The sequence below is a fragment of the Musa acuminata genome, chromosome BXJ2-8, assembly GCF_036884655.1.
Source record: "Musa acuminata AAA Group cultivar baxijiao chromosome BXJ2-8, Cavendish_Baxijiao_AAA, whole genome shotgun sequence".
Taxonomy (NCBI): domain Eukaryota; kingdom Viridiplantae; phylum Streptophyta; class Magnoliopsida; order Zingiberales; family Musaceae; genus Musa; species Musa acuminata.
Genome location: NC_088345.1, coordinates 44,001,869 through 44,123,764, shown reverse-complemented (window position 1 = coordinate 44,123,764; position 121,896 = coordinate 44,001,869). Strand labels below are relative to the sequence as shown.

The following is a 121,896-nucleotide window of genomic DNA, read 5'->3' as shown; positions in this document are numbered from 1 at the left end:
CTCCCCTAGTGGGTACTGGATCTGCATCCAATTACTCAAGCCTTTTATATTAGTGGATCTCTATCCAATAATCTCTCATCGACTCTTATTGGAACTCATCCATGGGATCCAATAATTCAGGGGCTTATTGGATATCCAATAAGATAGGGGCTCCGGCGAATATCTCATATCCAAATTTCTACTTATCGCAATGCCTACCATATGTGTATGACCCTCTAGGCCTAATATCGAGCCGGCCGTGAGTTATACCTGTTAGAACTCCTTCTAACTTAATGAATTATTATCTCTATAATAATCCATTTGACTTATCGACTACAGACGTACTAGGCCACTACGTCGTAGTCCCCATACGATATAGGGGAATCTAATCCATTAGACTTGTCTATCCTCAGTTACCATATACCTATAGTCCCTCATCCATCTAATATCCCAGAGACCGTATATCGGGCATGGTGCTGTCAGACCCATATGGTTTCTTCTCGAGTCTCGCTCTAATCGGATTCTCTCAAAGAACTCTTTCTCTTTCAATCTGAATGACCATGGCTAGGGATTTATCTGAGCAAGAATACATGGGATATTCCTTTCATTATGTCGAGAGTGGATGATCCTCTATCGATACTCAATAGCCCTCGTAAGGTCGACTACCACTCCCAATGACCAACTGTACTAGATCTGGGACATCCAAACCTATAAGTCTGGTATCAAAGAGTGGAGTACTCATACAGGACATCCTTTGTGTCTTAAGTCTAAGGACCAGATATACCACCAGGACTACGAAATCGTTGTCTAACAATAAGGCATCATCAACCATCCAGCATTCTGTAAGCGGATTAATCAGTGAACTCATTCTCCAATAAGCACCTGTACTGTATCCCTAGTGTCTCCACATAAGTAGCTATGAGACCAGCTGCATCCATCATATAGATGGGTATATAGCACAGCAGTCTGTCCGGTTATCACGATATCCCTCATGAGTAACCTATGACCGGGATTATTCAGGATTTGTGTTTAAAGGTGAATCGATCTCATTATCGTGATCTCATCACGATCTGATTCCCATTACACAAATCCAAGGACATCATAATATATACATAAATATATGCAATAGTTAATATAAAGTAATAAATACCAAAATATAATAAGCAAAAAGATTCTATGTTAAGTCACACGTGTCATCACTCATGTGATTGGCTTGTTGGGCACCTGTGACTAGCAGTTATTAGATTTTCCACGACGAAGACCTCGAGCCAAATGTGCCCGAGGCATGTGAGTTGGGAAAGCTTGATCCATATCACTAGGCTCACAATAACGGAGACCCTATGCCAAATATGCCCAAGACATCAGGATTGAGAAGGCTCAACTCACATAGAGGAAAAGAAAATGAGTTTAGTGCCACACTTCGAACCTCTCAGATCGAAACCCCAGGGCATGCTTTCAGGGGGGACAATTGATAGGAAATATTTTAATAATAAATCTCCATTTGCCAACTAATGTCGATGTGGAAGAAAGGGGTCGATCGTCCCTCCCCTATCGTTAACGTGGTGGTGGTTATAGCTTGTCGACCTCCACGGACAAGAGTCCACAGGAGGTTGTTTAGGCTTGTCTCTCTTTTATCGCCCCCATAGACAAAACGCCAATGGGAGATGTTGAGGTCATTATAGAAGGGTCCCTCAGCCAATTAGGTATCAAAATCGATTCTCGGTGTTTGCCCTAAGGGTCAGACCATTTTCAAAGGACCTTTCACATCTTATGTAAACCTCAGGACTTACTTAAGTGTCGGAGATATCGGGTTGAAAAACTCCTCTCGACATTGGTTTTTGTGCAGGGACCCCCCGAGAAATCAAACCCTACCTCAAACACCTCAAAACTATACGAAGATGACCTTAGAGCCACCTTAGCCATTTTGGGGCTGTCTAGAGAGATCCATAGATGTCCCTATGCCTTCGGGTCAAGACCAAGCCGTATCGACTCATTTGTCAATTTATATATATTTTCTATTATTTGGTACTTATGTTATTTAAATTTGTGTATGCTTGTAATATTCTTTATATTATGTTGGTTACCACTTATATTCTTTTTAGTATTTTATAGTTTAATTTATATATTTTCTAAACAAATACTTGTTTATAATTTTTTTATTAAACTAGAGTGAATTTTTTTAAAAAAATCTCTTATTCTTGAAAATTTTCTATAAAGCACCCATTCTTATATGAAAAGACAATCTTATCCTTATCTTCATCGAACAAACCATTGGCTTCGCCTTGCATCATCGCTTCTTCCTCTTGGATCCATCATGCCGTAGCCCTTTTGCACTATGACCCTTACACAAGGAAAGGGGGAGTGTGAAAGTGACGATGAGTTTAATAATGTTTAGTGGGAAGTAGCAACCCTCGTATCACATCCTTCTTAGTATGAGAGCTACAGGCAAGATGCATAGGGGAGGGGTTGGTGGGGTTTGCGGAGATGATGGTGACCCTCGCACCTCCTCCTTCCTCATACAAGAGTTATGGGCAATGGGTCCGACGAGGACTACTAGAGTTTACAGAGGTGGTAACAACCCTTGCACCTACTCTTCCCTCATGCGAGGGCTGTAGACAAAGCGTGCAGGGGAGGCTAATGAGATTTGTGGGGACAATGACAACTCTCACACCCCCTCCTTCCTCATGTAAGAGTTGCATAAGATGGTAGCCCTCATGCCCCCTCCTTTCTCACAAAGCAAGGGCGATGCGGGGTGATGTAAGGTGGCACAAGGTTGTAGGTGAGCATGACAGGGGTAACACAAGGGCTATGCAAGGCTAGAGACAAAATGGTTATTTATAAAAAAAATATTTTGTGATAAATTTTTCACACACACATAATTATTTTAAAACTTTCCCTTATATTTTTTTGATACGTTATACTTAATATGGTTGAAATTTATATCATTTTTGTTTATTATACTGCTGTTTAGTGTGACTTCGACAAGAATTTATCATATTCTAGCAACATTCATACTCTTCTTGGAAGATGCCACTGGCCGCTGATGATCAAATCTTCAAACTTTGGCATTCCAAGGGACGTCAAACGTGAACACACGATCAGTTGGCAACCCGTAAAAAACACATGTAGCTGAAGTGGGAAGAGCAGCGGAAACTGTAGAAGCGGATTTGATCACCAAAACAACATGTAGAAACACATGTTGGAGCACGCAAAGTATGTGACTTCTTTATTCGAACTGTAGAAGCACTTGTCCGTGCCCCAATTTATCCTTTTCGCACGAATCCTCGTTCACCTAAATAGGATTCCCTACCCACAAGCTCAACAGCTCACTCACAACCCGGCATATTTGAAGATAAGCTGCCGCCACTTCTCTTCTTCTTCCCGCCGGCGCTCCGGACCGGGCATGAACACGCTCTCCGGCTGCGCATTGAGCACCTCTTCCACTTCCTCCGCCGGGACGCCGAAGGCCATCGCCTTCGCCGCCCTGTCGAGTCTGTTCAGCACGTTGTTCCTCCCCGCGAGGTAGTACCTCCGGTTGTTCTCCGACCGTATCCCGAAGCAGAGGACCTGAAGGTTTTCGTTAGCAGCGGCCACGACTGCCGCCGGGTGCCCTGCGGGGATCACGAACACCGACCCACGGGAGACTCGCGATCTCACGGTCCGATAGCGGACGCGCTGCTCTCCTTGGGATCCCGTCTCCTCCTGGGTTGTGCGTCCCTCGGCGGAGCGGTGGGGACAAGCCATCTCGATGTAGCCTCTTCCTTCCACCACCATGGCCAACTTGGTCGACCGGGTGTCGTAGTTTGGAGCCATCATTGATCGCTACACATAACAACCGCAGAGGATGAATGATGGGTACGACTCTTACAGTGTGCATATAACAGTGCAAAAAAAGAGAGGAGTGAGATCACCTCGTTGATGTTAGAAATGGATACGTCCACATTCAGATCCTGGAGCATCTCGCACTCGTTACCTGTGGCCTCGTGTAGTTGACCGTGCTCATTCGAATGAGAAGGGCTGTTCTCCAGCAGATTGTATGGCTCATTTGAGAGTCCAAAAGGCCAACTCTCGGTTTTGGATTCATTCAATGCTCTGATCTGATCCTCGGTTATCTTTATGAATTCCCCCTTCCTCTGGCTCCTAAACACCCTCTCTAGTTTTATCCCACGGAGTCTACAGATCAAACACAGTACGGTTAAAGTCCTAAAGGGGGAAGAGTCGCTGAGAAAATGGAGATGGAAGCAGATCGGAACCGACATTGAAGGCAGCTTCCAGTACTTCGTTGCTAAAACTGGTGTAGAAGGTCTGTGGATTCCTCCCGGCTGCACCATGGTACTCCTACGTCAAAGAAACCATGAGTCCTTCGCATTGCCATTGCGCCGAGGACCTAATCCAAAGGAGTACACTGAATCCAATCTACCTCAATCTGCCCGGGAGTCGAGATGGGGTGGAGGAGCATGGCGACTCGGAGCCTCTCATTACTGGCTTTGTTGATGGCATACACGATCACCCCCGCCGGAACCCTCATGATGTCTCCTCTCTTGATATCGTGTGACTCTCGCCTCTCCTCGTGCAGCAGTGTTATCGTCCCACGCCCTGCACGTGACGGCCATGACATTACGTACGTAGAGACCATTAGGCTTAGATCAAAACTTGCATGCATCGACTGGTATACCTTGCATTACGTAAACCACCTGTTCGGCGTCCCAATGGCAGGGCATGATAAAAGTCTGCGGCTCCGCCTCCAACACCGCCAGGCGGTAGTTGTCGACGCCCAGCAAGTGGTCGGATCTCCGAGCAAACCTCTCCAGCACCTCCAAACGGCCGTGCTCCGTTCTGCTCCACTGCTGGTAGCTCCGCCGGCCGAAGTAGTAAGGGTTGTGCTCTCTTCCAGATTCTTGCTCGCTGGAATCATCTAAGCACCGGTGCACGCATAGCTTCCTCTGCTGCTGCTCCGGAATGCCTCTGCACTCCATGGCGCAACGCTTTTTCTCTGGATCAGATCTGGAGGATGAAGCCAAGAGGCAGCTGGAGGAGAGGAGCAGGAGGAGAAGTGGGAAGAGGAAGGCTTCGACTCTTCTGGTGGCCATTTCGCTTTGGCTTCTGGTCTTTGAGGGGAGATGTGTGATGCAATGTGAATGGCTAAGCGGATATTTATAGAGTTGAGAGAGAGAGAGAGAGAACGAAGCGGGTTCGCCTCAGGACGCTCGGCCGCGTGCAATGTGCATGGCTCGGCGTGGAAGAAAGGGAGCTCACGTGGAGCGTATGATTTGGTCGTCGGCCACCGAGTCGTAGGCCACCTAGTTCTATCGCTGCCAAGGACCCTCGAAACTAAATCGACGCTTCTCGTGGGCTACTCGTTAATGATCAACTTTTACTGCCATAGACCCTTGTAGGGTCCATGCAGTTGGGTTTCTAAACACGAGCAGGAAAGCAAATGGGTGGTTTACGAAAGCTATTTCCGTCTTGTGATCGTCATGTTGAAAGATTGCTCTCAATAGACAGACGATTGCAGCGATGACCAGCAGATGACTACAGAAGTATCGTTACTCCTTAATTTGGGACCGTTAATTTAGAATTAAATATTTTGGATCATAGGAGTTTAATGATATTATCGTTCATTTGAGATTAAATATTTCATGTCAATAGTTCAAACACAACGAAAATACTATCGACGCTAATCCAAAGCTTGTACGAAAAAAGTATAGAGAATTACTTTATGAATTTCAAGTAGCTGCAATAAGTTTCAAAAACGGATTGTCACTCAAAAATGAGGTATAGATAATAAAAAGCCAACTTTGAGTGACTTTGGCTGAAATTGACATTTTGGCCTTGACATGTTAAATGCTGTTTAGACTGCATACAACAGGAATAATTTAATTTTTCTTGCAATCAACAACTGTGGCTCTCATGTGATTTCACTTGGTTTAAGATGAAATTTAAAGGTTCAAACAAAGAAAACGGGATGATTTTTCTATAAAAAAAAACCTTTTTAAAGATTTTTTAATACACTAAATGTTTTTTTTTTTTTTTTTTTTTTTATTTTCGTATTTGACGTCCCATTTTTCTCTAATACACTAAAATGCTTCTCGTCATTGCCATCACCTTCTTAGCGTGGCCATTGTCAACTATCATCTCCACCCCATCGTGACCATTTTTCATCTCACCGTAATTATCTTCACCTTTTGCTTTGGCCCCACCGACTCCTTCTCATACGCGAGGCTCCTCTAGATTTTTCATATATCATTGTTTTGAAGTAAGTGGGTCCGGATGAAAAAAATATATCAAAGGAAAAAATTAAAGCCCAAAAGATCCTTTGGTAGTCATTTAGGAACTCGTACAATCATCCACAAATTAAGAATTCTAATTCAAGCAACTGAAAATAATTCTTGAATTTGATTATAGAAAAAAATCCCCTTTTCCAATTTCCAAACTACACCATTCCCTCCACTTTTACCTTTATATATGAAACTCCAACACAATCCACCTTGCTGAGAATGACATCACTTGTTACCGCCAGATTGACGGGAACGACAGACAAACCTTCTACAAAGAAAATCCTGTCTTCCTCCGGATTCATCTGTTTCAGCTCCCACAAATATTTATGCAATTCATTCAGATTCACCGCAGAAAAATACCTAAAAATCATAACTGTAACAATATAAAACAGCCACAAACCAGTGTTCAACAAAATTCTTCAAAATGCAGATAGAAATCCACGATCAGAAAACTTTTAACATCAATAAAGGATTATAGGCAGAGCTCAGCATTAGACCACTCACTATTGGATAGATAGATCTTACATGCGTTGCCATAGAGTTCTACAAAAGTCTTATGGTTTTGACTCACTAGAAACGAATTACTTCTGAAGAACCTTTGAAATGCCTCTTATAGTATTTGGAGTAGTCCTGCAACAGCCGCCAATGAGGCAGGCTCCAGCTTCACACCATACCCTTACATAAGAGACAAAGTCCTCATCCGTGACACCGGTGGATGTCTGCAATAGATTAAGGATCACAATTAGCAGACTCAATCTTCACCAGCACATGTTCTTTCTTTAACAAAACTGAAAAGAATAAGGACATGGTATTGCCATATGCTACCACTTGAGGTACCTACCAATACTTGGATGCTATTACAGTGACAAACTATAATCACTTGGATAGGCTATTAGTAACATGATATTCATTGAAAGATGAGATTTTGAGAAACTGATCGTTAGGCCATGGAAATTTCCCCGACTGCCACTCCAGTAGTTCAGTGTACAAAACCTTAAGTTTCTGCTAGTCTTCGCTATGCTCTATTAACATTGGAATACATTTCAAATAAAGCATGATTCAGTCCTGACATCTTTCAACTTAAAAACAGAGTATATAAAGAGAAGTAAAAACATTCAAGATATGTCTATGATAGCAAATGAATTTCCGTTGAAAGTATAGATTTCTCTTTACATAGGTAAGAAATGCATAGTCATGATTCACCAAATGATCATAAACTAAAAAAATTATTCCTAGTCCAAGTGATACATAGACACCACAAAAAAAAATTAAAAAGCAACAAAGAAGTTAGCAAAACACTAAATTATATTTCCATCTATAAAATTGCTTCTTATGAGACATCAGAATGCTGGCATCAAGTTTTTAATTGTCATCTTACCACCCATTCCTTCTTTTCAGCATCATATCTCTCTCCACTGTTTGGATATATCAGAATTGGTTTCTTCGTCACCTGCAAATTCGATGATAATTCAACACTATTACAAAGTTAAATGCACATCACACATTGTGCAGAAATTCCATCCAAAAGATATCATGGCCGCAATCAAACACCAAAGAATTGGATGAATGCAACTTTGCTGGGGAAATTGAGGTGATTACAAAATATAGTTGAGAATTTTCTGTCATTGTTTGTGTTTATGGTACAAGAAACAAAGATTTGTCGCCCAACATAATTAGAGCATATTAGCTGGAAAGGGCCAATACTATTTTATGATGCATCCTTTTAAATCTAGAGGCTTCAGGATTGAGGTTGAAAATATAGTTTACACAAGCAGGAACCTCCAAGAATTGAGTTAGCAGATGTGAGGTTATCAGTGACAAGTGGAACATATGTACTCGTTTTGTGCACAATAAATAGAACAGGATAATATGACATGACAGCAACAAGATTAGAATGGTCACCTGCCACTTAGCAAGCTAGGACTATAATAAAGATTAAGAGAGCGATTTCCCCAAAATTATCAATACAGTTCAAAGCAAAGAAAGCAGAATGGAGATTGGTAATTAATAATTGACAGCATCAGCTTCATGGCAATGATAACTTAGTCTACCTAATAATCCTACCAAGAAAGGACAAGTTGCACCTGAGACTTCAATTGAGTCGCTACTGGGACAAATCATCTTGTATACAAAAGTTGTTAAGCCACTAAGATTTGAGGTTCAGGGTGTTCCTAGTTGTTAAGCCACTAGCAGTTTTCATAATTTGGTGCTTGCAATAAGAATATGAAACAAATATAATTTATGAATGACTATTCATAATAAAAAAGTGGAATCCAGATATATACATTTGCTTTCTCTAAGTGGCAAGTATACAGTAGTACCTTCCTAATTGAGAGAATTAATCCCTGGATGAATCTTGGGGGGGTGCAGTTTATTCCAATGGCAACAACCTTCTTGCATGAATCAGCAATAGAGGCACATTCAATCAATGAATCTCCGCTGACCACATTAATGCCGTCTTTTGAATTAAAAGAAAACCAAGCTGGAGTCCTTGTATTATTTTCCTCAAGAAGTTCAGCATATGCCTGTTAAATTACAGATAGGAAGATATGATGGAATTTAAATACATCAACCAAATGCAGCGGTTGATGAAGTTGCCACTAATTGCTCTGCCGTGAAATCATTTCTCTATGAATGACAGGCATATTATTTAAAAACAGCTTGGGGCCACCAGAATTGGACATACTTTCATGGGTTCTATAATGTGGGCATTCAGTCGACAGACACATAAAAGCTTACTGAACTGCACACTGAACTGGCATTTATCCTCCGTTAAAAATTGAGGATTATCAAATTCATATCAGGGCATAATATTACATATTGGACAAGTCTAAAAGCTTCAGATGATATTCCAGGATGAGCTAAAAGCCACACTTATACTTATTCACTTACAACAAAAATAAGGTATTTTCTTTAAGCAAAAGCACCAATCTAGGCAGGAGTGGTCTCTAGATGTCCAAATACTTGCAGACCTCATAGCTTCGGTGGTAAAAGATAGTGCTTCAAATGATAATGTTGTCGAGATTTTACATCAACTTATCAGTTTGAACTAATGGAAATTTCGGCAATTCAAAAAAGATAAAAGTGATTCAAGAAATTTCTAACACCATACTCAACACCGCAGAACATCCTATCCAAATTATTCATGGTGATACTAGCCAAATCGCAGACACTTCTGCACAACACAAACCTTCTTTTCCATCCATCAGAAACAAATGGATCAAATGAAGATGGATGAAGCACTTGAATGGATTGGGAAAAATATAATTCTCCAAAAGGAGTAGAGGGATCATAAGTGGATCAACACCTGATCTGGGAATAGCTCAACTGTGACTCTAAAGTTGCTGGAGTTAGGGTTAGACCTCTAGAGAGGCCTCAGGGCAGAACAGGTCGAAGGGAATAATCATCAAAGGTACAATCTTATTTCAGTGAGAGATTTTGGTGAAGGATTATTGATCGAAGGATTATTGATAGAAGGTTCTCTTGCAGTAAATAAATTCAAATACACCAACCAGCTACCCTGGTGGTTTGTGTACTCGGACTCACCACAGTGCCTTGTGTGCCACTAGTACTTTCGTCATCTGTATGAGCTACTTCCCCCAGGTGGGGTCTATGTGAAAAGTACTTATGTTGGGGTTTTAAGGTACAACAACAATTATACAAACACGTTAAATAAACAAATCAAAGTGCATAGCTAATGCAAAAATAACTCTTCAATGAACTTGCTGAAAGAGATTGCAAGTTTAACAATTGCAATCATATCAAATAGAACCACCTGAGCTTCCAATTTATTAGGAATTGTTTCAAAAGCAATTAAATCAGCACCAGATTCTGCAAGGACTTCAACTCTTCTCCTGTGAAAATTCTTCAACTTTTCCAGGGTCATTTCTTTGCTATATTCCCCACTAGCAATATCAATCACTCATCAGTAAGAAGCAATAAGTGGAAAAAATTTAGTACTGAAGTCCTCAGATGACCAACCTATACTCAGAACCATCTGCTAGATATGCTCCGTAGCTTCCTATAGAAGCTGCCACCAATACAGTGTGCTTCTTAGTTTCATTATGATTTTCAAATCCTTTTGAGCATCCTTTATAAAATATATCACGTGCTTCACATGCAATTTCAGCACTTTTCTGCAATAAGGCTTCACTTTCTTCTGCAGAGAAGCCTCTTGATTCAAAACCCTGAATGGTAGCCTGCTCTAACAGAAGTCAGCATAGATAAGAGTTCACCAAAAGATGAATCATCAGAAAACAAAAGGCAAGTTACCTGATAGGATGAAGTGATTATAATATTTGCACCAGCTTCAAGATAGTCCAGATGGACCTGTCCAATAAGGTAAAAGAAAAAGGTGCTTCAGGGTGCAGATGCAGTGAACTCTAGCTTCTTCAGAAAAAGGAAAAATGATGAAGCAACATGTGGAGGGAGTAATTTCCAAAGGAATTGATTAGTTCCCATATAATGATAGAATGACGACCTACAAGAAATTTTATAATTTTCTCATACACTAAACCAAAAAGATAAGCCTTTATTTCTGGATGTGAGAGGTGGACACAAGCACATCGACTCCCATAATAAACTCATATAATACACATTCTATTTGCTACCACCAAACTGTAGTTGGATTGATCAGGGACGATCTCAGTACTATTCTACCTTGTTCGGTCGAGCAAAGCCTAAGCCCAAGAAACAGTAGCCCTCTCACCTTAATCCAAGTCCTGATAGAACTCCTGATTAGGGCGGCCCTCATCCAAATAAGGACAGCCACCAAGCAAGTGGGATGCGACAGCCATACAAGGAAAGTTGTAGCTGTGCACGCCCTACAAGGAAAGCTCTACAAGGGAAATCCTAGTTGTTGTGCCCCACAAGGATTTTCCTTAGACCTTAAGGATTTAGTGCACCCCTCTCTCTATAAAAACAAGGCGTGTGCCTCCATCTAAAGGAAATCAAGAAAAGCCTTTAACAAAGAACTAGTTAGCCCTAGTTTTGCAGCCTTAGAGCAGTGAGGAGAAGAGAGGGAAGAATTCTGCACTACTGCAGCCAACTTCTTCCAACCACAACCTTTTTCCTCACGTTCCAGTAGCCCAAAGCTTCATTTAGCTACTATGAAAAATCCTCAACGCCTACTGCATGCTGTCCAAACTTCAAGAGGAGGTTCCAGCAACAAAGAGAGGAGGAGATTAAAGATCGGCAACAATTGCAACCTATTGAGAGCACCGACGTGTTGTCCAAAAACAACTTGTGTTTTCACGCGCCCATAAGCTTTCTTTCACGTTTCTATTTCTATTGTTTTAAGTCCTGTAGTTAGGACATTGACTTTATAAACAATAAAGGCTGTTTGCTTTCGATTTCACACTTGGTTTTTTTTTTTTGGTGATAATTCTCTTTTCCACCAAAAGTTTCATATAAAAGGTCATATCGAATCAACAGAATGTCAAACCCGAACCCCCTATAGATCAAGTGGTATCAAAGCAACGTTCTTGTGGATGGTGACCACGAGACACGAATATGAAGTGTTGCGCGAAGAACTACAGGAGTTGAAGTTCACGCCACGATCACCCGGAGGAAGAAACATCGATGAGATGGCGACTGATAACCTAACAACCTTGGCTGACCTTACTGCCCATATGACAGTATTAGCTTAGTAGATGTAGATTGTCATGGACTGGATGCAAGCCCAAAGCAACCTTACAGTGTAGGATGACCGAGCAAAGAGCGTCACAGCAAAGGAGAGAGCATCGTCTCCATCTGAGACATGCAACCGCAAAGAAGATGCTTTTGAGTGAAACTTCGCAGCAAGGACTTGACCCTTTCGGGTCAAGGCTCGCATCGACAGACCCTCCTACAACAGCTCGATCAATGCTGAGGTATTAGACTTATGGATAGATCAACTTGATACTTATTTTGATCTATATGACAACAACAGTGAGGATAGGGTGATACTTGCATGACTCAACTTGACCGGACATATGCTCGCATGGTGGAAAGCCTCTCTTCAAACTAACAACAATGAAGACATATCATCGACATGATTCAAAAGGCTCACACGAGAAGAATTCTACCCTATGAGGTATCTCAAGGAAAGATGAAGGAAGTGGCACTACCTATGCCAAGGAAGAGACCACTCTATGCAAGAATACACCATCGAGTTCTGACAAAAAGCGGTGGTACTCGGAATTTCCCTTGACAACCAATCGACGGTGATGAAATACATTGTTGGCTTCCATGCCCAGATAAATATAGAACTGAGCCTCTTCAAAACTCACGGCATTATAACCGCAAGCATGATGGTAGCAACAACATCATAATAACGAGCATGAAGGTATCGACGATCGAGAAAAAGAATCAAACCCGCACTGAGAAGAATAAAAAGAAGGCAAAAGGGAAACACTCGAAAGCCAAAAAAAACCCCAGGAGTGGTAAAACCACATCTTCCAAAACAAACAATTTGTTTTGCGATAACTGTAAAATTGCAGGTCATACACGGGAGAAGTTCTAAAAGGTTCACCACGAACTCTTCCCGAAGAAATGGAAGAACAATCAAAATCAGCGTATGACGACCACTAGCGTAGGAGATGATAAAACAGAATTAGCATCGATTTCACACCCGGATCTGAGTTTATCCTTGATGGCTAAATCGAAGGTTATAAACTCGAATCCAACCCCCAACCTATAAGTTCGAGAAGAATTATTCATTCTCAAGATCCAAATGAAACAAAAGGTCATCGATGCAATCATAGACACCATAAGCCAAAAGAATCTCATCTCGACAAGCTTAGTGCAAAGACTTGGACTCGAGACCACTCCTCATCCAAAGCTATATCCACTGGGATGGATCCACAAGGACGTTGAGATGATGATAATTCGTTGGTGCATATTCAAATTTGCAATCACCAATAAGTACATTGATGAGGTGACATGCGAGATGGTGCCCTTCGACATATTGACACGGACTTAGCTGGTTTTGCCTAAGTCGTGCGGCACCCTTGCGCGTCCGTCCGCAAAGGTCAGCCTCCCCGAAGCCTCCCATTGTCCCTTAGGACCAACAAAAGAGAGAACGGGTTAAAGAGAACGCCTCAAACGGGATCCACAAGCAAACATGTCCGAAAAACACTTCATAGACAAAGCAAATTACAAACAGACTTTACAAGCTCTGAACAGTGGCACAACAAAGGGTAAAATGGTCCATTACAGACCGAAAAGCTCTCGCACGTGTCTACATGACACAACCTTTATTTACAAGCCTAAAGAGGCCACCAACCCAACTAAAATGGGACTATTAAGCCTTCGGCCGCCCCTTTACATGTTGTACAAGGCATGAACATGCCAATAGACACGGACATATATAAGCATTACTTCAAACACCTTGTTTAGAAGTTTGTCCGTGACAATATGTCAAGTCATCTTCAGGAGTCCATACTTATGGAATCAAGAAGTTATCTTCTATTGTCGGCCTCAACAATACATGTTCTTGAAAGAGGAAAATAAGTTCATCATTAAGAGGGATTGAAGTGGACAGTCAATTAACCTTATGATGGTCGCCCAAGCAACGAGGATAGTGAACATGTGCTTAAAGTTTGTGCTATTAATCATTTGATCGATTATACTAGCAACACAAACATTAGCCCTGGCATCGGCTCACAAAACCATAGAAGACGAAGTTCTACAGCAACTCATCAGCAAGTACCCGAAGCTCCTTGAAGAACGCAACAAGCTTCCCCCACGGCATGTAGTGGAGCACAAAACCAGTTTATCTTCGATGCCCCTTTACCAAATCTTAGCATGTACAAGAGTTCAATCGTGGAAAGCTAAGAAATCCAAAGATAAGTTGCTGAGCTTATCAAGAGCAGCATCATTCAGCCAAGTAGTTCCCCTTGCAACTCACCAGTAGTGATGGTGCCAAAGAAAGATGGAGGTTGGTCCTTGTGCATCAACTATCACGCCTTGAACAAGATCACTGTGGAGAACCGATACCCGTTGCCATGGATCAATAACTTGCTAGACTAACTACAACCTGTCATGGTCTTCTCAGAGCTGGATCTTTAATTAGGATGTCATCAAGTTCGAATCCGAGAAGAAGATACCTAAAAACTCAATGCGGCGCCCGTGCCAACAGTGCCAAATCTGCAGCAACCATTCGAGTTGGAAGCAGACACATCGGGATACGAGATGAGGGCTATTTTGATGCAAGATGGCCGACCCGTGATGTACTACTATTAGATGTTCTAAGGATCTCAAAAGAATTATCACACTTATGGTAAAGAATTGCTTGTGCTACATCAAGCGATTAAATATTGGTGCATATATCTGCTAGGGAAGGAGACGATCATCTACACCGACCATCGACCACTTCAATACCTTCAAACTTAATCCAAATTTTAGCAAGCACGACGCATGAAGTGGATGTCATATATGCAAAAATTCAACATGTTGATCAAGAATAAAAAGAGAGTAGAAAACAAGCTAGCTGATATGTTATCATGACCCTCGATCACAAGTGTTTGCTTGTCTATGCATATGTAGGTCATACCAAGTTTTCATGAGGATTATGCAAACATGTACATGGAAGATCCATAATTCAAAGACATCATGGAGAAAGTCAAAGCAAGAACTAACATATAATTAACACTCCAAGAAGGACTGCTCTACAAAGGTGCTCAACCTTATGTACCGAAGAAAGCTGGTCGCAAGAATTAGATGCGAGAAGCAGACTTGTCGAAAGTCATAGGACACTTCGATGTGAACAAGACTTTGATAAACCTACAACGGCATGTTTACTGGCCCTAGATGCAATAAGACGTGGCTCGGTTCATGCAAGGATGTGTCCTTTATATCACTTTAAAACCAGCAAACCGAAAATTGGATTTGTACACTCTGTTGCCTATTTCATCATGACCTTTCTAGAGAGCATATCTATAGACTTCTTAGGAGGTCTACCTATAATGAGACGGGGACACAACTATCTATTTGTGGTGGTCAATAGGTTCTTAAAGATGTTGGTGATTATGCCTTGCAAGAAGACAATCACTAAAGTAGCCTGATTATTCTTCCAACACATGTGGACACACTTTAGCCTTCCGAGTTCCATTGTGTCTGACTATGACGGGAGTTTCTTGAGCAGCTTTTGGAGTTTACTTTGGAACATGATGGACACCAAATTGAATAAGAGCACAACCTTCCATCCACAAATCGATGGCCAAACCAAAGTAATGAATCGCATCATGGTTTATCTCCTTCGATGATACAACTTTCGACACCCGAATACATGGAACGAATGTCTTCCGTTCCTTCAATTTGCTTTCAATCGGGCAGTGCATAGTTCTAGTAGCAAATCATCATTTAAGGTATGCCTGGGTTATTTACTTTAAAGCCCTGATTTGCAATTCATAATCTATTCGGAATCAGTTACCCTCGACAAAAGTAATGGAACTCAACAAGCCCAGAAATTTTTGGAGAATATCGACAAGGTTCATGAAGAGGTTGAGAAGCAACTTCAACGAAGCCAATATAAATATAAAGAATAACGTGATTGACATCGTGTCAAAGGACGATGCCTTGAAGGAGACCTTGTATGGGTACACCCTAGGAAAGAACAACTCAAAGGAGAAGGAAAGAAACTAAAGCCCATTCGATATAAACTATTCAAAGTCTTGAAGTGGATTGGAGACAATGCATGCCGATTCGAGTTGCCGCCCTACATGGAGATATACTCAGTTGTGAACGTTGAGAACTTGAAGCCATTCAAGCCTTCAATGCTAGACGATGAGCCAAGCAAGACTTTGCCACATGTCGAAGACTTGGTGAGCGACCAAGAGAAGCCCCTTGAAGAGGGCACTGCTGTTAAGAAGTACATTACCACTCGACAAGGCATTAAAGTTGTCTTCCGAATTGGATACAAAGGGCAGAAACCAAGTGTAGCAAGATAGTTATTCGAAAAAATTGCTAAAGCCAAATTTCTTCAACTTCAAAGCAAGATTCAATGGGATGTGAATCGCCCAGTTGAGGAGCAGTGATCAGGGACGATCTCAACACTATTGAGCATTATTCGATCAAGCAAAGCCCAAGAAACAACAATTTTCTCACCTCAATCTAAGTCCTAATAAGACTCGGATTAGGGCAGCCCTCTTCTACGTAGGGGTAACCACCAAGCAATGGGGGTGCAACAGCCCTACAAGAAAAGTAATAGCTATGTGCACCCTACAAGGAAAGCCCTACAAGAGAAATCCTAGTTGCTACGATCCACAAGGAAATTCCTTAAACCTTAAGGACTTGAGGCACCCCTCTCCCTATAAAAACAAGGGGTGTGCCCCCATCTAAAGGGGATCAAGAAAAGCCTTCAGCAAAGAGCCAGTCATCCCTAGTTTTGCATCCTTAGAGCGGCGAGGAGAAGAAAGGGAAGAATTCTGCACCACTACAACCAACTTCTGCAGTAACCAACTTCTTCCAACCGCAGCTTTTGTCCTCACGTTCCAGTAGCTCAAAGCTTCGTTTAACTGCTGTGAGAAGTCCTCAACGCCTACTGCCTGTTGCCCAAACCTCAGGAGGAGGTTTTGACAAAAAAGAGGAGGAGACCGAAGAGCGACAATGACCGCAACCTGCCAAGAGCACCGACGTGCTATCCAAAAACAACCTGCATTTTCAACATCCATAAACTTTCTTTCATGCTTCTATTTCCATTGTTTCAAATCTCATATTATGACTTTAACTTTACAAAAAATAGAGGTTGTTTTCTTTTGATTTTATGCTTGGTTTTTATGCGATAATTCTCTCATTTGCCAAATCTTTCATCCAAAAGGTGATATCAAGTTGACGGATCGTCGAACTCAAACTCTATACAGATCATGGATAAAGAATCTAATGATCTGTTAACATTGTTGGGGCAAGGCAGGTGAAATTGAAATCCTTCATTATCACCATTTGTGGTATATTTCATGATGTACTCATAAAATCAGAAGCTAACATTTCAGGATCAAATTAGCTAGACTAAAAGTCTTATTAAATTTAAATTAAACTCAATGTTTCTCTTCAGATAACTAAATTTGATGTGCCTTTGACCACTAACTTGTTTTGTATCTTTGATCACTACATCACAATTACTTGATGTTTACAATATGGCCACAGTCAACAGATAAAGAGCTTCATTATGCTACGTTGTTTGGCAACCCCAAGGACCAACTAAGCTCGTGGCTGAGTGTTCATACCTAACATAAACCAATTATAAATTCCTATTATCTCAGGTTGAGGCTTCTCAAATCCACTTGTTTTACGGATGTATGTGAATTAAGAATCCTGTAAACTCATCACGTTACTCAAACATTAGTACCCATTTACTATTAATAATCGTATGCAAGTAATTTTACATATCATCATCTAAAGAACCATTTTTGTTTTACTTCACTCGACAAGGATTTTTATTCTCCAATTAAACTTCATTCAAACTTTTCCTTGGCTATCACAACACTGGAATAGATGAAGTTTTTGATGATCACAACCTAGTCACTAGTTTAACTGCATGACATAATTATTCATCAATGAAAACAATCAAAAACCTGTTTTTTGGCTTTTTTCTTTCCTTCTAATATCTTCACAACACACGGCTAGCATAGTATCTAATTTAACCTAGAGAGTTATCCACTTGATTGATTCAACTGCATAAGGAAGCTCTCATTTTAGCTGTGGAATGAAAACAAGAGAAACCGATACCCAGAAAGGTTAGTACACTACATTACTCGAAGCAATGGGAGGGAAGAAGGAAGGCCAATGGTAACCTTGCGGATGAGGTGGGGGGAGCTAATGAGGCATTTGGCGCTCCAGAGAGGGTCATTGAGATCCGCGCCGTTGGCCTCGAGCTCCGTCGCGAGCCCGCCGTCGATCACCGCGCAGCCTCCGTGCTCGCGGAGGAAGTCCCTCATCAGCGCCTCCGGGTCGCCGCCCCCAAACCCCATCGCATCTCTATAACACAGAAAGGGTGAGACGGAGGCAGAAGAGGGGAGTGGGGAAGGAGAGGAGAGGAGTGAGGGACGCCGCCATCGCCTTCCCCATTTGTTCCAATCTTAATAGGGAAACAGCAATATTTTTCGTACAACTTTTAACGTACCTATTCTGTTACCCCGTTCCCAGTTGGACTGCCATCAAACCCCACAGTGACTCTCCAATGAAATCCCAAACGAGTACCCTGACTCCTACCTGTCTTACTATTGGAGATTCTGTGGGGCCCAACTACACGACGCAGTTTAAAGTTGTCGTTAATCCAAATCAAATCATGAGGCAGGTAGCATATAGGTAAGTGACAAATGATCCACTTGGAGCGGTGATGTGGAGAAGCGCGCGGTGAACAGCGATCCGATATCTGTCATGTGAGTCACACGTGATAAGAGGAGATTTTTAGTTTAAAACATTAATTAGTGCAAATTACATTTTAAATATTATAAAATATCGGTGAACTTTCTGCATCTGTGATCACTTTGATGATGAATTAATCATGCTAGTTTAGTCCTTTGTTGGACCTATTATCAACGGGTTCCAGTTGTCGTTTGCAGGGTTGATCTAATTGACTGTTTTGTGTTCGTCACTAAGCATCCAATCCCTAAGTGCACAGACTTTACCTTTTCTTTTTCCTTGTAAAAGGAGGCTGCCAACCGCATGCTCCAAGATTCGTGTCCGTATATCACTGACAAGTACCGTAACCACCGCTTAGTCTATCAAATCACACCTTCCTTGAAGTCCCCGCTAAGACGCCTCTGCGTTAACAACGAACTCCATCGCCAGGGTCCCACAAGATACCTCCGTATCGGTCGCCGGGTCCGTTTTCAGGGAACAGTTTCACGTCACTATGGAAAACGGCGTCCGCGCCCGACGAAGAGCGTAACGGAAACCCCCGCCATTCTCTCTCCGGCCCCATTGTATGCTCACCGCGGAACACCGGATTCGGCTAAGCACATCCCATGCTCTGAATATTAACATGTAATGAGATTAAAGAAAGACCGAGGTGAAGTTACCGTCGGTTTCTCGAAGCGGGTGTCGGTAAACCCCGAAGCCCAAGGGAGAGCGCCAAAAACAAAGGTGGCGGTCTCGACCGACTCTGTCTCACTATTAACTCCGCGAGTCGCCGTCCTTTTCTTATCTCGCTCGCGACGTGGAGGCCATTGGCCATATCCTTTTCACCCCAAAAGTCTACGAGGAGGAGGTAGATGGCGACATAGGGCGGGTGGTGGTGGTGGTGATGGTGGGGACGGCCGATTTGGTAGAGAGAGAGAGAGAGAGAGAGAGAGGGAGAGTGGAAGAGGAGGATACATTTAGATTGGATCGAGGAGGAGGAGGAGACGGAGGAGGAGGGCCCAAAAGAAGAGAAAAATGGGGTTCCCGCCCATTGGCACTTCTTGAAATCTTAGAGCGCACTGATAGGAGAGAAAGCCGAGTAAGGCGGGGTAGACGAAGAAAGGGAGATGTTGGGGTGAGCTACCAGAGCTGAGGCGCGTCGCGACGAGATGGACACGCCCGAGCGGGCTAAGATCGCGGGGACGCCGCTCTCCAAGTTCGAGGTGATTCGTGTCTGACGCGACTTTGATCGATCCATGTTGTTCTGTTTCTTGGGATCTCTTTGCTTGGAACGCATAAGGGTTGTTTTGCTTGTGTTCTGAGGGAGGATTGGGTTGGAATGCCTTTGATGCAAGAATGGAGGTTTTCTCGGTTACGTTCGCGTTCTGATTTCGATTCTTGGTTCTCGACGGGAAAAAGTCGTCTGTTTGGTTTCTCTTTCTGCTCTTCCTTTAATTTTACGGCACGGGCCGCACGGTTGCTTGTTGATTTCTTCGTTGCCTTGTTCTTTCTTGTAAGAAAAGCGTTAAAAATGGTCAATTTGGCTACAATTTGCTTGGGATCTTTGATTTCGTGGTGATATTTTGACTGAAATGCGATTCTGGTGTTTTCCACTGTTTTCTCGTGATCCAGAAGGAGGATCGTGTCGAGTGTCTTTGATACGAGATGGGGTTTAGTGGTTCTTGACTGCATTTTTGCCAAATGCGCTTTCACTCAGTGGGTTTCCACTGTTTTCACATCCTTTCTTGAAAAATGCGCTTAATTTTTCCAAAATTTGCTTGGGATCTTGGCTTGTAACTGGCATAATACCGCCCTTATGTCAGTCTTAGTAGCTTCTTGTGATCCGAAGCGGGATTGAGTTGAGTGTCTCTGATGCAAGAATGGATCTTCGTTAATTTTGCGGTTTGGTCCGCCTGCGAATCTTGGTTTCTTGACGGAAAAGAGTGTGGGCTTTCGGTCATGGTTGTCCTTTTTCTCTAATGTTGACGCCGGACAGAGTTCGGGTTGCTCGATGATCTGCGTCTTCCGTTGGATATAATCCAAGTAAAAGAAGGTGTTTGACATGGTAGTTTCTTGCTACAGTTTGCTTGGGTTCTCGGGTTCATGTGGTGACATTTTGACTGAATTGCCACTTGGTGGTTATCTCTAATTTTTTTCTTGTATTTTTGAAGGAAGATTCATTTTGAGTGGCTTTGATGCAAGTGGAGGTTTGGCTTTAGTTATGTTTTCCTTGTGTTCTGCCTTGGATTCTTGAGTTCTTCACAGAAAATGCTGGTTTATATCAACTTTTGTGTTCTTCCTCTGATTTGAACGAAAATGACCGGTCAATGTTCTGAGTGTATTTTGGATGCTTTATAAGTTTAGTCTTTTGATTAAGGTGATTTGTTTGAAAAAATGCGTTTCAAGTGGTTTTTTGTTAAAGATGGTATCTCTGTATGCACAGTGACATTTTTTACTGACTGTTGCTTGGATGTCATCATAACGTTGAGTGTTTCTGATAATGCTGGTTTTAATTGATCCGCATGTAGTTTGGACACATTACGAGTGTAAGGTTTTCTTAATTGTTTTTGATAAAAAAAATTTCTTAAATTTGTTATATGTTTTTATTATCACAATTTGATTGGGATCTCTCTTCTTGGTGACATTTTTACTAAATCTGATTTTATTACAGTAATATCTGTGTTCATAGTTTTCAAAAAATTGATTTATTTTGGGTGCGTGCCATAGAAGGAATATATTGATTCTTTCTATTTCTCACCACTAAATTTATTTTGTTCGGTGTTCTGGTTTTTGCTGTCTTCGTATGGTCAATTTTCCATCTAAAGATTAATCTCTGATTGAAGTGACAAGATTTACATGTTTTTGTGATCATGCTGATTTGCTGTCTTCATTGTGCATTTATCACACTTTAAAAGAATTTTGAGGATTCCACCATGTAATCCAAGAATTACTTCCAATATCTTACTAGATTTCTGCAAAATCCTAAGTTTTGCGATGCCATTCACCTTTCAAAAGCAAATTTCTGACTTATTGTTCCACCTAAGATTTAATATTTTATCCTTGGTAGCCTCTGACTGGTAGAACAACCTGTGTAACTTGTTGCTAGCTCAGATGCTGTATGACATCAGTGTGCTTGTAGGTCAATGACACGGAATATACTACTGTCATGTATGTAACATGTCGATGCCGAAACATTTGCACATTTGATATATAGATAGGTGAATTTGTTTTCTCTATAGACGCGGCTGTGCCAGCTTGTTGCTTGCATGGTGCCCAATATGTTTCATTGCATGACCAGCAATTTGCTCAGATTAGTAGTAAGGTATGATGATTGAAGTTCATTTATACTGGTTGGTCTTGTTACCAATATTATTATTTCTTTTTCTTGGTAAGGTATACATCTTGTAATTTGATTGGTAAGTACCATCGACATTCTCATGCTGCATTTATGACATGTTGTTGGTTTTGCACATTATTTACTCAGTGTGTCTTGTAATTTGTTTAGCAAGTATCATCAATATTCTCATGCTGCATTTTCAATGATCTATGACATGTTGTGGGTTTGACACATTATTTTGCTTAGTGATTTCATTTTGTATTGCAGGATTCACCAATCTATAACTTCATCAATAATTTGTCTCCTATCCAGCCTGTCAAGTCGATAGATTCAGTACCTATTGCACATACACATCAACCATTGAACTTTGCTTCTCTTTCTTCCATATTTAGTTCACCACATGACAATCCTCCAAGGGAAACTAGGTTTTTGACAAGGTGATAAACATTTTTCTTATATTTTAAGGTTATTATTTCAATTTGATTCCCATTTCGTGATGATTTTTTTCCCTGTTCTCAGGCATCCTTTCACAGACTATTTCAAACAAGAAAATTTTTCAGACAATGTTGGTGAAAGTAGCCTATGCCCAGAGGTTTCTGATGCTGGTAGGCCATCCGGATTCACTTCCAGTTCACAGGAAAATTGCACTATGACATGTTCACTTAATGAGGCTACTGTTGATCCTCCTGATGAATGCCCAGCCCTCCCTAGTACCTTTCCTCAGTCTACACAATATTATTCAGGTAGTCCTGACCATAATGTGGAACCATGCCTTGGTATTAAAATGGATCTTAAGCTCGATGTAGGACATACACCAGTGGAGTTTCACTTTGTTCAAAATGGGGTAGAAAGGCGAAAAGTTTTGTTTGCTATGGAGGATGGGGTTCAAGAAAATCTTCCACTTGAGCTGAACAAAGACAAAGGAGTTGGGTGTGTCTGGGAAAGTTTAATCCCTGATGATGGTCAAAGTCTGTTGATATTTGATTCATCCACAGAATCAGAGGCCCACAAAGGAGTGAGTGAGAAAGCTGTGGACAATGATGGGCATTCCATTGTTTCTCTGTTGTCAAACTGCACAGAGAATGCTGATCATCTACAGAAAACAAAACCTGATATCTCTCATGGCCCTTGTGTCCATAATGTCAACCAAGATCCTTCTCAGAACTGTAGCAAAGTTTTTGAGAAGGAAGATGAAACAGATCATGCTACAAAAATGTTGTCAGATATGTGCCATGATCAGGTAATATTGAGTTATCCAATTCAGAAAATGAGTGATGTACTTGTTACTGCATCCCATTGGCAACATGGTAGTTCTTTATCATTGTTATTTGTTTGATTTCCTCTTGCTTCTTTGTATCTCAGTTTATCTTCACATCCCTTTTCTTGTTGTTGTTTATGCATTCTTCCTACATGGACCGTGGACTGAAGTTTACATGCTTTTGTGGATCTTATGTTGTCATGGGCTATAAACCTTTAAGACACTTTTTTTACCCTTTTATTGTTAGAGGAGTAACCTGTTGAATGGTTAAGCACCAAGTAGTTTCTTTTTCCTTCTCATGGGGGTTCTGACTGATTGCAAGAGCCTAAAGCACTTTAGGTATATTTGAACTCTACTAAAATTGTGTGATTTTCTTAAGTTAATATATGTATCATGTTGTCATCTAATATGTCTGCAGAAGACTTTTAAGATGCATTGCACCTGTTAGTTTGTTTGGAGTTTTGAATCATCATTTCATGTCAATGAAAAATAAAAGAACTTACAATTGAAATTTCTGTATTTAGTTGACCTGCTCACTATTGTCGTTGAGGGGATTTAGAGTGGATTTCTTCATGTTTTTTCAAAGGGTAATGGGTCATTCTATTAAATACTACACACACATGTCACTCTCCTACAGCAAAGGCAGGGGAGATGGTCTCTGGATGCTGGTAGGCGTTAGTTAAACTAAAGGAGTTTAGATTATAGCCAAGCTTGGGTATCATAGTCTGCTGAAGACCTGCCCATCCCCACACCACACTGTATGAAGCTGATCATTGTGCCTTCATTATGGAACTTGGTTATCTTGAGTGCATCGAGTATGTTTTCGTCAATATGCAGGTGCAGTAACTGTTGCCATTTCTCTTGTTAGGTCGACAGCCACCAACAACGTGGCATGCGCAGACGTTGTTTGGTTTTTGAAGTGGCTAGTGTTTCTAAAAGGAATATGTATAGTGACTCCAAGCTCAACCCATTGACTTCTTTGTCATTCAAAGGCAAGAGCGTTTGTGACACCAAGAATTTGAAACCTGAGATTAGAGAATCACTGTATGCTTTGCCTGGTATTGGATTACATTTGAATGCCCTTGCAACAACATCAAAGGATAGAATGGTTAATATGGAGACTCTGGCTTCTGAGAAACAAATAATCAGCATTCCTTGCTCTGTTGGTTCCTTGACATCAACAACAGCTGGGAGGAACAGTCTGAGGAAGTCCTCAGCTGTCGAGAAGGATCTCTGTCCCAGTGGGAGTGAAGTTGACCTTCAGATTGTTTCCGATGATGCTCCAAAGGATGCCACACCTAATATCTGTGAGGAATTAAGTCAAGGCAGTCCAAAGAAGAAAAGGTATGCTGCTGTATGTGATCCTGGCTATCGCTCTTTTATTTTTTCACTTTATCAATAACAATGGAACCTCATTTCTAGACGCAAGTCAGGAAATGGAGGCGAAAGTGACGGATGCAAGCGTTGCAACTGTAAGAAGTCGAAATGCTTGAAACTGTGAGGCTCTTTTATTTCATCTGAATTTGTTATAGATATGAAATTATTAAGAGCTTCAGTTAAGATTTGTTCTTTTATATTTTTCATCTTGCTTTCATATACTGTACAAGTATTTCCAAATTATTTGTTACTTTTATAAGAAAGATAAAATATCTGATATGCCTTCTATTCCAAGCACAAAATTAAGACTATCTATTGTAGTTTTATGTTTTCCATTTTCCAATTGAATCTGTTATTTTTTCTTGTCACTTACAAAGCATATGCAGTCTGAGTAATACTAAGTTCTAGCATTGAATTGAATGTTGGCATCTTATGTAGCTATTGCGAGTGTTTTGCTGCTGGAGTTTACTGTTCTGAGCCCTGTTCTTGTCAAGGATGTTTTAACAAACCCATCCACGAGGAAACAGTCCTAGCTACTCGCAGGCAGATAGAATCTCGTAATCCACTTGCGTTTGCCCCAAAAGTAATTCGAACATCTGAATCTGGTCTGGAAATGGGGGTAACAATCCAATCTGATACTTTTCTTTTGTTTTTCTTTTTCATGTCTCCCACTATTGGTTTACATAAGATCATCCCTTTAACACCTCTAGGATGATGACAAAAAGACTCCTGCTTCGGCACGTCATAAAAGAGGGTGCAATTGCAAAAAATCAAATTGCCTGAAGAAATACTGTGAATGCTATCAGGTTTTGTGGCTCGAGCAACCAGTTGCTTCTACAATAGTATGTTGTCTGATTTGGACATACTTGTGGTTTTTTTTCTCTTTTAGGGTGGTGTTGGATGCTCCATCGGCTGCAGATGTGAAGGATGCAAAAATTTATTTGGAAGAAAAGATGGTGAGTATTGGTATTTGCCTTTTTTCTAAATGAACAACATAGCAGTTACATAGAGGAAAGACCACTCGTTTGCTTCTTTGATAAATAGGTGAAATTTCTAATTATTTTGAATATCATGGCCTACAAACATAGAAAGGAAACAGGGTATCCTATCCTGCTCACGTTTGGTTCCACATCAGAGAGCCAAGGTTGTTTAGGAGAAAACTTTTATGATTTTGTTGTATATTTTGTTATAGTTATCTTCCTTCGCCAGTTCCTATATATATATATATATATATGATGATATAACAGTGCATTTGATATTCTGTGAATAGATTTAAATCGAAATTTGAAGTATTCTCAAGCGCAATTCATTGTTTTGTTTGGTTTGTTCTGGCCTGAAAGTTCTTTGACAGGTTTTCTGCCACGATTTGAAGAACTTGAACAAGCGGAGAAAGAAGCCAATGCTTGTGAGAAGGAAAATGAAAGTCTGGGTGATGATCAACAGAACACCAGCATCCAGATCGACGAACATCATTCTTCAGGACACATTTTACCCATTACACCTTACCAGAGCTGCAGGTGAAACATTCTGTCCTTGTTCTGATAGCTTACACTTCAATCTTGTTCTCCACACAAATAGCTAGCGAAAATTTATTTTCCTTTTTCAGGTTATCAGTCGAACTGCCATTTTCTTCAATTGCAAGCAGCACAACAAGTACTAAGCTCTCCATCGGACGTTCTCCTGCATTATATGGCTCTCACATGCTTCGGAAGTGCGAAATGGTTCTCCCTTCACCTAAGTTGGAAAATAATGTGAGCACAGTGGTGGAGGATGACACTCCAGCTATTCTAAGACCCACTGTATCACCCACCACGACGGGCATTAGGATTGCTTCCCCTAACCAGAAGAGGGTTTCACCGCCACACGGTGGAGTTGGGTTGTCGCCGCCAAGCCGTAAAGGTTGCAGGAAACTGATACTGAGATCCATCCCCTCCTTCCCACCACTCGGTAGCGATGTATCAACTGAACATCCAGTGAACTATTCCAACAGCTCTTTCGGTTCATCTACCGTCATTTGATGTGTGGAGGTATTATATCGAACGCATTATTTACTCACTGTTTTCTACTTCGTATCTAAAGCATCCGTGAATCTACAGTCATTGTGACTCTGAAGGGCTGACTGCCTGCCATGATATCTGCCTATGCATGAGATCGATGCGGTCAATAAACACCTTGGCAAACTCCAGCAGTCTGTCTCGGAAAAGATACGGTGTAAAGTTAAAATGTTTTATTGCTTGTACTGTTAATGCCGGATAGTTTCGTCCCTCATGTATAATTCTGTAACAGGATGATGCTCTTCGACATTTTCTGTATCTCAATCACATATCTTTCTACTTCTGTATCACTGTGGCTATGTGATCATCACACTTGGAAGCATGTGTTACTAAGTCGTACAAGACTATTCTTGCCAGAAATCACAAGAAATTACAGTCAACCCACAGCTTCGTACATCCGCAAGCAGCAGAAATAAGAAGAAGAAGAAGATGATGACTTACGTGAAGCCGCAACAGTACCGACACCCTTATTTCGATCTATCCACCAACGCCAACGACAATGCCAATACAACTCGATCGTAAACACAATCTCATGCACCATTCCACTCTAATAATGCACCGGCGGTGGAGGTGGCGCCATGCAGCCGTTGGCGTCACAGTGTACCGGCTTGGACGAGAACGCGATGCACTCCTCCTCCGACCTCTGGTGCGGCCGCTCTGGTATGCAGTTCTCCCGGTCGTCCCTACTCCGGACCACCTTCAAGCACCGCTCCGGCTCCCCGCAGAAATAGTTGTAGGAGTACGTGAAGTTTTTCAGCCTCGGCAGCTCGCATATGCTCTCCGGTATGTCGCCGGAGAGGTTGTTGTGCGCCACGTTCAGCTGCTCCAGCTTCCTCATCTCCCCGATGCTGTCCGGCAGCGGCCCCACGAGGTTGTTGAAGCTCACGTCGAACACCGTCAGATTCTTCAGCTTCCCGACGTCCTCCGGGATGCACGACGTGATGCTCGCGTTCAGCAGTATCAACTCGTTTAGGGTGTCGGCCAAGTCGGTGATGCTCCTCGGGAAGCAGCCACTGATCCGGTTGTTGGCCACCACGAGCACCGAGAGGGAGGAGTTGCCGATGCTGTCCGGCAGCGAGAACGCGAACTGGTTGTCGTTGAGGAACAGCGCGTCGAGCCTGAGGTCGAAGACCCGGCGGGGGACCTCGCCGCGGAACCTGTTGAAGCGGATGTCGAGGTACTTGAGCGACGGCAGGTGGAGCACCACGGCGGGGAACGGCCCCTGGAACCGGTTGTTGCTCACGTCGAGCTCGTAGAGGAGCTGGAGGCGCTCGAACGCCTCCGGGAGGCCGCCGTGGAAGCGATTGGAGTTGAGGTGGAGGAGCGCGAGGTCGGAGAGGAGGCCGAGGTCCTCGGGGAGCGTGCCGGCGATCCTGCCGTGGTTAAGGTCGACGCCGGCGACGGTGAGCTCGTGCCGGTCTTCGGGGGCCGGCGCGCAGAACACGCCGGTGTAGTTGCACACATGCGGGCCGCACCAGTCGAGAGTCAGGTTCTTGGGGTCGGCGGTGATGGCCTGCTTCCATGCTTGCAGGGCGACGTAGGCCTTCTCCAGCCTCGGGTTGATGGGCAAATAGTATTCTGATAGAGAGAGGAAGGGGAGGAAGAGGAGTAGAAGGATGCACACCAAGTCCTTGTGGAGGCTTGTAATGGTGGCCATGTTCTCTGCGAGTTGTGATGCTTGCGTTGAGACTATGTCTTGCAGCGTGTGTTGGGGTGTGGATATATATACACTGATACAGTACTTGCAGATTGACCATCCTTTTCTTTTGGGTTTGGTCCCATTGATGGGAGTACAATGTTGGAGGAGTGGTCCCTTCTGGTGAGAGAAAGTTTGCCTTTGTTCATTCTTGTGAGGACACAGCACACTGCCTAGAGGCATGGAATGAAAGATTTCCATGTCCAGCTTCTATGGGAAAACAAAGTGGAAGAGGAAAGGGAAGATTGAATTGTGGGTGTTACTCAAATTGCTACAATTCAATGTTGTGTTTGCTGACTAATTCTACTCTGCTAGATGTTCTCGACTTGTGGCTCTCACCAAATACACACGCCTTGGTTCCTATCTAAGCTTGAAGACAGCTTAAGAGTAATAATATATTGGATGCATACAAGTGTGGTGAAACTTTCAAGACTTTGGGCAATGTGATGTATAATGGACGATATCAGTATAGGCTCTGCTGGAATCTGCTAACATTTCAAAGAGCAACGAGTCCTATTCCAATGATCAGAGAGGAGTCGAAGAATCCATTCCGTTGATTTGTATCCGTTGCCAATGAGTGCAAGCATTGAGATGAAGCCTTCGACATGTGAGCTGAATCCATCTACGCCTTAAAGAGCCAAATGCAAGCACTCTGTTTGTGGATCTAACCAAGGTTTTCTCACAAGCTGTCTTGTTATTGAATCCCACAATCCTAGTTTCTCTTATGTGCTTCGTGCAACCCTGGTTCTTCTAACAAGAACTATTTTGGAAAATCCATCTGCAGGACTGAGCGAAGATCTACAGCAATGTTTGCAGCTCGATATTATCTTCTCGCCTATTCTTCAGCAGTCTACCGAGCTCGGATTACTGATGATCTATCTGAGGCATCTCAATGAACAAAACTACAGTTGTCTTGACTGTTGTCATGACAGCGATCAATTTGATGCTCTGGTTTTCTCTTAAAATCTTCACGAGGGAGCGATCCATTTGAAGCATCCACATCGATGTTGGTTTGAGCTTGAAATAGTGAAGAAAGTTGGCCAAATGCTTAAAGAGAATGTGATATGTCCTACAACAACAAACAAGGATAAACATGTTACATTCATCAACAACTACCGCAAATTCCTTTGATCTCTTCAAAGGTATTGTAGAGCATTCCATTATCCTACGTTATCTTGCTCTTTAATGGCATTAAGCAACCAGACCTCTCAACTTTTCGGCGAGCTAACCAAAGATCAGCATTCTACTTGCTGCAACCCGTTCTGTTGTTGGTACTGTCATCTTGTTGTTCTTGCAGAACTTTTCATGCTCTCGATTCAGAATTGCCTTCTAACTTGAGGAACTTTTGCTTGTTCATGATCTTCTTAGTCACTTCCTACGACAAACTGAACGAGAAGAACTGCTAATACTTATTCCTGAATCATACATTTCACATCTTCTGAACTGATATTTGCCTTTCGGTGCTGCTCCTCAGAAAGGCCACCGGCATTATCGAGTTTAGGCATAGTTTGGCTCATGATTTTGACAAGCATCATATGCAACTTCAGCTTCATCAAGCATGTGGTTCATCTTCAAGGAAAATTACTTGTGCCAGATAATAGTTCTTTAGACACCTTCTTGACAGCTGAAGAGAACCCATTCTCTGTCTCAAGTTGAATCATCCACACTTCCAGTTGCCATTCAATTTGATCTCCATCTAATTACGTCCTCTGCTGTTTTATCAATGCATGAAAGCTTCGATCAATTATGATCACCAAACAAATCTTACTGGTTGATGTTGCAGTCACTGAACTCATTCAAAATTTTGGAAGTAGGATCCTAAAGCTTCTTTACATCACCATAAATGATGTTTTACGATATCGAGCACAGAAAACTAAGCTCATTTGTCACATCAATAACCAGGATTTTCACTGCTGAGAGCCACTAGAGTAAATCATAAGCCAGAGTCTAATCTTTCTTGGATCAACATAATTGTGTTGTTTGATCATGTATTGTTGTCATGTCATCTTGTTTGGTACGCTTGTTGTAAGATTGATACTATTTGGTGGTCGATCCCTTTCCTTGCTTGGTCGGTGGGTTATTGCCTTCGTCTAAGCTTAAGATGGTATGTGACGGTGTGAGTGAGCCATTCAGGTTTTAATTTCTTGCTCTCTAAGGGACAATTAAGGCCAAAGACTTGGGGGTTTGTAAGCAATCCTTTTGCCACAGTCCTTTGAGCTTACTCTTCCTTTAGGTTCAACCTTCTGTTGGCTTTTCACAGTCTCTGTCTACCTTAGGCCTAGTGTCATTTTCAATCTATGTCTTCACTATTACATCAGGCTTCATGGTCTCATCTCTTTAGCAAAAGCAAAAAAGAAGCATCACTTTATTCTATGATCATCTTCTCCTTGTTTCTTTGGAATCCTCAACTCCTCAAAGCTTCGTTTCATTGGTGCCTGATTCAATGTCCAACTTGCTAATTGTCAGCTGTCTCATCAGGTTCAATTCCGATGGACATGTGATCAGCAAACAAGACCTTCTCAAGATCAGGGCATTGGTCCGAATGCGATACTCTTCGGTGATCGTGTTCGATCATTCACCGAAAAATCTCTTGCTGGATGATCATGATCAAGCATAATCTCAAAAGTGAAAGTTGGTCTAAAAGGTCAGGAAGCTAAGCTCTCATTTCATGACTAGATCAGATGGAGGCAAAACCCACAGACTCCAGTAAAGTAGATTGTTGGCATTGCCTGGTTTCTGATTTCTCTACTGGCCTAATGATGCGTTCTACCCTCTGAGATCAAAAGTAGGCATGACAAATGAATCTTATAAGATCTGGTGAGCTACTGAAACACAATTTACCCAATAATGGTAGAATGCAGAAGGCAATACGACAGTAATTCTTGATGAACAGGAAGTGATTTAGTGGTTCAGGTTGTAGACTACGTTTTTATGTTTGGCTTTTGCACTAACCTGTGCTAAATGTAATAAATAGGTTCTTCATCTTTCCTCTCGAGTTCAATGTTATCATCATGCTAATGGTTAAATGACGGAAATCGACTACAGTGGTATGTTTACAAGTTTTCGAATTTTAAGTTTATAAGGATGAATATGACAAGTACTAATTTTGGAGAGCTATACATATGAAGTTCTATATACATTTTTCTTTTTCTTTTTTAATAATGCCAGATAATGCAGATTGATATACCAGTCGAATTTGTTATCAGAGCATATATCAGAGATTTAAATCCATAATCAGATGCAGATGATCCCAGTTGTGGTTCAAAACATATCAAGACTTTTTTTTTTTTTTTTTTATCTATATGCTGAAGTGCTCAATAGTTGCAATACTAACTAATAACATTGACTTGGCTTGGGCATGATTAGTAAGAAAAAGTAATTATTAGGGAAAAATTATTATTGTTATCTTGGTCAACTCAATGTGATCCAAACTCATATGAGTATGATTATTTGAAGTATCTCCGAGGTGACTTCGAGGTGGAGGTGTCAAGCTCTCGAGATGAAAGTATTACGCTCCCCACGGTGAAAATATTGTGCTCCCGAGGTGAAAATATGATGCTCCTAAGGTGGCACTTGCACGAAAACTAGGGTTGAAGGAGATTTCCCGACCCGATCCCTCCAACACTCAAGTTAATAATATGAGGTTTTTAAATATGGGCTTGAGTAATTCAAGAAATGAGAGAATCCTCCTTATTTTCATATTTTTATATGGAGGGGAAGGAAGCTTGTAATGTTCTTCCTTGTCATAAAAGAAGAGAATGGAGTTTAGAATCATCTTCCTTATCATAAGGGGAGAGAAGTTCCTTGTCATAAAAGGAGAAGGGAGTTTAGAATCATCTTTCTTATCAAAAGAGAGAGAAGGAAGTTTGTAATTGTCTTTCTTGATGAGAAGAAAGCTTGTGATTGTCTTTCTTATCATAATAGATGAGAAGAAAGTTTATGATTATCTTTCTACTTTGAATCTTCATCTACGTAGGCAGATGGGTAGAGGGTGACTTGGATTTCATGTGTCAACTGATAGTAGATTTTCTATTATTTATCCCCCGTGAAGGCATGCTCCAATGCTCTCACGAGAGGGGTTTAAAGCGCATTAATTAGTTTATCTGATAGAGGAGTATTCGAGATCTTGTCTTGTAGGTTGGGATTTCCCAATTCAGGTGTTTCGAGCATGTTGGGCTTGTATTTTTACTATAATAGATTTTGGCATAGGTTGGGTTTTCCTAACTCACACATCTCGACATATTTGGCCTTGCACCTCCACCATAGTAGATTTATTTTAATGCGGGTTAGGTTTTTCTGACTCAAATATCTTGTAAGCATTTTGTCTTATGCCTTCTCTATAACGGATTTATCTTCATAAGTCAGGTTTTCTTGACTCATGCATCTCGACGCATTTGACTTTATGTCTCCGTTGTAGTAGATTTATCTTGGCGCAAGTCGAGTTTTTCTGACTTACGTGTCTCGAGCGTATTTGGTCTTACACCTCCATTGTAATGGATTTATCTTAGCACGGGTTGGGTTTACTAGTTACAGGTGCCGTGCAAACCACTAACGTCAGTGATGGCATGTGTGATACGTTGCACAATTTCTTTTGGTTATTATTATTATGATATTTTTTTACTTTATATTATGTGATAAATATATATTATGATGTCCTTGAATCTATGCAATAAAAATTAGATCATGATGAAATCATTATAATGAGACCAATTCACCTTTAAATATAAACCTTAAATATTCGTAGTCATAAGTTACTTGAGAAGAACATCAAGATAACTGGACAAATCGATGTGCTATATATCCGTCTATATGATAGTAGTCCTTTACCAGGGTCAATCGGATCGTGATGAATTCGATAACTATGAGATTCAGATTGAGAGACGAGTTCTGTAGGAGAATCCAATTAGAGTGAGACTCAGATAGATTCTGTATGGGCTTGACAACACCATATCCGATATATGATTTCTAAGATATTAAATATATGAGAGACTAGATATATGGTAACTGATGGTAGATATATCCAATGGATTAGATCTCATTGTACCGTTTAGGGGGCTATAGTATGGTGGCATAATATGTCCATAGTTGATAAGTTGAGTAAATTATTATAAAAATAATAATTCATAGAGTGAAAAGGAGTTCTGACAAGTGTAACTCATGACCAACTCGGTATTTAGCCTAGAGAGTCATACACATATAGTGGACAATGCGACGAATAAAGAATTAGATATGGGATATCTAGTACATCCCTATTTTAATTGATCCTTAGGAGAGACTCAATAGAGCTTAGAATGGTTATTGGATGGGGATCCAATATGCATTAAGCCATGAGTAATTGGATAGAGATCCAATATCTACTAAGAATAATCCATTAGTGTTAGTTAAATGAGGCTCTCTATAGATAGAAGTTGGGATTAAAATGGTTATAAGCTAGACCTCTATTGCTGGCAACCTCCTCATCTCCGCTCCTCTTCTTCCCCCAACCTCTCTAGTGCGAGAGGATAGCAAGAGGGACCAATCTCTCCTTGTGTGCTATTATGTGATGGTGCACAATCACGAGGAAAGAACATGCTACGCAAGAAAGTATGTCGTTACTGCGCTCATCATGTGGATCACAGTTAGAGAGGAGTTTACGAGAACTCATTTATCTGTAGACTAGGATATGTGATCTTATGGGATATATGAGTTTTCTTAGGTGAAAATATCTCACATCTTTCATGTAATTTTCGGTTTTGAGTTTTAAATTTTCAATCTTCACATGATTCAATAAGATTATTTTGATAAATCAGTTTTTGTTTTTATTTTTTATTGGGCATATGATATTCTCCAAGATTTCCCAACAGGGTTTTCTTAATACATGTCTTGGGTTCATTTAGCCTTACTTTCCACCATAGCAAATTTATTTTAATGCGGGTTGAGTTTTTCTAACTCCTACATCTTGGGTGCATTTGGCCTTGCACATTCACCATAGTAGATCTCTAATATTCTCACTATGGTAGGCTTTAAATCTTCTCCCTATCATGGTAGATTTCAATTCTCTTCTCCACCATATTATATTTCAAATTTTTTTTTGTCATGGCTAGCTTCGAATCTTCTCTCTGTCATAGTAGATTTCAAGTCTCTTCTCCGCTATAGTAGATCTCAAATCTTCTGGCTATGGAAAGCTGCAAATCTTCTTTCTTCAAATTCGTTCTCCGTCGTAGCGAATCTCAGATTTTCCTACCATGATAGGTTTCAAATCTTATTTTTGCTATGGCAGATTTCATATCCCTTCGTTGTCATAGCAGATCTCAAGTCTTCCCTACTATGGCGGGCTTCAAATCTTCTTTCTGCCATAGCATATTTCATGTCCTTCAAATCTTCAGATCTCCATCATACCACTATAATGGGCTTCAAATTTTCTTTCCATCGTAGTAGATTTCATATCCCTTCTCTATCATAGTTGATCTCAGATATTTCCACTATGACGGACTTCAAATCTTCTTTTCGTTATGATGGATTTCATATCCCTTCTTCGCTATAGCGGATATCAGGTCTTCCCACTATTGTGGGCTTCAAATCTTCTTTCCGTCATAGTGGATTTCATATACCTTTTCTGTCATAAAAGATCTCAGGTCTTCCCGCTATGATGGGCTTCAAATCTTCCTTTTACAATGGCAAATTCATGTCCCTTCTTTGCCATAGTAGATCTTGGGTCTTCTTGCCATGGCGGGCTTCAAATTTTTTTACCATCATAGTAGTTTTCAGGTCCTCCAATCATGGTAGGCTTTAAGTTCTCCCTCCGCCATAGTGGATTTTGGGTCCTCCCCCCACTATGGATGATATCAATTTTGATCGACACATAATGGCACTCTCCACAAGAGATGTCGCGATGAATCTTATCGCTAATGATGGTCTTGGAGGCAAATCAGAGGTTAAGTTGATCGATGAGTGCTTGTACCCAACTCTTCTTCTTCGAGACAGATAGCGATTGTGATAGTTGAAATTCTATGGAAAACATCAAAGTCTCTTCCATAGTGAGCATAGGGTATAGAAGGTTGTCCTACATGATGTAAACAAAGATCACCCGGAGGAACTGACCATCGAACTTCTCACCATTGAGGGTGATGGGACCCTATAGGCTCTCCCGCATGATGCAGTTCGTGAGGGCATTGATTAGGGTGAGCCTACCAGAGCCGTTCGTCCTAAGCATCATGAAGATCTCCCCTTCCCCCACCTTGCTAAAGAATTCAACAGTGTCTCGATCCTAAAGATCGCCTCCAGTGGCTCGAGACCGATAGCGGGTTCAATGGCAAGGCTATTTTTGCATAAGAGTGATAGCTTATGGTGCTTCTTCACACTGTACGAGATATCAGTAGAGATAAGAATAAAGGAGAAGTAGGCAAAAGGCCAAGTGGTCGTCAACGTCACCTCCAAGGGTGAAGTCATCGAACTCGAGGATGTGGTGCTTTAGAAAGGCATAGCCATCGCTCTCGATGATGTCACCACTATGAGTGTCATTAACATGCTTGAAGAGTTGGCCAAGGGTGATGGACTTGCCACTACCATCACCTCCGAAGTCTTAGTTAGTGTTAGCTCGGAGGCTATATGATGAAGAGCTGGACGAGGGTGATTGACTTGCCGTCGTTGTTGCCTTCGGAGTCATGGTTGGTATTAGCTTGGGGGTTGTGAGCTAGTCGAGGGTGATAAACTTGCCACCACCATCACCTCCAAAGTCTTGGTTGGCATTTGCTTGGGGGCTATGAGATGAAGAGCTGGCTGAGAGTGATGGACTTGCTACCACTGTCACCTTCGGAGTCTTGGGAGCTATGGTGGTCGAGCAAGCCGTCATTGCTAATGTCCTTGGCCAACCATCGGGGCGGCTTGCCAGTCAAATAAAGATAACTTATCCACAAACTGGGGCATGGTATCACTTCACCATCCATTTTGATCTTGTTGGAGTCTCTTATTAGGTTAGTTGGGGCAATAGCAGAATAATAGCTTGCATCATGTTTATCAGCATCTGTACCTACTAAGCGAGGTTCAGGAACACCATGACGGGAACGAGCAAGTGGCTCAAGTTCGTCCCTGGGGGTGAGGGGCCTAAGTCATTAAACAAATACTAGTACCTCATCGATATTTGTGCTAAGGTGAGTGTATCCACATATGGGAAGGATGGCAATTGCCCCCCTTTAGCAAACGTTTGTTGACATCATGCCCTCCTTCTAATGCTAAACTATTAAGGGAAAATATCGTTGATGTTTTAGTCAACCTAACATGATCTAGACCCATGTGTATAGAATTATCCAAAGTATCTCTGAGGTAGCTCTAAGGTAAATTCGAGGTGACTCCGAGATGGATCTAAGGTGGCTTCAAGGTGAATACGAGATAAATCCAATGTGGCTCCGAGATAGCTCTAAGGTGGCTCTAAGGTCGAGGTGTCAAGCTCTCAAGGTAGAAGTATTATGCTCTCAGTATTGCACTCCCAATATAACACTTACACGATGACCAATGTTAAGAGAGGTTTCCCGACTTGATCCTTTCGACACTCAAGTTAATAATTTGATGTCTCTAAATGTGGACTCGAGTAGTTTAACAAAGGGGAGAATCTTTTTTTTTTTTATTTAGAATATATTTTTATATCTTGAAGGAGAGGAAAGAAGTTTGTGATATCTTTTTTATCGTAAAGGAAGATAATGAAATTTAAGATTATCTTACTTATCATAAAAAAAAATTATGATTTTCTTTCTTACCAATGGGAAGAAAGACTAATGATTACCTTCTTGCTTTTGTTCACAAAGGTGAAGAGCCTAACAAGATGACTTGGTTTTATATACATTTGAGAAACATTAAAATTAGTTCTCCAGCTATTTTTTCTTTGAGAATTAAAAATGCCAAAGCAAGAGATTGCAGGAGGGCAATAGCTTAATTATCAGTTTAGACATTAACAAAGTGCCACACTTAAGAATTGAGAGAATCTTGACCAATGAATGAGTTGGTGGTGTGTTGGGATCCAAGATCCAAACTACCAAGGTTGGTACATTGAACATGAGATAAGTCATCACTTGTTTTCTTTGGTCATCTTCACCTGCCCCCAGATTGTTTCAAGCTTAACTCAACTATAAATTTCCATCTCCTGTTACTCTGCTGTCTTGTGAAGCATCTTCTGATAGAATATTGAGTTTGATTACAACTTGTTACCACTTTAGGATGGATATATCACACATTGGTTCTTGCACAGAGAGGACTTGAACAATGAATGAAATGTTGAATCCACAATCTGCTTTGATACCCATGATAAAACATGGGGTTGACTGGGGTAGATTAATGCAAGAGATTTCTCTACTATACAAGTAATCTTGTCAAAAATTACAGTCAATTCAAGATCTAATCCAATTTGGTCCCATTCAAACCCCTAATGAATATAAAAATATTTTGGCACACTAAAACATTCTATATCATGTAGTAAATCACACTAAAGGTTCATTTTTTTTTATCTGTTTTGAGTTAGAGGCACAAGAGAAAACACAACCAGAAAGGCCGCAATGCCTTCATATTACTAATGAATCCATCAGAGAGAACACAGCATGACAAAGTCTAGGCTTATCTCATGAACTATTGGGGTAAAACTAAAGATCTTTCCAGGAATTACCAGACTTCATCATATAAACACTTGAGAGAGAGAGAGAGAGAGAGAGAGAGCACAAGGTAAAAAGTAATTGGAGATACTTAGAAGAGGAATCAAGTAACTCAAAAGCCTACATGGAATTCAAATCCTTTACATCTTAGGAACAAAAGCTTGCTCAGGTACCTTGGCCTAAGAGCTGCTTCAAAAATTCTCACATGCAGATACATCAACAGCAGCTACAGGACATACTTGACATGGCCAGAAATGATGAACTCCTGTTGCAGCAACATCCCATACATGCTAACCAAACCAGTGCTTGCAACCCCTCTGTCCATGCTTGAGATGAGCAACACAATAGGGAGCTCAGTTAACTCCAAATTCAAGCCCAAAGATGCTCAAAACTCAACAGGAGGGTTTTGCTTAAACTTCATCACCTGTAGGCATTGTAGGTGGACAGACAATTCCACCTGTGCATCCACTGTATCAAATCAATAGTAATTTGAAGAGACAAGAGCGAAATCTAGCCATCAGTGAAGCTACGTAATGGGGCACATTACAATCCATCTTCTTGTGTTTCCCTTCTGCTATCAGTGAGGCGGCAGCGGCAGCGGCAGACGGTGGTGGAAGATCGGATGAGGAAGCAAGTGATTGGAGGAGGAAGTGGCGATGATGCAATTGATGCGTACTCTCGATATGTGGAATCCACATGAAACCCGTAAAGCTTCTGTTGCCCACAATTTGAGATCCAAGACGTAGGACTTGTATCATCCAATATTTAGAGGTGTCAATTATAATTTATTACCCACAAGCATAAAGACAAATAATGACAAAGATGGAAATGAATGATATTTTTTATTATCCATACGAGTATCTGATGGGGACGGAGGAATCATGATCTATCCATCCCCGTCTAGTTTATATTATTATATTATATTATATTATATTATATTATATTATGTTATATATTTAATATTAAAAATATAAATATAAATATATTTGGTTGAATGGACTGTGAATTAATTATTAATAATATTATTAATCAATTGTGAGCATAGAAATTGAAAAGATAGGATTAATGAAGAAAATTATCAATTTATAAATTTATTTAGATAGATATATTTAAATATATTTATAATAGAGAAAATTATTTTTATTATTATTTTATATTTATTTAGTTATAATTATATTTGGATATATTTGATTATGTTTATTATACTTGACTATATTTATATTTAAATATTATTATGACGCTTAAACTTTATCAATATTTATTATTATCATTTATAAATTTTAATATTATTAGTTGTTTATAATAATTTAATTATTTTAATTATGAAGAGCCCATGAATTCTTCCCCCTTATTCGGCGATAGGATGAGAGAGAGAGAGAGAGAGAGAGAGAGGAATGAGATTTAAGACAGGGCGGGGAGTTATTCCACTTCCACAATTCAAAAAGGGTTCGTAGCTAATCGGGTTTCGGGTATTAGACCCGTTAATTTGTCTAGTTTCGACACCCTTTAAAGCCGTTCGAGCATCACCTACCCCCCTCTCTCTCTCTCTTTTTCTCGCCTCCGAGAGGTACCTTCCTCTGCGTTCTTGGCAATGGCTTCGGTCGTCTCCTCCGTGATCCCAAGAGGCCAGGTAACTCTCCCGATCAAGAGCCCTAGTTTCCTCTCCCGATCGCCACCCTAAATCCGTCTTCTTCTGCTTCCTCTTCCTTTCTTTGTCTCAAGGTGGATCTCGTCGATTTCGTGGATTGGAGCGGCGTCGAGTGCCTCAACCAGACAACGAGCCACCCGATCGCCAATGCCTTGAAGCAGGTGATCCATCGATATGTGGCAGCTCTCTTCCCACTCGAGTCCTATACCGTTTCTATGTTTCCTATGGGATCTTCTTTTCTGATTGTTTTGCTTCTCTGTCCATCTTAGGGTTACAGGGATGATGATGGTCTGCATCTGGAGAGCGATGCGGATGAGCAGCTTTTGATTTATGTTCCTTTCACCCAAGTGATCAAGCTGCACTCGGCTGTAATCACGGGCCCGGAGGAGGAAGGTGGTCTTGATTTGTCTGTTTTGGTCTTGCAGAATTAGTCTGTTGTTTTTCAATAGGGTAGAAACTATACAATAATTTTATGGATAGGAAGAGTAATTAGTAATTAATGATGGTGATTGAACTGTTCGTGGAGAGATTTGATGAAGTATCTTTCAGTTCCAAGTAGCAAAAGTCATAAACAAAATCAATATAAAATGGATTAAGAAATGGTTCAAAACTTTTCATTCCTCGTTTCCAAAATTATGAGCTTCAACATATCTACCATCTTATTCTGTATCTATTTTTGGGATACACAATAAAACGGCCATAAAAAATGGTTCGAGCGGTTGTAAAATACTATCGATTGTTAAATAAATAAACGACGGCTAATATATTTTAAAATATTCAATATTAGATTAAATCAATGACGTGTGTCATTTTATAAGTAAAAGGAGACATTTTTAGTTTTTCCTCTTCCAAATTCTAATATAAACTTTTATTAATTGTTTCTTTGGTAATTTCTATCAGAATATAGCACTACCTTGATTATATGTTTTGATATGTTGCACTATTTTTTCATCTTATTTGCTATGATGATGAACAATTGTTCCTTTTGGATGTTAAGATGCACTTTGATATATGTGGCTTCAGTTGCTTGATGTTGCTACTTGCCAACCCTAGGATACACCCTAACCTATGTAACAGAATCACGATTATATCCTTGTCCCTCTCCACCTCCATGTGTGTGTGTGTGTGTGTGTGTGTAGTGGTTTAACACTCAATACACTGTAGGCACCAGGTACCATATCGATCTGCCTTTTAATCCATGCTCAGCATTTTGTCTCTTCAGATATTCATCTGAAATTTTATCAGTCCAATGGTACCTTGCTTTGCCCCATTTTATATAGTGCAACAAACATAAAAGTTCCATGTGAGCCTTGTTCAGCTTGGGTTTGTTGAGGGCTTTTTGCCACATTCCCAAAGGTCTGCTGCATTGTTCAGGGTCCCTGAGCAGCCGAACTCTTCTGAATATGATTTGGGTGCAAAACTAGTAGATGTTTACACCCTAAGAGAGCCCCAGAAATATTTTTGTGCCTGACCCGTACCATTCAATTTAATTTGAGATAGTTGTAATTAAGCCAGCATGAGGTATCCTAATATATGTTCTGAGTGTCACTTACTACTTGTGTTTCATCTGCTAATTGAACTCCATTACAAATTAAGCTGTAAGTTAAATGACATAGTTTTCAGGAGATGTATAAGATCCGGTATGTTACATATGTTCTCTAGGACAAGTTCATCTCAAGAGGGAAACATTATGATGATTGTTTCCTAGTTATACATGTTCCTGTTTTCATATTAATGTACTTCCTTCATTTTATTTCAAAGAAATGTGTAAAAGATGTCATCCTTGCCTGTGTGACATCCATGTGCTACATTACACGAGGCATGAGAGAGTGAATTTCACTTCCTCAAGGATCTCAAATGGATGGGCTCACATAAGTGCCAATTCCTTCTTGAATCTGTGCTTCTTGTATCTTCTGTTGCGTTAATTATTAAAAAATAAAATGTCAATTGCTGAAGCTCCAGTTTGTATTATCAGGTCCCAAGACAGTAAAACTCTTTGCAAACAAAGAGCACATGGGCTTCAGGTATGCTATATAGCTTCAGAAATATCCATGCCATCAACATTGCAAGTTCCATTATTTCTAAGTTGCACTGTTTGTTTGATGCTTTGGTAAATTGCAGTAATGTTAATGACTATCCACCTAGTGACTCCCTTAATCTATCACCTGATAATCTTAAGGTATAGTTCATCTGTTTTGTCCTTGAAATCCTTTTTTCTCTACCTTATTTATTCTTATGTGTAAATCTGATATGATTTTGTTGGTAAATAATTTATGCTATTGCTTTGTTTCATTTCCAGGAGGTGCCTGTTACGTTGAAGTATGTCAAGTTTCAAAATGTTCGCAGGTAAACATATTTTGAGGCTATTTGCATATCTTTTTAGCTGATAACATTTTCTGTAGATGCACAAACAAGCACATGCTTGTCTTGTCTCATTTAAGTTATATTTTACCAGCTTAACGATTTTTATCGAGGACAATCAAGCTGATGGTGATGTCACAAAAGTTCAGAAGATTGCTCTGTTTGGAACAACGTAAGTACACACATAATTTGCACAATATTCTTTCCTGTGATGGCTTAATTTTGGTCTTCTTTTAGATGTCTAATTACTCAATACTGTAGAAATATTGGCGTAAAATAAATAACTTACATATTGCTTCTGACCATGCATCATTAACACTGGTTGGAAACCTAGTCATGGTTTATGTAAGGTCATTAGACCACTAATGGTTCCCTGTCCATCATCCTCCATAAAAGTCTAGGTCAACATTTTGGCAGCCAGGTCACATCTGGAACAGAAGGTCAAGGTAACATCTTACTTTTTTATGAGTAGCCCTGTATAAGTAAATGATCTGACTTATAATGTTGTGAACCTGCAATAGGACTCATACCAATAAACAATAAGGAATTCATAACTGTTGTAGTTAGGTAGTTACATACCTTAGTTAATCTTTTAATTTCACACACGGTAAATATTTTTCTTAACAACCTAAAAGACTAAAATCCAAACTATTCCCAGTGTTATCGAAATGGGGTTATTCTCTGTCGTACCACAACAAAATTGAAAGAATGACTAAACAAGTCATCACTAACACATGGCTTACATTTAGAGGTTGTATATATGATTCAATTCATCTCTTGCTATCAGAGTGTTCATTCTATATTCAGTGAGCTTTGTGGTTGAATCAGCAAACCTGAGTGTATATTGACTATTCAAGGTCACCATTGTTGGATCTAGTGCCTAAGTGGCACAAACCCCCAAAACCATGGGGCACCCACGTCGTGGGGTAACTGGAGAGCTCAAGGAGGCCTAGTTACTTTGTTAATTACAGATAGAAGGAACCATACCAAACATAAACATCCCATGCGTTGTACATGGTTTATGTATATGCATGTATATGCTCTATCAAGTTTGGTGCAAATCCATGAAGGTGCTAGCTAGCTACCAGACTTTGTCAAAACATGTAAACATGGTTTACATGTTTCGAGATTTTTTGCAGTGACTTCAATAGGCGCTCGGGCGCTTGCCTAGGTGCTCGGGCGAGGCAAGACGAGGTGAGGCCCGAGCATCTCGCTTCATTTCCAGGCGGCGCGCTTCAAAGAAGTGCCGCCCGGGCGCTCGCCCGAACCCAAGTGTCGGGCGCTTCGGTGCTTTAGTTGGTTCAATCGAACCAACTAATATTAGCCTTCCTCTCACGACTTCCTAACCCTAACGCTGCTTGCCGCTCCCGCTGCTCACTGCTACTGTTGTCGCTACCACTGTCGTCGCTCACCGCTTCTGCTGCCGCTCGCCGATGTCACTGCTACCGCTACCACTGTTGCTGCTCTCGCTGTTGCTACCGCTGCCACTATCGTCGCTTACCGCTCTTGCTATCGTTGCTCTCAATCAGCAGCCTCGATCTTTATCTTACTCACACTCTTCTAACTTTGATAATATACTGTTAATAGTATATTAACAGTATATTGCTAATTGTATACTAGTAATAGTATTTTTATTTATTAGATTAATAATATATTATTTTGATTTTAATACTATTAATTTTTATTTATTTGAAATTATTGTTATTGTTTTGAATTTTGAGACTTTTTGTTAATGTGATATTATGATTTTACAAGATTTTTTTAATTTAATATCATATTTTATTTAAATATTTATATTTATTAATTATATTTTTTATTTTTTTATTTTTTAGCACCTTACTTTGCTCGGGCGAGTGCGGAGTGCCAAGTGCCTTAGGCATTTTTGGACCTTGATGCATTTTGGCGCCTAGCGTTTTTTAAATCACTAATTTCTTGTATCATTCTTCATTCAAGACTTGATAGTTGTACAAGCAGAACCTGAAACATCATCTTAAGACCAACCCAAAGGTTCTTGGTCATATTTAGTGGATTGTATCATCTGAAACACCCAGCAAATGGGTTTAACTAACAGAGTCTACGTGTCAAATCTAGTTGACGTTATCTTAGTGACGTCATACAAACTATTAGATGCGACACCTTGTCAAAACTGTTTTATTCATAGTGATCTCAGGTTGCAAGGACGAAGAGTGGTCCTTTAGAAACAAGGAATACTTATCGAATGGTACATGTAACTTTGTTGCTTAGTTATCCTGGGACGAGAAAACCATCCTCATTGTTGTCATATATAAAGGTGAGCTATGTGCCTATGCATACACTGTATGTGTATATTTAAGTCATGTATATCTAGGGATCTATGCCAACCATTTTAGATTATTAATCTGTATTGCCTTTTATTTTGTGTGCTTGTAGGGTGGACACAACAAACATGAAAGATTTGAAAAAGATAGAAGAGCACTAAAAGATACTACTGTGTTCCACCAATCATGTGAGGTTGAATTATATGACATCGTAAACAACCGGCAAACTTCCTTTTTACCACCAGCAGGAAACATTAACAGATTAGATGAGGTCTTCGTCGTAGCTTCTCTAGAATGCTGCTTGTACTGCTTATGATACTGGTTCAAGATGACTTGAGATTCTTAATGTTACACATTACCTTATTTTTGTGGAGTTGAGAATCATTTCTGAGAGATGGGCTTCATTTCTAAATTCCATTGGCTCTCTGCCTTTTTTTGATTGTGCTGTGATCAAGTATTTCCGAGTAGGATCATGTGTTTTCAATGTGATCTTTCTGGTGATTATACGAGTATGTCATTTATGATCTTCAACTTCTCGTCAGATTTTGTTGCCAATAACAAAAAATCTTTACTGGTTGGCTAAATTAGTTGTTGGATGAAGTTTCGAATCTTTCGATCGGTTTGATATCATATGATACTCTAAACATTTAAAGAACACGGAAAAAGGCTCAAATCCCTCTTAGACCACCAATACTTCACACTCAGGTTGTACAAATAGTCGAGAAACCTAACCAGTAACTTATGATGCATTTTGATTGATGCCTATAATGGTTTGGTGCATTTAATCTGTGTTGCTGCTGCATGCAAGATTCGTAGTCACATCAAGAACCGCAGGAGGAATGTAAGAATAAGGTTATACTAATTAGGGCTATCATAATCTATAGTTGAATAGTTTTCGATCGTGTAGTCCAAATTTTGTTGTATTTCTTAGCAACGTTAGACTAATCCTTACTCCAAATATATATCGATATCTATGTAGACAAACGTCCAAGAACAAGGAAGACACACAGTTGAAGACCTCAATTAACCACAGGCGACCGACTCCTCGGCCTGGTCTGGTGGCATCTCAATCCGAGGGTGGGTTCAACCTTATTGTCTCCAACACACAAATCGAAGTCCGCCGATGGTGGGTGGGCCGATACAAACTCGCATCAGTCTTCCATGGTGCTGAGCAACGCCAAGAAGAGATTGATGATGTCTAGGTAGAGCGAGATGGCGGCACACACGTACTGGTCGTAGCTGTGTCGCTTGATCAGGTTGTCGGTGTCGTAGATGATGAAGCCGGCGAAGACCACCGCCGAAATGCACCCGAACACCCTCGTCGTGATCGTTCCCATCGGAAACAACACCTGCTCAGGTAGGCTCAAGCCGTATACATAGAGAAACGAGAATAAGTCGGCGACATGGAGAACTGCGCTACTCCTAACCTGGATGAGCGAGAAGATGGTCAGTGCAAGGAGAGCCGCAAACAAGAACGGACCGAGGAAGCTGAAGTCGTGGCCTCTCTTGGCCGCCCAGAATGTGTAGAGAGTGAGACCCCCAACCACCGCAGCTGTTAGGGTTGCAGCTTCCAGTATAGCCGTGCCTGTGCATGAGTTACAAGCATATCAAGCGGAAGCAGCATGAAGAACAACAACGTCGTTGCTATTAGGACCTTTAGGTAGATCAATAAATTCTCTGTAATTGTATTATATTTTCTTATGCCTTCATTCGCACTGAATGAATAATCGAAAACCATAGAATTTGTCTTCCAAATTATAGCCAATATCCAAAATCCAACATGCGGGAAGACCAATGATTTGACATCAGAAGAGCATGACGGCTTCTCGTATACGTATACGTAGGCAATAGAGGAAGATGATGCTGATTACCTCCTCGAGTCGTGCATGCCAATCCAACAGCGAAGCCGATGCAGACGGTGAAGAGGACGAGGAGGACAAAGTTGATGGGGTGGCGCTCGCTGAAGTACATCATCGGAAGCATTACTGTTCCATTTCAAGAGAGGAGCAATAGGAAGAAGCGCCGTCATCGAACACGGAATGGGGGAGGAGAAGGAATCCAATCGATCTTGAAACTTGACGTACGTACCCAAGAACGGCAAGATCATAATGGCGACGCCGGCCGCGAACGAGGCGGTCGAGCGGTCGAGGAGGAAGTCGCGGACCGGAGCGATTAAGTTGATGGCCGCCGCGACGCCGATGGTGATCACGATCTGGAGGGCGACGATGGTGTAGACCTTGCGGATGAACGCCCACCGCAGCTGCGGGCTCTCCATCATGTTGGGGTACAGCGACGCCCCACCGCCGGCGGCAGCGCCCCCTGCCTCGACGTCCCATCCCCTCCAATCCTTCATCTCGCCGATTCTATTGTTTGGACCGAGAGGAGGAAGGAAGGAAGGCGACAAGAGGCAGGCGAAGAGAGAAAGAGAAGGAGAGTGACAGAAAAAGAGGAGGTTAACGGAAGGTGGCGAGGATGAGAGGCGTTGGCTTCCTGCATGGATTTAGGGGATACGAACGTACTGTATTCACCGCCACCCCGTCCGTTGACCGGAATTTTGCTGCAAGTAATTATTTGTATTTGCCAAATGAGTAATATTAATAAAATCATAAATTAAATATTTAGAAAATTTTAAATTGTTAATCTTAAATGAAAAGATGTTTCGAGTTGACACCTCCTCCAAAGCACAGACTGTAGGATTAGTACCAACTTACGAAATCATGCAGTGGCCATAATCCAAAGTTTTGCCCTAAATTTTGATCTTCATTGCATTAGAATACAAAATGATACACTTTTTCTTATTGTATTTGGGAAAATGGATTAATGTACACAATCTCTTCATTTTATATTTTCATCTAACGATATAAAGTTAATCTGACAAGAGACCATTCAGGGAGAAAAAAGCATAGAATCCTGGATGTTCTGGAAATTTGGTTTAGAATCACAAGCAGCCTTCTCAATCAGATCATATAAGCATAAACAATCTGGAATCAGATTCCGGAAGCAATCACTTTGAGGTGCCAATAAATGTTCTTAGAAACCTCACATCAACTAGTGTAAACAACTTTTACTCACGACACATTATCTTAGTTCTGCTGGATCTAACAAAGAAAAAGCAGTAGATAACACATGTTGCCGATTAACATACAGTATGGTGCATCATGTGCCTTACATAATATGTACGCTAAGCTCATTGATATGTGCCAAACAGATACATTTTACTTTGTTGAATGGTGGAGCATGTGGTTTCTCAACTATCAGCAGCCCTGAGCAAAGTAAGCAATGAAAGGAACAGATTGATGACGTCGAGGTAAAGAGAAACAGCTGCCCAGACATACTGATCGTAGGTAAAGCGCTTGATGAGGTTGTCAGTGTCGTATATGATGTAGCCAGAGAAGATTATTGCTCCTAGCCCACCGTATATCATGACCGAAATTTTTCCAAGCGGAAATAGAATCTGCAAGATGAAGATGTGCACAGATGAGTTGTGGAAGAATGAGAACTCTAACAAAATGCAAAAGCAACTGAATAGAATGGCAACCATTACCTGTATGAGACCAAAAACCAGCAATACCAAGACAGCAGCAAAAAGGAAGGGGCCAAGGAAGTTGAAGTCATGGCCCCTCCGAGCAGCCCAGAATGTGTACAGAGTGAGACTGACCACCACCACCGTAGTGAGGATAGCGGCTTCCAAAATGACTTTTCCTGTTTGCAGTTGAGGAATCTCAGTCTCTAAATCAAGTCATCCTTTCATGTTCTTGATGAGGTTTCAAGTGTCATATAAGGAGCGAAAGACTAGACTAGATAATTAGAAATATCAATAGTGAAATTGGACAGGCGACAGAAAAAGAGATAGGGCAGCTACAAAAATAAAAATGACCAAACAAGAACCAAACAGGAAGAATCTGTTGGTTATAAATATCATTACTTCCCCCACGATCAAATAAATGCAGACCATTTTCAAAGGTGGTGTCAGGGTGTACATTCGTTTTATGACATTTTCTTTTTAAAGCGTGTCTCATATGTCATGATGGATCACAATCACTACCCTCTTTTGACAGAGGCTTCCTGACTTAAATCTCATCCTTTCATGTTTGCTTACACATCATTAAATCCTTGTTAATGTTCTTTGTAAATTAGCAATTGCTTTTAACTCAAAGCACATTGATGTGGCATGTCTTGATAGGCCATCGATGCTTCTAGGAAACGCCATCAAAAACAAGGTTCCTCAAACCAAGGTTTTAAATATTGGTCAGATTAATATGTATGAACGAATATTAAATAGTAAGCACAAGTACCAGATCATATAGATCAATACTGCCAGACATTTAATTATTATTTTTTTTTTTTGGGGGGGGTAAAGCTGGGCATTGTAGGTTAGAATACTACTTGGTAAGCCAATATTGTATTGGTCAAACCAATTGTTGAAACAGAGAGCAGATCTAGACTTCAAACCTTGCCACAAATATATATATATATGAATAATAAGACTTCAAATTCTTAGGAGAGAAGAAAGCATAAGTACAACGGAATCATTTATAAAGAATGGGTCTCTTTCCAACTAAGTCCAGTGTGGCCACTTCCTACTTAAAAGTTGTATGTATGTCCCTCCAAAGCTTGGCTTATAAACAAAGCATTATCGGAGAACAACATCTTTGAACTGTTCTTAAAGCAAGAATAACTCACCACTGGAAAATCATAGTTGACACTATTGGAATATTTCATACCTAAACTGTGCTTTGGATTCTAGAAAAATGTTCCACAAGAGTACAACTTGCAAGATAATTCTCCTTAATTTCTCCGCCAACCAATGCTGATATAGATATCACTACAGTGAAAAGTCAAGATAATTCTTACCACATAAGAAAGAACAATTCTTCCAAATCTATTCGGCATTTTTTATCCTTATCTAAAGGGTATAGGACAACAGGAACCTCAGAACTTAAAACTTCCAATATAATCTCAAGGTTGGTGACATTATCTTTCAACCATCTAATAACAAACCCAAACCGATATTGCCCAAGAAATATCCTTGTAAAATAGAAGGGTATCGACAACCAGAAAACCTAAAATGACATGAAAAGCTATTTTCAACTTAGAACATAAGAATTAAAATTACAAGTACGAATCACAATATAATTACTCCAAATCCCCAAAATTTTATTAATCAGGATCATCAATAGAGTAACTTAGTTCAAAAAGTTTTCAACACTAATGTAAAAGCAAACTAAAAATTTTACTCCAATATCAAGTAAAAATGATTTCAAAAAGGGCCTTTTGATAATTTAAACTAGGTTTAGGGATTTCTTGCACCAGTAGAGGAAGACTAAGAGTTCGAATATTACCACTCGTGAATGCGCAACTCATCCCGACGGCGAAGCTTATCGACAACGTAAACAATCCAAGGAGAAGAAGATTCACAGGATGCCGCTCTCGGTAGATGTACAAAGGACACAGAACTGCAGAGTTTCCAACCAAAAATAGAACCATAAATTCCAAGAACAAGAAAACACAACGGAAAAGAATCAAAGCCTAATCAAGCAACGAATAGAAACGAAGGAAAGGGTAGATAAATATACGGATGAATGGCAGGATGATGAGAAAGATGTAGAGGCCCAATCCGGCACTGGAGGAGACGAAGAAGTGGGAGATGGATTTGACAGAGACGACGACGGCGGCCACGGCCGCCGTCAGCGCCAACTGGACGGTGAGGATCATGTAGATCTTCCTGATGAACGCCCACCGGAGATCCGGGCTCTCGATCATGCCCGGATACAGCGCACTCGGCCCGCCGGACTCCAAGTCCACGCGCTTGGTGTACTTCGGCCACATCCTGTCGGATCCCGCTGCGAGATCGAACTAGCTTGGGGCTTCGACGAGGGATCGAGAAAACACTCGATCTTTGGTTCTAGGGTCTGAGGACTCTGATTCAAACGCGAGAGAGAGAGAGAGAGGGGTCAATCGAATTCGAAAGGAGAAGTAAACGAGGCGGCGAAATCGTCTCTTAAGAACACCACCAATAGACGTCCATTGGTCGACATGATTGAGTCGGGGGGCAACTATGCATCAAAATAACCGCTGCCCAGGACACACACCATCGTATAACGCCCTTCGAATGGTTGCTAGTGTTAATCTATGAGGAGCCGACGAATCACTAGAGGCTAAATTTGATGTTTCCTGTTGAATGACTACAGCGAGTTGACAATATTTTTGGCTTCGGATGGAAGTTTTTAAAACTTCTAAAAATAATTACCAGTAATTATTCTGTTTAAAAAAGTATTCATCACGCACTTTAATCTCAAAAAATATAAATATTTTTTTAATGTTGGAAGAGTAGAAGGACTTGGTGTTTGGCGTCAACAAAGAAGTCACTGATGCGTGCGCATCAAACTGCATCTTTCATATTATTATCCCAATTAAATCCTGATACATCAACTAAAATTTAGATGATAAATATATTGAAATCACATATAAATATGTACGTATTCGAAAAAGAAAACACTTGGTTTAGGTTACCTGCTTCCGCGAAAGCCGCCCACCGACCCGAGTGATGAATGGACGAGAGGCGGAGGCCGCACACGGGACCCACAAGGGATGATCGGAGTCCGAAACTGCCTCGAACGCCGATATTAAGCGGCTTCTGAACGGACTCGATTCCTCGAGGTACAATCTGACGGTCCAAACTCCACGATGCGGTGATTGAGGCGAATCTGCGGTACGTATTTCCGCGGGCTCACCGACCATCTCGTCGTTCACGACACTGCGGCGATGATAGGTGACGAGTAGGTGCTGACGAGGATCACACTGTGTGATCATGGAACTCAATCTCGTGCGTTATCCATTTTTTGTATTTTATTATTAAAAATTATTTTATGCATATGAGGGTTAGGCAGTATTCCATTTTATTATTATTTTATTATTATTTTTTTATTTTATTATTATTATTATTATTATTATTATTATTATTATTATTATAATTATATATATATATATATATATATATATATATATATATATATATAATATCCAAGTTAAAGTAACGTTGTCTTTCGGAGAATCTTCCATTTTGTTCGGGCAAACGATCTAGACTTGCAAGTCATAAATTGTGCGGGTATTTGTTGGTGTCACTCTTCTGTCGACCTACATATTCTATGAAATATTAGATAAATTGTACAAGGCATAAACAGGACCAAGTTGATCCCATTCAAGACTTGATGTTGAAACCCAATTGAGATCGGGAGTAGTACAGATTTACCAACTGCCTTGTTTTTAGCTCTGAATTCTTTTTTGCGAGTACTTGAAAACAGTTTGATAAATAATGTAACCTAAGAGCAGTGTGCAACTTTTGACACTGGCAATCGTCAGATCTGTCAGCATGATTCAATCTCAGGGGAAAGGTGCAAAACTAAATCCAAATTCATTGATACAGCCAACTTGTGAGTACTCTCTTCCCAGTCCTAAGCAGGTAAGGAAGGGTTGCTGAAGTAATGAACTAATGATACAAATTGAAAGTTCTTAAAGAGGCCTCTAAATCCAAACTGAGCCTGTTTCAGCGTAGCCAACTCGGAAAATTAAAAATTACAAGAGAAAACTTTGATATGCATCTTCAGTCAGTTCTTTGTAGTTCAGTACGGAAATACATCCAAACGCATGTGCCGTGAAATTCTGCACGATAGGACCATGTGAAATAAAGATCATTGGCTCTATTTCCAAAGCGATATCCTTGAACATATGATCCTTAGCTTCCTGCTGCATTGGGTATCGCCGTGGAGTTGGAATCTTCAGCTTTTTCATGTTCCTTGTTGAGCATCTAGCATCATCAAAATGTGTTAAATGGGATGTTTTTCATGTACAAAAACTAAAATGTAAAATGTATTAGATACGAGGAAGCTCATCGATCCATCTTAACAAACATGTATTTGCAGCAAGAGACAAAGTTAGGAATTGGTCAAATAGACCGATCTGTCAAACCATGGATTATGTACAAATAAAGAATCATAAACACTAAACAATCAAGACGTCCATCACATCATCCCAGAATAAAAACTCTGATATTCTAGTATATATAATACATAATACAAAATCCAGGCCAGAAGCTCATAATCAGTATAATATATTGAATACACATAAAAAAGCAAAACTTGACTCACTTTGTTATTTATCAAGTTGTGAAGTGCAATAACACTCCGGATGAGGGAAGAAAGATATATAACTAGCATCATGTCATTTGTTTTCACTGCAGGGGACAAAAAAGAATCAGTGAATTGCATACGATTTGTTTCAAACCTGGGGGGCAGCAAGCAACAAGTAATAGCATTACCTGCAAAAGCCTTGATCAATTCATTCACGTTAAGGTTCGGAAGTAGATTAAATATGTCCTGCAAAATAAATTCATTTAAGATTCACTACATCGTTATACAAGAAAATTCATAAATCTATGCCAAACTTTTCTACCGAGGATACGCTTCGATCTGTTGACATAAAATCGGAACAAAAATGGAAAAATGCACAAGAATCAAAATAGAAAATAATAAATTATGTTATCATGATGAAATACACACTGCTTGTAGCTTCCATAGTTATGTAATCTGCGGTTGTAGCCTTGTAGACTATCAGTCTGACAAAATACTCCAATAGAAATAGATACACTCAAAAGTCCTATGCAGTAGAAAGTCTTATATTGCTCATGACAAATTTAGCTAAAGCAATACAACAAAAAGTCCTACCAAAATCTACAGCAACATGCCCAGGTGATGTTGGAGCTAATTACGAACAAGAGTCAGAATGTATATATGCAAGAGAGAATTTGCTTGACAAGACCCAACATTTTAGACAGCATTTAACATACTTGATAAATGTAGATATTCTAATATGAAGTTGCAGTCCTTAAATTTGACCAAGATAAATTAGCAAATGATTAGACTGATTAATTTGGACCAGCAAATCTAAACTACCAAAGCAAAGTTTATCATTAAGAACATCCCACGGGCTTGGCTACAGAAAGCCTAGACTAGAAGCTTTGCAACAAATATATGCATCTTGTCGGAATTAAAAAAAAAAAAACCCAAACTATGCTGAATTCAATCATCTACTAATAGGGTTAATTCTTTCACTTTAATTTATCTATAACCTCATGGGGATCATTTTTAAGTGAAAGTCGCTATCAGTAGCTATTGTTTCACCAACCACCAACAAAAGACCTACCATGCAAGAAAGTCCAAGGAACTCCTAAACCGATAAAAAGATCTGGTTACAACAGCTGCTAATGGTGCAGGATCAATTCCATTATTTCACACGGAATAAATAATAGTGGAAATAAACAAACATTTAACTAAACAAAGGTGAAGAATATCCTGGATATGTCCTTGATTTGATGCTGCCACAAAAAAGACAGATTTGTATATACATATATGCAACATACAACAATTAACATGAAGAAAAAATAGAGATCATAGCAAAAATATGTACCTGCAAATGGTACAAAATCTCATGATTCAGGGGTAACTTCCCATCAATTACAAGGTCTAGATAACCACGTATCTCACGTAACCTTGCATCTAGCCCTTTCAAAGCTGCAAGTTTGCCAGTAACCTGCACATGAAACAACATAACTAGCTAGTTGTAACCATCATCTGGAAATCATGTATATGACAAATCATATCAAATCTTTCAAGTCTTGCATCTAATGTACAATCCTCTAAAAGATAATCAGAACAGAGAAGCCAAAAACCTCTGTTGCAAGAGTGCTGATTGTTGTATCCTTGACATCCCTCAGCAAGTGTTCCACTCCTACATATATAAAAGCACTTAAGTGAATTGGTGTTTCCGGTAGTAATTGTATTTAAGGTGAAAACATTGCTAGGTCATCTTTACCATGAAAAAGAAGCAGCCAACTCAAAGGCTATTCAACAACTAGTCAAAGAATAAAAGTATCTAAAAGGATCAGGCAGTTTTCAATAGAATAGCTCAGTACTTGCATACCAATTTCCTCAACTTCATGAGCAGCAATTTCTGAAGGTACATGCACAAACACCTTCTGACTTTTCTGTGTAGCATTCTGCAATCAAATGCACATTAACAAACTAGAGCTTGTGTAACCAATACACTGCATAAAAAGGACAAATACATACTAGAAAACTCACTAGATCAGTCTCCCTTACCTCTTTGACCTCTTCAACAGCATAGTAGGCTTTGGTAGGTATACCAAGCTCCTTAGGTTGGACGTCAATAATCACCAACACAGGATTAGGAACATAACTGCAGTAAGAAACACAAGGTACTCAAAACTATATAGCAGCATATTATGGTTGGCCAAGTAACCATAATTTCTCAACCACTAGAAAAAGAAAATTGAACTTTTGCAACAAAGTTCAGTATATTATTAAACCACAACAGATAAAGGAGTGAAACACCCAAAAGAAGGTGAAACTAAAATCTAGAAATGGCAAACCCAATCACTTTGACAGACCTATTATTGTATTCCAAAAACAACGAAAAACCATATTGCTGATAATGGGAAGAAGTGTCATGCAGCCAAACCCAAATAGTTGGATCACGGCTTCCTCTTGCTGAAACCACATAAGTGATACCCGCTGATGGTTATCTCAAAAGTCACAAATATGTAAAAAATTGATAACAATGCCTTGTATGTCATACGGACCCTGTTCGACAGGATAAACCAAAAAATATTGAACAAAATATATCAAATTCATGTTGACATAGCATATGGGATGTTGCAACTAGCTACTATTAGTCTATTATATAAAAGTAAGAATTACAATTAAACAATAGAAACTCCATTTAGTAAGATACACAGAGAATTACCAACAACATTTCTATAAAATGCCAGAAAATCTCATCGTTCAAAAGTTAAAAAAAATCATCTAATAATCTTACTCATTAAACAAAGCATGAATGTCCAAATCATTTTCCCGTAGCTTTGGACCTGTGCTGTACCAACCCACAACATGCTCCTTGGCTGCAAAATGACATGTTTGGTTCAAACATGGAATAAAAATATTTGAACTCCTTACAGACACATAGAGGTTTAAAGTTTGAACTGAGCAGTACCATTTATTCTTTTAAACATGGAGAACATTGATTCATGGTAATTATGATCCAAAAACCAAATGCTTGGGTCCTTTTCATCTTCTTCAAAAGGCACTGCAAACAGCATTAAGGTGTGAGCACAATATGTAGAAAAACTATCACAACAAGTGTGACTGGTAGACCAGCATTCATTTTATATGTAGCATAAATAATACTCCAGAACACTTCTACTGAAAACAGAACAATGAACAATCTGATTGAGAAACAACATGTTATGTCAAGTACAAAAGCGTAAAGATGAAAAAATTGGCCAAGAAGCCCAATTAGCTACAAGAAGCACAAAAGAAGAAACATGACCACGTAATAGCAACTTAAAAATATGCAGCTTGAATGATGTGTCCAATTTGACATGGACATCCATGAGTTTCCCACTAAAAACCCTGGGATTGGATTGTAGCCAGCGCCCTTGAATTTCCAATCAAAGCTTCCACCCTCAAGACCTACTATAGAAATATAATTATCCAAACTTTATCCCCCAAATCCCATCATCATTCACATTTCACAGCTCATTTGATACATAAATTTGGTACGGATTGCAAATAGACACCCTCGAAATTCCACTTTCTATAATCCCAACTTCCAAATTCTGCAACTCAAAAACTAAGATCCATATTCCAAGTGTACCCAAAAAATTTCCTGATCCTAGATCATATAAATCTCCACGCATATAGCCCAAGCTTGTAACCCCTCAACCAAACACAAAATTTAATTATTACTTGGAGTTTGGAAGAATTCCCAAACTTGGAATTTGGATATCTACCTAATTTTTCCAAAAAAAATCCTGGTATTTCAAACCCCCGTAAATAATAGGGGTTTAAAATTAAGGATATCAGGCTTGAAGTACCCGTTGAATCTTAATCAGCTTCATAAATTTGAACATTTTATTAAAGTTGTAAAGCAGCCCTAAACTCACTTAACGGCCCTTCAAACATGAGCAGAAGATAACAAGAAAAACCCCATTTTGATTTCCACTAGACTTTAAGCCCATCCTTCATACTTCTCTTCCGCAATTAAAAGAAAATGGAACTTGCAACATGCACAAAACCCTCCCATTCACAGTGATTCTTGAAAAATCGTGAAGAATAAGAAAAGGGTAACAAGATCTTGATTTCCAGAAAGGCCCCACGCGCATCTTCCATACTTCCCTTTTGCGACCAATTGGCATTCCATAACCTTCTTCCAGGGGCGATTAAGGAACATAAAGCTACGCATACATATAACCTAGATCAGGATAAAAATATGAGGATTAGGGCTAACCTGCGTAGGAGTTGGTGACGTCGACGGTGCCCTTGGCGGAGGATCCGAGGAGGACGCCGATGACGCGCTTGCGGGTGTCGCGGGCGACGCGGTTGTAGTTGTCCACGATGCTCAGCAGCACCAGCGGGTGCACTATCACCTTCTCCACTGCCCGCCCGGCCATCTGCTGCGCTTTCACCACATCCATCCTTCTCTCTCAAGTGCTCTCTCTCTCTCTCTCTCTTCCTTCGCCTTCGCTTCCGCTTCCGCTTCTTAGGGTCGTCTTCCCCTCTTTTCCTCTGTCGCAAGAAAGGAGAATGGAGGCGAAGTGGCCGTAACCAACATATGATCTGCACAGATCTGGCGCTAATCGAACCGGATTAGCTAATCGAACCGGATTGGTCGGACCCAAACCTGGGCCGAGTTGGATTCACAATCAAGTCTGTCTATTGCTAAGCTGAAATCTGAGGTGATGATTAAATCTTTTGGTTTTTTTTTTTTACTATCTCTCTAAACATTATCAACGGCCAATAATGTCATTGAAGACTTCCTTAGGACATTAACCGTTGATGCAGTAGAGCTTGAATTCTTTTCTTAATTACAAAACTTGAATTTTTTTATTAATTATCTGAAACATATAATTGTGGTAAGAGAAAGGTGAGAGTATCATTCTTAATTATTTTCTTATAAAATAGTCGAAAAGTCCAGCAAATGAGAGCATTGCAGGTGAACTATAGGGTCATTTATCAAAGATATTTAGGTTGAATAAACAAAAATAAAAAGAAAATATATACCTCTTGAATCTAATGACTAGAAGGGGTTTGGCTCTATAGTGCACTTGGTCAAGCTTTTTATAAATATTTGTTAATTTCTTAAAATTATTCATACGAGGGTCAAATTTTTTTAGATAATTAATAAAATATATTATGTTATGAAGCCTTTTGACGATCAAATTAGTACGCGTCAATAAATATAAAATGATCATAAATACCCATTAGTTTTAAAATGTAAGAAGACCACATTATATAATATCATTTTTATAATAATTGATTTATTGTGAGAATATATCATTTAAATATTCTACTTGTGTCATATGTCCAATAAGCTCTTCTTCATCATCATATCCAATAAATATTAATTGAATTTTTTATGTTGATTGATAAAAAAATAATGATCATATCATTCTTAAAGATTAAACTTATTAACATATATGTAACTTTAAAAATTCTATATGTGTAAATTAAAGGGATAAATATAAAATTCATTGACATATATATAAATCTTACCTTGTTATAATCTTAAAAATTTTATACTAAATCTTAATTTTTCTTATAAATTTGAACTTCAGTATATCTCATCTTTTTTTTTTTTTGAAGGTATCTAAGCTTTTCTAATCTCAAGTATATGTGTAAGTGATTGTAATTAGGGCTTTTACCCTAAAATGTGAGTGCAATTTGGAATAATAATAATAATAATAATAATAATAATAATAATAATAATAATAATAATGGCTCTTTCCCATAAAAAAAGTAAAAAAAAAGAAAAGAAAAAAGAAGGAAGTTCTACAATTATTCATTACAAATGATCCATTATTTATTTAATTATCTATTTTCCTATTACTATTACTTCCTTTCAGAACCTTCCAAACTCACTCAGGAGAGGCAAAGCCATCGCCCTCGATCTAGAAACTTCCATGGCAAAACCATCGGCTTTAGATTTCCCCCTCTTCGCTGCGTGCCTTCCTCCTCCGCGGTTTCCAAGCATCTCCGACGCCACAGACATCTCGCCCTTCTGGATTTTGGATCCGCTAGTAAAGAGCAGTTCATCCTGGATTCTAACTCTTTCTTCCTCGCAGTTCTCTCTCGCTTCGATCGTATCATCTATCGGTTCGTTTTTGTGCTCCAAAAGATGCTTTCTTTTGTTTGCTTTCGCGATGTAAGCCTTTGAAATCCTGTGTTGTTGATGTTCCCGGAAGAGACCGGACTGTTGTTTGATCAGTAGCGCATCTTTTTATCCTCGAGAAATCGCATCTTTGCTGCTCCATCCGTCAATACCAACTGCTGTTGCTATCCATCTGATTGTTCTACTATTTTCCTCTCTCCTCGCATCGAGACCTCGGATTTCTCTTGTAATCCCCTTTTCAAGTAGTAATAGTTGTCGATGTTGTTCCTTTGTTCAGTATTAGGGTTCCGTTAATTTAGTGGAGCGTAGTCCTGTCTTTTGTAAAATCTCTTCCTCTGTACATATTTGTGTTGGTTTCCGTTCGCTTTATCCTTCAATCTTCCTCCCGTTTCGTAGATCAAAATTGCAACTTTGTTTTCTATCACCGAGGGTCGGTTAAGAACTGTTGATTTCCTGTCTAATTCGAGAGTTCTGTTGAAATCCTTATCTTGAGTAGGAAGTTTGACTTTATCTGCCTCAAATTTCGTCATGAATCCGGTGAAAGAGGAATACCAGGATTACTCGGAGGTATCCTCTGGCTCCAATGAGATCGTGGTCGATCCTCCGAGACCATTGGAGGGGCTCCATGAAGCCGGGCCACCGCCTTTTCTAACCAAGACATACGACATGGTGGATGACCCGAGCACGAACCAGGTGGTCTCGTGGAGTCAGACGAACAACAGCTTCGTGGTCTGGGACCCGCATGCTTTCGCCATGGCGTTGCTGCCCAAATACTTCAAGCACAACAACTTCTCCAGCTTCGTCAGGCAGCTAAATACCTATGTAAGTACTTGCAATGCAGTTACCCTTTTCCTAAGCCTTCTTGGAGAGGGTTGGTGGATGCTTCTGATGTTGTGTAGTCTGTCACTTCTGTTGCTAATTCAGCAAGAGTAGATGATTTTTCATCAAGTATGTATCTTTTCCTCCATAGTAGTTATTGTTTTTTTCCATTGTTATTGATTGAGTTGAAAAGAGAGTAGATTTTCGTTGAAATGAAGATTAACTGAAACAGGGAAGTTATTGTAGTTGAACAAGTTGATTAAATGGAATGGCTTTTCTCCTTCTTCTGTGATTAAGCATTGTATGTTAATAATAGAGAGAGACAGTGCACTCTCATTCCTAAAGTTCATTTGGGGCCTTGCCACCTTTTTTTCAGAAGTTAAAAGGAAAAAACACTCTGGTATTGTATGCACAGCAGAACAAATATGCTTAGAGGAAAGAGAAGAACAAAAATGTAAAAGAGAAAATTAAAAATTTTCTTTTAGATGAATAGAAAAAAATCAACTTGCAAACAAAACTAGATGATGTCAAGATAAGTTTTCTTGCTTCTTTTGTCATTGCCATTTTAATCCATGTGAAAGTATATTGTTGTTGTCATTTATCCTAAAGGCTATTGGTAGTGCTACTACTAAAATTTGGTTATCATTTTCTGAGGAGTTTACTAAACATGATAACTGAACTAAGCACCAATAGGGAATCCTTAATTGAAGGAATGAATCAGTGCATCTACGTTCGAAGTGCATCATCTAAACTTCAGGTGTTTAGATTTTAAATCACCTTTTGCTTTTCAAAGAAAGCATGCACCATTTTACCCTTGTACTAGGATAATATCAACGGGAAATCATTAACTTCATGACAAAACTTTGCAAATTAAAGTCAAATTTAAGTTTCAAAAATTTTTTATCAGCAACAGAACCTCATCTGACTTCAATGCAACAAGAATCATATTTAACACTAATAGCAACCAGTGGTCATTAAGAGATGTGTGTTTTATGCAAAACCAACAATATCAGCTCTTATAGGTGATCGACAAGAGCTGCATCACGTGTCTGTATCTCTTTATGCATATGATTTGCTTGATTGATATGTTTTGCCTAGCTGATTGTATTAGGATCAGACTTGTGATAATTGTGGCATTCTCGTCACAAATACATGTTTCTTTGGTCATTTCTTCTCTTACTGGTTGCCTTCATCTCAGCCACCCGAGGTTCTTTATGTTAGAATGATGTGTATAATACCTAAAATTCCCAATGCTAATTCTGTTTGGACAGACTAAAATTTCCGTACTTAAATTTTCAGTGGCATGAGCTTGAGCTGTTTATATCTCCCTGCGGGGTTGGGGTAGTCAGAACACATCAGAATACATGGCTTGAACTGATTGAACTTAAAAACTTTCTTTTATAATTGTTAATTTCCCTAATTTTGATTGTTGGTCTATTCTAGTTCTCCTTTGATAGGTCACTGGTTCATATGAAGTTCAGAAAACATGTGCGAGTAATGATAATCTTTATATGTTTTGTCCATTCAAAATCCACAGAAGGCTTACACATTTTAAATGATCGGGCATAGAATCCTAGGGTAGCAACCAAAATTTTGTTGGTATTTAGACCTCTTTTCTGAAGCTTTATGTGATAGGATTTGTTAAAAAGTAACAGAAAGGAATAATTTGTTTGCTATTTGTTTGTTCAAAAACTTTAGAAGTCGATGAAGCAAGAAGATGATAACAAAGGAAAGATATGGGGTTCCACAACTGATATGACTTTGATGTATCAATCACATTGAGAGGTAAAAAGATGCATATATTTCGTCGTTTTTTCTTTTCTTTGTAGAAGGAAATTTTAATTATTAGTTTTAACCCTTCTTTCCAAAAAATTCTAGTTGGTAACCATAAGTGTAAATGAATAATTTGTTTTCTATTTGTCTTATCAAAAAGTATAGAAGAGGATGATGAAAGAACATGAAAGAAGAAAAGAGAAGAAAGATATGGCCGTTGCAACTGTAATTACTTCATATGTGAATCAGCTTGAGGTAAAGGCTGGAATATTCTACTCCTCTCACTTGGTTGATCTGTTTCTGAATTTTTATTGCATTCAGCAGTTTTTCTTTAATCTTCATTTATCAGTTGATATGTGGAAAAGATACATGGACTTGACCTGTTCAGTTATAGGAATAATTCATAATTGTCAGCATTGTGTTTATAAAGCCTAATCCAGCTGGCTTTAGCTTATTTTTTAATAATGGGCTCTTTTTTTTTGTCACGTTTTTGTTGCCAATGTTGGGGATCTGTGCAGGGTTTTAGAAAGGTGGATCCTGATAGATGGGAATTTGCTAACGAGGGATTCCTCGGGGGGCAGAAACATCTGCTTAAGACCATAAAAAGGAGAAGGCCTCACAATCATCCTCCATTACAACAGTCTCTTAGTGCATACATTGAGGTCGGGGAATTTGGCCTGGAAAGAAAAGTAGACCGGTTAAAGCGTGATAGACATTTGTTGATGCAGGAAGTTGTAAAACTAAGGCAGGAGCAACAGAACACAAGAGCCCATCTCAAAGCTATGGAAGAGAGGCTACAACTGACAGAGCAGAGGCAACAACAGACAATGGCTTTCCTAGCTCGGCTGATGCAGAACCCCAGCTTATTACAACAGTTGCTTGACCAGAAGGAGAGAATGAAGGAGCTTGAAGAGGCCATTTCTAAGAAAAGAAGAAGACCCATCGACACAGCTCCTGAGCCTGATGATGTGGGAACGAGCAGATACCAGGAAACATATTTGCCTGTCAAAATTGAAGCTCAAGGTACACAGGACTTCTATGTCGAGGAAGTTTTGAGCTCGGATAACTTAGCAGGACAGTCCCATAGCGAGGAGCACTTGGCGCCTCATGAAAACAACACAGATGGGGAGCTGAATGACAACTTTTGGGAGGAGTTGCTAAACGAAGGACTTGGTGATGAGAAAGGTACTTTCGGTATCGAGGGGGTAGATACTGAAGATGTAAATGTCTTGGCTGATCAACTAGGCTTTCTTACTTCTACCAGCCCTATATAGTTTGTTAAACCAGTATTTATCTAGACCTTTTGTATTTGATTGAGTTAACCACTGCTAACTGGAAACTGATGGTTCCGTTTTCCTCTTTTATATTGATATGGTTACCTATCAGCTGGGCTTGTTTCTTAAGTTTCACCAGGATCTTGAACAAAAAGCATCATTTCACATCTGTGAACTACTGATTGTCCATTTATTCACAAGAATTTTTGGCGTCTATGATCTACTTGATCAGCGTACTGTTATTCTCCTATAGATTTCCATTGTTCAGCTGATTATGTGATTGAAGATCAACCTTAGTTGTCAGCTTAAGGTCTATCCTGGAAAGGTGTTCGACAAGTTTTGCTATTATCATTATACTCCTGTTTTAGCTGGCACTTCATGCATTCCTCGAACTTTTGCACTCTCCTTTCTTGTGCTTGTAGGCAAAATTTTGAACAGTTCTTGCAATACATTTTCCCCACCATCCTCCTGTCACTGGAATCCAGTGATCCAAGCTCGCTGTCTTTGGCTAAAGATCACGACTCCTGTATGTTGAAGTGGCATCATCTATTTCATGTTTGGATGATCTTTTTGTCATATGACAAGAACTGGTTTCCCGATTGCTGTCTGATAGGGATCCATCATAGAAACTGTAAAGATCATCAATGGTGCATGGCTACCCAAGTTCTTCCTGGATGTCTTATACATGTCATCTAATTGTTTGGCAGTGTATCAATTCATACTACCATGCTTATGCTGAACTCCACCATTGAAGGAGAGCGAAAGTATTCCCCATGTCCTTTATGTGCTGAGATGGTGTGATTATAATCAAATCGATCCTATCTGCTGTCTGAGAGTTACAATAAGTAACATGTAACATATCATTACACCCGTCAAAACGAGTGCCACAAACTCTGCTTTGCGTCAGTGTCGCAAGCTCTCTCCGGATTCATGGGAAGAAGAAAGCCCACGTCGACGTCCCCTTCGCCTCGCTGCCAAAAGCGCACTTACTGCATCGTGCCCACCACCGACCACCACCACCCACGAGCAGACATTGCTTCCGCCTGACGAAACCTCGAACGCTTCGTCTCCATCTCTCTGGAGGCTTCGCCACCTTCCCCTGGTGGTCTCCCCGTCCACGTCGCCGCCCTGGGACATGTGAAGGTTCTGCGCTCCACGTTACGCCCGCCCCATGGCCCAGTTCTTGCAGCTCGCGTGGCTTCTCTCCGTCCACCCCTTCGTTTCAGTACTCCCTCGCCCTATATATACGTCCTTCCATGAAACCTGTCGACATAGATCTCCGAGCGTACGTCTTGCAGAGTGCGCTCTCCAAGCTCGCAAATACCAGCCATGGCCGCATCAGCCACACTGCACTCCAACATAGCAGGCTTTGCGACTCGCACCGGTCTTCCTTCCCGTGCCTTGCTGCCGTCTAGGCATGTCGGCCGTGTCTTGCGCGTCAGGTGTCAATCTGAGGTAAGCATACGGGCGTGGGAGGTTACCGATAAGCTTCCTTCACACCAAAGCTCACATTTTGAGATATGACCAGGAGCGCCCGCAGGAACCCCCGGCAGCTGTCTCGCCTCCGCCGCCGCAGCCAGTGCAGACTCCTCCACCGACACCCAAGCGCAAGGTGAATACTGAACGCAATCATATTAGAATTGAGAGAATTCGACATCACTTTCTTCACCAGCAATTTCGTGATACAGGAAAGCACGAGCTTCTCGGATATCCTAGCGTTCAGTGGGCCGGCACCGGAGAGGATCAACGGAAGATTGGCGATGATCGGGTTCGTGTCAGCCATCGCGGTGGAGCTCACGAGGGGCGACGACCTGGTGGCTCAGCTCGCGAATGGCGGGCTGCCGTGGTTCGCGGGCACCGCCGCCTTGCTTTCTGCTGCCTCCTTGGTGCCCCTGTTCAAGGGCGTGAGCGTGCAGTCCAAGTCTAGTGGCGTGATGACAGCCGATGCAGAGCTCTGGAACGGCCGCTTCGCCATGCTCGGCTTGGTGGCACTGGCTTTCACTGAATACCTCAAGGGTGGACCTCTTGTGTAAGAGCGAGCGAGCGAGAGAGAGAAAGAGAGAGAGAGAGAGAGTACCAGTAGCTCATGGATGTATCAGTGTATGAGCAAGGCATGCAACATACTGAAGGTTTCAGTCAAAGTATGGTTGTGGAGATGCATGATGTGTTCAACCATGGAATATGTCTTGAATTCACTCTACTCCTTTGATGCATCTCAAGATCAGCTGAGCAGCTGCATGGCTGCAGTAAAACTATTTCTGACTCTGCACATGTCAAACAGTAGATTTGAGGAAGAAGTCGATCAACATTGAAAACTATGAAAGGACAATATGAGAGAAGGATGCCTGCAGTCTCTGCAGCTTATAAACCCAGTAAGTTTTTACTGCTTATGAGAGAAGGATGCCTGCAGTCTCTGCAGCTTATAAACCCAGTAAGTTTTTACTGCTTGATTGATAGACTTTCTCTTTCATCTTACAATCACACCATTTTCTTATAAATTCTGATAACTCTTTTGTCTCACTGTAAAATACTTATGAGAGTAGCAAAATATTACAAATATGAAAGCTAAGCCATTTAATCAAAATCTTTATATTCAGAGAACATGTTAATCTAGTAAATCTTGATGGAATAATTCTTCAGACACAAAAACAGAAATAGGCAAAGAAAAATGTAAAGCAAATCTATGATGCACTAGATCTTTGGCATGTATATTAAATCATGAAGTACATGACAATTTACAGAGACATCTTTGAAGTTCTTACTGTAAGCAAAACAAGTTTCTCTTTCAAGTCATAAAGAGGTAGAAGATGATGGCAATGAATGCCATATTACTAGAACATATGAAGATGATTAGTTGCGTTTTGGAGGTGCATCCGCGACGATCTATCATCTTCTGTAAGCTTCACCTTTAGCCAGCCAATATTATCTTCCAAATTGTTTTGTCTTCGTGGTCCTGTTTATGATTAAGACTAGTAGAATTAGCTAACCACTATCGAAAAAAAAAGGGAATATAGAAAATATTTCTCATACTTTTTCGACTGATGGCACAAGTAGATTCAATATATCTCCTTAACAAAAATCAAATTTAACACGAAAAGTAATGAATAAGCAAGAGCGCAGACGACTTACTTTGAGAAGCACAATTGAAGGAATTAAGCAGAATAGGAACATATAGTGCAGCTGCAAAACCTCGCAAAAATGTCTTGTTTATGGTTAATGTTTCCAGACAGTAGAGGGTCATAAAATCTTTTCTAGGTGAAAGTTGATAGATGAAGAAGTACTAATAAACATTTTGTCCTGATCCTTCACCAATTGATTTGATCTTACATAAGTGTCATAATAGCAAATTAGAAATCTTGGGAATATATGGTTATTCAACCTTGGAAGGGTATTCTTCATATTTTGTTCAAACTTGTATTAAAAGCAAATGTTTCAGAAATCTTACTGAATGAGTAACAAATATTCTACTCTCTCTTGCGAGTAAAATTCTCATACTTGAACTGGAACTGTTTGAAATGGCTTTATTGTTTGGCATTATAAAGGAAAAAAGGTGATTCCCAAACTAGTAGAAAGGCTACCATTTGCAGGTCCTGTATCTGGCGCTGCAATTGTCAAGAACAATGTAAGTGCTAGAAAATTATCAGCTGTAACATTCATGGAGAATTAATTCTTGAGGGTAAAAAGAATAATTGGTTCTGTAATGTTGCAAATAGCATTTCCTGAAAGGCACATTAGGAGAACGAAAATTTTCGGGTACCTGGGATCGGAAACACATCATTCCCTTGGTGGAGGAGCCAAGCTTGTGCCGGCTGAGCAGGGTTACATCCATGCTTTGCAGCCAAATTTGCTCCTTGGACATGCAGAATCGTGTTCTCCGAATTATCTTCGGAGAACCTATAGGGTGAAATGACTGAAAAACAAGCATCAAATGAGCCAAGAAATATATGTCATCTCTAAACTGGAATGATCTGATTTTAAACATTAAAAAGTAACTTGACCATAGTTGAAAAAAAAAAAGGAAAACCCACATATGTTGACATTCTTGACAAAAGAGATTATTTGATATAAAGACATAAGATCATCCCAGTACACTGTTAGCAGAACTTTCTGCATAATAAGTCTTTCCAGCAAAAAAGCCCATACCAAGAGGACTAAATGCAACTATTCCAATGCCAAGATCCCTGCCAGTCAAAGGCATCATTTGCATTAGATTGGGCACTCTACAATCCATTTGATATACAATGATCATAATGTCAGGAGAATCAATTAATTGATCCCTATAATTAATTGTTTTGTTTGGATTATGCCGTTCACTAATCCGTTAATGAGATTGGACTCCGGCACCTTGAGGGTAACAATCAGGATTTGCTGTACCGATACGTATCACCCGGTACGGGCGATTCATACCGGTCCGACAAGATATCAGTATGTGGAGCACCCTCTAATAGACGGTATCGATCACTTGATCCCATATTGGGCAATACAGGATTTGTATCGGGTGATAACGATCAAAATCTGACCATTATCAACCTGTCGGTAACTATCGAATTTTGACCATTACTGATTAAGGGCTGAGATTGCCATTTTTCAAACGGTCAATCTGACCATTTAAGACTTAGAAAAGGGTTTTTAAACTCTTTCCTACCCCCTCTTTCAACTCATTTCACTCTCTCAATCTTTTTTTCACTCACATCTCTATCTTATTATCATATTTTCACTTTCCTAAACTCAACAAAACTATTCTTTATCGATGGCATCAAATTTAGGAAACTAATTTGAACGGATTAAGAGGAAAAACACTCTAATCAAGAGGTATATATTCTCTTTCTAGATTTTTATTGATTTGTAAGATGATTAAGCCTATTCTATGTGATGTATGACTTAATGTCTAATATATTATTTGATATTTTTTTATGATAAAATAGTGTTAATTAGGAAGTAATTAAGATATTTAATATTGTGATTAGTATGTTTAATATTAATTTTTAAAATTAAACACTTAATAGGTCAAATATTTATATTTCATGTATATTAAGGATTGGATCATATGTTTGTGATAGTATAATAGGTTTACTTAAATTTCAATTACATTTTCTAATACTATGATTAGTGATTTTAATGATGATTTAATCAAAATTTGATTGATATTGGGTCAATTCAATGTCTTTAATAATTGAGTCAGGTAATGAGGCAACTTCACAATCGCATTCAACAACCCACTTGGTCCAAAGACATGGCAGTGATGTGGACAGTAGTGCCTCGATCGATGATAACGACGACGCCGAGGAGTCGATGGTCCCATCTACACAATTTGAAGGTCGTGCATAAACCGATAAGTAATATTTTACACATGTCACCTAAGATTCAAATCATTGAGCTTAATGAGATACTGGTCAAGTTATGCATGGAAGGGGAAGGGGAAGCTAGTTGATGATTTTGAGCATATACGACAGAGTTTACACAACGTCGACATAGAGCGAAACTCATCATATTCATAACCATCATATTATGGAGAATCTTATTGCCAACAACAGCACAATAATAGTTGGTCATACTTTTCTAAGCAATAGTACGATAATCAATCTTACGATAGAGAATAGCATATCAACAATGAAGATAGAAGTTTTGGCATTCTTTATGCTCCGCACCAATATATCTCAGATTTATCATTGCCTCAGGAGCTGTCTTGGACACATGTGGTTCATAATGATCAGACTACAACCATCACTATGTTGATGCACCAATGAATAATAGTGTATTAGTATACTATGTCGTGGAATCAATTTTAGGAGTGAGTCTGACAAATATATCATATTAATATACAAATATATAAGATCAAGGACCCCGATCCGTTGCGTCTTGTCATTCTTTTTTGTGGTAAAACCAAGCATATCAATCGATTGATTACTTAATTCGTTTGAATCTTAAAGTTTAAATTATATAAAAAATAATCTAATAATTTAAATAATTTTTTATAGATAGTTCAATATTAATGAGAGGACGATCTGGAATGTACCACAAAACTACTCCTCAAAGTTCGAAAAGATATGTGATACTATTCTTTCCTAATTTATATTATTTTTGGTAAAATTATACTAAATTTATATTTATTTCTAACTTAAAAATCCTAATCTAACTTTTTTCTATTTTTAGATATTTTTGGAGGTTTTTTTTAATGATTTTGGGTATGCCATCGATACACCTCGACGTACCATTGATACGTCTCGGTATGTACCATATCGAGCAAGACTCAATATATTAGTACGGACCAAAATTATAATCCTTAGTAACAACTACAATGTTCCGTAAAGCTTCTTGTAGTTAGCGTTGTGTTCTTCATGAAATAACTTATACACACATAGGCCTGTTTAGAGGCCCAAATCTGCCTGATTCTACGTTACCGAAAATGAAACTGCATAATTGTTGAGCTCCTTTTCTCAAACTAAATCAAACTTAAGTCGTGAAGGGCTAAATAATCCTAAAAGAGAAGAATTACATGCACAAAGAACTCTAGTGCTTGCCATGGCTATGTATCAAAGCTTTTTTTGGTTGAAAGTTTGGGTTGTAAGAGAGATTAAAACACACATGAATGAAGGATAGAATCATACAATTGTGCGAACATGGAATTATCGTTTTCGCGAACGAAAACATCAACACTTACAAACCTCTTGTCATTCTCATCGAATTGAAGAGCAAGAGAAAAGAACGTAGTTTGAAATCACCTGCAAAGTGGTACTATCTCGTCTTTGATGTCGCGGATCCAGAAAGACCACCACCGTATCTGCAGAGCAGTGATGGGATGGGATGCACAGCATGCGCACGCCTGATCGTGTCGAGGCTCGCCTCCGACGGCCCGATGTACTTCACCTTCCCCTCCTCCACTAACTTCTTCAGCTCCCCCATCTTGCATGCCACAGAAACAAGGAGTCGATCAAGGTTCAACATACCTGAAACCTACAGAAACGAAAGCATATTATGCAGAGGTCTGTTCTTACGGTGTCCTCAATGCGGACAGTCAAATCCACTCGGTGTTGATAGCAGAGATCTTTGTACTCCACGCCCAGGCGATCGAGGCTCGCTTCGCAGCACGCACTTCCCATTGGTCTTGAGAACGCCACCTTCGAGCTTCACAATGCCAAATTTGCTCGCCCCTTGGACCTCCTCTCCGGGCAATTGCTTCAATGCCTCCAAAAAGACCAGACTTTGCACCTCTGAGACCCAAGTTCCTCATCAGAGGGAGAATCAGCGAGAAAGATCGAACCTTTCCGATCAAGATCTCATTTTTGTGCTGCCCGAAGCGGTCGGCGGTGTCGAAGAAGGTGATACCGCGATCGAAGGCTTGCTTGATGAAGGCGATGCCTTCTTCGTCGCTCAGCGGAGCGTTGATGAGTCCAGTGAGCTGGAAGCACCCGAGACCCAATCTCGACACCTAGAAGCGAGCGAAACATGGTCGACAAGACCGGAAAATTCGATAAAGGTGACAGCTTTTTCAAGCAATTCGACACCAAAACAACACAAGAACAAAATCAACAAATCTGTAGAGTTGAAATGGTACCGACCTCTAATCCCTGGGATCCCAGCTTCACCCTGGGCACCTCTGGAGCTTGTGTTTCTGCTTCCATGTCTCTCGATCACAAGTGATCCTCGGATTGCTGCGACTGTGAGTTGAGCCGTAGAAAACAGTGTTGGTAGGTAGAACAAAGTAAGTATACGAACACTAAAATATCAACAGTTGCGAGGACTGAGTTCATAGTTTGTCACCTCAGAAACAGTGAAGTCATAATACATGATTTAGAAAGGTCGCTTCCATCCAAATTGGATTTCTTGTCTTGATAAACAGCTCTTGTTATAATATGTTGATCGATCGATTGGTAGGTGGGATTCTAAATCTGGCTCAAACAGACGAGTGTCACACCAAACAGACATGGAGTCTCTTCTTCGATCGAAATTATCTACCCGTATTCAAACTTGCATGTGTCCGCAGGATCAAAATCTGACATCATATAGAGACTGAAGTAGGATTTTTTTGCTGCACAAAGTTCTAATTTTGCTGACTTCACCATATGAATCCAGATCATGTTCCTTCAAGCGAGTTCTGCCTCAAACTCGGCCATCAACAGCTTCTGTTCACTTCGAGAAGTTCGATAGACCAGCAGTTGGTTGGTGGTTGCTGGTCTCCCTCATGCACATCACAATCTGCACTCTCTCTCTCTCCGTGTCATCATCAGCAATGCTGTTAATTGAGGCTACTGCTTCCTACATCCATGTCTCTATAGTGGGACATTTCTGTTCCAGAGTTCACTCGGAGTCCTTTCTTCTTCCCGGACTTGCCGATGGGAAGCTGCTATCAATTATCATCAGTCACTGCCACAAGAAAAAAAAGCATGCTTTGACAAAGTCTCTCCTTTGTTTTCTCATCCAAAGATATGATGTTTCAGAGGGAAGACAAAGCAGTGATTGAGGGGTGGAAAAGCATGTTTCATCCACTAAAGTAATGACAATGATTCTGTCCTCCAGAAAACTGCTTCCACACAGATAAGTTTCGTTCTCTGAAATCTTATCACTCCAGAAGCATCAGCATAAACGCATTTAGAACAATACAGAACATAACACAAGTAGATTAACACAGAAGACAAATAATGGAGAAGAGAAATGACACAAAATAATGAATTTTGCAGTATGTTTTCACACAATCTTACGAGTCGAAGAAGTGTCGCAAACACATCTAGATTTGTGCTGAATTGGGCTGATAAATTCGAGCAAGCTTCAGGTCAAATGAACCTTGATTTGCAAGTGCCACATGCATCCCATGAACAATTGTTCAATCATTCTTTTAGGCAGTGAAAACATGTAATCTTCTAATGCCTACATATGAAACTTACAGTTTGCAATCAATTTTTCTAGTACCAAGTTCAAAGCCTAGGGATAAGTAGTCAACCACAGGTGTCATCTCCACCTTCCTAAGCGATTCATGTCCCGTAGAACCTAAAATATCTGCAACTCTTGCAGAATAACAATGCAGAGTTCAACTTGAAATCATGACATCCTGTTGCTTGTAGCATAGTAAATAGGCATTAGAGTTGAGCAAGGCATGACTCAATGATGCACAGGTGGTAGCAATCATTCCAGCATCTAGTGTTTTAGGCAAAGTGGAAGTGGTGGAAACCACTGCAACCCTTTGTATAGGGGAGAGAAAGAGAAAGGGAGAACAGAAGGGGCCCAACCTGAGTCTTTTTATTGCATTATAGCACGTTGAGTTCCACCAAAGGAAACAACAATAATTAGGTTGAAAATAAGAAAGAAATGACTCTAAGAGAATCCAATGCACCTGGCTGTGACTTCATCACCAAGCCAGCTTGACAAACATATATATAAGTCTTGATTATGCATTCTCTCGGGATCGTTTTCTCTGCCGAAGCCGAAAGTTGATCCAGAATTAGCTGCCGTCTGATTGCATGCTAACGAGTTTCAGACTGGCAAAGAAAATCTAACCAAGCTGGGTCCAGTGAGCAGACTATTCCAATTATTTCTCCTTGCAATGCCAACATCTGATGTGATAGAAGCTTTTTCTTTTTGAAAAGAAAAAGGACATGTACAGTTGTTGCAGCTATGAGCAGATCAGTCACCATATATGTGTGCCATCATTCAATTGCAAGCAAGTTGATGATCCATAAGGAACTTGTAGTTTAAGCAATGGATTGGGTTCAACATCAGGAAATCCCCATCGGTGCACTGCAGGACTCAGAATCATCATGGTATAGAGTCTTTTCTGTCTTTCTACTTATAGTCTCATGATCTCTTTGGCAGTGCCAGACATTGTACTTCTGACCACAAGTCTTCTTGAAATTGCAGAATTTGAATTGGTAGTCACAATGGGCAATGAGATGGGGAACCAAATCGTCACTGCTACTCGAGGTCCCTCCTTGCTTCCTCTATTGATTGTATCAACTTCTGTCTGCTTCTCTGTTCCTCCTGATGAGTTAGTGTTTGCTATCAGAACATGAAGATGAAGATGCTACCAACATGATGACCCATTCTTCAAATTATCCTGCTACATCGAATGTCATACATGGTTCCCTTGATCATGACAAGCAAAGTGAGATTTGGTTGCGTTCAAAGTAGTTCTTTGAACTTCGATATCCAATACTCGCTGGTGTTCACTCAGGTTGTTTTCTGACATGAGCTAATTCAGGTTTTGCTATGATGTCTTTTAGCAGTTTTTGAACAGCACGGAGAAGAGAATACAACTATCGACAAACTCTCGACAGCTTTGAATGTGTCAAATGATGCAGAACATCAAAATGATGTGAACAGAAAAATCTTGTCAGCTGAATCTGAGATATCATATGATAACACAGGGTCAGCTTATGTCGAGCCACCACCAGCAGATGACAATCTACATCAGAAGACATTAGAAGGTCAGTATCTGTTTCTTGTTCAACTACTAAAATCTTGTGCTTTCTTATATGATCAACTACAAATACCACTACCTACATGACAAAAACATATCAGCTAATAGATAGTTGATGTTTCATATAAGATAATCAAGGCTAATAATATTCTATATGGAAACACAAATAGGCAAATAACTTTAGAAATTTTGTTTCGATCTGATTGCAATTCTAACTTGATGTCATGCATTTAATTAACTAGTAGTAGATCAATGTTATATTAAATGCTGGAATTTGCTTAACAGTGGAAGATGAGAAGAAGATACCAGTTTTAGACACATTGCCTAAAAATGAAGAAGCATACTTAATTCCATCAGTAGAGATAAAGTATGATGGTGAAGAGAAACAATCAAGTGTAAAATGTGATGAGTTATCCAGAGGCATCATTGGAAAAATGGCTAGCAATCTGGATGCTTCAGGATCATATGAAAAAGATGATAAAATGGAAATATCAGCTACCAACCAAACATTAGAGAATAATAAATCTAGTGAAGAGAGTTTTCTGATGGGCAGTGATAAGGCATTTGATGAAAATGAGAAAGAGATTGGAAAGAAAAATTATGTTGCATGTGACATACATGAATGTGTGTTGCAATCGAATAAGAGCTTGTCAACTGAATCAATCGATATTGTTTTTCTGGATGCTATTGGTACTGAAATTAAAAGCTTGCTTACAGAGAATGATCAAAAAGAAATCAAAGAACTATCTAAAACAGAACCTCATGAATGCCACACAATCCTAAATGTGATTAGTAATGACTGCGAAGTAGGAATACTAGAAGATGTAAAGACGGACAACATTCAGATCAGCAATTTTCATACTCAAGCAAAGACCAATGATCGTAGTCAAAGAAAACATGAAACAGAGAAAATTGGCTTATATGATTTATATTTTGAAGAACCTATCCACACAAGCCAAGCAAAAATGACTGTGACTGTGGAGGAAAACCAACAGGAAAACAATTCAAGTTTGATCACTAGGGACTGTGATAAAGGCACAGAGCAAGAGGAGATAGTGAAGGGAAAAGAATTGATGGAAACTCCAGTCTTAGATAAAAAGCAAGAACAACATGTCGAATATGTAAATGAAGAGCAAAACAAGGAAAACAAACTAGTCAGGGACAATGAAGTCATTGGGAAAAGACCATTTGACCCTTCATTGTTATTAGATCCTGTTGCAACAATGAGCAAAGACATAGTGAAGGAAACAAATGAGAAATTTATAACAAGTAAAAAAATAAATGAGATGACAAGTTCTAGTGAAGGCTTGAGCAGTGAAACCAATCCTTTGGAAGACCATGATATCACCATTGGGGAAAGGCTTCACTCAAAACTAACGAATCCGATTGACGAGGTGAGTGGAGATATGATGAAAAAGGAAGAAAGCAACGCAGGAAAAGGAACTACAGAAGAAAAAATTTGCCATCAAATTGAAGAAGTGTTTAATGCAACTATGTATGAGAAGGCAGACATATGTGAGATAAATTTAGTGGAAACTAAGGTACAATATTCACCTCTGGTAGAACCATCCAATCTGAAATTCAATGTTATTCAGCCAGATCACAGGTTACCTGAATGCTCAGAAGAGTTCAAGCAGAAAGAAGCTGCAGAGGAATCTGAAATGATGAATCAAAAAGATCTTAGTTCCAGTTCTCATTTTGGTGAATGTCTTGACATTAATTCAGTGCTCCCAAATATTAGAGAAACACTACCTTCACTTCTGTCAGAACAATCTAATCTGAAATTTAATGTTATTCAGCCAGATCACAGGTTGTCTGAGTTTTTTGAAGAGTTTGAACCGAAAAAAGCTGCAGAAGAATATGAAATACTGAATCAAGAAGATCTGAGTGATTGCCTTGATATCTATCCAGATCTCTCAGATATTGCAGATAAAAATTATGAGCAAAATTTTGAATTAAATATGAAGAAAAGTTCCCAAACTGAGTTAAATGTATTGGTGAGCAAGATCAAAACTCAAGCAGTGCCAAAAGTTGAAGATGATGGGAAGATTTTGGATTCCGTAGTAAAGACTGAAGAAGAAGAATGCAGTCTCGCACCTGGATCAGATACAGACAGAGACCTTAAAACATTCCAAACTGCATCAGTGAGCAATATGGAAACTCAAGCAATGCTGGATGAGAAGATTTTGGATTCTGATTCTAAGACTGCAGAACCACAATGTCATCTCCATGGATCTGTCTTATATACAGACACAAATCTTGAATCATGTCAAACCAATAGAGAATTCACCCTTGAACCAAATCAAGATGAGATAAATGCATCAGTGACCAAGATGCAAATTCAAGCGATGCTGAAAGTAGAGGATGGTGAGAAAATTATGGCTTCTTTGATAGAGTCTAAGACTGTAGGAAAAGAATGCAGTCTCCATGCACCTGGATCTGATACAGACACAGATGTTGAAGAATTCCAAAGCAAGACAGCACTAACCCTTGAACCAAATCAAGACAAGTTTGATGTATGGACTGCCAATGATGTAAGTGAAAAACTTGAAAAATCCAGTGATGGAACTTTTTTGTTGAAGCAACAAGATTTGAAGGAAGCTTCAGTATTCCCTTCAACAGAAGATGTAAAAGATCACATGAATTCATCCAGCAGAAAAGCCCAAGAATATGACTGTGATGAAAACACAGAAAGATGCCAACATATTGCAGAAACTGCAGATGTGATGCTACAATCCAACAACAATGTATTTGATAAGAGTCCACTGCAATCACAAGGAAGACTAAAGGACAATGACCCTTCTGCAATGGAAAGAAGTAATTCCCTGAAACTGCAAACACCACTTCACAGCCTTATGAAAGAAGCACATGTTATGGAGCCACTGGAGAAAAAGGAAGACCTCAGTTTAAACAAGAACAAGTATGAGGTGTGGAAGTCTTCAGCGGAGGAATTCATCGCTACACCAACCAGGGGAAAAGGGAAGCAGAAGCACAGATCTTCCTTCTTCAGCAACTTCATGTGTTGCACAACAGGCACAAATTAAGAGCTCTATTTTACAACATAGTTTTGCCTATAAAGGTTATTTGCTTTTTTCTTTTTCCAAATTCTATTAACTGGAAGAGTTGCAATAAGATTGTGAGATGTTTGTGGTTTCAATAAGGGGAAGCTGCTAAATGATTGCTGAGAAATATTGTACTGGAATGTTCAACTTTTGCTTTGTTTTTGACAAGATTGTGAAAGGGTTTCATTGGAGGTTTTTAATTGCATAAAAAACCAATAATTTTCCTCTCAAGATGCCAAACTGTTCTAATACTCCCTAAAATTTAGATTCATTATTAGAATTTTTTCATATTGTTAAAATTAGATTTAATGGTGTCAGAAATGCTTTGTTGCCGATCAAATATCAGAAAATCCTATTGAGTTAACATCCTTCCAAATGTATTCGTCTATCGAATTCTTCATCATGATAGTTAGCCATTGTCATCACTAAACTTATGCAAATTGTAATAAAATAATATTGTACAGAGGTAATAGTTAATTTAGTAGCTCCTTCCCCTTTGATCTAACATTCACTGTTACATAAGATCTAAGGTATTTGAAAACTATAATTACAAATAATGTAGTCACAACAGAAAGACTCTTCTCAAGGATCTAGTTTTTGATTGGTATTTAAATAATTTGATACTTTGGGAGGCCAAACACATAACTTTCCAATTTCTTGAGGTTATACTCTCCACAAAAAAACAAAAATTAAGGGGTTAATAAGCACTTATTTTCACCAAAAAAATATGATTCTAAATAATAGTATCTGAAATAAAGTATATAAATCAAGAGATTTATAATCCCAGCTTCCACTCACAATTTATAGCCAGACTTTAGGTCCCTAAATGAAAAATAACAGCATGAATAAAATGCAGAAGAAAAAAATTGTGAAGACAAAAACTGATGCTTTAATGCTAAATTAAAAAGTGTAAAAAGAAGGCAGTATGCTATTTATAAAAGTTGATCTATAACATAAAAGAAAACTTCAGGATGAATCTTACAGATGATCAGGAGGCATCAGCATCAGATGTAGTGTCAGTCTTTCTTTGCACACCCAATCTGAGGTTCTCTTGAAATTGTGAGAAATCATGGTATCTGTAGCAGAAATCATGGTAATTCATAAATGAAGCTACATAACACATTGGACCTCCAGTTGATTATTTCACTGTTAGATTCATAAATATAATACACCAAACTGTCTTTTTTTTTTCCTATTAGGCACTTCATCGACCATATAACTTCCTTTTAGTGTCAATTTTTGCTCAAATACAGATTAAACGTTCTTTGTATTAATTCTGGGCCAGCAGACAACTCTGTCACAGGACAAAATGCCCAAATGAATACAATAATAAAGGGGTTTTCTTGAGTAGAATTAGATGAATAGATCATGATAATTCCATGGTATCCACCACAACCTTACCCTTGCATGAAATTGCATGAGAAAGACATTTTTTGTGATTCAAACCCTCAACACCCCCGAGTTGTATTGGAGTAACAATCCTTTGTGCCAAGGCTTAACTTTAGCACAACTTTAATCAACTGGCCGATACATGACAGCTGTCTTTATGTTGAAACAAAATGAATGTTTCATAACACTCCCTCTAGCACTGAATATATTGGAAAGGGAAGTACACCCTCTAACATGTATAACAATCAAGTAAGAATTTAGTACTTCATAAAAAATTACTTAGGCAGCCATAGCATACTCTGCAAATCATCCACTTGTATCAAACGTGCCAGATTAGTAGAGAAAACACTCTTCTAAAGTGTGATGGTTCTAGCAGAAACTTAAAATTCATCATATTCTATCAACTGAAACATGTCTTATCCTTTGCCATATATGCATGCACATCGTGCACACATGTGCATGCGCACATATTAACATGTCACTGTAGGAAGAAAAATAAATTGATGAAACGTGCTTCCAGAATATGAGATGAAAAAGAGTATCCATGCATTTAATTCTTATAAATTAAATAATTTTTTCAATTAACCATAGTTTCCAAAATGCAATTGATTCACCCAGTTATGGCATTTTTTTTTTACCATTCATCTTTGAATTCTATCAGCAGGTTCAACCAAATAAATGAATGAGAAACAAAAATTGCTCTTGATTCACAGTTATGACAGTATCGATTCCATTTAGAATCAGAAAGTTCTGAGTTATTGCAAGAAGCAACCCTTAATGCTTTCAAAATATATACATGTAGTTACAAGCAACTAGCAGAAATACTTTCCAGAAACTTCTAAGCATGCTTATCCGCCAATTTAATCATTCCACTCGTAACAGCAAACTGAATTTTTCTAAACCCCATTCTGTAGATGATCCCCAAAGAGAGTTAGACATATGCCAAACAACTATATGATGCTGAACAAAGAATTTAAGCAGATAACAGATGCCTCAAGTGATGTAAATGCTCTTCATTAGAAATATTAAGAGAGAGACGAAGATTTGTTAGAAGTGACTCCTGCTCCCAACTTAAAGGACCAGAGGCATGAAACGCTTCCACAGTAGAATGGTATGCATGTAGCTCTAATTCATGGACATTAGCAGCCAATTCATCTCCAGTTTTGCTTTGACACTCATCAACCAAACTATTAAATGCAGTATCCTTGGAGTGTTTTCTGAGACTTTGATATGTATACCCTGGATAAGCATTACCACTGCAACTAGCAACAGAGCAATCATTGTTATCTTCAGAGACTGGCAAAGGTGTTGAAGATGGAATCAGGACATGATTATTTGTATGCCACTTATCAGCATTTATCCAAGGAGACCCACCTACTCTTTCTTTACTGGACTTATGCAGGAAATTCTGACTGTCCAAATTTTTTGAAAAAGAAATAGTGTCCATCCTTCGAGGTAGTGCTTCTCTAGCTAACTTATGAGATCTGTTTTGGATGAATTTCCCTTTCCTGTCCATTCCTTTAACCAAATCAACTGGCGAAAAGCCACAGTAGGATCTGAGTTTTGGCTTCATAGTTTTAATAGGAGAACTGCAGACAACATGCTTTTGCTTTGATGTACGTCCAATCGAAGTTTGCTTCCCAATGCCTTGACTTGTTGCATAATCCAATTTTCTTGCATTATTGGAGCTAGAGTGCTTTCCTCCACTTCCCTGAATGAGATAGAAATATTAATCAGAGAACTATGAGATAATAAGATAATGCCAAGAGCAAATCATCTGCAAAAATAAGAAAGATCTAAACAAACGACTAGGTATTCCCAGTTCATTCTTTTTTAAAACCATTTTTCACAAATACATTGCAGCAATTGAAATTGTTAAATTCACTTAGGTGATGCAATTTATATGAGACTGTGTAAAAGAGCACAGAGCACAGCAACACACTCATCATGCTCAACAGAAAACAACACATTGATTTAAGTATTAACTAGAACAAAATATTAAATAGAGGCATCTAATGATTAGTATGACCATGATTGAAGCCGGAGTGGTAATTTCTCTGTTTGCAGGGGTAAACCCTTATTTAATATAATGGTCTGTATAGAATCAGGGGTAAACCCTTATGCAAGCCAGAGTTGCTTGTGAATCAACAGTCCTTTAATACCACAGACAAGCTTTCAATCAAGGTTCGTCGTATCATAGCATACAGCCTAGTATGGGTGGTATGTACAGGTCCGACAGAGGACCAGTACAGTCGGTATGTACCGGTCCGATAGAGAACCAGTATGGGTGGTACTTCGATATGCCCCCATGTATCATGTGTCGGTATGGCTCGGTACAACTCGGTATGTACAATACCAATAGTTGATCGGTACACCAGTACGGACTAATAAAGCAAACCATGCTTTCAACTACCGAATGTAACAATGAATGTTAACAAGAATGCTCATGCTAGATGGATCCCTTGAGGAACACTTGGCAGTCTTGTGTTGATCAAACTTCTTCCAGCAAGAAGCCATTAAGCATGGTGTCATTATTACCTTCTTATTGCCGTACAAGCATGAGTAACTAATGTAGAACTGTTAAGAAAAGCAAATGAGTGCTTTATATTTGATACACTGGATACTAAGATGTCAAAAACGTTGAAAGTATAAATATAGTGCTGAAGTAAAATTGTTGTGAAAATGAACAAGCAAGAAACAGAAACATAAATTTCTCAAGTCACGATCTTTGACAAACACTCTGCTGAATTTATGGAAATATTGATATAGACAGTACTAGAAACACTTTTTTCCTTTTTGACAAAATGAAATATGTTATGAATTAGTATTGCAAGCAAGACAAAATCATGTATATGTGTGAGAGAGAGAGGGAATAGGAACAGAAAACTAGAAATATGATCAGGAATGGAAAAACTCAAGTTAGCTAAGCTTGTGATGAAGATCATTTATTTGAACGATGCTCAAACAGAAAGAACAAGCAGTAACACATTCTATAAATTTCTCATGATCACAGATTAGAGCTCTAATTATGTGCTTACACCAAAAGAGCAATTAACAGATGAATCAAGAAGCTTTCAGTAATTTGAACATTAGTATTTTATAGACATTATAGTAAAATTATATCTAGTAACAAAGTTAGACCAAAGGGACCAACGTTATAGATATGACAGATCAACTGAAAACTAGGACAAAAGAGAGTAGAAAAGAAACACAAGATATCCTTGATACATCAATCTTTTACCTGATCAATCATAATCCATCGGTTGTTTTGCCACGCCTGTGGAACTCTTAGATCAGACACAGGGTGTTCTTTAAGCTGGATGGAGCCAAAGAGTTTGATCACAACTCGGTCATTTTTTAGGACTTTCACAACCTTCCCAGCTCTCCAAGAGCAAAGATCAAGGACCTCCGTGATGTCACCAGCAGTCCACCACTTTTTGCCACTCGGTAGCGATGGGCAAGGCCTGACATCTTCCTCATGCACTGTTTCCACCACAGACCTCTTATCGGAAGTCAGAAATAGCTCGTATCTAACCGTATATGTTGAACTGTGCACAAATGAAATTTTAGCAGGGAACCAAGAATCATACTGCTCCTCTTTTCTTCTCAAGACCTCTACTCTATCACCTTCTTTGAACTTCATGATGATATACAATATACGCAACCCTGCTTGGCCCAGCCTGATCGATAAAATAGTGGCAAACCAACAAAATCAATTGTTCTCTCAAACTCCTTAGCACCAAAAAGATCTCCAGATGCAGAATAGGCAAGATATGCAATGCTCACTGATGATCTGACACAGAAGTCTCTTTAGTCCTGAAAAGAAGCGCCAAATAACGTATCAGCTCGTCCCTTTTTCACAACCGTATCAACATCAAACTGTACAAGCAACAGATCTGACTACCAAATGTAGATTAGTCCAAATCTTGTAAGAAATTATTCCTCTGAAACAAAGGAAACCTATTGGCAAGATGTAACATACATTGAACACAAATAACAGAAACCATGAACCTGGAAGGAGCAGGAAATAACAAACAAGATGACAAAATGACACAACAAGAAGCTAATAGTTGAAGAGACCAAAGACCATTCACCAAGACCTCTACAATAAACGGATGAGAAAACGAGGAGGGTGTGAGCTAGCATGCTAACTACCACAATAAACCAATACAAGTCCATCAAAACCGAAAAAAGGATACAACCAAAGCCTATATGTTATCCAAGAAGAGATCTTTAACTGGGTAAACACAAAAAAAGAACCAACTTTCTTGATCAAGAACACGCGAAATCAAATAAAAACATCAACTTTCCGCTGGACCAACCTTCAATCCAAGATTTTGGGCGAGGAAACAAGGGGGGACAGCTCGAATCCCAGCAAGGGAGGCAAAAAGATCGAAACTTTGGCACATTCCCGTATGCCCAAACCCCGAAATCGATCGACCAAAATCAAAGAGACCGATCCGAAGCTGACCGAAGACAGTTGGGAACGGAATGCGACGCTTAGATTTGGGCCGGGGCGGCGTATTCTGGGAAAACAGGGTGCTATTTGCTCCACAGAAAAGCTGTTTTGTCCACAATTTAGAAGATAAAATTAAAAGAATAGTAGTCTCTGTTTCTTAACATCTAAAGCTCCAATAATCCATAATCTTAATTGAATTATATATATATATGTTTCATATTTAATAGATTTTCATAATCTCTTGGGTCACCCTAAAAACATTAAAGAAATTGATGACAGAGGGAGATGGGGATAGTTCAAGAAAGGAACATTAAGGTACATGTTATCTATAACAACAAACACAAATCTTTTGGTGGATGTGCTAAGGGTAATAACAATATGAACTGTTTTAAGGTTGACCAGTTTCATCACTAAAATTAGACTTTATGCTGGCAAATATCATTGCTAAATTTACTCAAATAATAAGAGACATAAACCTACACTTTATGTAACTCAACCTGGGTAGAATATTACCTTAAAGCATCAACAATGTTAACCATGGTCCAGCAAAGACTAAATCTAATATTGATTTAGGTCTTCATACATGAATGTGTGGCATGTAAACACAATGTTTTGATGAGTTGCAGATTCTATTCAACTATCTAACAAATTTTTAGTTCTACTGAGCAAGATCTTCTTGGAACAGTACAATATCATCTTTCTGCAGCCTACTTGTTCCTGATTATTGTTTCTTGGTTTGAACTATCACAATTTATCTCAAGATCAAGTGTTCTGGTTCATGAAACCTATGACATAATTATATGGTTACCAACATATTATGACACCCAGCAAGAGTTCCCTGAATCTGTCAAATTAAATCCTAACTTACAATATTAATGATGTTGTCTTTGGATTTGCTTGTCCACAAGAATTCCAAGTATATTTCCAGTAGAACATCATTATTTTAGGAAGCCTACTTGTTTATTCTGCATCTTTTATATTTCTCCTGTCAATATAAATACAATGTAAGCTAATCTGGTTTTTTTTTTTTTTTTGAGGGAAGAACTATTTATTCTTCTTGATTAATGCATGCCAATCACACCTTTAGTAATACTATGGTGTGCAAAAAGGCATAAGGCAAGCACTTGGTAGCTCAATAGCTCAACTTGCAGATGATAGATATCACACATCAGAAACCAATATCATCTCCCAGCCTTTGCGGATGGTGTTATTCCACTAATTCTCCTTGCAACTTCTACATGTCAATGTGTGGGTTGAGTCCAAGAACTTGAGTTGCTGCACTCTGTCTACTAAGGACATGGACCTGAGATGAAGTGGACAACTCTCTCAATGTAAAATGCTAATTCTGACATCATGAGACAAGGACATATCTGTCTTAGGCAGGCATATTTAAATCACACTACACCAGTAGCAGACAAATCATCTCAGCTCACTTCTTATCCTACCATCTTTCTTTCATCATTTGATATTTTATTTTATCCAACCCTTTGATAAAATAAAATAGAATTATAACTGGTGGCTTAGCTTGTCATCTTCCTTGAGCTATGAGATATATAGGTGACAGGAGCAAAAGAAAGTTGGTATAGCAACTTGTAGGCAACAAGGCTCTTTTCTCAGAGGGCCAGGCCTTGTGCAGAAACAGGGTTTTGGTGGATCAACAAGAACACAACTTTCACAACAAGTGGTCTTATTTCTCCAATCTAGCTTAGACAAAAATCTGATGCATCAAGCAATTTCAGAAAGCTAAATGAACAGAAAGCATAGTGGCCTAAAGTTGCAGTACTCACCCAGTATAAAGTCAATTCCACTGCAGTCCTTTTTATCTTAAAACTGATGGACACAGGGAAACTAAAAATACTTGAATTCTGTAGCTGCTTCAGAATTGTTGACAATACTAAATAGAAATGTTGACAAAACTATCTATCTGCAAACATGTTCCCCAGATTTTTAAGATATTTGTGCTGCACTTTTCAGTTAATCTCAGATCATTAATGTTATGTAAGATTAATAGAATCCAGATGATTAAGTCAGGATGATTAGATCCTTATCATGTTTCTTCATGCAAATATAACAGTTTTGATGTAAGCCACCGTTTAATGTTATGTCAGTGATGCACATCCACTTCATGATGGGTCCAGCATCATCATCTCTTGTTCTCTTTGGAACTGGGATCGCTGCACTCTGCTGTGTTCCATGGGGGCCTCAAGGAATGGAGAATTCTCAGTGAGATGTCAAGCTCACAATAATACCATTGTGGGAGCTGATTAAGGTCCGTCTCCTCGAGAGATGCCAATCTGATAGCCTGCACAAGTGATTTATTTTGTTTACAGCAGACTGGACACGAACAGAATCCTTCAAGTTTTGATGCTCGGAAAAGATCATTCGATATCTTGAAGATGACAAACAAACCAAAGTAAATCAGCAAATTGTTTGTGAAATCCAATTTATGAGCCCTACCCAACTGATAAATTGAAGCTTTTGAACTGAACCACAAGGATTACAAATTTATCATCTCATCAAAGCCAATCATCCTACATGACATTTAATTCCTTGATAAAGACTGGCCAAAGGATGAATGATGAGCCAACAAAAAGGAGTAAATCCACAAGCTTGCTAACAAATCCAATTAATGAGTTCTACCCAAACAATTCCATCTCAGACATAACTATGGATTCATTGTCACCTTCCCAAGCTAGAAAATGACATGAAACTTCCATGGTTAGAAGACAACAATAATTAATGCCCGCTTGCCTTCTTCCTTCTTTTGCTGCACCAAATCTGTTGTAGGATACGAAAAAACCGAGTCTTAACTTATCACTAAACCATTCATGATTTCTCGACGTTGAAAGCGAAACAAGAGCTTACGACTCACGGAGTCACGAAACAGTGTAACGGTTCGTTATAATCGTCATAGAGGTTTATAACGCTTGCGTTATCTTCTAATAACTCGGAGGGGGGGTAAGAGAACGTAGTACTCGCTACATTTCTTTCTTCCCTTTATGCCCCTCACCTGTCCAAAATACTTCGGAGCAAATGTGTAGATTAATTGCAGAATGGGGGGTAGATCGGATATTTAAGAGAATGAGGACAACCTTGCGCGACGCGCGGGTGCGGACATGTCGTACACGTGTCAGCATTCAGTACGACATCGAAGGCCGCTCCGCGGAACCTGCCACGTAGCCGACCAAACTAAAGGGGGTTTATCCTCTCCTTTTAAATCACCCGGCCGCCCCGCTCCTCCCCGCACCGACACCTCCCACCACGTTCGCCGGGATAAATAGAGGAAAGCGCCGCTCTGGAGCCGGCCATCGACGGAATCGCCCTCGAGAGACTGTTCTTGTTGCTCTGGTGATGTCAAGGATGAGCATTTCTGTATTCCGATCCGTGAATCCTTTGGCGACGAGAGGAGATATTGCAGAGTGCTGTTGAATGTTGGGTGAGTTCCCTGTTTTCGTGCGCAAAAACTGGTTTTTTGGGGGCTTCTTGATTTGTGTTGATCTCGAGTTTGGGTATTATTGTGTAGATTGTGGGTTCCGTGTTGCGGTTTACTGCTGGGGTTTTGGTGGTCGTAGGAAATGGAGTGGTTGCGAGCGGTGCGAGGAGGAAAGGCGGGGTTTTGATCGGGATCGCGTAAGCAATGCCGTTCCAGATGAAGATCCAACCGGCGCACGCGAGCGGAGCGGTGGCTTTCCTGCCGCGGAGCGACCCGGTGAAGCCTGCGGCCAAGTCGCGGCTGAAGCGGCTCATTGAGCGGCAGTTCCCGAGCGTCCTGAGGAGCACCTCGGCGGAGAAGACTGCCGGATTCGGGGAAAGGAGGGAAAAGGAGAGGGAGGACGGAGGCGACATCGAGCCCAGTTCGGTGTGCTTGGACAGGATGGTCATCGGTTTCATCGAGGGGGGATACCACGAGAAGCAGCCGCGGGGTCGATGCAACTGCTTCAACGCCAACTTCGACGACAGCTCCGACGACGACTTCGATGCCCGCGACGGCGATGCTCCGGGCTGCGCCGCTGCCCCCAGCGACCTGGCCGAGGCGATCAAGGTGGGCTAACTATTCCTCCTGGAAACTCGATCTTTTGGCGTTGTGGGCTCAAACTCAAAAGCATATCGCGGTTTGAGCAGAGTTTGGTGCTCTGCGCGAGCGTGGTGGAGAGAAATCTCTTGGCAGATGCGTCGAAGATCCTCGAGAAGGCGAAGAACTCGAAGAACAAGGGCGAGTGTCGAAGGATGGTATCCGATGGGCTTCGATCCCTGGGCTATGACGCCGCCATTTGCAAGTCTCGGTGGGATAAAGATCCCTCCTTTCCGGCCGGTATCCTCGCACATCTCCGCAATTGTCGACCTTCTTCACCTCTGTCTCTCATCGACCAACGTCGTTGACGTATGGACTATTGGCGCGTGCAGGGGAATACGAGTACATCGACGTGGTAATGGACGGCGGCGACCGATTCCTGGTGGACGTGGACTACAGGTCGGAATTCGAGGTCGCGCGACCCACCAAGTCATTCCGCGCGGTCCTCCAGCACCTGCCGCAGGTGTTCGTCGGGCGCTCCGACCGGCTGCAGCAGATCGTCGCCTTCGCCTCGGAGGCGGCACGTCAGAGCCTGAAGAAGAAAGGTCTTCACGTGCCGCCATGGAGGCGACCCGAGTACATGAAGGCCAAGTGGCTCTCCCCCTACCGGCGGACGGCCGACAGGGAAGCCAAGGAGGAGTCGGCGAGCGGAGGGGAGGTCATCCCCTGTTTGATCTCGTCCGTCAACTTCTCTGGCGTGTCCGAGGATTGCGGCGCCGGAGAGGTGGCAGACGACAGGACCAAGGGGGTCGTCTCACCATGGCGGCCGCCGCCTGCGAGGCCGCACGCAGGGGTTAAGGTCGTCACCGGCCTTGCTCTGGTCCTCTAACAGTATGGAAGGAGAATTAGTCCTTCCTTTCTTTGTGGCAAGATTGGATTTTTATTGCTCTTAAAGTTTTGAGCTGAGAAGAGAACGCTGCTTCTGTAGAGTACTAATCTTCCAAGTGGAATCCACCATGGGATGATGTCTCATGATCTAGACTTGTTAGGGTGGTCATCGTTTTGCTTTCTTCTCGCAGATTTCTGCCGCGGAAGACAAAAGATGCAGGGAAGCGTGCAACCTGGCACTCATTGTTCCCGATGAATGCCGAGAGTTTATTGCACGGATCGAGGCATTCTCAGCAGGACTCGGCGATGTGTTCTTGGGTGGCAGTGGCGGTCTCTCGAGGGGAAACAATGATAAAGGAAGGCACAAAATGAATGATTCAACGATGGAAACCTCGTGCAGTCTCGATTCGATGATCGTTGTGACAGGAGACGCAGACTCTTCATTATCTGCACACGATGGCTACGCGTCCTGTGTCTTCCATTTGTGATGTACTAATATTGTGTGCGGAGTCCTCTTTATCACCTGTCTAATGTCTTTGAGGTAAAGAAACAACGGCATTAGCACAAGAAAAAAGAGCATCATTGTTGAAGTCTTTGCCATGAGAACATCTCCGCTTAGTTTAGTGTTAACATCAACCTCATCTGCAAGTCTCCATATAAAGATCAAAGGCATAATGTGCACACCTTGGATGGTTGCTATTCGTGGACTAAGAAACACTGATGCAAGTATAAATACTGAGGTCTTCAAAGAGAGAGAGAGAGAGAGAGCGTGATTGCTGCAGTTCTTTACCACAACACATTTACAAACTCGAGATCAACAAGAAAAGAAAAAGAACGGAGCATGATTGGTTGATGAAGGCTTTTACCATAAGTAAATCTAGGATGAGAGAGAGAGAGAGAGAGAACTGTCGTAATAAACGCGGCAGTTAATACACAGCTTTCAGGAAAACAACAGCCTACCAAACTCTGCGATTCTTCTGGTCTTCCGCACAGCTGTTGAGGTCATTATGGTTTCTGCACCCTCTTTGTTAAAGCCCTCATCAATAGAAGACTCGTTGAGGAGGCAAAGAAAAGAATCCTGCAATGGAGACAGTGAGTAATACAGTGAAACAAAGAAAGCTTCACCTGGTTTCCACCCTAAAGCAGCATATTGCTCCTACTATTGCACTTCCTGGAAAATGGCTTCATGTACTCATGGTGGGGTGTGGCCATCACTGCTGTCTTTCACATACCAATATCTACAATCAAAACCCTCAAAAAAATATTATGCTGTTCCTTTCGAGCCTAATGCTCCAAAGAAAAGCAAAAACAAATGTGCCCCAGCCAGATTTCACCTCTCTTTTATCTTCAATCTCCTCCAAGTAAATCACAGATTATCAATAGCATAAACTCCCAACAAATCAGATATATATATATATGTATATATATGTATGCATACATATATATATGTATGCATACATATATATATATGTATGCATACATATATATATATGTATGCATACATATATATATATGTATGCATACATATATATATATGTATGCATACATATATATACATATATATATATATACATACATATATATACATATATATATATATATACATACATATATATATATATATATATATATATATATATATATATATATATAGAGAGAGAGAGAGAGAGAGAGAGAGAGAGAGAACTTCATCCAAAAAAGACAAATAGATACTCTTAAGATGCACTTGCCAATGTTTCTTCTCTCATAAGATACTCTTATGAGCTGAAAAATATGGTCACCATGGCAAAGAAACCAACAAGTGTCCACTCCGAGATGCAAACTATGCTCAAAGAAAACTGTCATTCTGAGAAATATTTATGGGGGGGCAAATAAAGAGAAACCAAAAGTTGTCCCCACACAGCCAACAAGAACAAAGGAAACTCGATAAATCTTATACAAGGGTATATTAAACATCTTACAGGATGGCCTTGGCCACCAATTTATTCTTCTCTATAAACACAAAGTTTGGAGATACCAAGCAAAAGGCAACTTCTTATGAAATACTTCCATTTTATTCGTCTTCTCAGCAAGTTGATTCAGCCCAATTTTATATGATAAAAGTCCTCAAATAAAATAAGAAAACATGACTAGAGGAACTTAACATGTTCATTGTCCTTGCGTTGACCTAGTTATTTCTCAAAGGAGTGCACTCTTCAAAGACCTAGTGAATGTTTCCAACTTGTTCAGTCCTTCCTCGGGGGATTTTGCACCACCTAAAAGTTTAACTATTGCACTACCAACAATTACACCATCTGCTCCCCATCCAGCTACCTGTAAGATTACCAAACTAGCAAGGCTTAAGAGCGATCCAAGCACCAAATGGTTAGGAATTGAATGACAGCATTGTCCACCGACTGACCTGCTTCACATGCTCTGGTTGGGATATACCAAAGCCAACTGCAACTGGTTTAGTCGTAGACTGCAAATATGCAGAAGCATTGTCATCTAAATAAGCCACAATGCAGGTTGGCTAAAGAAATTGTCAAGTAATTTCGACAATATTAGGACTATGATATTAAACTATTCTACGTAAGAAAACCATCAACTTATTTCAAGATGAAATCTACAGAGTTAAAATATAATGATCTCAAGTATACTTAAATCAGCTTTGTTTATTTTGAAAAATGGATACACAGTTGAAAAATTCAATAGACATCCATGTATTTAACAAACCACTATTTTGTTCTATCAAATTCCCTAAAATGTATAGGTTGGACTGCACCACAGCCCAAGATGCTGGACCAAAAGTTTGGGTCATCACATGATCGTCTTTGAACAAATATCAGAAGAATAAGACAATGTCCATATTTGATCTGCCTACTGAATAAGAAGAGACATTAGAGCTAAAATTAATAACAAAATTACTGCAAAGCAAGGTGTATAGGTTTGCCAACACAAGGACTCTAACCTATAGGCTGTGTTCTGATGCAAATGTTCTCAGCATAGAGCATAGATATCTCAAACATGAACACATGAATACTAAAGTGACACAAATGATGCTGATTTGAAGGTCCTGAACTAAACAGCCTTCACAAAACAATAGCAAAAGAAAAAGGAATGTGTTTATTTTTTAACTAGTAAACAATTCATTATGGAGCAATCAGGCAAAATACATGGCTCATAATGATGCAAGTGCAAAATACATAGCATTCCAGACAATAGAATAGCTATCAGGAAAATTACTTTCTCATCAAACACTCATAAATTACCCATGGCTTTACAAAGTGAATATGCAAAAGGGAAGTTTAAGCATGTGATCTTGAGAAATTATGATAGTTAACATGATCAAGATTACCAAAACTACTCTGATCCCAGTTTTGGTAGCCCTTTAATTGCTAGTATCAGTATACCAGGCTATGTGCCGATGACCTGTACTACCTACTACCTAGTACCTATGTTATTGAATAAAACAAAATTTGAAAATGAATGATATATACACCTGTATCGAGCGAGCTATACATTTCAATACAGGTACTTGGTCAAACCGATAAATAATGGCCAGTACATTTAGGTCTAACTGATTTTTAAAAGTTCAACATGATCAGGACTCTTCCAAACACACATTCAAACATCATCAGTTACTAAACCATTAAGATCTGTGAACTGCTTTTGCTTGATAAAATAGAACCTAGTAATATTTTTCGGTTGCAATTTGATTCACAAACTTTTAGTTAGGAACAAAATTCCTAGTCAGATCATAGAACAAAATATATACTTGTAGAACCAAAATGTAAGCAATCACCTAATAAGCTCGTTGAACATCAAAATTAATTTATGTAGCTCCCAATCACAGAAACCAAGAGGGCTTCGCATAGTGGTTGTTACCCCTCTTCACCTTGGGGAGGTTCTTGGTTGGCATCCTTGTAGAGTTTGGTACTCGAGAATTGGAACCATATAATTCTTTGGGCAGTGGATCACTTACTCCACTATTCTCAACAAAGAAATTAAAAAAAGGGAAAGAACCACAAGTAAATTAGCTCAACATCTAGCAGTCATCCCCCTATGAAGTCCAAAAAACAACATACACGTTAGGTGGTCAGTTAATACAGAACTCTCCTTAATTGCATCACTTAAGTTTCTCCGTGTTCCTCTCCATAGATGATGAACCCAATTTTATCATATTTTTATCAGCTGTTAGTTGTCCTCAATTGTTATTGTTGTCGTGATCATGTCTATCTATTATTCATTGGCTGTCAGTTGATATTTTTATCGGCTGTCAGTTGTTCTCAACTGATATTGCTGTCATGGTCATGTCTATCTATTATCCAGTGGCAGTTTATGCCAAGTTATATTTGCACATCTGAAATTTATTATCCATACGCAACTTATGCCAATTTATGCTTGCAAAGCATTTGACGAGGTTTTTAGTATGGTTTGAGTGTACAGAGCTCAGTTGCAAACTAGGGAAAGTTACTGTTCTTTTCAACCCTTCCTTTTTCTAGATTTTGAGTTAGCTACTCAAATTTGTAGACTCCAAATTCCAAGATGAGATACCTGATACATATGTATAGGAGAAGAAAAAAGAATAACAGCTTGTATGATGATTTCGATTAATTGCATTCAGCAGTAAAGGACAAGAAGCAAGGCTGCAGACCTCTTTAATCTCTTGCAGGAGAGATCGCACACGTGAACTAACGGATGCACGGGCACCAGTAACTCCAATAGAACTCACCTACATGAAATATTCAAACAAACATTAATAAATAAAATCTAGATTAAGGAAAACAACTACATGAAATCACACAAAGATTCTAGAGCTTAAAATAAAAAACATACATTTCTTTCAGGAAAAATTAATTCTGATATGCACAGGTACCAAACAGTAGTAACAGTATTATGGATCAAACAAACAACAATCTTAAAATATCGAAGATTGCAGTTCACATAACTCAAGATTACACAGAAAAAGATAAAAATACCTGAACCAATATAGTTCTCTTCTTATGGTTTGTCTCATAAAAGAAAAAATTTTAAACATTTACAATGTTCTCAAAGCAATTGAGCAAATCTATAGACAACAAAGGCCCCTAGGTTGTAAAACATTTAAGCACTTCAATGTAACGTGACTAGACGGTTCAGTTACACAAAAAGTTTCAGTTACACAAAAAAAAAAAAAACAAATTTACCTAAACAATTGCCAGAAATGATCAAAATTCTGCTTAAAAAATATGAAGACTTCACAAGGCCAACATATATCATGAGAGAAATTTATCTGGATATGCCATCCAATTAACAAATAATCAATATCATTTGACTGTAAACTTCCAGTTGTCATTTCTTTGGTGCAAGAAAATAAGAGAATAAAAGTTTGGGCAACCTATTAAGTATTAATCCTACCTCATCTTTCATGCATGCATGTCTCACTCTTCCTATATTACTCAAAGATCAAATTAATATTATTATCTTTTGTTTTAGCGAAGGAAAAGAGAAAATGAAAAAGGAATTAGGTGCAAGAGGAACAGGTTTAACAAAGTATTTCCAGACAGGAAGCCAGAACCCCAACTATTACTAGCCTCATAAATTTATTTGGCTGATTTACCCTATATCAAAGCTTTCTCTCATACTACTTCGTCTCCTTCCTATGATTTGGCTGATTTAACAAAGTTTAACAAAGTATTTCTAGACAGGAAGCCAGAGCCCCAACTGTCACTAGCCTCATAAATTTATTTGGCTGATTTACTCTATATCAAAGCTTTCTCTCATCCTACTTCCTCTCCTTCCTATGATGTCTATGTCCTCCCGGTCTTCGCCCAATCCTACTAAATTAAGAAGCCGCACCCCAACCTCAAGGCATCTGAACTTAGTGGAAATTGTCTTCAATGAAAATCAGAACCACACATCTCTAGCACCTAAAAGAAACAAAATAAAAAATAGAAAAAACTAGTGCACTCATTGCACAAGGCTCCCGCCAATGCGAGGTATGGGGAGGGTCAATGTACGAATAGAACAAAAGATAAAAAGCTGATTTAGTTGTCAATACTAATCTCTCAAGTTCCAGGCCAAGCACTTTAACTATGACCACGCACAGTCCTTGTCCTCTTTAAGATCATTGCCAAGGGTCATCCCAATCAGTTGACCGCAGCTAGAGAGGTTCATCTTTAGTAATCCTAGAAGTATCACTCCACTGTCTATCCAAGATTAAACTGCAGCATCAATGGAGGGGCAGTGGTGATGTGGATGGATGACAGGCCATTTCAGGTAAATTTAGATATGAAATCTCAAAAATGTATATAGGGACCTGAAGTTTTTAAGTGCATAAACCTTACAAGTATTGTGATTGGTAACCTGAAGTTATTAACTTTTTTTCCAAACATAAAAGTGAAACAATTGTGGTTATGGTGTCTTTCTACTAAAACAAGCTAAGAAATGAAGATAATCTGTAAATCTTCCTTTGTATGGGCTCAGAAACAGTCGAGTGATGCACCTGAACAATCTGAAGATAGAAGAGGATGTTTGTAGATAAATAACATAGAAACAAAAGATTTCTTAGAAAAACATTCTTATTATTCCCAAGGATATGTGGAATAAAATAGGAAGATAATAAAATTCATAGAATATAATCTCACAGATCCAGGGAATATAAGTAGGTAGTGGAAAAACCTAAAACGGAGCACTAGAAGACAGCATATGGAGGAGTTAGCTAATGGTGGTAGCAGTACTAGCTAGGTTTGTTTATGTAAATCTGAAACCTGATATCCTTGACAATATTGCAGATGACATGCAGAGCTTGAAGAAAGTCAAAAAGCTTACCAGGTATACAAATCCTTCTGAAGCTTGAACAATTTCTTTCATTCTTTCTGTTGGTGTAGTAGGTGTTGTAAGCAGCACCTATAGTGAAATAAGAAAGTAGAACAAATTGAAAAAGAAAAGCATTATGAAATCTTAAACAATTATGTTACACAATTGTTTAAGTTACACAATTATGCAATGGCAGAAATTTATACAAGACCTTGGTGATTGGCATATAAGCTAGTCAAATTTTAGGTTACACAATTATGCAATGCAACATTCTTTAAGTTACACAATTATGCAATGGCAGAAATTTATACAAGACCTTGGTGATTGGCATATAAGCTAGTCAAATTTTAGGTCATGGTAGAATAGATAAGAATTCTTCCTTTTGGAACAAAAAGATACTTCAAACATGCACAATCTGCAATCTTTTGACTACAACTTTTTTTCAATGAGCTCAGATCCCACCTTAAAGACCATATAATGCAAGACCTCTGGCCCCAATATAGGTTCGGTCAGCAGCATTCAGAATGCTCTCTATTGCAACATTGAAAGTATACAATGATTAACCAAAGAAGACATGTAAATTGCTATTCGAAGATAAAAGAAGCAAAAAGAAAAAGAGCTCAGATGTCAACGTCTACATTCAACCATGTGATTTGCAGTTGAAGTTTCTTAGATTCAGTTTCTTGTCTAGAAGACCACCATTCTAGAACCTCCTTTTAGCAAAAACGAAAAAAATTTTAGGTCCAATATAAACTGTTCTAATGTTTTATTTAATGGGCTTCAATCAATAGCAAAGCAGAAAATTCAGCAATCCAAAGCGCAACAGTAGATTGTGAGGTAAGGTAAACATTAGCACCAAAGTTACATAGCGTTCAACAGTCTAACGACTAACAGTAACCAACGGTTGTTTTTCATGATTCTTTGGTCTGTCAGATTCCAGTTCTAAAGACTAATTTTCTCTTTTTTTTTCCTTTGTAGCAGAATACTCCCCATTACCTACAGAAGATGTTAATGACAGAATCTTCCTCTTTATTTACCTACATGTATATACAGTCAGATTTAAGAAACATCACCAATTACTTTGGACCCCAAAACTGTAATAAAAAGTCTCATGCATGAAAATAAGGTAAAGCAAAAAGATACGATACAAAAGGGACATACTAACTCAATATTATGCTTAGCAGCTTCTTTTCTTAGGCTTTCAGTCTCCTCCAAAGGAACATCAGGTACGACAAGCCCTGCAGAAATGACAACTGTTAATGATGTGCAAAACTAGTTAGCTACAGTAATTACATTTACAGAACATTTAGAGGGGCCTACAAGCTAATTTAGCAAAGGTATATTCAACTAAAATTTGCAGATAAGGAAACACTAAATAGAAGTTAGAGAATAGTATGTGCAAGAGAACCATGATGCATTTTTAGTAGAAGATGGGACTCAGCAAAGTGTACCGATAGTTAAATAATTACCGCGTACACCAACTTCTTCTATAGTAGACATGAACTTATCAATTCCGCGCTTCAGGATTGGATTGTAGTACGTAAAAATAGCAATTGGACAAGATAGTTGAGGGACTACCTGCTCACACAATATAAAGAGCATTACATAGCATGAGAACTAATTGTCTAACTTATATAAAGTTGGAAAGTTTCAAAATGTGCACGAAGATGCTTAATACAATTGAAATACTACAACTGAATTCACAGAATATGTTAAAAAAAAGGTAAAACAAATAAAGTCATTTAGCATTACTGAAAAAGTTTCTCTTGCTTGCTTCTCAAACAAGACAGTCAAGATGATATGGATGCGCCACTGTCTAGTATTAAAAAGAAATTTTTCCAGAGAAACTATTTGTCAATCTGTTGAAGGACCTTTTGGCATTTAAGATGTCTCAGGATCAATCATGAGCTGCAGAATATAAACATCATCATCCCACAAGGGACTGGCCAAGTAAAATGCATTGTAAATTTTCCCTTTTGAACTAATGAATACCAACTATTGACTTAACAATCCATGAACACATTCATACATGAAAAGGCACAAGAATTGTGTGTTGCAGATGACAGTGAACAATTAAGGAGATAGTGATTAACCATATTTTAATGTTTCGATGATCATACCTCCCTTAACATCGAAATGACTCCATCGAAGTTTGTACCCTTTGCTAGAGCACGCGTAGCAGCAGCCTGGTATACATAAAATTTAAGTAAGCACAACATATTCAACTATCAGATAGATGAAGATTGAACTGGTACTAGTACCTGGATGACAGGCCCATCTGCCAAAGGATCAGAATAGGGTATACCCAGTTCAATCAAGTCTGACCCAGAAGAATCAAGAATTTTCAATGCTTTTGATGTTGTGGATAGATCAGGATCTCCAGCAGTAATAAAGGGTATCAATGCAACCTAAAGCCATGAAGATCAGTTAGCCATCATCTGACAAATAGAAAAATATATTACAATATTTAAATAGCATACAAATCCGAACTATAAAACACAAATCGTAAAATATTATTAAAGACAAATGAAGAGGGTAGAGATGTCTTGTATGATAGTTTTATGAATAATAGAACTAGCTGTAACAAATAATAGTTCTATTAGCTGGTGATACATTTTTCTAATGCAGATAGAGCACTAGGAAGCTTAACAACTTATATTTGTTGATAACTGTTCTAGGCCATATATAAATATAGAACAGAACTATCATACGGATTGATCAATATATGCCGGGACATGAGTGAATAAACCATGCCACAAGGGTATAGGCACATGCAACACCAACCTGATGTGTAGGTCATGACATACGATAATGTATTTAAAGTCCTCCTTATCACTGAATAATTATTTGTATCTCATATGTTTTCTATGTAATATATTTAAATTTTGCTTTGCGTGCACATGTTTCCCCTTTTTACATAAGTGACTAGTGATTCCAGTGTCGAAATTAAATGAATAAATTTAAAGAATTATAAATTATATAGATTTATAAAAACGAAAAGAACAAATGAAGACAGATTGATCATCTACAAGATTTGAAAAAGATCAAAATTAAAAATACAAATTAAACTCAACTCCAAAATCATCTACATGGAGACTCAAACACAAGAAATAAGTGACGCCTCGATATTTAAGCTGAAAATTTGACCGAAGGAGATGTATTGTGCATAGTGTTATCAATATTTTTAAATTGGCAATTGGTTTTAAAGGGTTTGTTTAATAATCTGCTTAAAGGAGCATGATTTTCAGCATTTCACAATCTAGATAATAAACTTACAATAAGAGAGTACTCAAAATATAAACGGAGGCAACAGAAAAGAATGTTAATCAGGAAAAAGAAGAAATAAAAATAGGAAAATATGAGGAGGAAGCAGCATGTAAACATCAGATTGAATAATAACAAATACGAGGGCATTTCGATTCTTTCCAAAATCCTTTTTCTTTTACTCCAACACCAACTACTCTAGTTTCCAAATTGAAGGCCAAGTTTCCCCGAGATTCTCGTTTCTGCCGATCAAAAAAGTAAATATAATATATCTTGACCCTAATTCGACTTCCGCTGCAACACTCAGCGAAAGCAAAAGAAGGAAAAGAAACAGGGATATTCGAACTCCGAGCATAATACACGTCTAAGTCGGTCAAGATTCAATCTCTAATTCACTAAACTGAGAAAAAACATATAAACGAACCAAACCTACCAAATGTGGCACTAGGAACATACGAGCGATCAAGAAACAGAGAGCCCGAGGCTACAGGACAAGAACCGGGTAACGAAATCATAATATTTCTTGACCCTAATTAGATTTGCGCCGCAACACCCAACAAAAACAAATCAAAGAAAGTTCACCAAGATTCAATCTTTGCTTCACAAAACTGAGAAGCAGAATATAAACGAACGAAACCCGCCTAATGTGGCACTAGAAACACACGAGTGATCAAGAAAACAATGAGCGCGAGACCTCAGAACTAGAACCGGTACAAGAACGGGAGTGGAGTTCACGGCGGTTACCTTTCCTTTCTCCTTCAACCGGGACAGGGTCTCGGAGATGCCCGGGGCCGGCGCAACGCTGAGAGAAGCCATGGGCGAGAAGGATTTGCGCAAAGATATGGGTTTACAGGAGGGGCGAACGAGGGAGGCACCGCGAGACACCCGCGCTGGGACAAGGGAGAAGGAAATGTTGGGAGCTACAGCCATCACCGCCCGCTTCGGATGTGTGCGAGCCCGTGGCGACGGCGGCTTTTGAAGGCGAGGAGACAGAAAGGGCTCTCGATCGAGAACGGTGGAGTTAGAGGAAGGCCCGACCAGCTGTGCCTTTAAAGACAGGATTCACGCTTCATGGCTCACACCGCATGTGGGGCTTTCCTCGTGGGTGAACTAAGCAGCTTTTGCGTGCATGGGGAAAGCTAAATCCTGCATTGGGTCAAGCGGCCAAAGCTGGCGCAGTTGGGGCATGGGAGGAGCGGGCCTGCTTTAAGATTCGTGGTGTGCGTAGAGATGGTAGGGGGAATGTTTATGCCTATTTAGGATCGGTGTTAAAATTGGGGATTTAGTTAAGTGTCGGATTCGTAGAACTTTGGATCGACTAATTTGGAAGCTTTGATTGGATTATATTGTTGTCTCTTCTTTTTTTTTATTATGAGTACATTAAAATATGATTTAAGTTAGTTTAACACAATAGTATCAGAAATCTGATGTCATAGGAAAGTAGGATGCAGTGATAATGCCATATAAACATGAGATTTATATGTCTGGTCATAAAGAATAATTAACCCAAAAATACTACTTTTAGTGTTCATTATCAAACGTGAGGGAGGAATTGTATGGATTCTAATAAATTTAATATTTATTTAAAAATAATAGCACATTTTTTATATTAATAAGTATATTATATATACATATATATAATCTTACAAAAAAATCATATGGATTAGATATATAATAAATAAACAATATAATTATATATATTATTTTAAAAAATAAATAAAATAAAATTTTAACTTATAAAATATATATGCCCTGTTGATTTCTCGCTAAATCATGTTGACGATATTATGATTTTAGATGATATCAAATGGTATTTTAAAATTTTAATATTAACATATCAAATGTTAATATTAGAAGCAATATTAATATTTGAGCATTTACAAAATAGCAATCAATCGATGCAATCTTAAAATATTTATTAAGCGTCAATTTATAAAATATACATTGAACTATTAATGCATATTTTAAATATTTATAAAAATATCCAAAAAAGGAGGAAGTCTTTTAAGATTGATGAGGTTCATACATTATATATATATATATATATATATATATATATATATATATATATATATATATATATATATATATATATATATATATATATATATTCAAGTGGTGAGCTTGGGAAAAACATATTAAAGTGAAATATTCTTTTTCCTCTTTGTGTATTAAAATGGGTTTCTCATCAAAATACCAACTTGATATCCAAATATAAATATCAACCAGCATAGCATAAATAATAGAGCAAATGATCAATCACACAGTGAAACTAAATCTTTTAACGTGGAAAATCCAATGTGGGAAAAACTACGAGACCGTGGTCCACCTCAAACTTCCACTATCAAGGTTTACGGTATGTCTTCTCTAAAATAACTAGAGGATCAGTATAACACCAAGAATATAGATCTTGGCTCTAGCATATCATCAGGATGAATCTCCTCAAAAGAGAATTATAAGTCTCATATAGTGGATATCGTAGAAAAGCACCTTAGAGAGGGTAAACTATAAATCAACACCGTTAAGATTATAGAGTTTGCTGCAAGGATTCTCCACATAAAATTTGGGCCCAAACTGACAACGTTTAGCCACCGATCATCAAGTAGAAAAACTCAGAAACATAATCTTTCTCTCTCCTCTTTCCTCTGCACGCTGCATGTTGCAATCTCACTGCGCGCACACACATGCTGCCGTCACCCAATTTTTGCCCTTTCTTTCAATTAGTGATTTTTTTGATTTAGGCTCGTGACCCAAATTTGTCCAAGCCCACATATGGGCTGGACCCAACAATTCTCCCCCTCCAGCTCATATGGTGGGCTGTACCAAGCTTGTTCTTCGCCTACATGTTTCAATCTTCTCCTTAGGCAAAGTCTTTGTCAACATATCTGATCCATTCTCATTAGTATGCACTTTTTCCAACTATAATTCTTTCATCTCAAGCACATTACGAATCCAGTGATATCTCACATCAATATGCTTGGATCTAGAATGGTATGTTGAATTCTTGGAGAGGTGAATGACACTATGACTATCATAGTAAATAGTATATCCTTCCTGTTTCAAGCCCAATTCCTGTAGAAACATTTTCATCCATAAAGCTTCCTTGCAGGCTTCAGTAATTGCTATATATTCTATTTCTGTGGTTGATAGAGCAATACATTTCTGTAACTTAGACCGCCAAGAGACTGCTCCTCCTGCAAATGTCATCAAGAATCCCAAAGTAGACTTCTTGGAATCAGTATCACCTGTTCTGCATCTATGTAGCCTTTTAACACAGGTTCATCACTGGCAAAACATAAACACAACCTGGAAGTACTTTTTAGATATCTTAATATACATTTCACTATTGCCCAATGTTCCTTTCTAGGATTAGAGAGAAATTGGCTGACAACTCCAACTGCATGAGCTATATCTAGCCTAGTACAAACCATAGCATACATCAAACTGCCTACTGCAGATGAGTAAGGCACTCTGGACATTTCTTTTTTTTCTTTCTCACTTGTAGTACATTGTTTCGAATTAAGCTTAAAATGACCTGCAAGTGGGGAACAAACTGCTTTGGCTTTACTCATGTTGAATTTTTCAAGAACCTTTTCAATATAAGTTTCCTGAGATAGTTAAATCTTCCTTTTCTTCCTATCACGAAGAATCTTCATGCCAAGTATTTGTTTCACCGATCCTAAGTCTTTCATGGCAAAAGACTTACTTAGCTCTCTTTTAAGCTTTTCAATTTTTCCAACATTATGGCCAACAATCAGCATATCATCAACATATAGCAGTAAAATAATAAAATTATCATCTGAAAATTTCTTCATAAACACACAATGATCAGATGTGGTTCTATCATACCCTTGGCTCATCGAATCAAACTTCTTATACCACTGTCTATGTGCCTGTTTGAGTCCATATAAGCTTTTCTTAAGCTTGTATACCAGATTTTCTTTTCCCTTGACTTTGAAACCTTTTGATTGCTCCATGTAAATTTCTTCTTCTAAGCCACCATGAAGAAATGTTGTTTTTACATCAAGTTGTTCAACTTCTAAATTCAAGCGGGCAGCCAAACCAAGAACAACTCGGATAGAGGACATTTTTACAACCGGAGAAAATATTTCTTCAAAGTCAATATCTTTCTTCTGACTGAATCCTTTCACAACTAGTCGTGCCTTGTATCTCTGTTGTGAGCTATTGCTTTCAGTCTTCAATTTGTAAACCCACTTATTCTTGAGAGCTTTCTTCTCTTTAGGCAACTTTACCAAGTCATAGGTGTGGTTCTCAAGCACGGATATCATCTTTTCTTGCATAGCTTCTACCCACTCATTCTTATTCTCATGTAGAATAGCTTCTTGGTAAGTTTCTGACTCTCCCATGTCAGTAAGCATAACATACTCATATGGAGGATATCTGGTAGAGGGTTGTCGCTCTCTAGTATATCTTCTTAATGGAATCTCAACTAGTGGTGGAGGTGTCTGTTCAGTTGGTTCAGTATCATCAATTGTAGGTGTATCATCACTGGTATTCTCATCACAGTCTTCTTGTCCATCTTCCCCATGATCATCATAAACTACAGGTGAAGGAACTGGACCCAAACTCCAAGGAATATAAACAGAGGTTTCTGGCTTCTCAATATTATCACCATCATCAAATAATTGGTCTTCAAGAAACACAACATCTCTGCTTCTAATAATCTTCTTATTCACTAGATCCCATAATATGTACTCAAACTCTTCATGACCATATCCCAAGAAGATACATGCTTTTGCTTTACTATCAAGCTTTGACCTTTCATCTTTGGGAATATGAACAAATGCTTTACACTCAAAGACTCTCAAATGATTATAAGATATATCTTTTCCTCTCCATACTCTCTCTGGAACATCACCTTGCAGAGGAACTGATGGAGAAAGATTTATCAGATCAACTGTAGTTCTCATTGCCTCCTCCCTAAATGACTTTGGTAACTTGGCGTGGGAAAGCATACACCTAATCCTTTCTTCAATGGTTCTATTCATCCTTTCTGTCACACCGTTCTGCTGAGGAGTTTTAGGAACTGTTTTCTAAAGCCTGATTCCATGAAACCTGCAATAATTTTCAAAAGGACCCCTATACTCGCTACCATTATCTGATCGAATACACTTTAGTTTTCTGCCTGTTTCTCTTTCAACACTGACATGAAACTTTTTGAAAACATCGAGTACCTGGTCTTTAGATTTCAAAGCAAAAGCTCACACTTTTCTAGAATGGTCATCAATAAAAGTAACAAAATAAAGAGCACCTCCAAGAGTTCTAGTTTGCATAGTACAAATATCAGTATGAACTAAATCAATAACATCTGATCTTCTAGATGATGGATATGTCTGAAATGCAACTCTATGTGTTTTTCCAACTAAGCAATGATTACAAGATTTAAGAGATGTACCCTGCAACTCTGGTAAGAACTACTTTCTAGCAAGCATTTGAAGTCCCTTCTCGCTGATATGTCCAAGCCTCTTATGTCAAAGATCTATACTTTCATCTTTTTGAATTGCATTAATCTCTCCTTTATGTAGCTTAGCTTCCATGACATAAAAAAAGTTAATCTTCTTTCCTTTTGCCACAATTAGAGAACCTTTAATGAGTTTCCATTTACTTTCACCAAAATAGTGTGCAAAGCCCTCATCATCAAGTCTACCAGTAGATATCAAGTTAAGACGAATATCTGGAACATGCCTTACATCTTTGAGTATCAATTTGCTCCAAATACTGGTCTCCAAGCAAATATCTCCAATACCCACAATCTTAGATGTACCACTGTTTCCCATTCTGACATTACCAAAATCACCAGCAGTGTAAGATCTAAAGAAATCACCATGAGAAGTAACATGAAATGAAGCACCAGAGTCAATTACTCAATTATTGTCCTGAGCTACAAGACTAACACAACGTTCATCACAGACAATAGTGATATTACCTTCAGCAGCAATTGTATTGGTCTCTTTCTCATTTTTCTTCATTTCATTCTGTTCTCGCTTCCAAAACCTACACTCTTTCTTCATGTGACCTAGCTTGTTACAGTGAAAAAATTTGATATCTCTTCTAGACTTGGATCTTCCTCTATATCCATGTGGGTTTCTACTATGACTTCTTCCACGTCTTTCTTGTTTTTTAGTAACAAATGCACTAGAAGAAGATTCACCATATTCTTTCCTTCTGGCATCTTCATTTAGGAAACTGTCTTTAACCATATCTATAGTTAGAGTCCCCTCTGGCGTGGAGTTACAAATAGTCACCACATACGTTTCCCAACTTTCTAGTAAAGAGCTGAGAAGTAACAATCCTTGCATCTCATCATTTATATTCATTTTCATAGCAACTAACTTGTTTGCAAGACTCTGAAATAGGCTTATGTGCTCAACAATGTTACCACAATCTTTATACTTCAAATTTACAAGACTTCTGAGGAGAGAAATTCTATTTCCCACTGTCTTTTTCGCAAAGAGGTTTTCTAACCTTTGCCAAACAACATCGCTCTGGTTTCATTTGAAATATGCTCATGCAAGTTTATATCCATCCATCTTCTAATATAGGCAATAGCTTTTCTATATTGAACTTCTCATTCTTCATCGTCCATAGTAGAAGGTTTATCTTTAACCTTGATAGACTTATACAAATCTTTGCAATATAGCAAATCTTTCATCAGACGCCTCCAAGTGGAATAATTTGATGAGTTCAATTTAAACATACCATCTGACTGCTCTATTTCAATCACACAAGAAAAACTAGCACCAAACAATCTTATGCTCTGATACCACTTGTTGGGAAAAACCTGTTAAAGCGAAATATTATTTTCCCTCTTTGTGTATCAAAATGGATTCCTTATCAAAATACCAACTTGATATCCAAATGTAAATATCAACCGGCATAAATAATAGAGCAAATAATCAATTATACAGTGAGACCAAATCTTTTAACGTGGAAAACCCAATGTGGAAAAAATCACGGGACCGTAGTCTACCTTAAACTTCCACTATCAATAATAATAATAACAGGTTTACGGTATATCTTTTCTAAAATAACTAAAGGATCAGTGTAACACTAAGAATATATATCTTGACTCGATGGATCTCTTTAAAAGAAAATTATAAATCTCACATAGTGGATATCGTAGGAAAGTACCTTAGAGAGGGTAAACTGCAGATCAACACCGTTAAGATTGTAGAGTTTGCTACAAGGATTCTTCACATAAAATTTGGGCCCAAACTGACAACGTTTAACCACCGATCATAAAAACTAAAAACATAATCTTTCTCTCTTTATTTCTCTCTCCTCTTTCCTCTGTACGCCGTCGCACGTTGCAAGCTGCACGCTGCACGCTGCAATCTCACTACGCGCACACACGCTACCGTCACCTAATTTTTGCCCAAATTTGTCCAAACCCACGTATGGGCTGGACCCAACTACTTGATTAGCTGATTCAAGTACGAGTGCTCACGTTGTTCTATAAAGACGCCACCACTCACCTCCATTATTCTCATCATCCGCCTCGGTGAAAGAACGTACATCCAGCCAAATCAACTCCACCATGGCGAGAGGCTTAATTAGCAGGTCCTTGGATTAATGAGATTGGGGTCTACTGGTGGTGCTCCAATAAATAAGGACTTGGCTATATACGCTGCTCCATCCATGTCAGTCGTGTGTGGCGTCGTGAGGCCAAGTTGATGTCTCCGAGCATCGGCTCGGCTTTGTTATGCGTACATCCGTCGACTCTCTCGTTTGGTTGCGTTAAGTTTTCACAATCACACTATCTTTTCTTTCTTCGACCTTTGTATTATTTTATCGAGAGAGGAGTTTCTTTGATTTGATCTCGATACGTGATATGTATACATATTTAATAAATATCTATATTATATGTAAATATATATATATAAATATCTAGTAGGTACATAAACAATTACACAGATTTAGCTTTGTTATACATCCGTCAACTCTCTTATTTGGTTACATTCGTTTTCACCATCACATTGTCTTTTCTTTCTTCTTTTTTTTTTCTAACTTTTGTGTTATATACCGATGTCCACAGTACGATTATCAAAATCGAATTACGGAAAAAAATTAACTAAATTTGTCGGATGTTAGATTTAATATAAATTTTTAGAGACTCGAGTTGAAATATAATAAGAGGGGAAAGATAATCTAATAATATGTCATACTTTATTTTATACTTCATCAATGTGTACAAGAAGATTTATCCCTAAATGGGAATAACTTAAGATCTTATAATTGATGTTTGATTTTATTTTTTTTTGTGGATGTAAGCAAAAAGTATCGAACACATTAATGACTTTTTGATATATTTTTAATTATTAATATTTGAATTTTCTTTTAGTTCTTTTTCTCCCTTCCACAAAACTCCACCTTTCTTCTTGTTCAATATGATTGGATACCCTCAAAAGAAAAATTACTATTTATTTTTTAAGACTAATACGAGTGAGGGGAAAATTCTTGCACGTCTGCACCTTTTTAGATACAGAATGTCTTTGGCAGAAAGAGAGAAATCTACAACCTAAATCGAGTCTTTTTGCTGGTTCATGAATACAATTATATATCCTCTCAAGAGTGAGGCAGCTCAAGTGGACTAACCACTACACATTTAAGCAAAACAATTAAGATTTGGGGCCAAAGTGATTCTTGATCACTACCAATGTTGATGCCTTCAAGAAGTTGACTGGGGTCAACCCAACATGCATGACTCTCTTTGTGACCAGCGCAAAAGGGGCCACTTCATTGATGTCGAAGCTGTTGGTTTAAGTTGAGTAATCAGTATATGATTAATCATTTTCGACGGTCGCAACGACTCGATAATCTGTAATGAAGCAGCAATGCAAGTAGTTGACCAGCAACTATCAAGATGTGGATGCTGATTAGTGTCTAACAAGTGAGAATGATCAGTTTCGCATCAATAATAAGCTGCAACTTAACCTTGTGGCACGAGAACTCATCATGGCAAAGAGTTCTTGAGTACAAAGGTAAAGAATTCTTCCACAAGAGCTTTGGGGTTGAATGATCTAATAATCCACAGCAATGATTCGTTGGAGACACTATTTTTATTGCTTTCAGAAGCTTCCATGCAGCGAAAGCCCTGTGTTCTTTAATTACCTTAATGATGAGCACCAACAACTACTCAATAAATGAGCCCTACAAGAACAGTAAAGCCTGCAGAAAACAATGCTTAGAGAGCTGTTCCACCATTATATACGCACATGGACGTGACTGTGGATTTAATGAGGAGGAAACCAAACCATGAGAATCTCATCATTAGTCCCTACTTTAACTCGAGGAGCAAATTCACGAGCTGCATACAATAGTAGTATATTGTAGAGTGAATCAAACACACTATTAGACGGAAATCTTAAAGTAACATTGCTTTCTGTCCATACACCAGCAAGAAATTATACAAACAAAAGTATACAGCTAACATACATACATATATGGAAGCAGCACAATACACATGTAGATGACCAGAGAGATGTCTGTTGTGGGGGTATTATCTTCAGCTTCTGTTCTTGCATTTCTCCATGGCTTTTGGTGCTGTAAAATTAGGAGAGAAGCATTATAAAAAGCATCTGCTTCTCTTGATAACGAGGAAGAAACAGCTAATTTAGGGATAGGGTTTCTCGGCGAAGGAAATGCATGCATGTGAAGGATACTGACCGAGTCCGATGGCTTCCGATCCCTTCATTATCCTCAGACGCTTGCATGAGTCCACAAACATCCTGGATTTGTTTTGGAAATGGAGTTGGTGATGCGAGTTTACTTGCATAGCTTGAAGAGTATGAAGGGACAATATCAATCATAACTAGCTAGAGAAGCTTACTCCCATGGAACATCCCCAACAAGCATCCAGTCACCATCTTTGTCTTCGTAGGTCGGCACATACTCGGATCCATTCAGAAGATCCATCACCTTGCTCTCGTTCATGAAGTCCCTCCCACTCAATCCCTGAGAGCCATAGTTTCCTAGATATTGAACAGCAGGCATCAACTCTATCTCGCTATCTTGCAAATACAGAAGATAAAAGTCGATGCAACTCATAATATAAACTATTTCCTTTTATTTGGACGTGACATCTTACTCTGTGTTCTTAGTGGGCACATGCTGATGTCTCACTACGATTGAAACTGAAGTGGAGATGAATCTAGACTTGGAACAGAGAATAATATATTCAGATGAACTGTAAGTTCATGCATGTTGCCATGTTGGCTTGCATGAATACTGTTCTGGCATTAACAGTTGCAGGTGGGGTGCGATATGTACTGCCATTCACATGGTGTGTCTGGCACATCATGCTTCCCTGACATGGATACATGCATGCATGTAGATTAGGTATCACCTACAGTTGTCGCTCAACTCACCGCCAGTGAAGGAGATGAACATCTTCTGCAAGGCCATGAAGAGCTCTTGGTAGCTTCTGTACATCTTCAGGTCCACCTTGCGCAGGTACGGGGCGCCATCCATGCTAACCTTCACGAAGGCGGCCGAGATGCTGGACTTCTCGCCCTCCTCTTTGCTTCCTTTCTCGGAGTTGACAGAAAGAATGTTCTTCCTGAATGATCTAACCGGTGGCCAGCCCACAACCTGCGCCCTGATGTTGAACGCAGTGGATTATAATAACCAGTCATGGCAGATCTGCCAGGAAAAAGCTGAGAATTAAAGGAATCCATCGCATGTGCATGCATACGGTATATACTCTCTCACCGCAGCTTCCACTGCTTTTGTTCCAACTTTGTTAGATAAAGTAGATGACAAAATTCCTCTGTTCTTTAATGGCGTTTTCTTGTAGAAAAATCGAGGAAAAGATTTCTTTTGTCTAGAAGAAAGAATAACGAGAATATTATTCTGTAAGGATCTGTGTGAGATGCTCGTTTGATCAGACTGAAACTTGGATTATCTTCTTGTTTTACAAGGTAGATTGGATGCTTTAAGAGCATCAAAAGCAACTCATATTTGAAGAAGAAGAAGAAGAAGAAGATTATATACAGTCATACACACCACTAGCATGTGCTCGTTTGTATGAAAATGAAATATATCAAGAAAGAGACAGAGATCATAGTGGTGCATGATCGGTTTGCTTCATAAAAGAAAATTCTTGAAGATGGAACTCTTTGTTACTTTTCTTCTAGTTTATAGAAATCAAATGTCATGGAAGAATAGCTACACCAATATTTTTCTCTATCTAGAAAAAGCAAATTCTGTATAGTATTGTTCCTCACTTTCTAAGAAGATGAACGCAGAGAAGGATATCATGAAACCATTTAACTCTACCAAAACAAAGCCTGAAGGATGCAACAGAGAGAAGGGACTCGAGAGGTATACTTGGGAGCAGGTGGCTTCTCGGGGTCACTGCCACAGGAAACGAGGCTTTTCTGGCTCACCGACCGTTTCACTTTCTCCGACGTGGCCTCCGCCACCGCTTCCTTCACGTCCACCGGAGTCTGAAGCTGAAGCTTTAGGTCGACGGTCTCTGCGAACCCTCTTTTGCCGGAATTCTTCACGGCCTCGGCGTCTCCTCCTCCACCGCCGCCACCTGGTAACCCCAGCCGCAGCTCGGTCTCCTCCAACCCCAACCCACTCGCCATGTTCCAACTATCTCTGACACTATCACCTTCTTCTTCTTCTTCTTCGTCTTCGTCGCTTACCGCCAAGAGAACAATATATTGAGAGAGGGAGAGAGAGAGAGAGAGGAGATGGATGGAGGGGGAGGATCCTGTTCGCTACAAGTGCGTATACATGGACATGGTCGCTTCGTCCGACCCATTGGGATTACGACACGTGAACACCAATTACAGGCTTTGTCGGGAGCCAAAAGCAAAAGTAATACACTGTCCTACGCACTAACGCCAAACCCGGGTCACATACCTTCCTCAACTTCGGGCCCACGGATTGCTGCAATAGAAAATACAGTGTTCTGTCGGGTAGTACGACACGGAGTATGAGAAGCATCCCTGACAAGAGGCTCTCGTTATCGTGCCTGCGTAGCTGGACAGAGGGCCCCACACGGATTTCGGCCTGCATCGGACGGCTGGCACAGTTCGGCGCCGTCAAACGGACAGCCAGGATGGCGTCCAGGCCACCGGTAGGCGGACGCGGGTGGGGCCCAAACCGCCGGCGGTGGGTCAGCCCCGGGCGCATGTGCTGGGAGATTCCATGTGTCCCCTCGGGTTGCCTCGAACCCGCATCCATGTGAACCGTGTCTCACCCCAGACAGGTCAAACTCTATTAACTAAACACCAACACTTTGCCTTCATCGATCTGCTTGTCTTTTGAGGAAATATTGAGCTAATTCGAGAATACAAATTATATATATATATAAATATATATGAGTGGACTTGATTGCATTGAAAATGAAGGATGGAAACATTCAGGATGTTGAAGAGGAGGGGTGCGGTATTTGTTCGTGGAATTATGCACTACATTGCATGAGGAGGGTTGTTTGTTTACAGACAGTGTCATGTGGGTGCTGTTCCACATAAAGTTGTGTGTGGGATCGGTGACTACAATGGCCAATGAATCGATAGGTTCTCTGTAACAAAAGTTCATTAGGTCTTCAGCATGTCAGTCTCGTTGCCACATCCTCTTATTTAAAGCCGCAACTCCGATGCTTCTTCTTCTTCTTCTCTTGAATCTACTTAAAGGTTTGATGCAGAAGAGAGTCGTGTGTCTCTCTCTTTCCTTTGTTAGGGTTAGGCAATGCATGCTTTAGCAGACAGTAGCTTGAACTACAGCTGCCGAAAGACATCCATGTATGCACCAGAAAACAACACCTTCTTCATTTAATGCTGCAAGCAAATAAACAAGTACAAGATCACGAAAGCAGCGCGAAGGATCCGAGACTTCATCCTTAGTCTCACAGTAAAACATCAAAGATGAAGAAGAAGAAGAAGAAGAAGAAGAAGCAGTTGTTTATTGCACCGGGCAAACAAGTCATGGACAGCAGCAACTGAATTCCTGCAAGAGACTTCGCGTGTCCCCTTCAGGTGGACTTCCCTTCTACTCCAAACAAGGATTGGGACGCTGGCCACAGCTTCGTGTGGTGCCCCAACAGCCCCACCAATCACACGGAGAAGACTCCAAAGGACAGCACACGTGTATGTTGACATGATGCTCCATGTCCCTTCCTGTGGCTCCGAGAGCCCATTCCCCCGTACACATCTGGTCTTGCCTCGCTTCATCTTCTACATCTGGCCATTGCTGCTTCTCGTGGCCTGCATGGTGACACGTTCCTCTCCTTCTTGGATGCTTCTTGGCTTAGAAAGTACACGATACAGTGGTGGTAGAAATGTCCAAAGCATCGAAGCTATTGAGATAGAGATGAAGCCTTGCCTGTCATAACTGTGGACAGACGGTATGATCCTGATCCCTATCTCGTTTCAGAGTGGTGGAACCTCAGCTGAAATGATCACAGCAGCTGGAGGACACGTTCGGCGAGAGAAAGCGAGAGGCATTCAACTGCAGTTATGGCGTAAAGAAATGTGACACAAGAAGCGTTGAATGAGATGGTGAGTGGCTCTTTCACCGCCTCGAGAAAAGGCCAATTTGCTTCATTGTATCTCTCTTTCAAATGAGCTGGATTGGATTGCTTGCGTCGAGTTACGCTTCGTGTGGATGACGACAAATTGTATTCTGTGTCGATCATCTGTTGGGCATGATCGTACATGTCCGCATCGGTATTGCATTTCTGCTTTGTGGCAGAAAGCTTACTCGTAGGAACTATGCAGACCATTCATCTCTACATCATCTTAAACATGCACACGCTGCTGATCGCTCCATTGTACCAGTCATCAACATGCATGCGTGATGTGATGTTGCGTCTATCGGACCTTTCCAATCCGCGGATAGAATTAGAAAGAAGAAAAGGTTACGAAGATAGAGCAGATAAAAGCATGCATCAAAGTGTAGAACAGCCCGGTGGGATGATATGTATACTCGAGCAAACAGATTGAATTGGTGGGAGTCAAATGCGAGAGTAGAAGTTATGGATTTGGGTAGTGGCTGTAGAGAGAGATTAGCATGTATGTATACATACATGTATTCATACGTTTAACTGAGCAATACACATCAATGGGTCCTCGTGTCCAGTCTCATGCGGTGAGATTAGAAGAGCTTTGGGATGGCTTCACCCCCGCTCTCAAAATTGTTGCTTTCCCATCCCATTTAGGCTATAAAGCAACCCACCCACCTCCACAGCAAACACCTTTTTCTCTCACCGGAGATTCCTCGGCCACCTTCCTCGAGCAAACAAGGTCTTCCTCGGTCGAGCAGAGAAGATCTTCTGACTTATCAGAGTAAAGAGAGAGGAAGAAGGAAATGGACGGTGGAGTGGGCTATGCAGACATGGACGCCCTCAAGGCGACAGAGCTGAGGCTCGGTCTCCCTGGTAGCCACCCACCGGAGAAGCCGCTGCCGACGACGACGACCGCGAGGCCTACCAAACGCTCGCTCGACGACGACAGGGAAGCCCGGCGTGAGACTTCGGAGGGCGGCCGAGCCACGTCCACACGAGCGACCAAGTAAGCTTGGAAGGAAGGAGGTCATGGTGTTTACCAGGTTAAGATCATTTACTGACAGTGTTGTGCTGTTATGACAGGGCACAAGTCGTCGGGTGGCCGCCGATCCGGTCGTACAGGAAGAACAGCTTCCAGGCGATGAAGGCGACGGCGGAGGCCGCCGGACTGTACGTGAAGGTGAGCATGGATGGCGCTCCTTACTTGAGGAAGATCGATCTCGAGGTGTACAAGGGGTACAGGGAACTCAGAGAGGGGTTGGAGGACATGTTCAAGTGCTTCGAAGGTTGCAAAGGATCCGAGTACGCCATCACCTATGAAGACAAAGATGGGGACTTGATGCTGGTTGGAGATGTGCCATGGGAGTAAGCATCCAAGTCTCTTGTTCATCTCAAGATTCATGAGTATAAGTAGATGTTAATATTGATGTTTGTGTGATTATAGGATGTTCACATCCTCTTGCAAAAAGCTGAGGATAATAAGAGGAGCTGAGGCCATTAGAGGCCTGGGATCGAGTCAGTGACGAGAACAGCCAAGTTCCTCAAGGATGGAAGAAGGGAAAAGCGAAGACGCCAAGATGAGACGGATCAAGCGGTGTATATATTTGTGTTTCTCTGTGTGTGTGTGCGAGAGAGAGAGAGAGAGATCGGTATGTTGTACAAAGGAAATTAAATTTATGCTTCTGTGTTCTCTTGGAAATGTATAAAGAGATTCACAAGTTATTTTATGGTTTGATCGGAAGTATGAAAACATTCTCATAAATCCAGGAAAAGAAAGGTAGAAAAAACAACAAAAATCAAGCGGGCAACAACACCAAAGAGTTCGCAGCCATTATTTGTCTTCCCTCCTCGAATGTTAGCGAAAGTGGAAGAGGAAGATGAAGGTTTGGTGGCTGACAAGATGCAGAAAAGAAGGCCAAGTTGTAAGGGTGGAAGGAAAAGGGAGAAATGCCCGACAACTCGCATCAGGAACATGAATGCGAAGAACAAGGATGGTGGGAGGATTGACTCGATCCGCCTTATCGGCAACAGTGGTTGGATTCCACAATATGATACACCGGTGTGCGTCCTTGGAAAGGGACCTGTCACTGCCACATGAACAGCCAGGACAGGGAACATGAGGAGGACCATGTCTGCTACCTTGCGGGCCGCCACCACCAATCAACGCCCTTCTTCATCACTCGAGTCAGAAACAATTTTGTCGGATTCACGGGTCAACAGCTATGCTGACGTATTTGATTTTACTGCTCCTTTTTTGGCCATGTAAATGAGAAACAACTATTATTTTTCTAAATCGAGATTTAACCTCAGATCCGACAAACCGTTTAGATTTGTGCAATCCACACATAATAATAATGCACTTCAATGGTAAATTGTGCCATACGCATCCGATCTTGAACACTACTACCATCTTGCTATTCATGCAAACTAAGATAGCACTCCTTCCCTTCGAGTCAGCAGCAAACCAGATGGGTCATGAAGATTCATGAAGCCGAATTCTACTATGCTGGTCGCTGTATACTGATCAACTTGCAGAATGGAAACAAAGATCACATTCGACAGCGTGCACAAATCAAAACACCAAGTTCACAGGTCTCTGAAAAGATCCAATCAGTTCCTTCTCATCCTATACTGCATTAGACAGAAGAAAAACATACTGATCTCAAAGCTGAAGAATTTGCTTCATGCTCCAAAGCAGTAGCGTGAACCATATAAGCTTGCAGTTCATGTTCATTTCAACGACACTCGCTTAATCAAAATTCAACATTACAGGAATATTCTTTCTTCCGTCTCTGCTTACCCGCAAAAGAAAAAAAGAAAAAGGTTGGCCATATGGCATTACAGCTTACCATCTCCATAAAGCAACAATTGTGACAAGAGAATCGTGAGGAACAATTCCTAATAATATGGGCCAGGACAGAGCACGCAGAGTATAACACAACTTAAAAATAGCTAGCCAAGACAGTATGAAGAGACACAATGTTCTTTCTGATGACAAGTGGTAGATCCACTAAATTCCAGTATACTGCTTGTAGCTCATGAACATCAGCCCCATCACTGTTCATGACAGTAACATCATGCCTGAAAAAGAAAAATACCAAATTAAGGATTTTGTAAAAAGGTAGAAAGTGATTCATGGACTAGCAGCTATAACAATGCTTGATCCAATGCGTAAAACAAGCAAGAAAACATACTGCACATGATCCCAACTCGCTGGAGGTGAAGGAAATTAATTCGGATGCTCAAAATACATATGCAAAATTCTTCTTCTGTCCTCCACGATAATTGAACTTTTCAAGCTAAGGACTGTGCAGAGTTATAGTTTCTTGAATGTTAAAAGATCCATTCAAAAACTTGAACAGTTAAAACATACATTCCATAAATGTGATAAGAACTTATCTGATGGCTTGGATATTTTCACCAAAAAGACATTTGTAAGACATGGATATTCATTTAGAACCTTAGGAATAAAATACACTTTGACATAGAAGGAAGATTTTTTTATCAACCCAACAAACAACTTTATACCAAATGAGACGTTTGCTATTATCCTATTGCACTTTGCTAAAGGTTTTCTCATCTCAAAGACCAAAGGCCTACTCTATCCACTACAAAGAATGACCATAAAACATGGTTTGAGAAGTCCAATTCAGTTAATACAAATGACATATGAACTGATCAAAGCACAACAAGAGATGGTTAGGTAAGTTTGTGATATTTTATGCGGCGATATTGCAGTGATTGCATTTAGTTCTTCATCGATACAAATTAGGGAACAAGTGATGTTGCTATTTCAGCAAATAACTGGATCTAATAAAAGGTTTCACGGTCATATTAGGATGAAGCAATGTCTTCAAATATTAAACTCCTAGTCAATGAATCACACAAAAACTTAACATCCACAGACACTAAATGCCAACCTGCTTTTTCTTCTTTGGCCTCCTTTTTCGACGTGGTTTATGAGCATCTGAGTTTGAGCTCAGGTTGCTGTGATGACCCCTCGCTTCATTTACAAATCTTGTGTTTCTGGAGGAAGGGCCACTACCACTATTTGATGCGTTGCTAGATGTACATATCTCAACGTTTTCAATGGGTCGGCTTCTTCTTGGTGGCAATGAACGAGGTGGTGGCATGAGAACTCGTGCAGACATCTGTCTCTGTAAGGATGGATTGCAGAGACCATGTCAAGTTAAAATATTTGAAGGGAAAAAGATGAGAAGCTGATTGTAGCACACTAGCAGCAAAGACAACCTGATTTCTTTCATCACTAGACATGCCAGATGTTGCTTTGCCAGAAGCACTTGAAGCTGGTTCCCTGCAAATATGGCAGAAAATTCTCCCATGTCAGTAACAAGACAGTCAACATTTAAGATGTTCTTGATTTTGGATGTTAAAAATAGACAGAAGGAATTAATTTTTTTGAAGTAAAATAATTCTCTAGGTACCACATCAAGTGTTGGTTATGTACGTCATGAACTACCGCATAAGAACCAGTGTACAAATTGACATATCTAAAATTGCTATGCTGTTTGATAACACGATAAAAATGTAAAAACACAACGGTTCAGGTCATGTGTTAGTAACCTTGTAGCTTGACGTACTATCTATCAGAATCAATTTCCCAATTTGCATGTTCAACAAGCTTGAAACCACAAAAGCACTCTAGAATATATCAAAACTTAGTTTATATTACAGTATATTTAGGTTTGTAGCAAAGGAACTTATCGTTAGTCTTACCATAGATTGATTCAGCAGTTCAAAATTAACAATGTCCTTTACATTATTGGTGGGTTTTTTTAAAAAAATAGCATATATCAGAAAATTCTAGCAATCAGCAAGTTTTAAGTGCAAAGCTGGGAAGAGATAGAAGAGGAGTTTTATCAACACAAACTCCAAAGTGAGTATTAAAGAAGCTACTTTATGTTTCTTTCATATGCTTGCAAGTGTAGAAAGAATGACATTGCAAGCATATGTAGCATACTACAGCACTTTTATATGTCACGATACAGGTAAAAAGATAATTGTCAAAAAATGTAGCTATTTAACCCACTTAAACCAGATTTTCACCGAACAATCATAAAATACGGGGAAATTTTCACTTGTCTGCCCTGTGTTTATCATTGGTGTCAACCTAAAGCCAAACGAGGCAGAGAGTTGAACACAAGATATACAATTAAATCTAGCAGAATGAAACAAGATAACACTTGGAAGAGAACCTTTTTCACAAGAACAATCAGTATGTGCCCATGGCACACAAGACTATGAATTAAATTTGACAAATGAACCAGCACTTAAAAGGAAGAATCAGAACTACCTACCCTATATTAATGACCAGGAAACATAAATTTGAAACTGTTTATTCCATATACAGAATACATACCTAGTACTTTTATCTGTCCATTCATCATCTGCCTCTGCTTCATCGCTTGAGCTTCCACTCAAAAAGAAATCATCTTCACTCACATCTAAAGCATCATCATCGCTTGCTGTTTCTGCTAAGTCAACAAGACCAAAAATTTGGGCATGAAATAGGTGCAGAACATCAAGCGATGGATGCATAACAAAATTCTGAATTTTTTTTCTACAATATCATAACAGAAACTGAAAGTACGTTTTTGCATCTGGAAAAACTAGAAGTGCAGCTTTGCAACCTAAGTGGGTAACTACTAAATAACCACATAGTAAGAATACCAGAACCTTCTAAATCTTTTCCATTGGCAGCAGCTGCTATGAGATTGGCTTTAATCTGATCACGTAATTTATTTCTCTTATCAACAGTATCTGGATTATCTCCACCGGCAAACAATGAGACATATTTTTCAGTCTTTGGAAAGAACTGCATTAGAAAAGACAATTAATATTATGTCATCTGTCAAGATGTTTTCCGCTCAGAGATAAATAAAGCAACTCTTCATAACACTGTTCAGTACAAATACATAACTTCACAAGGACAGATAAATGATATTCGTACCCTATCAACTAATGTTCTAAATCCGTTCGATACCACAACTAGCTAGCAAACAGAAACAAGTACATGAAAGTTCAGTGAGTTACATCAACAAAGAAGCCATAACTTACCCGGACATAATTTAGATCTTCTTTTAATTTAGAAAGTTGATCCAAAATTCTTTCATCTGAGACATGATCAGATGATGCACGTTGTTGCTTCTCAAGCCTCCTTATCATCCTTTCTATCTTTCTTCTCTCTAATTTAAATATCATAGTCAGATAAACAGAGAAGATAGGAAACATCACAGTCAGCAAGCAGGAAATCACGTAACGAAATTAACATACCAAAAAATTTTATCTTTCTGTCCCTCAAACATATCTTATGTTCTAATGCCAGGCGTGTTTGAAGTTCCTGCTGCTTTTTAAGTTCGTTCAGCTTCTGCTCCTGAGCCCGCCTGACTTCATTAGGCAGGTCCTAGAAACAGTCGGTGAGTTAGAAGCATCACCCAAGAGAACATGAAGGATGTATCACAGACATGTAAAGGACCTTCTTCTACATGAGCAGTAGCAACTAGACACTGTGGCTTTTATTTCAAATAAACTACCTCAAGAGCACAATCTGAAATTGTAAAGAAAAATTATCTGAAACGAATGTAAATTATCATGGGTATATATATGGAAATAATGATCATAATCTACATCACATAATGCTTATTATTTAAAGATTGACAATGCAAAAGAAGAACCAACCCTATAATATTTAACTTGTATTCTAATTAAGGCTTCATCTCTTTCTTTCATTGATTCAATGGTATATTGTTTATTGCAAAAGTAGTTTAATATCAACTCTGTGATAATTTAGTGAACAAAGTAATGAGGCTATGCATATCAATCAAAAAGTGGCTACCGGCTTCAAATGAGAACAATAACAGAACCAAATCATCATAACACGGTGGCCAAATTACACATACTGCTATGATCAAACATTGAAAAAAGGCTGCAACACCATGGTTTAAAGGCTTAAAAAGAGTATAATGGGCATCCCCTAAAAACCATTGTATAGGGGCTGCCACTGCCCAGTGGACTCCTACCCATGTAGGATTAAGAGAGGGTCACGAATACCATATTTAATATTATGGTGAAATGTATACTGGGTTATAATAAAAACAAAATTTCCCAAAACTGCTGTCCTAAGACAAAATCGCTGCTAGAATTGTTCCAAATCAAACCACGTTTCCACGTCGTGACAACAAAAAATTCAGAAGGCACATGAAATACTGGAAGTCAAACTCGATCATGGCCATAAATCCTTTTATACACTTGTTTGATGTAATATATGATACAATAGGTTACTAAGGACATCTGGAACCCTTCCAAAATCATCACAACAGTATTTGTAACATCTTAGCTTGATGTTCCCAGTAATCAAAGACTGCAAATGCCTCTAGTAGAAGAAAAGTAGGGGCACAACGTGTAATCTATAATCCTCTTATCCCATCCAAAATAACTAAACTCGGTTCCTTTGTCTCAGAATCTTCATCTCACGATAGCAGCACAATAACTCATACCGCCAAAACAAATTGCCCCACAACAACGAGCAAAACAAGATCATTTTTTGCTCCAGTAACAAGTAATAGCTTTACCTTACGAAGTAAGCGCTCGGTGGACCGAATCTGGTTCTTGACGGAGACGCTCTTGGACTTCTTTCGCTTCTTGTCCAGCCCCAACCCCTTGGACCGCCGTCCCAGGGGCCTCCGCTCCTCGAGCCGACGCCGGGCGTAGCCGCCGTGAGCCATCTCCCGCCGTAGCTCGAATTAGATCACCGGGAAGCCCAGAATCGAGGAGAAGGTGAGGTCGACGGACAATTTGGGATCAGATTGGGAGATTAGTATCCTTCTAGGGTTTCTTTATGTGGCAGAGGGGGGGAGTCGGGAAATTCTTCCCCTAATTGCCATCGGGGATGACAGCTGAGAGTTTGCGTACACAAACCAATGGGCCTAAATGGGCTTAATGGGCCGTAATTTTAATATTACTCATCATATTGGGCTCATAATCCATCATCACTGGTTTTTGAGCTATTGCGAGCGCAGAATATTATATATATATATATATATATATATATATATATATATATAATTAATATATTAATGTAATACATTAATTTAAGTCTCACCAAATGAGAAAAACTTTGAGTACTTAATCTTTTTGAGTATAAGAATTTTGGACGTATTGTTCAGATTCAATAAAATTATATTATTGCATTAGTAGTAATAAATAGATTTAACCTAATAAAAAAATTATTTCGACATTACAACATAGAATTACTACTTTATTAGGCCTCACATGAATCACATTAGAGTAACTTAGCCTCCAAATTTTAGACTAATAATTCAAGCTCGATTAATCGATCAACTATTCCATTCGGATCATGATAGGATGATGACGACAACTATTTATATCCAATTATATCTTGCTATATCCTTCACCTTTTAGTGTGTTTCTGCTCAAATTTATCTCATTTTTATTTACATGCATAATTATAACATCATTTGATGGCATTAGTTTACAAATGGTACCAATTATTTTCTAAAATTATCAATTTTTTCATAACTATTTCACATGAACCCATGCAAATCTTAAATTTATATTATTTTTTATTTTTTTAAAAAAATATTTTTTTATTTTTATATTAATTTCACATGCACAAAATCCATAAAAATAAACAAAAAACTTTGGATTATGTGGAATGTGAATAAGAGAATTAATATTGAATGAAATGGATAACATGGCCTTTTAAGTTTCGTATATTAGCATAAAATTTTAATCATGTTACCTGTAATGCGAAAAAACTTTTATGTCAGAATTTAAATCAAATAAAATTAGATTTAATAATATTATGATGTATACATTTTATTATTATTCAGAAAAATAAACCTTAGATCGATAAGCGCCCTATCGTCGAATATGAGATATAAATCTATAAGGGGAACTAGACATTTCTTTTTCTCTCTTCCTATCCTTCATAGGACCATTTAGATTAATGGATTAGGAAGATTGAATGAAAAACCTTAATCTCTCAACTACGTTGAAATGCGTCTCTGTAGCCCTTAGAGGTTCTGTTTATTTATAAGCGTGAGCAAAAGATCTAGAATAAGTTATTATGAGGGTTCTTCCGATCAAGGGCATCCCTTAAAGAATCGTACTATAATATGAGCTTCTTTTATATTACTTAATAATCATAATCAGAATCCAATCATATCGATAATATATCTTACCTAATTAAATAGGGTCACATAATCTAACATTCTCCCAGATTGTCCATTAATTGGTAAGATACAAAAAGACTTAAAATCAAAAATATATAAATAAATTTATTGAAAAATAATTTGACCCAATTGAATTATAAAATTTTAGAAAAACTATATATAAGCGCGTAAATTTTTAAAAATATACCAATAAGTCTAATAAATATAATAATACTATATTAAGTCTGGCTAACAATACGAGTCATAACGGTTGTATGTTAACAGTGTCATACTTCCTTTTATGTACCACAACATTATTAGTTTTTCCTAATATAATCCAAAATGACTCATATAATTTATCTTGTTAAGACAATCCAATCATCACATTCAACCATACATACATAATTGTGAACAGGATAGTAGAAACAAATAACTTTAAGTACATAAGTAAGAATGCCAATTATAGTATCCATTCAAACATACATCACCATATCCTTTATGGGTTGCTTATAAACCCAATCATAAGAACATGTTCATTCAAAATACTTTAGACTATAAGTCCTAACTGAATAGATCAGTAATCAATATAGTAGAACTCAAGTAATTAATTGACATTGGATATTTCTGGACTCCTCTTCTCTAACCATCAAGTACTTTATATCACGATGCATAAAGATGCAATAATTATCATTTTTACATAAGAAAACTACTGTAATGTCATAAAATATCTTCAACCACTTGGTAATTGAGTCTAACTATATCCAATCCTGAGATAAAATTTCATAGTAAAAAAGTTTGATCAGTGAACTCAAAGCATGCCACAAAATCAACTTATATTATTAATAATAATAAATTATCCCTCTAATTGATATTAAATCTTGCTTTAATTGATATTAAATCAATGACTTGGTAATTTATATTAACTAAAATTTTACTTTATGATTTACTAAACAAAACTGTATATTAAATATTTTCAAGACTCGGTTGATATATCCTTTCTAAGATCCTCACAATCATTGAAGTCTATCTTTAAATTACTCAATATTAATAATATAAGATGTCTCATTCATATGAATCATCTTAAAACTGCTAGTGACAAATTTCTTGATTTAATATAATAAACCAAAATCACTATTAGTATGATAAAATATTATCCATATATAAGATCAATATAATAAACTTGCTCCCATTGATATAAATACTAATCAATAGTATTTTTTTAAATCTAAAAAAGAAATCATGATATCAAGAACATTTATATATCATTATCTTGAAGCTCGTTTAAGGTCATAAATGGATTCCTAAATTTGCATATCAAAGTTTATATTTCTTTCATTTTCTTTGTAAATCATTTAGAGTAACCCATATAAAGCTAGATCCTTAAAAAAAAAAAAAATCATATCATTATAATATAACTCAAACTCATAAGGAGTCACTAATATCATGACGATTCTTAACGAATTTATTAAAAACTAAATATCTCGTTATGATCGATATATTCTTTATGAGTAAAGTTTTTAACCATAAGTCTAACCATTATATCGTTCGACATTATTTTTTGAGTTATATTTATATAATAGACTCTTTTATTATTATTAGATAATTCATTAAATTTATCATATACTAGTTATTGATTTTAATTTTTCTTGTATTACATCATATTACTTTTTAGAATCATTACTTTTTATGTGAAAACAATAAGTCCATTATGATTCGTATAATTCTTATAGATATGTCACATAGTAACCATAAGTGACATGATTCTTTTCCATTTGAGATATTCTCAAAGTTATCAATTATGATTATTCTACAAGATCATTAACAATGATATCAATATAATGTGAGAGTTTAGTAATATTATTTTATTATTTATTTTTATTAAATCATTTAATGATTTGAGTAACAATAATCTCTTGAATAATAAAGGAGTATTAACTTATATCTCCTTTGTATCAAAATTAAAATTTGAGATTTTCACTCCCACTGATTTGTTATTTTATAAGAATCTTACATTACCAGATTTAATTGTCCTCATATTATAATTAGAGCAATAAGATATGTACCCCTTTAAATTTTTTTGAATAGATTATAAAATATTCAAAAATAAATTATTAAATAATTTTTTTATGTGAGTTAAAGATCATCTCCATAGGAAAATTTCAAATACTTAAATATCTTAAGTTAGGTTTCCTATCATTTTATAACTTAAAAGAAGTCATGCAATTTACTTACTAAGAATATCATTCAAGAAATACATAGTTGTCCTTGGAGCTTCTTCTCACAATGATTTATGTACAAAAGAATAGCTATCATACTTCTAACAATATCTATAAAGGTACGAATATATCTTTTAGCAATCATATTCTGTCGTAACACATCTGATAAATCATATTAAACACATATACCTTATTTTTCTAAAAATCTAGCAAAAGAATTAGAATTAGAATTGGGTTCATCATAAATACTATAAAATTCATCACCCTGGTGAGATATGATGATCTTGACTTTTTTATCTAATTATCTTTTGATTTAATTTATATACACTTCAAGAGTATGAACAGTCATAA

At 39.1% G+C, this 121,896-nt stretch overlaps 18 protein-coding genes, 1 long non-coding RNA gene and 1 pseudogene across 26 annotated transcripts; 7 read left to right on the top strand and 13 right to left on the bottom strand.

Annotated features, from left to right (window-relative positions):
• Positions 1-3,309: 3,309 nt before the first annotated feature.
• Positions 3,310-3,792, bottom strand: LOC135620406 (vicilin Jug r 6.0101-like). Its single transcript, XM_065123329.1, has one exon. It carries the CDS (start codon positions 3,790-3,792, stop codon positions 3,310-3,312), a length of 483 nt encoding a protein of 160 aa, XP_064979401.1.
• A 327-nt stretch (positions 3,793-4,119) lies between these two features.
• Positions 4,120-5,090, bottom strand: LOC135620405 (vicilin Jug r 6.0101-like). The gene is made up of 4 exons (XM_065123328.1): positions 4,655-5,090; positions 4,400-4,575; positions 4,237-4,317; positions 4,120-4,152 (listed from the first exon to the last, which is right to left on the bottom strand). Exons 1-4 carry the CDS (start codon positions 5,067-5,069, stop codon positions 4,120-4,122), a joined length of 705 nt encoding a protein of 234 aa, XP_064979400.1. The 5' UTR covers positions 5,070-5,090.
• A 1,570-nt stretch (positions 5,091-6,660) lies between these two features.
• Positions 6,661-18,298, bottom strand: LOC103995107 (homocysteine S-methyltransferase 2). Its single transcript, XM_009415619.3, has 7 exons — positions 18,029-18,298; positions 10,530-10,586; positions 10,239-10,456; positions 10,033-10,162; positions 8,579-8,782; positions 7,636-7,707; positions 6,661-6,976 (listed from the first exon to the last, which is right to left on the bottom strand). The coding sequence occupies exons 1-7, from the start codon at positions 18,203-18,205 to the stop codon at positions 6,839-6,841; spliced, it is 996 nt and encodes a 331-aa protein (XP_009413894.2). The 5' UTR covers positions 18,206-18,298; the 3' UTR covers positions 6,661-6,838.
• A 1,207-nt stretch (positions 18,299-19,505) lies between these two features.
• LOC103995108 (protein tesmin/TSO1-like CXC 2) lies at positions 19,506-26,891 on the top strand. 2 transcript variants are annotated; one of them, XM_009415621.3, is made up of 11 exons: positions 19,507-19,801; positions 22,183-22,352; positions 22,435-23,155; positions 24,042-24,517; positions 24,596-24,670; positions 24,989-25,169; positions 25,261-25,356; positions 25,440-25,506; positions 25,902-26,067; positions 26,157-26,577; positions 26,647-26,891. In XM_009415621.3, the coding sequence occupies exons 1-10, from the start codon at positions 19,748-19,750 to the stop codon at positions 26,566-26,568; spliced, it is 2,418 nt and encodes an 805-aa protein (XP_009413896.2). In that variant the 5' UTR covers positions 19,507-19,747; the 3' UTR covers positions 26,569-26,577; positions 26,647-26,891. The 2 variants fall into 2 exon arrangements, with proteins under 2 accessions (XP_009413895.2, XP_009413896.2); XM_009415620.3 differs by having other exon boundaries at positions 19,506-19,801; positions 26,157-26,891.
• Positions 26,892-26,934: 43 nt separating this feature from the next.
• LOC103995109 (leucine-rich repeat extensin-like protein 6) lies at positions 26,935-28,286 on the bottom strand. Its single transcript, XM_009415622.3, has one exon. The coding sequence runs from the start codon at positions 28,259-28,261 to the stop codon at positions 27,152-27,154; it is 1,110 nt and encodes a 369-aa protein (XP_009413897.3). The 5' UTR covers positions 28,262-28,286; the 3' UTR covers positions 26,935-27,151.
• Positions 28,287-37,988: 9,702 nt separating this feature from the next.
• Positions 37,989-38,628, bottom strand: LOC135618370 (uncharacterized). Its single transcript, XR_010488988.1, has 2 exons — positions 38,342-38,628; positions 37,989-38,234 (listed from the first exon to the last, which is right to left on the bottom strand). It is a non-coding gene; the product is annotated as an uncharacterized LOC135618370 (long non-coding RNA).
• A 775-nt stretch (positions 38,629-39,403) lies between these two features.
• On the top strand, positions 39,404-44,616 carry LOC135619569 (PITH domain-containing protein At3g04780-like). Of its 2 annotated transcripts, none has more exons than XM_065121702.1 (8): positions 39,404-39,547; positions 39,640-39,726; positions 39,835-39,958; positions 41,541-41,589; positions 41,687-41,744; positions 41,865-41,911; positions 42,021-42,098; positions 44,336-44,616. In XM_065121702.1, exons 1-8 carry the CDS (start codon positions 39,509-39,511, stop codon positions 44,382-44,384), a joined length of 531 nt encoding a protein of 176 aa, XP_064977774.1. In that variant the 5' UTR covers positions 39,404-39,508; the 3' UTR covers positions 44,385-44,616. The 2 variants fall into 2 exon arrangements, with proteins under 2 accessions (XP_064977774.1, XP_064977773.1); XM_065121701.1 differs by having other exon boundaries at positions 39,835-39,961.
• Positions 44,617-45,152: 536 nt separating this feature from the next.
• On the bottom strand, positions 45,153-46,757 carry LOC103995111 (protein LIFEGUARD 4-like). Of its 2 annotated transcripts, XM_009415624.3 has the most exons (4): positions 46,312-46,751; positions 46,095-46,208; positions 45,651-45,808; positions 45,193-45,572 (listed from the first exon to the last, which is right to left on the bottom strand). In XM_009415624.3, exons 1-4 carry the CDS (start codon positions 46,574-46,576, stop codon positions 45,375-45,377), a joined length of 735 nt encoding a protein of 244 aa, XP_009413899.2. In that variant the 5' UTR covers positions 46,577-46,751; the 3' UTR covers positions 45,193-45,374. The 2 variants fall into 2 exon arrangements, with proteins under 2 accessions (XP_018685745.1, XP_009413899.2); XM_018830200.2 differs by having other exon boundaries at positions 45,153-45,808; positions 46,312-46,757.
• A 433-nt stretch (positions 46,758-47,190) lies between these two features.
• LOC103995112 (protein LIFEGUARD 2) lies at positions 47,191-50,246 on the bottom strand. The gene is made up of 4 exons (XM_009415625.3): positions 49,800-50,246; positions 49,566-49,679; positions 47,768-47,925; positions 47,191-47,677 (listed from the first exon to the last, which is right to left on the bottom strand). The coding sequence occupies exons 1-4, from the start codon at positions 50,050-50,052 to the stop codon at positions 47,471-47,473; spliced, it is 732 nt and encodes a 243-aa protein (XP_009413900.2). The 5' UTR covers positions 50,053-50,246; the 3' UTR covers positions 47,191-47,470.
• Positions 50,247-51,606: 1,360 nt separating this feature from the next.
• LOC135619567 (26S proteasome non-ATPase regulatory subunit 7 homolog A-like) lies at positions 51,607-56,887 on the bottom strand. Its single transcript, XM_065121700.1, has 10 exons — positions 56,587-56,887; positions 55,291-55,383; positions 55,117-55,198; positions 54,381-54,477; positions 54,202-54,277; positions 53,951-54,009; positions 53,689-53,811; positions 52,541-52,598; positions 52,371-52,456; positions 51,607-52,030 (listed from the first exon to the last, which is right to left on the bottom strand). The coding sequence occupies exons 1-10, from the start codon at positions 56,771-56,773 to the stop codon at positions 51,959-51,961; spliced, it is 933 nt and encodes a 310-aa protein (XP_064977772.1). The 5' UTR covers positions 56,774-56,887; the 3' UTR covers positions 51,607-51,958.
• A 1,341-nt stretch (positions 56,888-58,228) lies between these two features.
• On the top strand, positions 58,229-62,444 carry LOC135619565 (heat stress transcription factor A-2b-like). Of its 2 annotated transcripts, XM_065121697.1 has the most exons (3): positions 58,229-59,289; positions 61,225-61,314; positions 61,578-62,444. In XM_065121697.1, the coding sequence occupies exons 1-3, from the start codon at positions 58,996-58,998 to the stop codon at positions 62,331-62,333; spliced, it is 1,140 nt and encodes a 379-aa protein (XP_064977769.1). In that variant the 5' UTR covers positions 58,229-58,995; the 3' UTR covers positions 62,334-62,444. The 2 variants fall into 2 exon arrangements, with proteins under 2 accessions (XP_064977769.1, XP_064977770.1); XM_065121698.1 differs by lacking the exon at positions 61,225-61,314 and having other exon boundaries at positions 58,233-59,289.
• Positions 62,445-63,610: 1,166 nt separating this feature from the next.
• On the top strand, positions 63,611-64,533 carry LOC135619566 (early light-induced protein 1, chloroplastic-like). The gene is made up of 3 exons (XM_065121699.1): positions 63,611-63,788; positions 63,862-63,945; positions 64,022-64,533. The coding sequence occupies exons 1-3, from the start codon at positions 63,663-63,665 to the stop codon at positions 64,364-64,366; spliced, it is 555 nt and encodes a 184-aa protein (XP_064977771.1). The 5' UTR covers positions 63,611-63,662; the 3' UTR covers positions 64,367-64,533.
• A 1,334-nt stretch (positions 64,534-65,867) lies between these two features.
• On the bottom strand, positions 65,868-71,753 carry LOC135620404 (perakine reductase-like; annotated as a pseudogene).
• A 201-nt stretch (positions 71,754-71,954) lies between these two features.
• Positions 71,955-75,992, top strand: LOC135619564 (uncharacterized). Of its 3 annotated transcripts, XM_065121696.1 has the most exons (5): positions 71,955-72,088; positions 72,186-72,248; positions 72,331-72,429; positions 72,548-72,751; positions 73,030-75,992. In XM_065121696.1, the coding sequence occupies exons 2-5, from the start codon at positions 72,206-72,208 to the stop codon at positions 75,786-75,788; spliced, it is 3,105 nt and encodes a 1,034-aa protein (XP_064977768.1). In that variant the 5' UTR covers positions 71,955-72,088; positions 72,186-72,205; the 3' UTR covers positions 75,789-75,992. The 3 variants fall into 3 exon arrangements, with proteins under 3 accessions (XP_064977768.1, XP_064977767.1, XP_064977766.1); XM_065121695.1 differs by lacking the exon at positions 71,955-72,088 and having other exon boundaries at positions 72,125-72,248; positions 72,551-72,751; XM_065121694.1 differs by lacking the exon at positions 71,955-72,088 and having other exon boundaries at positions 72,125-72,248.
• A 2,176-nt stretch (positions 75,993-78,168) lies between these two features.
• Positions 78,169-82,193, bottom strand: LOC135620403 (uncharacterized). The gene is made up of 3 exons (XM_065123327.1): positions 82,168-82,193; positions 80,437-80,875; positions 78,169-78,906 (listed from the first exon to the last, which is right to left on the bottom strand). The coding sequence occupies exons 1-3, from the start codon at positions 82,191-82,193 to the stop codon at positions 78,169-78,171; spliced, it is 1,203 nt and encodes a 400-aa protein (XP_064979399.1).
• Positions 82,194-84,889: 2,696 nt separating this feature from the next.
• LOC103995119 (uncharacterized) lies at positions 84,890-87,195 on the top strand. Of its 2 annotated transcripts, XM_009415637.3 has the most exons (4): positions 84,890-85,090; positions 85,178-85,696; positions 85,777-85,966; positions 86,059-87,195. In XM_009415637.3, the coding sequence occupies exons 2-4, from the start codon at positions 85,292-85,294 to the stop codon at positions 86,553-86,555; spliced, it is 1,092 nt and encodes a 363-aa protein (XP_009413912.2). In that variant the 5' UTR covers positions 84,890-85,090; positions 85,178-85,291; the 3' UTR covers positions 86,556-87,195. The 2 variants fall into 2 exon arrangements, with proteins under 2 accessions (XP_009413912.2, XP_064977764.1); XM_065121692.1 differs by having other exon boundaries at positions 84,890-85,696.
• A 1,268-nt stretch (positions 87,196-88,463) lies between these two features.
• On the bottom strand, positions 88,464-97,626 carry LOC135619563 (tryptophan synthase alpha chain-like). Its single transcript, XM_065121691.1, has 9 exons — positions 97,343-97,626; positions 95,596-95,742; positions 95,455-95,520; positions 94,804-94,912; positions 94,496-94,572; positions 93,347-93,424; positions 91,191-91,268; positions 88,956-89,015; positions 88,464-88,867 (listed from the first exon to the last, which is right to left on the bottom strand). Exons 1-9 carry the CDS (start codon positions 97,526-97,528, stop codon positions 88,733-88,735), a joined length of 936 nt encoding a protein of 311 aa, XP_064977763.1. The 5' UTR covers positions 97,529-97,626; the 3' UTR covers positions 88,464-88,732.
• Positions 97,627-105,970: 8,344 nt separating this feature from the next.
• LOC135619561 (auxin-responsive protein IAA30-like) lies at positions 105,971-108,302 on the bottom strand. The gene is made up of 5 exons (XM_065121689.1): positions 107,948-108,302; positions 106,987-107,216; positions 106,449-106,590; positions 106,286-106,347; positions 105,971-106,162 (listed from the first exon to the last, which is right to left on the bottom strand). The coding sequence occupies exons 1-5, from the start codon at positions 108,208-108,210 to the stop codon at positions 106,125-106,127; spliced, it is 735 nt and encodes a 244-aa protein (XP_064977761.1). The 5' UTR covers positions 108,211-108,302; the 3' UTR covers positions 105,971-106,124.
• A 2,439-nt stretch (positions 108,303-110,741) lies between these two features.
• On the top strand, positions 110,742-111,862 carry LOC135619562 (auxin-induced protein 22D-like). The gene is made up of 3 exons (XM_065121690.1): positions 110,742-111,141; positions 111,219-111,500; positions 111,580-111,862. The coding sequence occupies exons 1-3, from the start codon at positions 110,939-110,941 to the stop codon at positions 111,656-111,658; spliced, it is 564 nt and encodes a 187-aa protein (XP_064977762.1). The 5' UTR covers positions 110,742-110,938; the 3' UTR covers positions 111,659-111,862.
• Positions 111,863-112,838: 976 nt separating this feature from the next.
• On the bottom strand, positions 112,839-118,027 carry LOC135619560 (rRNA-processing protein EFG1-like). The gene is made up of 8 exons (XM_065121688.1): positions 117,728-118,027; positions 116,430-116,559; positions 116,214-116,341; positions 115,833-115,971; positions 115,516-115,627; positions 114,387-114,450; positions 114,056-114,292; positions 112,839-113,216 (listed from the first exon to the last, which is right to left on the bottom strand). The coding sequence occupies exons 1-8, from the start codon at positions 117,878-117,880 to the stop codon at positions 113,211-113,213; spliced, it is 969 nt and encodes a 322-aa protein (XP_064977760.1). The 5' UTR covers positions 117,881-118,027; the 3' UTR covers positions 112,839-113,210.
• Between the last annotated feature and the right edge of the window lie 3,869 nt (positions 118,028-121,896).

Excerpts from the sequence above, each read along its gene's own strand:
- LOC135619563 (XM_065121691.1), bottom strand. The coding sequence starts at position 97,528 with ATGGCTGTAGCTCCCAACATTTCCTTCTCCCTTGTCCCAGCGCGGGTG. Across the intron at positions 95,743-97,342 it reads GGTTGAAGGAGAAAGGAAAG|GTTGCATTGATACCCTTTAT; the intron begins GTAACCGCCGTG and ends TCATGGCTTTAG. Across the intron at positions 91,269-93,346 it reads CAGAAGGATTTGTATACCTG|GTGAGTTCTATTGGAGTTAC; the intron begins GTAAGCTTTTTG and ends TATTTCATGTAG.
- LOC135619564 (XM_065121694.1), top strand. The coding sequence starts at position 72,125 with ATGATCTCTTTGGCAGTGCCAGACATTGTACTTCTGACCACAAGTCTT. Across the intron at positions 72,430-72,547 it reads CCTTGATCATGACAAGCAAA|CAGTTTTTGAACAGCACGGA; the intron begins GTGAGATTTGGT and ends GATGTCTTTTAG. Across the intron at positions 72,752-73,029 it reads ACATCAGAAGACATTAGAAG|TGGAAGATGAGAAGAAGATA; the intron begins GTCAGTATCTGT and ends TTTGCTTAACAG.
- LOC135620405 (XM_065123328.1), bottom strand. The coding sequence starts at position 5,069 with ATGGCCACCAGAAGAGTCGAAGCCTTCCTCTTCCCACTTCTCCTCCTG. Across the intron at positions 4,576-4,654 it reads GGTGGTTTACGTAATGCAAG|GGCGTGGGACGATAACACTG; the intron begins GTATACCAGTCG and ends CGTCACGTGCAG. Across the intron at positions 4,153-4,236 it reads TACTGGAAGCTGCCTTCAAT|ACTCCGTGGGATAAAACTAG; the intron begins GTCGGTTCCGAT and ends TTTGATCTGTAG.
- LOC135619569 (XM_065121701.1), top strand. The coding sequence starts at position 39,509 with ATGGCTTCGGTCGTCTCCTCCGTGATCCCAAGAGGCCAG. Across the intron at positions 41,590-41,686 it reads AAAGAGCACATGGGCTTCAG|TAATGTTAATGACTATCCAC; the intron begins GTATGCTATATA and ends GGTAAATTGCAG. Across the intron at positions 41,912-42,020 it reads AAGTTTCAAAATGTTCGCAG|CTTAACGATTTTTATCGAGG; the intron begins GTAAACATATTT and ends ATATTTTACCAG.
- LOC103995109 (XM_009415622.3), bottom strand. The coding sequence starts at position 28,261 with ATGGCCACCATTACAAGCCTCCACAAGGACTTGGTGTGCATCCTTCTA.
- LOC135619561 (XM_065121689.1), bottom strand. The coding sequence starts at position 108,210 with ATGGCGAGTGGGTTGGGGTTGGAGGAGACCGAGCTGCGGCTGGGGTTA. Across the intron at positions 107,217-107,947 it reads GAGAAGCCACCTGCTCCCAA|GGCGCAGGTTGTGGGCTGGC; the intron begins GTATACCTCTCG and ends GTTCAACATCAG. Across the intron at positions 106,591-106,986 it reads GTTCATCTCCTTCACTGGCG|GAAACTATGGCTCTCAGGGA; the intron begins GTGAGTTGAGCG and ends TTCAATATCTAG.
- LOC135619560 (XM_065121688.1), bottom strand. The coding sequence starts at position 117,880 with ATGGCTCACGGCGGCTACGCCCGGCGTCGGCTCGAGGAGCGGAGGCCC. Across the intron at positions 115,628-115,832 it reads CAATGGAAAAGATTTAGAAG|AAACAGCAAGCGATGATGAT; the intron begins GTTCTGGTATTC and ends TTGACTTAGCAG. Across the intron at positions 114,451-115,515 it reads TGGACAGATAAAAGTACTAG|GGAACCAGCTTCAAGTGCTT; the intron begins GTATGTATTCTG and ends CCATATTTGCAG.
- LOC103995107 (XM_009415619.3), bottom strand. The coding sequence starts at position 18,205 with ATGGGGTTTGGGGGCGGCGACCCGGAGGCGCTGATGAGGGACTTCCTC. Across the intron at positions 10,457-10,529 it reads TAATCACTTCATCCTATCAG|GCTACCATTCAGGGTTTTGA; the intron begins GTAACTTGCCTT and ends CTGTTAGAGCAG. Across the intron at positions 7,708-8,578 it reads TAATTCTCTCAATTAGGAAG|GTGACGAAGAAACCAATTCT; the intron begins GTACTACTGTAT and ends TCGAATTTGCAG.
- LOC135619566 (XM_065121699.1), top strand. The coding sequence starts at position 63,663 with ATGGCCGCATCAGCCACACTGCACTCCAACATAGCAGGCTTTGCGACT. Across the intron at positions 63,789-63,861 it reads GCGTCAGGTGTCAATCTGAG|GAGCGCCCGCAGGAACCCCC; the intron begins GTAAGCATACGG and ends AGATATGACCAG. Across the intron at positions 63,946-64,021 it reads CACCGACACCCAAGCGCAAG|GAAAGCACGAGCTTCTCGGA; the intron begins GTGAATACTGAA and ends TTCGTGATACAG.
- LOC103995112 (XM_009415625.3), bottom strand. The coding sequence starts at position 50,052 with ATGTGGCCGAAGTACACCAAGCGCGTGGACTTGGAGTCCGGCGGGCCG. Across the intron at positions 49,680-49,799 it reads CATCATCCTGCCATTCATCC|TTCTGTGTCCTTTGTACATC; the intron begins GTATATTTATCT and ends GAAACTCTGCAG. Across the intron at positions 47,678-47,767 it reads TGGTTTTTGGTCTCATACAG|ATTCTATTTCCGCTTGGAAA; the intron begins GTAATGGTTGCC and ends TTCATCTTGCAG.
- LOC135620403 (XM_065123327.1), bottom strand. The coding sequence starts at position 82,193 with ATGGTTAACATTGTTGATGCTTTAAG. Across the intron at positions 80,876-82,167 it reads AACATTGTTGATGCTTTAAG|GCTGGGCCAAGCAGGGTTGC; the intron begins GTAATATTCTAC and ends TTTATCGATCAG. Across the intron at positions 78,907-80,436 it reads GATGGATTATGATTGATCAG|GGAAGTGGAGGAAAGCACTC; the intron begins GTAAAAGATTGA and ends TATCTCATTCAG.
- LOC135619562 (XM_065121690.1), top strand. The coding sequence starts at position 110,939 with ATGGACGGTGGAGTGGGCTATGCAGACATGGACGCCCTCAAGGCGACA. Across the intron at positions 111,142-111,218 it reads ACGTCCACACGAGCGACCAA|GGCACAAGTCGTCGGGTGGC; the intron begins GTAAGCTTGGAA and ends CTGTTATGACAG. Across the intron at positions 111,501-111,579 it reads GTTGGAGATGTGCCATGGGA|GATGTTCACATCCTCTTGCA; the intron begins GTAAGCATCCAA and ends GTGTGATTATAG.
- LOC135619565 (XM_065121697.1), top strand. The coding sequence starts at position 58,996 with ATGAATCCGGTGAAAGAGGAATACCAGGATTACTCGGAGGTATCCTCT. Across the intron at positions 59,290-61,224 it reads TCAGGCAGCTAAATACCTAT|AAGAGGATGATGAAAGAACA; the intron begins GTAAGTACTTGC and ends CAAAAAGTATAG. Across the intron at positions 61,315-61,577 it reads CATATGTGAATCAGCTTGAG|GGTTTTAGAAAGGTGGATCC; the intron begins GTAAAGGCTGGA and ends GGATCTGTGCAG.
- LOC103995108 (XM_009415620.3), top strand. The coding sequence starts at position 19,748 with ATGGACACGCCCGAGCGGGCTAAGATCGCGGGGACGCCGCTCTCCAAG. Across the intron at positions 22,353-22,434 it reads GAAACTAGGTTTTTGACAAG|GCATCCTTTCACAGACTATT; the intron begins GTGATAAACATT and ends CCCTGTTCTCAG. Across the intron at positions 24,518-24,595 it reads GGCAGTCCAAAGAAGAAAAG|ACGCAAGTCAGGAAATGGAG; the intron begins GTATGCTGCTGT and ends CCTCATTTCTAG.
- LOC135620406 (XM_065123329.1), bottom strand. The coding sequence starts at position 3,792 with ATGGCTCCAAACTACGACACCCGGTCGACCAAGTTGGCCATGGTGGTG.
- LOC135619567 (XM_065121700.1), bottom strand. The coding sequence starts at position 56,773 with ATGGATGTGGTGAAAGCGCAGCAGATGGCCGGGCGGGCAGTGGAGAAG. Across the intron at positions 54,278-54,380 it reads CTGTTGAAGAGGTCAAAGAG|AATGCTACACAGAAAAGTCA; the intron begins GTAAGGGAGACT and ends ATTTGATTGCAG. Across the intron at positions 52,457-52,540 it reads ATTGATCAAGGCTTTTGCAG|TGAAAACAAATGACATGATG; the intron begins GTAATGCTATTA and ends TGTCCCCTGCAG.
- LOC103995119 (XM_009415637.3), top strand. The coding sequence starts at position 85,292 with ATGCCGTTCCAGATGAAGATCCAACCGGCGCACGCGAGCGGAGCGGTG. Across the intron at positions 85,697-85,776 it reads ACCTGGCCGAGGCGATCAAG|AGTTTGGTGCTCTGCGCGAG; the intron begins GTGGGCTAACTA and ends CGGTTTGAGCAG. Across the intron at positions 85,967-86,058 it reads AGATCCCTCCTTTCCGGCCG|GGGAATACGAGTACATCGAC; the intron begins GTATCCTCGCAC and ends TGGCGCGTGCAG.
- LOC103995111 (XM_018830200.2), bottom strand. The coding sequence starts at position 46,576 with ATGAAGGATTGGAGGGGATGGGACGTCGAGGCAGGGGGCGCTGCCGCC. Across the intron at positions 46,209-46,311 it reads TATGATCTTGCCGTTCTTGG|TAATGCTTCCGATGATGTAC; the intron begins GTACGTACGTCA and ends GAAATGGAACAG. Across the intron at positions 45,809-46,094 it reads GGCATGCACGACTCGAGGAG|GCACGGCTATACTGGAAGCT; the intron begins GTAATCAGCATC and ends ACTCATGCACAG.